This window comes from Podarcis muralis, chromosome 6, assembly GCF_964188315.1.
Source record: "Podarcis muralis chromosome 6, rPodMur119.hap1.1, whole genome shotgun sequence".
NCBI lineage: Eukaryota > Metazoa > Chordata > Lepidosauria > Squamata > Lacertidae > Podarcis > Podarcis muralis.
In genome coordinates, this window is record NC_135660.1 from 21,897,625 (window position 1) to 22,002,899 (window position 105,275).

General features: G+C 45.1%; 2 protein-coding genes and 1 non-coding gene across 3 annotated transcripts; 1 reads left to right on the forward strand and 2 right to left on the reverse strand.

The window, feature by feature from the left end:
• Positions 1 to 3,686: 3,686 nt before the first annotated feature.
• On the reverse strand, positions 3,687 to 37,033 carry LOC114597909 (vomeronasal type-2 receptor 1-like). Its single transcript, XM_028731360.2, has 6 exons — positions 36,256 to 37,033; positions 26,525 to 26,816; positions 21,732 to 22,604; positions 17,477 to 17,704; positions 8,399 to 8,522; positions 3,687 to 5,292 (listed from the first exon to the last, which is right to left on the reverse strand). The coding sequence occupies exons 1-6, from the start codon at positions 36,516 to 36,518 to the stop codon at positions 4,301 to 4,303; spliced, it is 2,772 nt and encodes a 923-aa protein (XP_028587193.2). The 5' UTR covers positions 36,519 to 37,033; the 3' UTR covers positions 3,687 to 4,300.
• TRNAI-GAU (transfer RNA isoleucine (anticodon GAU)) lies at positions 5,451 to 5,524 on the forward strand. The gene has a single exon. It is a non-coding gene; the product is annotated as a tRNA-Ile (tRNA).
• A 7,264-nt stretch (positions 37,034 to 44,297) lies between the features above and the next one.
• On the reverse strand, positions 44,298 to 89,483 carry GMPS (guanine monophosphate synthase). Its single transcript, XM_028731358.2, has 16 exons — positions 89,242 to 89,483; positions 78,323 to 78,504; positions 73,045 to 73,159; positions 64,514 to 64,611; positions 63,697 to 63,800; positions 61,749 to 61,942; positions 61,174 to 61,339; positions 59,206 to 59,357; positions 57,578 to 57,751; positions 56,890 to 56,995; positions 55,074 to 55,189; positions 53,876 to 54,001; positions 51,592 to 51,707; positions 50,225 to 50,355; positions 49,337 to 49,509; positions 44,298 to 48,649 (listed from the first exon to the last, which is right to left on the reverse strand). The coding sequence occupies exons 1-16, from the start codon at positions 89,266 to 89,268 to the stop codon at positions 48,548 to 48,550; spliced, it is 2,082 nt and encodes a 693-aa protein (XP_028587191.2). The 5' UTR covers positions 89,269 to 89,483; the 3' UTR covers positions 44,298 to 48,547.
• Between the last annotated feature and the right edge of the window lie 15,792 nt (positions 89,484 to 105,275).

The following is a 105,275-nucleotide window of genomic DNA, read 5'->3' on the forward strand; positions in this document are numbered from 1 at the left end:
TAGGACCAGAGCAGACCTTTCATTGCTTGAAGGAAAATACTATACTATCCCCCTCCACACACATTTCAAAGGAGAGAAGCTGGCTCGATCGTCTGCTGAATCTTACTCCATTGCTGGCAATGAGATAGTTTCTCCTTCCATCTGAGGGCAGCAGATTAGCTGTGGGGGTGCAGAACTGGCCACATGGCATTAGAGATGGAAGAGAAATGTGTTTAAAGCTGAGCTTGCCTGATTTCCACTTTCTGATTCAATGCACAAACCAAAACTCAGCCATCCTTCCAAGTTTGCACACCTCTGAATTTTGCAAAGCAGTTTCCCAGCCAAGTAGTGCATATAAAGATGCATGTACCCAGGTAAAGTGTACATTAAAAAATGCAGATGTCCATAAAATAATGTACAAATATGCATTATGTTAGGGGAAATTGCTTGCACTTTGTAAATTAGGCGAAAATGGCACTAAAATGCAGGTAAAATTTTCATGAGGAACTTTCCTTGCCACCGCCCAAAAAAGCACAAATTGATGCAGAAATGTGGAGAAGTGAGCTTAAAAGATTGAAAAAGCAAGATGTTGAGAGAAAGTGAACCTGAGAGGTTTGTCCACGGCTAATGTGGACTGCAGTTTCCTATGTGTCTAGGTATATCCAATCAAAGAGTGGTCAGCTCACAGGGTCTGTATGCTTGGGGACCTTATTCCCATTGGCCCATCTAGCTCACTTACTATGCCACAGATAGTGACTGGTGGACCTCCAGATGTTGGTGGGCTACAACCCCCATCATGCTTGACTGTTACTGTGGCGTTTGCCCTCCTAGGTGGGTCATAAGGAAAGGGTTAAATGAGTGTGAAGTGATTGGACAGTGGGAACCCGAGGGGTGGAGTTAGAGTTGGAGTGTGTGGAAGACAGTTGAGAGTTGGGAGTTGGAGAAGGAAAAGGGAGAATAGTCTGGGTTGGTCGAGTTGTGTTGTGAGAGAGTGAGTGGAAATGTTAGGTGGAGTCAGATAGATAGTTGGGATAATCAGTTTGAAGTTCCAGTTACAGATAGGTAGCCGTGTTGGTCTGCCATAGTCAAAACAAAAATTCCTTCCAGTAGCACCTTAAAGACCAACTAAGTTAGTTCTTGGTATGAGCTTTCGTGTGCATGCACACTTCTTCAGATACAGTTTGAAGTTGTTAGGAACAAATAGGTCAGTAAAGAAACTAAGATTAAGAAACTGACAAGAAAAATTAACTGAAACCTTAAACTTGTTCATGCTTATAAAAATAAACTTGATTATTTGTTAATGTTAACAACTGTCTGGACTCAGTGTGTACCCGAGAGAAACAGGTTGGTGGCAGCGGGAAAGCAATCACAGTGGTGGCACAGGGATCAATAGATGGTCAAATGTCCGGGGACCCTGTGTGATCTCCACAGTTACCAATGCCCCCTGGGGCAGATAGATGCCCACAACATCTGGGGGGCTTCAAGTTCTCTAGCCCTAGTCTTCGCTGACTGGCAGAGGTTCTCCAGGATTTCAGGCAGGGAACCTTTCGCAGCCCTGCCTGATGATGCCAGATATTGGACCTAAGACTTTCTGCATGCAAAGCAGGTATTCTGCTGCAGAGCTACAGCCCTGTAGCCTACAGATCCTGCAATGCATGCACATGTGAACAGCTCATATGCCTGTATGTATGGTCCAGTCATGCCGCAGGGTGAGGACACCACCATGCACAATTCCTGTCCTATGACCATGTGTCAAATGCATGTGCATGAAGAACATCTTCACAAGGCCAAGAAAACATGGCTTTAAAGGCTGGTGATGGAAGGCACAGTAATGAGGTCCATCTCAAGGGCTGCATCGTTTAACTGGGCCTCATCTGGTGAGATGGTTAATGCAGAAACAATGCAGAAATCCCTGTTCTGGAGGTAGCTGCCACGGCTTTTTGGCAAGCTCTGGAAAACAGAATGCTTCCCAGGCAAAATGCACGTGGACATGAACATAGTCCCAGCTGCCAGACAATTTGCTCCTTGTGGTGAAACCACTGCGGAAAACAACCTTTACAAACAAATCAATATTGGTTTCCCCCTCTCTGAATAACTTGGCTCAGCGAAGAGCAGAGGTGCATACAACGCAAGGCACATAAGGTACAAAGCATACCAGGCTGTTAGAGGTCTCAGTAAACACTGCCTCTGTTCCCTGTAATAACACCAACAGTAACAGAAATAAACGGAGCTGGGAAAACAGGCAGGGAATACTACCTCCATACCGCTGGAGAGCCAATGCTAGGGATGATGGAATGCTCCAGTCCAGCTAAGGCAGTGCTGTTATTACAACTCACTACCCTATTTTGGCTGTTTCTGCAAAGGTCTTCCAGCAACATTCCTCAGTAAATCTACCCCTCCCTCAGCAGCGGAGAGCACTGTGGGGTGGAGCTGCCCTCCCAACGATGGTGTCAGTCCTGCTTACCTGGACAGGGCTGAGGCTGTGGGGGGTGGGTGGGGGTGTAACAAGGTTGGAACTACACTGTTGCATTGATGGGAGCTGCAGGTTGGCAGCAGCACACCCAGTGTTGCAGCCGTGGGGTCCTGAGCCCACTGCCATCCCAGCTTAGTTGAACCCAGGTAAGCAGCAGCGCCACTGGCCTTAGGAGGGTGGCTCTGTGGCTCTGCCAAAACCCTCTCTCTTTTTAGAGCAGGACATTTATCCCCATATTTTCTAAAATGCATCTTGAACGATAAGTCATTTTGCACAATCAGTTTTGGGGGAATTCTTCTACAAGCCCATTTTCTTTAGTCAGCAAGGGGCCAGCTGCAACAAGCACAAATTTCTTGGCCTGCTCATACTGGAAGCCCATGCATTTGGTGAGCATGGCAACCAATTTACCTGACTAATTAGGAACATAGGAAGCTGCCTTATACCGAGTCAGACCATTGGTCTATCTGTTAGTTTCTGTTTCCTCACTGAGCAGCTGCTTGCAGTCACAGGACTGTTTACATTCCACAGTCCAGATACTGTTGGATTCTCACGGGAAAGGGAGACGGGATGGGACGTTTCCTGGTTTCCTGTTTCCTTTGTTCTTTTGTTTCTTTGTTCAGTTGCTCTCTGCTTCTCATAGAGAGAAGATGTATATTTCTTTGCTCTCTGCATAGCTTAGTAATAAAGCATAGCAATGTAACACCATACTATCTCATCCTTCCATTGTAGACTTTGTTGTTTCAATGCTCTGCTGGGCTCAAAGGAAGATGAGCCATATCAGCTCAGACGACCGGAGCTGAAATTTCTAATACTATCTAGCTCAGTTCTGTCCACACGGACTGGCAGTGGCTCTCCAGGGCTTCAGACCAGAGTCTCTTTCCCAGTCCTACCTGAGATGCCAGGGATTGAATTTAGGACCTTCTGCATGCAAGACAGATGCTCTTCTGCTGAGCTATGTTCCTTTCCTATAGTTTGTGCATCTTCGGGAAGAGCAGCAGCTCTGTGATAGTACATGGATAGCTAATGCAATCGTGGCCAACTTGGTACCTTCCAGAAGTTTTGGACTACAACTCCCATCAGTCCCAACCAGCATGGCCACTGGGCAGGAATGATGGGAGCTGTAGTCCATAACATCTGGAGGACACCATGTTGGCTACCTCTATACTAAAGCAATTTTAGGCTGTATTAAAACGCCATAGTTCCTAGGTCGTGAGAAACAATCATGCCACTTTGTTCCGCACTAATTAGATCGCCTCCCCATAACCATAAAATAGCATGAAGCAAGTTGTAAATAATTTGATTTATTGGAAAATATCAGAGGCACTCTCATGCAGTTAGTTGATCCTATGCTGAGAGGGTTGGTTTTTACATGGAAAAGTCACTGATTGCATAGTTTTGAATGGCTGGCCTATTATAGGTGGAATCGTAGGGGCTGGATCCTAGGAACCATGAGTCTTCCCATCTTCTCCTTCCTGCTGCCTTCTCCATAAACTCACACACCAGAAAGCCTCTCTGGAGAGAAGGAACCCTCCTGAACTACGTAGCTGGGGAGGCTGCAGCCACTGGTGGGGTTGAGCACCTGTGGCCCCTTCCCTTGTGTGAGCAGAAATTTCTTTCTGCTTGCAGAGGGTTGGATCCAAGCTATTATATGTCGTTGTGAAAATACAAAGCTCCTCCTGTTATTTTCTCAGCAAGCAATCAGCTATGCTTTATTTGTGCTATTATTCCCCAACAAGCAGAAGGGGGGGGGGGACTTTGGTAAGGCATCTTCTTTCTCTCAGCATAGAGATGGGAAAACGTGTGCAAATAAACTAGTGGAAGTGGTGACAGGCAAAAGCTTTAAAAGTTCTAATCTTCAAGAACCGTAGAGACAGTAGTGTTGTTAACTTCACTGGTGCACGAGGCAGAAGTTGGTGGTGCGCTCTTGTCGTTGGTGGCCGCTCTTCCGCCTACGATTTCTTCTGTGTTTCTTAAAGGTTTCAGCAAGATAATGTAACATTTCGGCACGAATATGCACCCCAGCAAACCAAAGCTGGAAGCCAGGATGGCGAAGATCTCCACGGCCACTTTGAACTTCCCTCGTGTGCTTAAATAAGCGGGCACAAACGATATCCATACGATGAAGAAGACCAACATCCCGAAGGTGACGAACTTGGCTTCGTTAAAGTTATTGGGCAGCTTGCGAGCCACAAAGGCCGTGAGGAAGCTCAGGATAGCGAGGAAGACGTCAAAGCCAAACATGACACACAAGTACAGGATGGAGCCTTCGTTGCATTCGTAAATGATTTTTGTGATGGAGAACTGGGTGTTCTTGTACATGCGAGGAGGATTCAGTATCAGGTAGGCACAGACGATGCCCACTTGGGTAAGGACAGAGTTGAGGACAATGATCTTTTGGCAAATCGGCTTCACCAACATCCGTGCTTTCTCAGCAACCTTTGAGTTCATGGCCAGCTGTGTCAGGCAGAGCGTCACTGTCTTTCCCAGGACGCAAGACAGGCAGACGGAAAAACCCAAGGCTAAGGTCACCTGCCGGGACATGCAGGACCAGTCTTCTGGCTTACCAATGAAGAGGATAGAAGTCATCAAGGTTCCGACAAGAGAAAACTGAATGAGGAAGCTCAGCTCCCGGTCGTTGGCTTTCACGAGAGCTGTGTTCCTAAACTTGATATATACGCCAGTCACTGACAGGACGACAAGAGCCCCAAACACAGACAGCACAATCAGTGTTATCCCTAAAGCATCTTCGTAAGCCAAGTACTCCACCTCCTTAAGCACACATTTATTTCTCTCGTCGTTGGACCAGTAATCTTCCTCGCAGCCTGTGCATTCCCTTGCATCTGGAGAAGAAAGAAACCCAAAACTAATTGTTAAAAAAAAGGCCATAGGGGAGCCTCAAGCCTCTCTCTCTATCTGGCTCTTGGAATTCTCCCAGGCCACCCCCCTCTCTGCCTCTGCTTCACACCCTAAGCCTGAGTGGAATGTGCCCTCTACTAATGCCTGGATAGCTCAGTTGGTTAGAGCGTGGTGCTGATAATGCCAAGGTTGCAGGTTTGATCCCTGTGTGGGACAACTGCATATTCCTGCATTGCAGGGGGTTGGACCAGATGATCCTCAGGGTCCCTTCCAACTCTATGATTCTGGTGCCTTTTTTCCTTGTCTGGATGGAGAACACAGAAAGGTGAGTGTGTGTAAAAGGTAAAATGTGCCTTCTGATTTTTGTCCTGAATGGTTTAAAATGTACCCATGAACACAGGATGCATTTTTCTCACTGCTAAGCAACCCCAGAGAGTTTTTCACACGTTGCAAATTAGAGGATAGCCTTCCAGGTTAGACAGAAGTTAAGGGTGGGTCATAGTCAAAGACTATTAGGATAACCAGGATCTACTGTGTGACATTCGCTAGGAACCTGTGGTCATGAGCAGCAAACTGAAATCCAATAAGTGACTGATTACCAGTTCTAATGAGCACTAGCCACTGCTGTAGAGTGGAAGACGAGGCAACCAGGAGATATGGGCAATCGCAAGCAAAGCCACCCCTTAACTAGTTGTAAGCAGCAAGGCAGGCAGGTGGGTACAGGCTGAGGACAGGCTGAGGTTGCAAGAGGGGCCCCATTCACCCTCCATTCAGCCTCCATTGACTGATGACAAGATCGCTCAGCAGCCCTAAAAACAAACTCAACAGCTATAGGACCGGAAAGATTCAAACTGAGGGCACATGGGACCCAGAGTGACATAGTGGTTAGAGTGCCATCTTAGGAGAGGGGAGGCCCTACTTCAAGTCCCCACTCAGCTATGGTGTATTTTAATATATGTGGTTCTAAGGTGCCCTGCAGTAGTTTAATATCTAGAACTATAGCAGCCATTCTCAACCTTGGTTTCCCCACACGTTGTTGGACTACAACTCTCATCATCCATGACCACCAGTCCTGCTGGCTAGGGAAGATGGGAGTTATAGTTCAACAATGTCTGGGGACCCAAGTTTGAGAAAGGTTGACCTATAACATTAATAGTGCGGTTCTATACATATATAGAACCTAATAGTGCGGTTCTATACATATATAGAACATATCGGGCTTGCCGATCGAAAGGTCGGCGGTTCGAATCCCCGCGGCGGGGTGCGCTCCCGTTGTTCGGTCCCAGCGCCTGCCAACCTAGCAGTTCGAAAGCACCCCCGGGTGCAAGTAGATAAATAGGAACCGCTTACTGGCGGGAAGGTAAACGGCGTTTCCGTGTGTGGCTCTGGCTCGCCAGAGCAGCGATGTCACGCTGGCCACGTGACCCGGAAGTGTCTCCGGACAGCGCTGGCCCCCGGCCTCTTGAGTGAGATGGGCGCACAACCCTAGAGTCTGTCAAGACTGGCCCGTACGGGCAGGGGTACCTTTACCTTTACCTTTATACATATATACTCAGAAGTCAGCCTATATCCAAGAACATAGAGAAACTACCTGCGTCGAGTACTGTCTTTAAGGAAGCATTCCCTCTTGCAGCAAATGTGTGCACCATCAAAAACACCAGGGGTGTTTTAGGCATACACAGAGTAAGCCCACTTAAATCAATGAACTTGAGACCATTTGTTTGAAGGGGTCCAATCCGATTACGACAGTTGGATCTCACCCAAGGATTTCCCCTCTTCAGAACTATTGTTTCTTCCCCCACTCCAATATACACATTCTAGCAGATGCAATTCATTCAGTCAATTGACAAAAGCACCTTTGATTCGTTTTCCAGGATTTCCTTAACTGTGCAACAACCCAATTTATTTCTTTAAGCAAGTATAACTGTATTTTAAAGAAAAGCATAATGCCATCACCATCAACTTTGTGGTGCCAGCCATGGCCCTCGCCACCTTTCAGGCAAAATTTTGATATAAAGTGTCCGCTATAAAAAAAAGATCAAAGTATAAGGGGGGAAATAATTTAAAACATTAAGTGTGTGTGTGTGTGTCCCCAAAAAGAAATCCAAAAGAAAGAGCTCTATTGTCTACTTAGAAGTCCTCCCCCCATGATTGATCCTTTCCATTTCTTCAGCTCAGAGTTTCCATGTAATTAAAGCACACAGTACTGAAAGGTGTGAATGCACACTTTGCAGCTGTTGGTGCTAGTGCCTGAATAGTGCTCGTGCAGACATTCAGTAAGGTAAAGGTACCCCTGCCCGTACGGGCCAGTCTTGACAGACTCTAGGGTTGTGCGCCCATCTCACTCTAGAGGCCGGGGGCCAGCGCTGTCCGGAGACACTCCGGGTCACGTGGCCAGCGTGACATCATTGCTCTGGCGAGCCAGAGCCGCACACGGAACGCTGTTTACCTTCCCGCTATAAAGCGGTCCCTATTTATCTACTTGCACCTGGGGGTGCTTTCGAACTGCTAGGTTGGCAGGCGCTGGGACCGAGCAGCGGGAGCGCACCCCGCCACGGGGATTCGAACCGCCGACCTTTCGATCGGCAAGCCCTAGGTGCTGAGGCTTTTACCCACAGCGCCACCCGCGTCCCCAAGACATTCAGTACTCGAGTACAAAAAAGGCCAATGAGAATTAGACCTCAGATATTCTCTTGCCAAGTGACAAACTTCCTTTATTCACTGTCCTCTCAATCTGTCCTATTCAATCTTCAGCTCATACTCTCTTCCTCCCTATTGCAATGAAGCCTCAGAAGAAAAAGGAAGGAAAGAGAAACTACAACTGTAGTGGAATATAGGATTCCAGTTTGAGCCAATGCAAGACTTGGACTTGAGTTAATTTTCAGCTCTCTAGAGTCTACGCCAAGGATGGGGAGCCACCCCCCCAAAAAAGCTGTTAGACTTCAGCTTCCACCAGCCCCAGCCAGCATGGCCAATGCTGAGGGATGGTGGTGGTCCATTGACATCTAGAAGGTCTCAGGTTCCCCATCCTGGGTCTAGACAAATGTCCTCTTTTCCCCCATTGGCTAAAATGCTGATAGGCATCCATACCTGTTGTATTACTGATCTGTCCTTCGGCACACCTTATACAATCATAACAGCATGAGGGCTTTCCTTGCAGGATCCCCTTCCGATAACCAGGTTGGCAGTTCAGATTGCATGTGGAGCGTGGACGCTGAAAGGCACAGAAAAGACCTGTTATTTCTCCTATGTATCTGTTTTTGCCATGCAACAAGGAGGTGACTATTGTGGCTGTTATATTTCCCCCTCCTCAGTGACTTGGAATGATGCTAGGCCTTTCGTGGAGATACAAAATGGCAGGCTGCCCACAACAGTTGCTGCTAATGCTGAAATCTTTGACGGTGGGGGGAGGGAGGAAATGAGAAGTCATGCTGGTGCCATTGCTAATGGACACCCTCAACAAACTGTTGGGGGATTTCTCCTGCCCTTGGAGAATCCCTCAGGATACAAAAATGGTGGAGAACTTGGGAGGCCATTTTTACTCAGCTACAATCACATCCATGTGTTCATTAGGTGCCTAGCAATGCACCTGAATGAGAGCCTTGTTAGGTAGCTCTCAAGGAGATTCTCAACCAGGAACATTGCTAGGCATCTTTTGGACCTGGGACACAGGTCCATGAGACAAAAGCGCATGCCAATTAATACATATCAGTAAAGGTAAAGGTACCCCTGACCATTGGGTCCAGTCGTCCACAACTCTGGGGTTGTGGTGCTCATCTCGCTCTATAGGCTGAGGGAGCCGGTGTTTGTCTGCAGACAGCTTCCAGGTCATGTGGCCAGCATGACTAAGCCGCTTCTGGCGAACTAGAGCAGTGCACAGAAACGCCGTTTACCTTCCCGCCAGAGTGGTACCTATTTATCTACTTGCACTTTGATGTGCTTTTGAACTGCTAGGTGGGCAGGAGCTGGGACCAAACAATGGGAGCTCACCTCATTGCACGGATTCGAACCGCCGACCTTCTGATCGGCAAGTCCTAGGCTCGGTGGTTTAGAACACAGCACCACCCACATCCCTAATACATATTGGTACCATTGAACAAATTTAAATGGTGGGTAGTTGTGTGGTCTCATTGGCATTGCACCTTGCAGCGAGCCCAGTTGTCTTGTGAGCAATAATAATAATAATATTAATAATAATAATAGTAATAGTAATAAAGGAAGGGTGCAGTAGATTCATGGCTCGGGCCCGTGGGTCACCCCTTACCACTTCCCCTGCTATCTGCAAGACTTTAGAGCAGCAGCTAAGTATGATAAGTAGTAATATATGCAATATATGTGCACAGTCAAGTTCTGCAAGGCAGTTTGGATTGGGAAATATAGAAATCTGCTTTATGTTGACTGGGGTTGCCATATGTCCTCTTTTTTCAGGGCTATGTTACCATAAAGCACCAATGCTGCAGCAAGCAAAGGCTCTAGCAGCTCAGTCAGCTGCTTGTGGCTGGAAAGCCAGACAGGATGTTTGTGACTGTTGCCATGGAAACAAAGGGGCAGTCCATTCCGTACTGAGCACCGGATGTTAGCTCAGTGTGTGTGTGTATCATATGACCAGTACTGGATGTACTTGGGTGGAGTTTCTTCTTGCTGTTGTCGAGTGCAGACATGTTTCTCTGTACTGATATGAGAGGCAGAAATAAAGGATGTGAATAGTTTTCTGTCTGCTTCTTTCCCCTCCCTGGGGGACACCAAAGGGGAGAGAGGAAGAACGGTGTGTTCCTCTCACACATCTGAGAAGAATCGCCGGGACCTCGCCTGCTTATCAGCAGAGGGAGACGCGGGGAGGTCGACAGGAATATCTGCCGGTGCCTACGCTATGGCACATTCCTCTGACCGGGCAGAATTCCAACAGTGGCAGCCTTCGGATGGTTACGATTCATCGGACATCTGGATGAGAGGCTGGTGAATCCTCCTCTGCTCCATGGAAGCCTGTTGTGAGAGGCTGATCCTCTGCAGCCAGAAGCTGACAAGAAGAAGCCAAGCCGATGCCCAAGGTATGAGACTTTTAAGGGCTTAAAGTGTGAATGCAGATTCATTCTCTGCTTCACGGAGAGCGTGTGTGGGAAAGCAGCTCCAACTTAGAAGAGGCCTGCATTCCAGGCATTCTTGTGGTTTCCTGTCCGAGGAAAGATATGCGCTGTTGCTAAGCAACGTCCTTCAGTGAAGGAGGACTGGAAAGTTAATCGAGAGGGCTGGACAGTCAGTCTATGCCTCAGAGAGGCGAAAACAAAGTTTTGTTATGACTAGGTCCTCACGAACTGCTGGAAGGGACTTTCCAACGCAGCCAGAGTCAGAACTGCCAGGTGTCAAGAGTGTAAACAAGCCAGCTATTGGATTTTAGAGGCTTGTGTTTCAGAGTCAATGCAAGGACTCAAAATGGATGCTAAGAAGGGGGGAGGCTTGCCTTCTCCACCCCTCCTGATCAATGACAATTATTCATCTTGGTCTGTAAAGATGAAGGCCCTGTTGCAGAATCAGAGACTGTTTGAGGTGATTGAGAACCCCATTCCTGCAGCACCAACGCGTGCTTGGGAGTCACAGAATGTGAAGGCCAGAACTGCTATAATTCTGTGTGTCTCAGATTCCCAATTGGTGCATATTCAGCATTTAGAAAATGCGAAAGAGGTTTGGGACACGCTGAGAAGGACACATCAGAGAGATGCAGGTTCTTCAGCGTTGCTGTATTTTGAGAAGTTGACCAATCTGAGATTAGCGCCTGATGGAGATGTTCAAGCGCACCTGACGGAAATGAAATATCTGCGTCAACAGATGGTGGAACGCAATTTCCGTCTACAGGAGGAAGTGTTTTGCTTCATGGTGATAAACAGCCTGAATCGGACTTACAAATCCGTTGCCAGTCAGCTTGGTTCGCTACCGGCGGCGCAGTTAACCGCGGAGAGGGTCTGTGCGGTGGTCCAGAATGAACACGACAGACTTGCTGCACTGGAAGTGAAGGACAGGGGGAGGCAAGAACAGAGTTCAAATCTTCCCACTGCTGATGCTACTGGAGAGCATGCTGTAGCATTGAGTGCTGTCCGATGCTACAATTGTGGACAGACTGGGCATCTACAACGGAACTGTAGGAAGCTGCGACAGTCGAAAGGAGCCAAGAACAGCTCTACAAAGCCTGAGGTGTCAAGCAAAAGCCGTACCAAGTGCCAGGTGAAACCTGCAAAGGCAATGATGGCGAAAGGAACCACGCCAGATGTTGGGAACGCATTCATAATCGATACGGGTGCAACGAAGCATCTCTGCCCACACAGACAACTGTTTTCGACGTTGAAGAAGCAAAGCTTCACTGTGAAACAAGCCAACGGTCAAGAGCTGGAAGCGACCGGAATTGGGACTGTGTATCTTGAGAGTCTGAACTTGACTATAAGCGATGTTTACCTGGTTCCAGAACTGAGATATAGTCTGCTGAGTGCTTCGCAGATTGCAAAGAAAGGGCTAAAACTGTACTATGATGCTAAAAGATGCAAGATCTACAAAGATGGAGAACTGTTTCTTACTGCCAAAGAGAAAGATGGACTGTATTTGTTGACTTTTGATCAAAGTGATTACATGAAATGTAATTCTTTTGATTCTAACGAAATTTCTCTTGCAGATCTGACCAACAAGGACACCAAGATGGTGGCTAAGAAGGTCGACAGAGCGTTTCAGCGGGTGTATGCTGATGTGATTGGTCCTTTAGAACAATCTAGGGGTGGTGCAAAATATTACCTTTTGTGTGTTGATTGTTACACTAATTATTCTTGGGTTTATATGATGAAGAAACCGTAGGAAACTTTAGAAAAGTTTCAGGAGTTTTGTGACAAGGTTAAAAGTATGCATGATGCTAACATTGATTGTCTTTTCACAGATGACAAGCCAGTTTTTCTGTTACAGAAGTTTCGGAAGTTCCTGGATGGAAAAGGGATAAGACACAAACTTGCTAGTTCCGAAGAAGCATGGAAGAAATGTGTCTGTGTAAAAGTGAACAAAGAATTGCAGAAAGGCATGCATGCGCAATTGCTTAGTTCACATTTACCACATGAATATTGGGCCGAGTCGCTAGCGTCCTATCTTCATGTGTGGTTGAGAAAAGTCTCAACAGAGTTGGGATGTTCTCCTTTTGAGAAGCTGTTTAATAGAAAACCTTCTGTTGCCTATTTTAAGGTTTTCGGGTCTCATGTGAGAACAGAAGCTCCAAGTGGGATAAAGAATGCCAGAGGCATTTTTGTGGGTTATGAAAAAGGTCTCTATAGAGTAATTTTGTCTGAATCTGGTCAGGTGATTCTCACAAAATTTCTAGAGAGTGCTCCTGAACAGGAGAGAGTGATTGTTCACACTTTTCCCACAGATGATTCTGGTTTTGATGATGATGATGAGTTTGATCTTATTGAGTTCAGTAGTACTGATGATGACAGCGATAGCTCAGACAGCTCAGTTGTCACAGTCATTGAGAGGAAATCTCAAATAATGACTAGACCCTCAGAAGAGAAGGATGAACCACTGATTAAGCTTAGTACTGGTTCTCCAGAGAGTTCAGAAGCTGAACCAGAAAGCAGAGAAGAGAAGCAACTCTTACGTAGGTCTGAGAGAGCAACAAAGGGTGTACCACCCAAGAGGTATTCAAAAGAGTTTGCTAACCTAGCATATGTTGCTGTTGTAAACGATCAAGGACAGATTGAAGCTGTGTCTGAGTCAGAGACAAAGGCACAACAGAGAGTTGTTAACCAAGGTAATGCGAAGTCACACAACCAGAGAGGTACATTGGTTAAACCAGTGGCGGGTAGTTCCAAGGGTGGAACTGAAACTTTGCTCGCAGCAGGCATTGATACTTTAGGGGGAGTATGTTACCATAAAGCACCAATGCTGCAGCGAGCAAAGGCTCTAGCAGCTCAGTCAGCTGCTTGTGGCTGGAAAGCCAGACAGGATGTTTGTGACTGTTGCCATGGAAACAAAGGGGCAGTCCATTCCGTACTGAGCACCGGATGTTAGCTCAGTGTGTGTGTGTATCATATGACCAGTACTGGATGTACTTGGGTGGAGTTTCTTCTTGCTGTTGTCGAGTGCAGACATGTTTCTCTGTACTGATATGAGAGGCAGAAATAAAGGATGTGAATAGTTTTCTGTCTGCTTCTTTCCCCTCCCTGGGGGACACCAAAGGGGAGAGAGGAAGAACGGTGTGTTCCTCTCACACATCTGAGAAGAATCGCCGGGACCTCGCCTGCTTATCAGCAGAGGGAGACGCGGGGAGGTCGACAGGAATATCTGCCGGTGCCTACGCTATGGCACATTCCTCTGACCGGGCAGAATTCCAACAGGCATGTCCTCCTTTCCAGGATAAAAATTTCTGTCCGGGTGGATTTTTTAAATTTGGCAAAATGACAGGGGGGGGTTGTTTTTTGTTTTACAGTAGCCCAAGAAAAATATTCTAGTGCATTGGTCTCAGATCTAAGGCACCCAGCTAAGCTAGTCTACAGCAGAGAATCACGACAGAGCAGCATCTTAACTAGTTACACACTGTATAAATCCCGTCTCTTGTGGCTGAACTAAAAGGACACTGGCTCAGCTACAAGATCTTGGACGAGGAGTCTGGGAGGGCAAGAGTTAACATCCCCCTGCCCTTCAATAGAGTCCCGTACATGTTAAACAGTTTAATAAATTGTTCTGTTCACAAAATTGTGAGCATACTTACATTCACAAAGATGTGAACATGAGCCCAAATACTTTCATGTGGCAAGTGAGGGAGCAATATGTATTATTATTATTATTATGTTGTTGTTGTTGTTGTTGTTGTTGTTGAACGTTTAGAACATTGCTACTAGAATATATAACAGCTTCTATAACCTACATATGGTAGCGGTATTTAAAATTGGAGCCGTCAAAGCGATCCATAGTTAAAAGTGGAAGTTGGCAAACGTGTTCCCTTTCTTGCTCTTCAAAATATGGCAACCCTAATACTTAGTCAAACCATTGGCCCAGCTAAACTCAGTTTTGTCCACACTGGCAAAAAGAAGAATGGCAGGTGAAAACGTTTGTATATGCAGAACTCGCAAAATTGACAGGGAGAATTCGGAACCAAACAACACACCAGTTCAGTTAAGAATGGGATAATTACAGAGCACAGTGGTACCTCGGTTTGAGAACAGTCCTGTTTACGAATGGTTTAAGAACTCTGCAAAACCAGAAGTAGTGTCCCGGTTTGAGAACTTTACCTCGGTCTAAGAATGGAATCCGAATGGTGGAAGGGCACCGGCAGCAGGAGGTCTCATTAGAGAAAGCACGCCTTGGTTTAAGAACGGTATTGGTTTAAGAATGGACTTCCGGAATGGATTAAGTTCGTAAACTGAGGTACAACTGTAAACTTAATAGAACATTGTTCCCATATGAAACCTTTAACATGCTTTGACTCACTCTTGCAATATAATATGGTATAAAGAAAACAGACAACATATCTTAAGTTAATTGTTATAACAAATGCAGGTGTTGAGAAAATGAGGGACCCACGCTGAGAGAGACGGAAGTCTTAAAGGATGGAAGAACCTTATTTTATGTACAGTGGTACCTCGGGTTACATACGCTTCAGGTTACATTCGCTTCAGGTTGCAAACTCCGCTAACCCAGAAATAGTGCTTCAGGTTAAGAACTTTGCTTCAGGTTGAGAACAGAAATCGTGCTCTGGCGGCACGGCGGCAGCAGGAGGCCCCATTAGCTAAAGTGGTGCTTCAGGTTAAGAACAGTTTCAGGTTAAGAACGGACCTCCGGAAAGAATTAAGTACTTAACCCGAGGTACCACTGTATATGTAACATTTATTTCATAGTAACATTTTGCTTTTTATATAATGTATTTTTGTTAACAGGTGGGTGGCATATTTTCTTTTTAATTTTGTGATGTAACATACAAATTCATATATATATATATATATATATATATATATATATATATATATATGGGGGGAGAGAGTTTTGTTCACACTGGCAGCATTGCCAACACCAAAACCAGGGCTTGAACCTGACACCTTCATCATGCAAAGCAAGTGCTCTAACACTGAGCTATGGTACGTCCAACAAAATGTGTGTGTGTGTTTGCTTGAAAAGTCTATTCAAAGGAGGTGTGGAAAGAGGGCATTATGTCTCCATCGGAGATATTATGGGACTTTTATAGCCAGAATCTTCCAGGGCGAGATAACAAGTCATTGCAGGCTCCTTGTTGCTGCAGATGCCACAAGAACAAGCCCTAACATGACACTTCCTCACTTGTGGTTTGAAAACAGGAGCCAGAATCTATAGCATTGTGGTGTTAATCTAGAAGGAAAGGGCGTGTGAAGAGTCCTGAGAGTAGAATGAAGTGTGTTTTATCAAGGGACACAGATAGATGTGACACTGGTGATGGAAGATCTGTCGGTGAATTTACTGCAGTTGTTTTTAATTGAAATAGCAGCAGGGGGGGGGGGGGGAGAGAGAGAATCACACTGGGACAGTGATGGCATGCTGGTGTTTGCCCTTCTTCCCAGGCTGTTTTCCGAATGAACAACCTGGCCCCAGCTGCTATTTGCCCCCTGGAGGAGGAAACTCAGAGGCAACCACACAATCTCACACAATCTGCTCACGGACTTCCAGCTGTCAGGCCCTGTTGCACATGCAACTTTGGCTATCATGCAAAGGGCACGGGCAGTGCTGGGCTCTGGATTTCCAGCAACAGCAGTGAAAATGAGCCCCATGGCTAGCATGGGATGTGAGCCTGGATCCAAACCCAATATTGTGCGTACTAGGTAGGATTGAGCCCCTTTTATTCTTGTTCCTCAAAGAGCAATTGTTAGACTTGTTTTAAAATTAGGGTTGCTACAAACAGCCAGATTGATTATAACAAACAAACTTTACAAACAGACAGACAAACAAACAAACAAACAAAAAGAGACAGGTGGAAATCCCACCAGTTGCCACATGGACTCTCAAGGGAAATCATATAAATTCTTCTGAAATTCACTTTATTTATTGCTGCCCACTCTCCACCTTAGAACAGATTTATGCCACAAGGTGCCATAGGAAGGCACCGGACATAGTAAAAGATCCATCGCATCCTGGTCACTGTCTCTTCGAGCTCTTGCCGTCGGGACGGAGATACAGGACGATGAAGACAAGAACGAGCCGTCTTAAGAACAGCTTCTTCTCCAGAGCGATCTCGGCCCTGAATGGGAAGCCCGGACTTTGAAAGTCATCTAATCTCCCTTGCTGTATTATACTGTATTGTTTAGTTAGTGTTTTTATGGAGCAGTCAAGTAATTTTGTTGTCCCCGAAGGGGGCAATGACAATAAAGATATTATTATTATTATTATTATTATTATTATTATTATTATTATTTATTATTATTAATTATTATTATTAATTATTATTATTATTATTATTATTATTATTATTATTATTATTATTATTATTTATGTCCATTGGGGTTGTCAATCTTAGAAGGAAATATGAGAAAACCACTGAAGATGTGAAAAGTCTATAAACTACTGTATGGAACCATACATATAAGAATAGTATGGTCAAGGGAATAAACAACTATCTGACTTTTGGAAGACATCCAAAGGCAGCCCTGTTTAGGGAAGTTTTTAATGTTTGGTGCTACATTGTGTTTTTACTATTCTGTTGGGAGGTGCCCAGAGTGGCTGGGTGGGGTGCCCAGATGGGTGGGGTACAAATAATAAATTATTATTATTATTATTCCTGTGAAATTTGTGTGAGTTGTAGTAGCATGGATGGTTAAACTAGAACAGTGGTCCACAAACTTTTATGGCCCACCACCTTCTTGGTTCCATAAGGTCATTCCCAGTGCCCCCTACTCCATAAAAAGCATTATTCAGAATAGTGATTTGTATGACCCAATAAAGAAGATAACACATTAAAATTCAAAACAGTAACAGTTAATTTCACATTTAACATATTTGAAATCCAATTAATTAATTCAACCAAAGTGATGAACTTAATTCACTGATACCAGCTTTCCCCCTGCCACCCACTTGCTTCTTAGCAGCCCCCCTCCCAGGTAATTCCACACCCCCAGGGGGTGGCACCACCCATTTTGGAAATGACTGAACTAGAGGAAGGCATAGAAAATGCAATTCACTTACTGCTCCTGCTGGATTATTCCAAAATATTGAGTCGTTCTGGATATGAAATTCCATATCGGTTTCCGACGTCATGTTAAATGTTCCAACAGGCACAAAGGCAACTTCGCCATTCTCACCTTTTTGCCAGTTTAGAATGTCATATGAAGTATACACATCTCCCTTATCATCTATGTGTACGTCCTCTCCAAGAACCGAAAATGTCATTCTATTCTTCATGTAGTACATTAGCTACAAATCAGGAGACAAAAGTAAGGATGTGTCAAACCTACATGCAGACTGGATGACTGTAATACTCTGAGCAAGGGGCTGCCCTTTACAGGGGCTGAACACTTCCGCTTCTGTAAAATCCAGCCAGAATTCTTGGATATGTGTACCTGTGGGATGGGCAGGCGAGTAGGGTTCGAATCAGTGGCCCTGTGGTTACCAATTCATTCCCAGGCTCAGTATCAAATAATAGTACTAACTTCTACTGTTTTGAAAGGGATGCGGGTGGCGCTGTGGGTTAAACCACAGAGCCTAGGACTTGCTGATCAGAAGGTCAGCGGTTCCAATCCCCCGTGATGGGATGAGCTCCCGTTGCTCAGTCCCTGTTCCTGCCAACCTAGCAGTTCAAAAGCACGTCAAAGTGCAAGTAGATAAATAGGTACCGCTCCGGCGGGAAGGTAAAACAGTGTTTCCGTGCTCTGCTCTGGTTCTTCAGAAGAGGCTTAGTCATGCTGGCCAATAAAGCGAGATGAGCGCCGCAACCCCAGAGTCGTCCGTGACTGGACCTAATGGTCAGGGGTCCCTTTACCTTTACCTACTGTTTTGAAAGGTTTAGGATAAAAGTGGGGAACCTGTGACCATCCCTCTCCCCACGCCCACCCCCCAAAAAGAAGAAGTTTCTGGACAATAGCTCCCATCATGCCTAGCCACAACCCTGCTCGCATGAACTGCTGGGGATTTCAGTAAATAAATGCAAAAATCAGGAAGGTATCTGTTTTTCATCCCTGGCTTCGGGTCAGGTTATTGAAGTGCCCCACCCCATATGTGCACTGTGATGCCGCACACTCTCAAGAGATCCTCTCTGTTCTTGGATATTTGCAGAACATTGACTAAATGTTTTCTGTCTGTATTTGGCTTCGAGAGTATGTGAGTCAACTGTTTTTCAGGATGACCTGTCCTGCCAGAGCAGAGATGCGCCAGCACATCCACCTGGTTCTGTTGCTACTGTTGAACAGAAAGCTGGCATTTCCCCCCCATTGCATCAAGTTTGTTGGCTACGTCCCTCTATAAATAGCTCGTTAACTATTTGCAACCTCAAGGCTTAGCTACTGTGGAGGCACTCCACGGGAGCTGCTCTTGAAAACGCATTAGGAGATTAAGCTAGGGCAGGGCAGCACATGGTCCTGTATACCTGAAGGAGCGTCTCCATACCCATTGTTCAGCCCAGACACTGAGATCCAGCACCGAGGGCCTTCTGGCGGTTCCCTCATCGCAAGAAGTGAGGTTACAGGGAACCAGACAGAGGGCCTTCTCGGTAGTGGCGCCCACCATGTGGAACGCCCTCCCTTCAGATGTGAAGGAAATAAGCAGCTATCTTCTCTTTAAAAGACATCTGAAGGCAGCCCTGCTGGGAAGTTTTTAATATTTAACGCTGTATTGTTTTTAACACTTGATTGGAAGCCGCCCAGAGTGGCTGGGGAAACTCAGCCAGATGGGAGGGGTATAAATAATAAATTATTATATTATTATTATTGGTGGCCATTTCAGCACTGAGGTTCCTGTTTTAAACCTCCTCCATGACCAAAGACTGACAGAAAGCACCTTTCCCCATATGGTAAGGTCATCTTTGAGAATCCTGATCCAGGTTCCTTCCCTATGGGGCTTTTTCAGCGATTGCCCCAGCTTTTGGAAATGCCAAAGATGTGCTTTTGTGTCCTTCTGATCTGATTTTTTTAGGCTCTTCTGTTTATAACAGGGCCTGCAAGACAGAGCTGTTTCACCAGGCCTTTGGCCAAGGCACAGTCTGACCCCCTCCTTTGGTAATCCTCACAGAACTCTAGCCCAATGGTTGCCATTAATTTGATTTTGAATTGATTTTAGAATGAATTGATTTTAGAATGCTGTGTTACTTTTATTGTTGTTAGCCGCTCTGAGCCCGGCTTCGGCTGGGGAGGGCAGGATATAAATAACTTTATTATTATTATTATTATTATTATTATTATTATTATTATTAAAGGACTTTCAATACACAGGCAAACTTAGGTGTTCTATCAAAGGAAGTCGCCCCATTTGCACAAGGAGATTTGTTTGCAAAATGGGGTTTCCCTTCCCTCTCCTTTCTCCATGCACCCCCTCCAATCTGCTCCAGAAGGTTCAGGCAAGCCCCAGAACAGATTTGGGAGGTGGAGGGAAGTGGTAGGGGAAACTTTTTTTACCAGGTGCACCAGGTGGTGGGGCTTAGGGGTCTTCAGGGCCCCCTCCCACTTTTCAAGGAGGGAGCTAGGCTCCCCCAAAATCCTGTGGTCCCACTCCTCCACCCCACTGATATTGCATGGGGGGGGAGGAGGCAGAATGTGGAGCCCAGCAGCCCTGCTCCACCTCCACCTTCCGGCTAATGTCACACAGGCAAGAGGAAGCTGAGCCCAGAGCCCAGCTCGTTGCTTTGCATTCCCCACCCAGCACACAAGCACCAGCATCACAGTGGCAGGATGTCCCTGTGACCCAGCCCACTAGATAGGGGCGGGACACGTCACGTGACCTGCCATGAGACATGCCCCCGCAATGGGGGGGCAAGTCTTCGCCCTTGTTTGTTGCTGAGCCATTAAGTCATTGTGCAAATGGGACACCTTCCTTGAATACAGTCCTTAATCTATGAATGACATCTTCTGTGTCCCAGGCAATATTACTCGCTTGCTTTCTGTGTTCTTATTAGGTTTGGTTTGCACAAACCTTTTAATGCCACCTCTTGTCTTTGTAGAAATGTATGAGATTTATTAGCCGACAAATGCCTGCAAAGGATTCTGGGGTCCGTTCTAAAGACCACGCTTTGTTTTCATGGGAAATGGCTTTGTGCATTTGATTGTGTTTGTGTGTTTGTACAGTGGTACCTCAGGTTACAAACACTTCGGGTTACAGACTCCGGAAGTAGTACCTCGGGTTAAGAACTTTACCTCAGGATGAGAACAAAAATTGTGCGGCAGCAGGAGGCCCCATTAACTAAAGTGGTGCTTCAGGTTAAGAACAGTTTCAGGTTAAGAACGGACCTCCGGAACGAATTAAGTTCGTAACCAGAGGTACCACTGTATGTATGCATGTATGTATGTATGTAGAGATGAGGGATATATTCAGTTCAGTTTACAATTAAAAGTGAACCTACCTAATTTGCACTTTCTGAAACAGTACCCAAACTGAAACACAGCCCTCTTTTGAAATTTGCATTTCTATGAATTTCACAATGTAGTTCTCCAGCCAAGTAATATGTGTACAAAAATGTATACTGTAGAGTACAGTGTGCATTAGAATGCTTCTCTTAAATTTACATTTGCAAAAATTGCTTTGCATAAATGTGTATATTAGGGGAAAGTCACACTAAAACGCTAGTGATTTTTCACAAGGACTTAAAAAATATATACAAACTACTATAGAAGAATTTAAGGGGGTGTTTCATGGACAAATTGGTACAACAAAGTATGGCAAATAGCACTTGTGGGAAAATTAAACAATAAAATAAAAATTGCACAAGGCCTGAAGCATGAATACTGCAGTGGTACCTCGGGTTAAGAACTTAATTTGTTCTGGAGGTCCGTTCTTAACCTGAAACTGTTCTTAACCTGAAGCACCACTTTAGCTAATGGGGCCTCCCGCTGCCGCTGCGCTGCTGCTGCACAATTTCTGTTTTCATCCTGCAGCAAATTCTTAACCTGAGGTACTATTTCTGGGTTAGCGGAGTCTGTAACCTGAAGTGTCTGTAACCTGAAGCATCTCTAACCTGAGGTACCACTGTACTTGGGGGTTGAATGGCACAGCTTTATTATGTATATGGCTAAAAACATATACATAAATGCCCCTACATTATAAAAAAATTTGGTTAACTTAAACTGTTTATCAGCTTCTGTATAAATTGTAGTCTGGGAATAATAACTTATGTTATTTGATTGTTCTTTTGTATGTATTGCTTAAACACCAGCTTCTGGGTTAGGATGAATTATGTTATTATGTATATGTATGTTGTTGTTATATGTCTGAAATAAATTAATAAATTGGTGCCTACCTGCCAGGGCTCAAACTCATCTATCTTGGTACAGTCAGGGTCAGATGAAAATGGTCCGTGTCCTGGTTCACAGGTGCGTAATTGCTCAAGGCCATAAGCAACAGCATATACAGCCTTGTAGACATTATAAGTTATCCTAAGTTCTGAAACATCCAGGTAGGTATTGTTAAGTTCTGCAAGATTCTCCTTTCCTGTGCACAAAACATCTGAAGCAAAATTGACTCTGTTCTCATGGCCAGTTACATTTTTTCTGTTGTCTGTGTTATATGATATGTTGGCATTCGGCCAAGTGCAGTTGAACGCAGACTGCCAAAATTCAATTGCCATGTCATCCTCAGGATCTTCACCTGGACGTACGTCGAGAAGAAATTCTTTGAGGCCTGGTATGTCACCCTTTCGTACACCAAAACCAATAGCCCCACCAAGGAGGGGAAAATATTCAGGCCTAGCGATTAAGGCTGATGTGACCCATGCTTCACTTGCTATCCAGGTTTTACTACTGATGTTGCTAACCATCATCTCTTCCAGTAAAGGATGGAAGTCAATATCAGATGAGTAGACCACAATTACCGTAGCAGTGCTGTTTTTTATAGCTTCGACAACTTTTTTTAGCTTTTCCCTGGAGTAAATTTTGGGGATTGTTTCTGAGAAAGCAATACAGGTATAGGTGTTCTCCACTTTTTCTTTAAAAGCTTTGACGCCGTATTTGCCATAATCGTCGTCAGCTGCTATTGTGCCTATCCATCTCCAGCCAAAATGGTGAACTAAGTCTGCCATTCCCTTAGACTGTACAGCGTCGCTTGGAATAGTGCGAAGATAGGTAGGGAACTGGTACTTATCAGTGAGAAGTAAAGAAGAGGAGGCGTAGCCAACCTAAAAGAAAAAGAGAGAAAAACAAGCAAGGTTGAGGCAAATGTTGCTGTCCCGTGCGCTACTGTTTTCTCTCAGCCGTTTGCTACTACTGGACACCTCTGTTGACTGAGAGCAATGGAGGCTAACAGGAGGGACTACAGTTCATTAGTAGAATGTGATTTGCATGCAAGACATGTCAAGTGCAGTTCATGTCATCTCCAGTTCAAAGGACATCAGGTAGCAGATTATGGGAAATACCTCTGCCTTAGACCCTGGAGTATCATTGCCAGTCAGAGTAGACAACACTGATCTAAATGGACAAATAGTGTTCTCTTCCTATCACCAAGTGACTAAGGACCAGGAACTGAAGGAGCAGCAGAAAGGTCAGTAAGAGGCGGGCAGGGGTGAGGGAAACTAACATACATGTATTATCCAAGTCTAGGAGGGCACTGGGAAGACAGACTGCTTGAGCCAAAGAAGGGCGAAAGAAACAGCAGGGTGATGGGAAATAATCCCACACTTCAAGTAGCTGGTTCTTGTTGAAAGGAAGGGGTATGGACAGAAGAAGATCCTGATTTTGCTAGGATCTGTCAGGATGCCATCTAGCTTCCTTTAGACAGACACTTTGATTCAGATCCTTGCCTGTAATCGACGCTGCCTCCAGAATTATCTTAACCAGGTCCTACTTCCAAAAGTTGGCCTTGTCCCTCCTTATGAGATTTTTCACCAATGCTCCAACCTGACTTTGATCCCTGAAACTAATATTTTCTAACTTTATGTTCACAATTACAGACGACAGGGGAACTCCTGGTACGGGGGGTGGTAATAGCTTTGATGCACAGGAAACTGAGGTGGTGCTATATACACCTTCTAAAGGGCAAGAAACTACAAGAAGGGAAGCAGCTCAAGGGAATGACTCATGGTTTCAATTGTCCCAATACTAATGCACAGAGTATGGGAAACAAGCAAGTAGAATTTTATTCTTAATACAGGATGGCAAATCTGACTTAACAGACATTACTAAAACCTGGTAGGATGAGACTCATGATTGTAATGTAGAAATTGAGGGGTATAACCTGTTCAAAAGGAATAGACAAAACAGGAAGAGAGGAGGAGTATTATATTTAAAGGATGTGTCCATTTATGAAGAGATTCATGACCTGGAGCTTGGAAAGCAGATTGAGAGTATATGGGCAAAAATTGTAGGAGAGATAAACAACAGTGAACTTACTGTGGGTGTCTAATACAGACCTCCAAGCCAGAGTGAAGACTTGGATGATGCCTTCCTAGGGCAGACTACCAAATCTTCAAAAGGAGAGATATACTATTTATGGGAGACTTCAACTACTCCAATATCTATTGAAACAAACTCTGCCAAGAATGTAAGGTCCAACAAATTCCTCCATTGCCTCACTGACAATTTCATATCCCAGAAAGTGGAAGGAGCAACAAGAGGATCATCTATCTTGGGTCTAGTTCTCACCAACAGGGAGGAACTGATCGACAAAGTGAAAGTACTGGGAACCTTGGGAGGAAGTGATCATGTCCTCCTGGGTTTCATTGTACACAGGCAAGGGAAAGATGAGTGTAGTCACACATGCACTCTAGACTTTAAGAAGACTGGTTTCAAAAAGCTTAAGGAAATACTGGGTGAGATTCCATGGTCAGAAATACTCAAAGAGAGGGGAGTCCAAGATGGATGGGATTTTCTTAAACTTTCTACTGAAGGCACAAATACAGATGGTTCCAACAAGAAATTGACGTGGGAGGCATCTAAAGAAACCAATGTGGCTGCAAAAAGAGCTTACAGATGAGCTGAGATTTAAGAAGGGCATGTATAAGAAATGCAAAAAAAGAAGAAAATGTGAAGGAAAATGATACAACAGTTGCAGGAAGGTCAAGTGGGCCACAGCTCAGGCAGGCCTGCAAAAGAGATTTTTCCACAAAACAGTTCATAATAGCAAAGCAAATTAGAACTCAAAAGAAGAAAGCATTACTTGTACTCTTTTGTAGAGGGATGAGACTTGCTCCTCTGTACTTGTTTGTTTAGTAGTCATGATTTTTGTAACTCAAGCTCAGAATGTACCGGATGATGGACTCAAGGGCATCCTGATCAAATTTGCAGATGACACCAAACTGGGAGGGGTGGCTAACACCCCAGAGGACAGGATCACACTTCAAAACGACCTTGACAGATTAGAGAACTGGGCCAAAACAAACAAGATGAACTTTAACAGGGAGAAATGTAAAGTATTGCACTTGGGCAAAAAAAATGAGAGGCACAAATACAAGATGGGTGACACCTGGCTTGAGAGCAGTACATGTGAAAAGGATCTAGGAGTCTTGGTTGACCACAAACTTGACATGAGCCAACAGTGTGACATGGCAGCTAAAAAAGCCAATGTAATTCTGGGCTGCATCAATAGGAGTATAGCATCTAGATCAAGGGAAGTAATAGTGCCACTGTATTCTGCTCTGGTCAGACCTCACCTGGAGTACTGTGTCCAGTTCTGGGCACCACAGTTCAAGAAGGACACTGACAAACTGGAACGTGTCCCAGAGGAGGGCAACCAAAATGGTCAAAGGCCTGGAAACGATGCCTTATGAGGAACGGCTAAGGGAGCTGGGGATGTTTAGCCTGGAGAAGAGGAGGTTAAGGGGTGATATGATAGCCATGTTCAAATATATAAAAGGATGTCCTATAGAGGGGGAGAAAGGTTGTTTTCTGCTGCTCCAGAGAAGCGGACACGGAGCAATGGATCCAAACTACAAGAAAGAAGATTCCACCTAAACATTAGGAAGAACTTCCTGACAGTAAGAGCTGTTCGACAGTGGAATTTGCTGCCAAGGAGTGTGGTGGAGTCTCCTTCTTTGGAGGTCTTTAAGCAGAGGCTTGACAACCATATGTCAGGAGTGCTCTGATGGTGTTTCCTGCTTGGCAGGGGGTTTGACTCGAAGGCCCTTGTGGTCTATTCCAACTCTATGATTCTATGATTCTATGATTTTATATTTCATAGTATTTGCATGGACTTTGCTCAGGATGTCGAATTGCAAAAATCTGCCACCCCATTCCTTGCAGAATGCAGAATGCATCGTGCAGACTGTTGCCACATGGGTTGAGAACTGACCAACCCATTCACCCTCAAGCCAAGGCTCAGCCATGGGCAATTTAGAGAAATGGACCAATGAGCTAGAATGGAAGGCAAGGTAAAGAAGCTGGAGAGGCAGGACTCGCTGGCAGTTCTAATACATTGCTATTTTCCATATAACACCTTTCAAAACTTCCAGAGAGAGGGAATGTGGTTTGTTCTGGAGAATAAAGACTCCATTCCTGGCTCTGCTGCCCATGTTTTCTGTATATGAAGGATTGGGAGATTGTGGCCTTCCAGATGTTGTTGGACTCAAACTCCCAACATCCCTTACCATCAACCATGCTTACTGTGGCTGAAGGGCATTGCAATCCTGGAAAGCCATAATTTCCCCTTCCCTACAACATGTCCTTCTGATGTAAGAAGAGGACCTTCTGTTGGTTTTTTACAGTAAACATTATAGTGGCGGGAAAGAACAGTTTTCACCCTGAGGGCCACATTTCCTTCTGCACAACCTTCCAGGGGCCACATGTTGGGCAGGGCCACAGGCCACAGTCAGTAGAGCAACAAATACAATTTTTACCTTGGTACAATAGGCTAGTTTCTACACACTCACACATCCCTCTCTGTCCTCCATCAGACAAGCAAGAAGCATGACCAGAGTTCAAGGACACAGTCCAGCCAGGCAGAAACACGCAAGGAAGGTAAGAAGCAAAGCTAGTGGTGGGTGTGGCCTGGGACAGGGAGTGTGGCCTGGAGAGAGTCCCAAGTGCCAGATATAGAGGCCTAGAGGGAGGCATTCAGCCCCTGGGCCTGAGGTTCTGCACCCCTGCTTTCCAGGATTCATGATACCTGAGGGAAATAGTAAAGCCCAAGGATTCTTGAGGATGCAATGGAAAGAGTCGATCCACCAGCTCCAACGACTGCTGCTAGAGGAGCACCGGTGCTGCATCGGAACACAGGGGTTGTTTCATTCTGCCCAGTGAGGAAAGCCAAGGAGTTCTCGACCGTCTTGGACATTGTATAGCATGTGTCGTAGATCTGGTAACCCAGCTTGATGCCTGGCAGAAGATCCTCATCCTTGTTTATGACGTTTATGGCGTGTATCATGGCTTTGACCCAGCGGTAACCCCGGAAATTAAACCTGCAAAGAAGAAGAATATGAACGCATGCAGGACTTTCTCTAAAAGAAAAATACTAAAAGAAAAGCTGTATCCTCCACATTCACCAGAGGTTGTTCATACTGGTGAGTACTGCGGTAGAAGAAGCAACCTCCACAAATGGGGCCAGAATGGGGTGAGGCGGAAGAAGCCTCCCCGTAAGTAATTGCCCACTCCCATTGCTGAACCCCAGGGTTACTTCAAGGATAAGCACTTTCTGCATACAAATTGTAGCAAATCACTGAATCATGAGCTCCAGTGATGGGGAACTATGGCCTTCAGGATGTTGTTGAACTACAACACCCAACATCTCAGGCCATTGGCCAAGCTGGCTAGGGCTAATAGGTGTTGGAGTCCATCCCTGCTATCCTGGCACTTAAAACCAGGCTGAAATCCTAAGCATCCTTACTTGGAAGTTCACTTCATCAAAATCAAGACGACTCATTTAAGAGAAAGTATCTTTCTAGAGGGACACGGGTGGCGCTGTGGTCTAAACCACAGAGCCTAGGGCTTGCCGATCAGAAGGTCGGCAGTTTGAATCCCTGCAACTGAGTGAGCTCCCGTTGCTGTGTCCCAACTCCTGCCAACCTAGCAGTTCGAAAGCACGTCAAAGTGCAAGTAGATAAATAGGTACTACTCTGGTGGGAAGGTAAACGGCGTTTGTGTGTGCTGGTTCGCCAGAAGCAGCTTAGTCATGCTGGCCACATGACCGCTGTCTGCGGACAAATGTCGGTTCCCTCAACCAGTAAAGCGAGATGAGCACCACAACCCCAGAGTCGTCTGCGACTGGACTTAACGGTCAGGGGTCCCTTTACCTTTTATATTTATAGAATAGGAGCATTAATGTGAAATACAGTACACTGATTTCTCTACTCCATAAATCTAATGAACTAAAACCAATCAGCTAAAATTCATTTAACCAAATGATAGTCCTATTTCTCAGCATGTAGCAAAGTAAGCCAGGACTATTGCTCCCTCCATGTTGCAGATGTGTGCTGAGGCGAGGCTTTAACCATTGAGACCTTGCTCATGCATAGTTCTAACCACTACATTACACCAGCTCTCACCTGCATCTTTAGGTTTCTTCACACTGCATCTTTAAAGCCTATTCAAAGCCTGTTCTTTCTCTCAAAGAATTCTGGGCCCTGTAGTTTAAACCCACCCCAGTTACAATTCCCTAAACCTTAACAAACTACAGACTCTAACAGACTCTGGGGTTGCGGCGTTCATCTCACTTTATTGGCCGAGGGAGCCGGCGTACAGCTTCCAGGTCATGTGGCCAGCATGACTAAGCCGCGTCTGGCAAACCAGAGCAGTGCACGGAAACGCCATTTACCTTCCCGCCGGAGCGGTACCTATTTATCTACTTGCACTTTGACGTGCTTTCAAACTGCTAGGTTGGCAGGAGCAGGGACCGAGCAACGGGAGCTCACTCCCTCGCAGGGATTCGAACCGCTGACCTTCTGATCGGCAAGTCCTAGGCTCTGTGGTTTAACCCACAGTGCCACCCACGGTGCATATTTATTCCAATGAAAAGTATTGAGTTTAATTAATTCAACAACATTGATGAACTTGGTCCAGCAATGCCAGCTTTTCAAAATCTGGTCGTCAGCCCTCTTTGGGAACCGCTGATATAAGCACATACATTGCCCTAATGTAAAAGAGAAGAAACAGGCAGAGTTTTCCATTTGATTAGCTCCACCCTCAACTGCATGTGCTTTTGCTTCCTTTTTGCTTGAACCCTCTGCAAGCTTATAAAGGATGGTTTCTGTTTTTTGTAGGTGGATGTATTAGTTCTAGTTTTTGAAATAGTATGACTTGTTCAGGGCCAAGAGTAAAGAACAACAAAACATTTCCTTTATCACCCTCCTATTCTCTAGATTGACATCATTTGGGGAAACTCAGGGAAAATATAACACTTCCATTATGCTCCAGGCCTTGCATTAAGAGGCTTTCAGGCTGTAATAGAGGGAAGGGATTGTTGTATGAGAATGTACAACACAGTTCTCATACACCAGAGTCACATTCACACCATAAATTTGATGAGAAACAGTCAAGGCTTCCACAAAAGGATCCTGGGAGCTGAAGTTTGTTAAGGGTGCTGAGAGCTGTTATGAGATCCCCATTCACCTCAAAGAGCTGCAATTCCCAGAGCTCCCTGGGAAGAGGGATTGATTGTTACACCACTCTGGGAATGTGGCCTAAAGGGGTGAAGGAGATCATCCAGATCCATTTTACCTCCCTGTTTCATTTACAGAACCAAAGAATTTGAAGTGTAGGTGGGCTCCCACAAAGCAAGACACAGTGATAACAGCAAGAACATTTATTGAACTAACAGAATGGGACCACAGGGCAAAGCAACTGTTGATCTACATTTCTGGAGGCCTGGGCCACTCCCACTCACAATGTGATTGGCTGTCTAAACAGCTGTGAATCATATAGTTTAAGGGCCAATGGGAGAGGCCCAAATCCTATAATGTTCTGTGATTGGATATCATGTATTGAATCAGAACACAGGGGCTCAGAATCGTTAGTCCAGACTCAAGTTCAGGCAAACACAGACTACTGAATAAATAACAGAATTGCAGAGTGGGAAGGGACCACGAGGGTCATCTAGACCAACCCCTTGCAATGCCGGAATCTTTTGCCCTACATGGGGCTGGACCCCAGGATCCTGAGATTAAGAGTCTCGTGCTCTACCAACTGATCTCCATGTAATCTTGGAATACCAATACAATGAGATGTAGAATGTCTTGCCAAGTGAGATGTGTCAGGTCTAGGGATGGAGGAGAAATTCGGTTTTGTATTTTAATGTGAGCCTATCTAATTTGCAATTCCCAAAATATTATGTGTACTGAAACACAGCTATCCTGTGTTTCACACCTTGCTAAATTTTGCGGTGTGGTACGCCAACAAAACAGTAGGTATGAAAATGCATGTTTTAGGAGGATGCATGGATAAAAATAAGGGACACGGGTGGCGCTGTGGGTTAAACCACAGAGCCTAGGACTTGCCGATCAGAAGGTCGGCAGTTCGAATCCCCACGACAGGGTAAGCTCCCGTTGTTCGGTCCTTGCTCCTGCCAACCTAGCAGTTCGAAAGCACATCAAAGTATAAGTAGATAAATAGGTACCGCTCCAGTGAAAAAATAAACGGCGTTTCCGTGCGCTGCTCTGGTTCGCCAGAAGCGGCTTAGTCATGCCGGCTACATGACCCAGAAGCTGTACGCTGGCTCCCTTGGCCAATAAAGCGAGATGAGCACCACAACCCCAGAGTCGGTCACGACTGGACCTAATGGTCAAGGGTCCCTTTACCTTCACTATGCATAAAAATGTGTATGTTATTAGAAATGTATTATATTGACGGGATCCGGCAAATATATGTATAGTAGGCAGAACTGTATGCAAAATTAGGAGAAATTAGGAGAACCTGGGACTTTCTGAAAGCAAAGCAGATCCTCCGCAACTGATATATGGCCCTTCCCCGGAGCCCTAAAAAAAATGCTTGGAAGAAACCAAGGAGTGGATTTTTATGTGACAGGAGTTTGTGTTTGATTCTAGGAATGACTATCACAAATTCCTGAGCTTGAGTATGAGTGAGTTCCTCTGACTGAATCACTGTTTCTACCTGGTTCTGGCGAGTGGACCTTAGAATTCTAGTAAAAAACCCAACAACATAGAGTAGTATGACCCACTGAAAGTAATGACCATGTCCAAGATAGGTCTACTCTGACTAAAACATAGCCAAATACCATCCATAGATTCCATAGGGCTGATGTCTCCCTTTCTGTCCCTGTGCTAAGGCTTCCATAATAGTACTGTTTAAATACCCTCTACCTATTGTTTAGCAGCTAAAGAATTCCCAGAAGAGAGCAAGAAGCGAATCTACGACTCTCTTCCAGTTTACATAGCAGCTGGTAGAAAGGTCAGCTATATCCCTGCTTTGTATTCAGAGTGCATACCCCACGATCTGGCAATGCATTCCAGTACGTGGTATTACTCCCAGTGAGATGGCTGCGATTCCTAACAATCATTGATGCCAGGTACTTTATTGTAACAGAAACCACAGTGAATTCTTTTGTCACTTGCCAGCATTCACCCTGGGCCAATAAAAACAAGAGAGAGAGAGAGAGAGAGAGAGAGAGAGAGAGAGAGAGAGAGAGAGAGAGAGAAATACTTTCCCCAATTAAGTCTCAAAGGATTGGTGGAAAGTGGCTTGTTAAAATAAAGCTTGCCAGCTTCAGAAAAGAAAAACATTTATTGGATTAATTGTATCACTTACAGTAAGTACTTATACACTCTTGTTTTGGTTATTTTCCCCCTTTCTTTCACATTATTTTTTCACTGAAAACATATTATTTATGTTTTCCCTGAAAACGTGTGTGTGTGTGTTGTGTGTGTGTGTTAACTATAGAGCAGGTGGGAGAATGTAGCATTGCCTGTACAACTCCCCTGCCAATATCTTCTCTCACATCCACTGCAGATATTGAGATACACACACACACCAATTCACTCCCCACAAAGGGCATGTGAAGTTTTAAAGCTTCCCTTAAGCCTTTAATATTTCTAATATCACCGTTTTTCTTGTAACTATTTTTCAATGCCATATCTCTACCTTCTAATCCATTCCCTCATGGAACTAATCAGTGATTACAATTAATTAAATGAGCTTTATTTGAAACAGCTGCTCAGAAATCCATTGGCACCAGGAGGACTGGGCTGGTGCGGAAACTCAGTTTGCAAAGCTAAGCAAATGCTGGTTACTAAAATGTCCACATTTTTGCAGGAACTCCTTCCTCCAGTACCAGCCATTGTGGTGGTGGGGTAAAGGAGAAATTCAATGTAAACCTAACAAATTCGTACTTTCTGAAACAATATTCATACCAAACACAACTATTATTCAAAATTCACACTTCCCCGAATTTTGCAGTGCAGTTCTCCAGTAAAGTCCTGTATAGGAGTAACATTTGAGAACAGCATGCAAAAAAATACATTACAGAGGGAAATTTGTGATGCAAAAATCTGCATATGAAAAAAGAGATAGAGACAGAACCCAGGGTTGTGGATTCGAGCCCCATGTTGGGCAAAAGAGGGAGTTGGACTAGATGACCCTCATGGTTCCTTTCTAACTCTACAATTCCATGAATCTAAAGTGGTACCTGGGTTTAAGAACAGTCCAGTTTAAGAATGATTTGGTTTACAAACTCCACAAAACCGGATATAGTATCTTGGTTTGAGAACTTTACCTCAGTCTAAGAATGGAATCCAAATGGTGGAAGGGCACCAGCAGCAGGAGGCCTCATTAGGGAAACCATGCCTCAGTTTAAGAACGGTTTCAGTTTAAGAATGGACTTCCGGAATGGATTAAGTTCGTAAACCGAAGTACCACTGTATAGTTCTATGGCACTGAGAAAGAACTGAGAAGCAAGAGCCAGAGCAAACAAATATGTTACCCCCTGGCTGTTCTTTATAACTTCCATCACTTACCGTATTTTTTGCTCTATAAGACTCACTTTTTCCCTCCTAAAAAGTAAGGGGAAATGTGTGTGCGTCTTATGGAGCGAATGCAGGCTGCGCAGCTATCCCAGAAGCCAGAACAGCAAGAAGGATCGCTGCTTTTGCTACGCAGTGGTCCCTCTTGCTGTTCTGGCTTCTGGGATTCAGAATATTTTTTTTCTTGTTTTCCTCCTCCAAAAACTAGGTGTGTCTTGTGGTCTGGTGTGTCTTATAGAGCGAAAAATACGGTCATTTATTTTGTATGGCTTGCTTGGGCTGCATTTGATCCTAATGCTGGCTTGGTGCACCAGTTTTGCCGTTCACTGAAAGTTAAAGCTCTAAATAGCCTTGGACCCTAGGGCATTATGAATTGTCTTTAACACCTCTGTGATTAAGTCCCTCTTCTGACTAGAGCAGGGGTCAGCAACCTTTTTCAGCTGTGGGCCAGTCCACTGTCCCTCAGACCATGTGGGGGCACAAATAACCCAGAGATGCATTTTAAATAAAAGAACACATTCTACTCATGTAAAAACATGCTGATTCCCAGACAGTCCGCAGGCCGGATTGAGAAGGTGATTGGGCCACACCCGGCCCCCAGGCCTTAGGTTGCCTGCCCCTGGATTAGAGGATAGTGGGGCAACTTTTTCCAGGTAAGTGATGCTAGCAGATTCTGCTTGTAAGAAATGAGTTGATATCTGATTGATTGCTCTTTTTGCCACAAGCAGAAGGAAAAGAAACACCAAACTTGGTTAAGAGACAGCATTATCCATTACACATAATTATAGAACCTTAGAACCTCATGGCAATAAATAAATACAGTTCATATTATAGATAAATGTGATGGATAGGTAAATGTGTGGGGGGGGTTATTGTTTTGTTTTTGTTTTAACTACAGTGGTACCTTGGTTCTTGAACGGCTTAGTTGTCAAAGAAATCGGCTCCCAAACGCGGCAAACCCATAAGTAAGTGTTCCGGTTTGCAAACGTTTTTTGGAAGCCGAATGTCTGACACAACTTCTGCTTGAGTGCAGAAAATTCCTGCAGCCAACTGGAAGCCGTGCCTTAGTTTTCAAACTGTTTCGGGAGTGGGACGGACTCCCGGAATGGATTAGGTTTGAGAACCAAGATGTTTGTTGTTTAGTCGTTTAGTCGTGTCCGACTCCTCGTTACCACTGTATTTATTTTGTGCTTTTATTTTGTGTTTTTATCTTGTGAACCGCCCTAAGATCTTCGGATGAAGGGTAGTATGTAAATTTAAACACCAACAACAGCAGCAGCAGCTATAGCCCTCTGCTGTTTTGTTGCTACAGATTGAGACTGGGAGATTACACATATACAAAGTGCATATATATTACATTACATCTACTACATATTTTTAAAAGTTTGTTTTGTTTGCTACGCATTTGCATGCCTCTTAAGTTATCATAACCAGATTTGTTTTTCAGATCAAGGAGCTGGTTCTCATCTATGTTTGGATACATTTGGTTGCCATTTTGAATCAAGATGGCTGACAGAACCTATCAAAACAGTACCAATTTGAACCAATGTTTTAAAAAACCACATGGGTGGGGGGTTGGGGCAGGCATTCCTAGAATTCCCAAGCAACGCCATGCACAGGGCTGTTAGCATATAATAACAGACAGAATGAAATCTGAATGAGATGGGAAAATGCTGATGTGGCAGAATGGATGGTAGACTCCCTGCCAATTAGAAATCATCAGGGAGAAAGTTTCCATTCCAGCTTTCCCTACACTGTCTCAGTACTCTATTTGGCATATAGAAACCATTTTGTCATATAAGCATGACATAAATGAATGAATGAATGAATGAATGAATGAATGAACAATTTGCATGGAGTTCTTTAAGGTTGGGGAGGGCCATTCCAAAATGCCTATTTTTCCCCACCAGCAGTCTCAAGTGGTGTAATCCTTTCTACCCACTCAGCACTGTACCTCCTCATTCCACTCCAGGGACAGACTCCAGCTGAATGAATTCATTGTCAGGGACTGGCTGGACAAGGAGGAGTGGTGGGAGGCCCCAGCCAGGGAACCCCCAAGGGAAATCCCAGAGGAGGAAGGCTCAGAACCCAGGGATTGGTGGCGAGACACTAAGGAGAGGTCAGAGGGAGAGGATTGGGAGAGGGTCCTAGACACCGAAGGGCAACAGTGACAGGAATAGCACATGACGCACGGCATGTGATGCTTGTGTGACATCACACACATCCGCCACATGCCAGAACCCCTCAGTCTTGGGGGACAACACGGCGCCTCAGCCTACCATGGAGGAAGCTTCTCCTAATGTCCAGACATAATCTGCTTTCTTGTTAGTTCTATATCCTCTGGAGAATGCTTGCTGCACCATCTGATATCCCTGCTGCTATGTGAAGACATGGTCACTCTTGCAGCAGTAATAATAATAATAATAATAATAATAATAATAATAATAATACCAATTTGAGGACCCTCCGGCACGTAAGAAGAAGAGATGGCTGGACCAGACTAGTGGCCCATCTAATCTAGTTTCCTGTTCCCACAGTGGCCAACCCGATGCCTGTGGGAATTCTGCAAGCAGGATCTGAGCACACGAGCACAACAGTATGCTCTCCCAAATCTCCTCCAGAGGGTCAGGATGACCCCCAGAACAGTGCACAAGGGAGGAGAGGGGTGATTGCTTCATCAGGCAAGCATAAATGCTTGCGCTAATAGAGCCATATCCTTAGTGCTATGGCAAATCCAACCCAGCGATCTTTATTTAACAATAACCCTCATCCCTGGAACCTGTATCCAAGGTAGCATGAGAGAAGCATTGCTGCTTATGGTGTGAACCCTCATCCTACTGTAGGTTCTGTCCTCAGCAGTGATGGCTCAATGCTTTGGTGGTCAAGATGCCCTCAATGGGCTCTGCTCCATGAGTTCAGCCCACCTCTCTCCTGACCCCAGAGGGCAGGACTAAAAGCCAATGGGTGGAAACTGCAGGGAAGCAAGTTATGGCAAAACAACATCCTAATAGAGAGATGTGTTTGACAGCGGAACAGTCTCCCTCGGGAGGTGGTGGGCTCTGCTTCGCTGGTATTTACCGAAGCAAAGGATGGGTGGCCATCCCTTTGGTATGCTGCCAACCAAGCAGGAAAACCACTTCAGATAAACTGCCTCCTGACGCTTGGCCTTTGCTCGTAGTTTATAACTTCAAAATGCCTTCCATATCTGATTAGGAGCATGGGGTGCTGTTTTGCAATGAGTCAGCTCAATGAGTCTAGCACTGGGTTTCCCAAACTTGGGTCTCCAGCTGTCTGTGGACTACCATTCCCATCATCCATGACCACTGGTCCTACTAGCTAGGGATGATCGGAGTTGTAGTCCAAAAACACCCAAGTTTGGGAAACCCTGATCTAGAATCAGCTCTCCAGGTTTTCAGGCAGGAAATCTCTCCTAGCCCTCCCTGGAGATGACTGGGGATTGAACCTGGAACCTTCTGCATGCAAAACAAGATGCTCTACCTCTGAGCACCGGCCCTTTCCAACAGAGGTGACGGCAGGACAAAAGAAGCAAATGCCTACACACCTGAGCATCGATACCTATATTATATATCCCCTTTCAGCCTCTGATGCACTTATTGTCTGCCCCCAGCTTAGGATATTGAGAAAGCCTTTGCCCAGCTCTCACCATGAATAACAACACACACACACCCTTGCCTTGCCACAGTTGTTTTTTCAAGCAAGGGAAATGCTGCCACTCCATAGCAGAGCATCTATTTCATGTGGTCCCAGCTTCCATCCCCAGCATCTCCCAGCTAGGCTCTGGGAGAAAATCCCTTTGTGGAACCTTACAGAGTTCCTGCCAGTCAACTCTGAGCTCGATGGACCGACGGTTCTGACTCTGTATACGGCAAAAACTCTCTGGAGGACTAGAGAAGAGGAGGAAGCAGCTTACCCCTCACATTTTGGCGAATTGGGTGGCGTGCTGGTCGGATCTTCTTCCAGGATGGTCCTGAAATGCATAGGGAACATCCCTCCGATTACGTGCATGGCATCCTCTGCGTTCACGTAGCCACGCAGATCAAACTTCCCAAGCAGCCGGCACTCTTCTTCTCCCTCCTCCCCAGCTGTGTCGTCTTCCTCGCCTCGGGTGGGCTCAAACACGTACAAGGCCTGCATCAGCAGCCCTGTGAGCAGCCAGAACTTTGCACGGGCCATTTTAACTCTGAGCCGCTGGAAGGAAATAATTGGTGTTTCCAAAAAAAAAGAGCAGAGGGTTTTTATGAGGCTCTCGCGTGTTGACTGTTCGCCAGCCTATGAAGGAGAACGACTGCTCCCATGAGGATCCACACAGGCGGATTCTCTTTGCTGCGACAGCTGCCAAGGCACAACCTCGTCTATGAAGTACTGGAAGGATAGGAAAGGTTGTTGTGGTTCTTATTACTATTATTTTTAAAAGAACTGCTCCTTCCCCCACTAAGAAAAAGGGAGTGACCCACATCTTTTCACACATTTCCCTTCTCTCATACTGATGCCATTATTTCCCATCTTTTGCTTAGATCTTTAGCGCAGGTGCCTGCGTACAAGGATAAATAAACAACGATGGTTTAAGAATCATTGCTGGATCAGACATGGAGGACACTTAGGCTACATTCACGCCACAGTTTCAAAGCACTATGGTGCCACTTTAAACAGTCATGGCTTCCCGCAAACATTCCTGGGGGAAAGTCTGGGAACCACAACGCTTGTCCATGGCAGCGGATACCGTAACACATTAGGGCATGGGTAGGCAAACTGAGGTCCGCGGGCCAGATCAGGCCTAATAGCCTTCTGGATCCGGCCCGCGGATGGTCCAGAATCACCGTGTGGATCACCAGCACGCACGTTCTTTCCCTCTCCTTCACACGTCAGTGGCGGCGGTGTCTCCTCCCTCCCTCCTTCTGGCTTCTCCCCGCCCTGCCTACAGGAGGAAGGGGACTGGGCTTTGTTGGTGCCAGCAGCAGCAGCAGCAGCACTCAAGCAGCCGCCATTTTAAGCAGCCCCTCTCCAGAGCCCTTTCGCGCACCGCTCATCGTCCCACCACCAGCCCCTACTGTTCGCAAGACACAGGCAAGCAACCACTGGGGCTCGTGGTGCTGTTGCATCATTCCCCTCCCCCCCCCAAAATGCATAGTCCAGCCCCCAACAAGGTCTGAGGGACAGTGGACTGGCCCCCTGCTGAAAAAGTTTGCTGACCCCTGCATTAGGATATGAAGGTGCCACAAGTCACTTTGCTGCAACAGATCAACACAACTTACCCATTTTAAAATCCCCAATGGGAGGCTCTTTCCAAGCCTAAGTGCTGCACATGTGCAGAAGCAAGGCAGGCAGATCATGGGCCAGATGTGAACATCCAGTAAGCCACATCTGGCCTCTTGACTGACATTCCCCCTCCCCCCTTTTAAAGCAGCAGCTTTCAGTCATTCGCTCCCCATGGAATCTTTTCCAAGTCAACACCTTTACTGAGGGACCCCAGCATGCTGGAGGTGCATTTTAGAGAAATCCAGGGGTATGCTCTTAGGCCCTGTCTCTTTGTCTATTCCGGTTGACTGGGGCTTCAACCAAATGAAAGTGAGTTGTGACGAAGGCCCCATCTGCACTGCACATTTAAAGCAGTATTGCACTGCTTTCAACACTCTCATGGCTTCCCCCAAAGAATCCTGGGAACTGTGGTTTATTAAAGGTGCAGAGAGATGCTAGGACACCCTTTTCCTTACACGGCTACAATTCCCAGAGTTCCCTAGGAAGGGGGATTGATTGTTAAATTCACTCTGGGAACTGTAGCTCTCTGTAATGCAACAACCATCTTGGCTGAATCTCTACTGTAGGCTTAGAACACTGAAAATATGCAGCCTACCAATACTTCTTGGCAAAAACGTGGTGGTTATACCAGAACACAGAACAGCCACCCTGGATTTTGGTACACGTATTGCATACTTTCCAAATGCTCCGTTGAATAGTGCTGGGTCTCATGTTGTTATCAAATGATTCATCAGTCAATGTGGACTTGGTTGCTCTTTGATCCTGCCGTTCACCTTTCGTTGGAACTCTGGTTTACCAATTGAATATTACATTGTCCGCTTATGTGCTAAGTACTTTAGCAAGATTATGATATGGGTAAATAATATATCCCATTGGTAGGCAAACTAAGGCCCGGGGGCCAGATCCAGCCCAATCACCTTCTCAACCTGGCTGCAGACTGCCCGGGAATCAGCATGTTTTACATGAGTAGAATGTGCCCTTTTATTTAAAATGCATCTCTGGGTTATTTGTGGGGCATGGGAATTTGTTCATTCCCTTCCCCAAAATATAGTCCGGCCCCCCACAAGGTCTGAGGGACAGTGGACTGGCCCCCTGATGAAAAGGTTTGCAGACCCCTGATATATCCCTATATGTCAAGGAACGCTGGGGTACATGGTGGGAGAAATGAAAGCTGTGAAGGGGAGGGGACATGATTGAGTTTTTTAAAATTACATGTGGAGAAAATGAACGGAGAGGAGGTTTTACCTCACTCTTGCGTAACCAGAGTTTTAGGGAACCAGGGTTATCTGATGAAGCTGAATAGAAGATCCAGGGCAGGCAAGATGAAAGACTTCTTTACACAGCACAGAATGTAGTGATGGCTACCCAAATTAGTCTTTAAAGGGGGATTAGGCAAATAAATTCATGGAATATAAATCCACCAACACTGGGAGAGGGCTAGCGCCCTCATCTTCTGCCTAGACGTTGGCCATGGTTAGGAACAAGATGCTACACCAGATGGGCCTTTGGTCTGATTCAGCAGGACTTTTCTTATCCTCTTATGGCCTTATCATACCATGACTACTGGAAGCCAGTGTGGCAAAGTGGTCAGAATGTTGGACTAAGACCTGGGAGACCAGGGTTTGAATCCCCACTCAGCCATGAAGTTCCCTGGGTGCCTTTGAGGCCGTCACTATCTCCTAGCCTAACCTACCTCACAGGTTGAAATGAGAGGATGAAATGAGGAGGAGAACCAAATACACCACCTTGAGATCCTTGGAAGATGGAATATAAATGTAATAAATAAATACTGTGAGGAGTGGGATTTGGTCTCAAGAGTACTTAGGCACTGGGCTGAAAGGGTTGGATGCTGACCAGAGATATCTACATTTAAATTGCTTCTGGCTGGCAATGAATAAGTCGCTTCCTTCTTGTCTGACCTACCCAACCAGGTTGTTGTGAGGAGAACATAGTATAACACTGTGTGCTGTCCTAAGATCCTCTGGGGCGATGTTTGCTAAAAGCCAATATAAACACCTCACGACTTGTCACTACTTGTCTTTACCTGGTAGCAACAGAAAACACCTGAACCCCAGAAGGTTACGAAATCCAAAATGGGCACCAGGGGAACAGATCCAGTGAAGGCAGAAGTCTTGTTTTCTTTTCTTTTTTCCTCTGCAGTTATGATTCTAAGGGAAAGGTTAATATTCAGGGAGATGTGAGAGTCTAGCTGTGAATTTGACAGGCCCCCATTGTATCTCCTTCCTACTCCTCTTTCCTTTTTCCTTCCTCTACCTATTTAAATCTTGTAATTATGTAATTAGGATGTTTGGAAGAAGAGAAAAGCAGAGTTCTAAAATCAAAAGGCTGGAGGCGGAAGTGGTGGTTACAATTTTATTTTAAAAAAACCCCGAAAACATCATTCTTCTGTAAAACAATTATTTTTAATATGTACCTATTTGTTCAGTTAGCAGGCTGCAAAAAACCCCAGAGCTGCCATAGTGTAACCAGGGAGTGGGTGGGTGGAAATTTACCTCAGAAGCAGCCTTAACAACCAAGAAATCTTTAATAAAAATGCATTAATTTTTTTAAAAAAACAGGGTTGCAAAGTGGGCATTGCGGGTCAGCTATATTATTCATTTTCACAATCATGTACTGTACAGCCTTTCCTCCTAGGAGCTCAAGGCAACATATTTAGTGCTCTTTCCTGTGACATTTAATCAGCACAAACACCTTGCAAGGCAGATTAGGCCCAATGTCAACAGCAATGTCAACAAGAGTACTGTACCTCACGCTGATAATATGCTGGTTATTAAAAAATTAAAGGATGCAATGTTTAGAGATACATGTTTTAAAGGCAGCAGATAAAAAGCTGGAACATCAACTTCTTCCATGGCTTAATAGAGCTATGACAGCACAGCACAGCACTGCAGAGTCTCCTAAGTGCTCTGTGACCTCTTTATCTGAGCTGGTTCCTGAGACAAGGTGAATTGGCTGAAGACTGAGTGCAAATGGGAGATTCAGACTTTGTTAAGTAGACTTCAGCAGAACTTTGATGGATTTCCATTTTTATTTTATTTTTTTACATATTTTCATCTTCCCTGGACCTCCAGCCTGATTTCATACAATTACATCTCCTGCAAATACTAGCAGTGAGCACCAACAGGATTGCAGCTGAGACACCACCACAGAAAGCAAAAGTGTTGTGTTAATGTAGCGAGCTCAGAGGAACTCTTGACGTTTGCAAAAGTACAAAAAAAGCCACTTTAAAAAATACTTTAGGGGGGGGCAACCTTCCCCAAAAGCTCAATGAGGACTAAGCATGTACAGGGCCAACCGAGTGTTTAAAGTCCCTGGGAGGGGGAATCTGAGAGGGCAGGGGGTGGGCAGTGAAATACCATGCCTGCAAAGAATGACATGCCTTTACTTACCGTTCACAATCTGCATTAAACATTCGCTGATGATGGTGACCTGAACCATTATGGTTTTAAAGTTTTCATCCACCTTTATTTGGAGCTAACCATTGAGACTGGACAAAATCTGTGTGTCTAGAAATGTTCTTTGCTGCACATTTTTCCCCAGCCTTGCATTCTGAAGTTGTTTCACACAACCAACAGAATACCCAAATACAGTGGTACCTTGGGCTACAAACGCTTTGGGTTACAAACTCTGTTAACCTGGGAGTTGTTCCGGGTTGCGAACTTTGCCCCAGGATGAGAACGGAAATCATGCACCAGCGGCGCGGCAGGAGGCTCCATTAGCGAAAGCGCACCTCAGGTTAAGAACGGTTTCGGGTTAAGAACGGACCTCCGGAACGAGTTAAGTTTGTAACCCGAGGTACCACTGTACTTGAATATAACATCAGAAACAACACCTTCCCGCACTTACTGATCTTCTGTTGTTATAATATAAACAAACCCAAAGCTACTCAAGTCAGCAAGTATGCTACTCTTTCTTTAAAACACCAGGTGGCAGTAAAACACTTGACAATAGAGGGAGATGTGTGTTTTCATACACACAGTTGTCTAGCTTTGCAAAAGTATTCTTAATTTTGTTTGTCCCTTTGAAATTACACAAGTCACCTTTATTGCCAGGTATTGGTATGGAAAGGGCTTTTGGTTTAATTTTTCATGCAGGGCAGGCAAAACCTAAAGATTTGTGACTCTAGCGCTTTGCATTTAATCACACAACTGTTCCTTCCACAGCAGGCTTGTCCAGGATGAAAATAAGGCGGTCTCTATGTTACGAAAGGGACACAGGTGGCACTGTGGGTTAAAGGACAGAGCCTAGGATTTGCCGATCAGAAGGTCGGCGGTTCGAATCCCTGCAACGGGGTGAGCTCCCGTTGCTCGGTCCCTGCTCCTGCCAACCTAGCAGTTTGAAAGCACATCAAAGTGCAAGTAGATAAATAGGTACTGCTCTGGCGGGAAGGTAAACGGTGTTTCCGTGCGCTGCTCTGGTTCGCCAGAAGCGGCTCAGTCATGCTGGCCACATGACCTGGAACCTGTACACCGGCTCCCTTGGCGAATAAAGTGAGATGAGCGCCGCAACCCCAGAGTCAGCCACGACTGGACCTAATGGCAGGAAGGTAAACGGTGTTTCCGTGCGCTGCTCTGGTTCGCTAGAAGTGGCTCAGTCATGCTGGCCACATGACCTGGAACCTGTACACCGGCTCCCTCGGCGAATAAAGCGAGATGAGCGCCGCAACCCCAGAGTCAGCCACGACTGAACCTAATGGTCAGAGGTCCCTTTACCTTTATGTTACAAAAACAGCGGCCCCCATTACAGCTGGCATGCAATAAAAGCTTGTCATTTCCCAATTCCCTCTCCTCTGCTTCAGGCGAAACCATTTTTACCGCATCACAAAGTGAAGGAGCACCAAGCACTCAGCCAACTCTCACCTGAACCGCTTTCCCAGGCCTGTTTTGTTACCATGTTAGGCAGTGTGTTGGGGAATATGCAGAAAGATAATGTTCCACTAAGAATGTGCAAGTTCATAGGAGTCCCAGAATGGCACTTTTTGAAGGCGCGATTCATTTTCTGAACACGTACAAACGCAAGAAAATGATTACACAAAAGAACCAAGCCACTGCAAAATATCATATTTATATTTAAAGCAACAATTCGATTTTCTAATACTAATTGTTTTCCAGCTTACTACCTGAGAAAATGACAAGAATCGCAAGAAACACTGAAAATCTCTTGCTGTGGCTTAGAATTAAGTTACTTCAAAGCTTTGTGCAAAATATAAGCCCTTATAAGGGCATGGGTATCCGTGCGACAACAGGAGCGTTTATCGGACTTTCTCCTCAGTGTGACTCAAGAGGAAGCAAAGTTAAGTAAGAGTTCAGCATCCTACAAGGATCCTTGAAGCAAGCTTTATATACAAGTCTTGTAGCTCCCAATCATCTAGCGACACAAGAATTTTAACATTCTGATTAAGCACGTCCCATTGATTTTAGTGGTCTTTACTACTAAGTAAGTTTAGAAATGCAGCCTTGAGCCTTTAAGCCTCAAGGAGGCATTCTGTGGTCAAAAATAAAAAGCGGAACCTGCGACATTCCTGTAATTTTTTGGACAGCATCTAAAACAGCAGCAAGAAGAGGAATATAACCTTCCACTAACCTACTCCCTGGGATCCTACCTTATATCTGGAAGTGAATTGCTAACAAATATAGTAATAAGAGAATAACAATAATATTGGCTATCACTTGCCGCATGTTATTCAGTCCTATATTCCAGATAACCTCGTTTTGCACTCTGAAGTCGCTAACCGTCTTGGACCAATGGGAACATTTTGAATTTTGCTAGAGTGCTGAGGTCACCAGTCACAAAATGGCTGCCATTTTGTGAGGTGTAACACAACATTAGAAAGAATGTGCACATTGTTGCTTCCCCTTCCCATTCCCTAGGCCTCCTATTTACCATGGGGAGTCAGCTATGTCCTGCTGGTTCTGCTTGTGGAGATAAAAAGGCCCAAGAACCCCATTTTTCCCCAATGGCAAGGCCTAGGTTGCCATCATTACCAACTTACCTGGGAGTAAGCCTCATTAACAACAAACCTGCTGTTGAAGTAGACATGCATACCATTGATCTGTATAGTTAACCATACAGTTAAGTGAACATCAGCTCCTGCACAGCAAAAGACGCATCTAAAATATGGGTTTTGGATGGGTGGCAAACAAGGTTATGCTTACATCATTCATATGAAAAAGGGTATTTAAATCCATTCCAGGATGCACAGAATTAACACAGAAGTAGACTACAACTCCCATCATCCCTAGCAAGACCAGTGTTCAGGGATGATGGGAAATGTAGTCTGAAAATAGCTGGAGACCCAAGTTTGGGAAACTCTTGCTCTAAAACATTTTTTTAAAAAAATCTATTCGCCCTTGCATTTCCAGTCTGACCTTGCCAGCAGACCAGTCTGTATTAAGTGATATGTCTCATAGGAAGGGTGCTTGAGCCTGGGATTCTGGACTAGGCCGCAAAATACTCAGGTCACATTTTGAAGCTCCAGACACCAGATGGCTTCTCTCCACTGCTTGTCCTGTCATAGTTTGTTTCCGTGGTATTCCTCTGCTCACCCAGAAGAGCCAACCGTTGTCCACAGCAGGCCTTAATCATTTAGGGAACAAATTCCAAAGTGGGGAGTTAAGGATTGGAAGGAGTGTCTTTAAAATAATAATAATAATAATAATAATAATCACACAAGTATCCAAATGGGTAACTTTTATTTGTGGATAAAAATTAAGGCTCACAGTACTTATCATTTACAAGCAGAAAATGTTTTCTTTCTTTAAAAAAACGAGAATGCTAGGAATTATTTCCCTATACAAATTCCTTTGAATACGTTGACATGTCTCACTGAAGGACTAGAGAGGGGTAAACAAACTGAACAAGAGCAACCGCATTCATAAGCTACATTCCCTTCTGGACCACAAGAAGACGATAATCTGTGTTTCTCCATCCGGCTGAGATTACATGAATGAACACGATGAAATACATTCAAGGACTGGAAGGATGGCAATGAAGCTACATTCCACTTCCCTCACAAACTAACTGTGTGGTTTTTTAAAATAAAAAATAAAAATAAGAAATACCCTGCTCCATACAATACTGGAATCTGGATTCAGATTTAACAAATCACTCGTGATGCAATGCCTCTTACACATGTGTTTGCTTCTGGCTGCAATGTTAATCTTCTTAATAAAGTTTGCCAAACTCCCATTTTCTTCACAAATCCTTTTTTAAAAAAACAAAACAAGCTTATAAAGTTATAGCCCAGAGCTGACTTAAACGTATGCATTTGTTAAGATGGAAATCCTATAATTTGACTATCTGTGCATTTAACATAGTGAACATGGACACAAAATACTCTTAGCTCCAGCTGCAAAGGTTACCGTCAGTAGACACACCACTCAGTTAAACGCTCCGGCTCTTATGAATGGAACCATGCATTATATATACCTCATTTCTCTAGCTTGGACCATAACTATAATAGGGTTACATATTATATGTTGAACATCAGCTTTAAAAAAAAAAAGGACATTTAAAATGGCCAAGTAAACAATGTCAAAGCACAGCAATAGCTCAAGGAACATCCCCCTGCTATGAACCTGACTGTCTAGGAGGCATCTGAATAAGAGTTCCCACCACGCAAGAGCTTGCAAGTGATCATTACATTATACTCTCAGGTGCCATAATCTCACCAGCAGGCATAAAAAAGGACTTCCTAGTAGAGTTTGCTAAGAAAACACTTGGGTCTGGATTGCTCTTCTGCTCACTTGACCACACCCATTCCCAAACACGGACTATACAGGAAAGCACTTCTGTTGCACACCCTGGGTTTGGATGACACAGGGCAAACAGATTTGCAAATCATCTGCCATGGATGCTTCACAGTTGAGATTCCTGCATTGCAAGGGGTCAGACTGGATGGCCCTCAGGGTCCCTTCCAACTGTACAATTCAATGATTCGCCTACTGCATTCCTAGACACTGGACCATGCCACCCAGTTTACTCGCTCACGTACATGTTCCAAGACCTCCACAGGAAAGGTCTTCAGGAGTGTGGCATGGTGAGGCAAGTTAGCGTAGCAAGAGAACCACCAGCTCATCCCAGCTCTCCAAACACCAGGTACACCTGCCCCATCATAATAATGGTTTTATAGTGAGTACCTTTTGCCCTTATTTCCCCTTTATTCTCTGCTTTATTCCAGCCTGATGCTCTACCAAACATCCGGCAAGACCATCCAGTGAGCCCTGACCTCTGCATCTTAACTAGCCATGTCTTGGTTAATTCACATAAGGGTCAACGAAAATCATATTGAGCAGAAGGACCCTTTTTTTGTCAACAGAAGCGACTAGTTCGCTGCCCCTCCACAAGTTTTTACTTGTCCTGCTGTGACCTTCCAATCAATCAATGCATGGCGGAATGGTCGTCTGTATCCTGCTAATCAACGCAGTAATACTTGGGCACTTGAGAACTATCGGGTACAAATAAAAGTTTGTGCAGGGTTACAGTGATTTGTGGTGCGCTAAGGCCGTATTCAGAACGGGTGAGTGAAGTTGTTGCAGCCCTATTCTCTTTACAGTGGTACCTCAGGTTACATACGCTTCAGATAACAGACACCACAAACCCAGAAATAGTGCTTCAGGTTAAGAACTTTGCTTCAGGATGAGAACAGAAATCGTGCTCTGGCAGCGCAGCAGCAGCAGGAGGCCCCATTAGCTAAAGTGGTGCTTCAGGTTAAGAACAGTTTCAGGTTAAGTACGGACCTCCGGAACGAATTAAGTACTTAACCTGAGGTCCCACTGTATTCTAGCATTTTAATCCCTCTTCTACCATCTTAACAGCTATGGCCTCCCCCTAAGGAACCCAGGAACTATAGTTTGTTGGGAATTGTAGCTCTGTGAGGCGTTGAACAACAATTCCCAGCACCCTAAACAAAGTAGAGTTTTCGGGATTCTTTGGGGGAAGCCATGATTGACAGTGGATTAAAGAGTGCTTTAAATATAGGGTGTGAGTGTGACCTTAAGGCTGTTCTCCTGTCCATCTACCCTGACAAGATGCTGTAGAAGCAGCTCCATGTCAGACGAAGCTATGTGGCTCAATACCCACACATATTGAAAACCACCCAGCTTCTGATCCTTACCCAAACCAGAGCCGAGAGGTTAACTCTATTTACCGTATTTTTTGCTCTATAAGACGCACCCGACCATAAGACGCACCTAGTTTCAGAGGAGGAGAACAAGAAAAAAATATTCTCTCCTCTCTGTGCAGCACCTCTCCAGCAAAGCGGGAGGAGAAGCGGAAGGGGCTCAGTTTCTCCTGCTGCTTCGCTGAAGGGGCACTGCATAGCTTTCCCTCTCTGCGCAGCGCCTCTCCAGCGAAGCGAAGTCAGAACAGCAAGAGGGATCACTGCGCAGCGATCCCTCTTGCTGTTCTGGCTTCTGGGATAGCTGCGCAGCCTGCATTCGCTCAGTAAGACGCACACACATTTCCCCTTACTTTTTAGGAGGGAAAAAGTGTGTCTTATAGAGCGAAAAATACGGTAACCCTTCTGACTTATTGGCGGTTTATTTTTCAAGAAATGCACGAACTAATTTGTATCTAGATTGGCCCGGCTGCCTCCAAAACCCAATCACATACTAATCAGCACATTTTAGAAGAAGAAGAGGAGGAGTTTGGATTTGATATCCCGCTTTATCACTACCCAAAGGAATCTCAAAGCAGCTCACATTCTCCTTTCCCTTCCTCCACCACAACAAACACTCTGTGAGGTGAGTGGGGCTGAGAGACTTCAGAGAAGGGCGACTAGCCCAAGGTCACCCAGCAGCTGCATGTGGAGGAGTGGAGGAGCGAACCTGGCTCACCAGATTAGGAGTCTACCGCTCTTAACCACTACACCACACTGGCTTGGAAAGGAGTACACAGAGAGCAATTATTCCCCCTTGCTTTTCCAAAGCAGCCTCATATAAAATATAAGCCCAACGGTATGAATGATAGTTCAGCATAAAGACAAAGACAAAAACTGAGAAAGGGCAGATAAGATTTTGATGGCTGCAAGGTGGATTGTTCCTCCCTTTGATTTTGCCTGAACCGCAAGATGCATTTCCAACTGTATACATAATTCATGTTTGGCTCCCTTGTAACTGATTTAATGTACATTAAATATAGATATCACTGCACGGTGGGGGAAATGTATGCTTTTACATTTTTAAACAAAACTTGCTTTAAAAAGCATTATGGAGGAGGGACAGGAGAGCAAGGGGGGGGGGGACACACAGTCATTATTTGAGTGCCAGGTGTTATTGTTGTCTTAAAAGTCAACACTTATTGCCATGGGCTTAATACTCCAAACGATATGGAACAGGAATTCATACAGTACGCAGCAAAACAAATTATACATTGATTCCACAACTCAACAATACCTACTACTCCATTTGGCAAAATATTTATTTATAATAAATCTGTTTCAAAAGCAGTTGTTGGTCGCTTTCCCGCCCCACCCCGCCCCCAAACCCATTATTTTAATAGGCTCCGACATTGGTTTTGGTAAATGTAAATAAACGGTCTCTTTTTACACAGTATACAAAAGAAAATGAAAATAAAAAAATAAAAAGAGACATTGAAATGACGTAACAGTAGAAACAGTCAATAAGACCCAAAAAAAGGCAAAGCAATATGAATCTATCTGCACGTAGGCAACACTGCCCTAATTATTTACCCGTACGTATCCTCAGCCCACTTACCTTGCTCCCCGCCCCCCCCCCCGCCCCCAACATCATTCTTAATTTGCAGATTATGCTCCAGGAAAGGGGGGGGGGGGAGAGAATCACATATGATGTAGCAGCAGCTCCAGCGACTCTGTTTCACAGTACTGCATGTCAACACTGGGAATGGTTTCTGATATAATTTAAAACTGCATACAGTACTTTCATACAAGGAGGGGGAGGGAATAATTATTCCCACTCAGTTGTTCCTGGTGGTTTTGAAGTCAAGTCATACATCACCCGGGAGATGCCAGGAATCTTCTTAATCTCTGCCACCATCTTCAACACAACCTGCGTTTATTTAGGAACGAAACAAAGTGAGAAGAGCAGTTAAGTGACAGGCTCCCTGGTCTGAATGAGGGCTAAATCGGGGATGTTATGTAAGGCACAGGGTATTCATTAGACTACTCTACCCAACTGTCTAGAAAGGAGTAGGAATGATGCATCAAAGTTTTAGAATATAGCCTGGTATTATTTTGTTTGCAAAAAAACAAAAACAGAAAACCAGGCAAACATTTTGGAGAGGAAGCTCATACACTTACTACAGTCGTACCTTGGAAGTAGAACGGAATCCGTTCCGGAAGCCCGTTCGACTTCCAAAATGTTCGGAAACCAAAGCGCGGCTTCTGGTTGGTTGCAGAAAGCTTCTGCAGCCAATCGGAAGCCATGGAAGCCCTGTCGGACGTTTGGGTTCCAAAGAACGTTTGCAAACCGGAACACTCACTTCCGGGTTTGCGGTACGTGGGAGCCAAAACATTAGACTTGCAAGGCATTCGGGTTCCAAGGTACGACTGTACAGTGTAGGCCTGGGCGATGTACTGATACATCGCCCAGAAGCGGATTGAGAGCCAGAGCACACATTTATTTCTGTGCTACAAAAACAAACTTTGAAACTATTTTGAAAAAGGGAACAAACACAGTTTCCATATTAGCAAAGAAAGAAAAGGCCGTTCCGAATGATTATTCTGAAAGTTTTACCTCTTCTGGTATCTCATTGCCGGGAGTCGCTGCAATACCCGTCATGAAATCACTAGTGATGAAGGTCCGAATGACCACAGATCTTTGACAGGAAGGCTGCTTCTGAAGGGGATCTCGGTCAAAATGCAACGGTGTCAAGATGACTGGCATCTGGCTGATTTTTCCGGCATAACCTTGGCATAAGAAAACAAGAATATTGCAATTAACAAACTGTTATATTGACAGAGAGAGCCGGTGTAGATTAATGATTAGAGCAGATCGTCAGGAATGATGGAAGTTGTGGTGGAACAACACCCAGAGGTTGGCCGGTCCCCCATCCCTCAATTATAGTGCTGGACTAGGACTTGGGAGACCAGAATTCCTACTCCTGATTCAGTCGTGAAGCTCACGGCTGGTCTTGGGCCAATCACTATCTTGGCCTAATCTATGTCACATGGTTGTTCTCAGGATAAACTAGGGAGAGGGAGCTCATTTTGTCATCCTGAGCTCCTCTAAGGAAGGGCAGGATACAAACGAAAACAAAGAGCAGCATAAAGACAGACTGTACTCTATGGTACAATTCAGAAACTGCTGTTGGTTAAGAGCTGAATGCATCGAATTAGTTTCTTTTAAAACTTTCATGTGATTCACTTTTGATGTAGTTTTTCTGCTACAAAATCAAGAAATTGCAGTGTCCCAGAAGAAAATTCAACTTTCTGAAGCCTGGGTTCTACAAAATAAACATCTGTTATGCAAACTTTTACTTTCTTGTCCTGTACCAAAATCTGGGTTGCTTGATGAATTCTGAACTGCTGTTAAGTGGTCTTTGCCAATGGCGACTCAAGGGCAGCAGACCTCTTAGCAATTAACTAAGCAATGACCTTCCACTGAACAAAGGCACATACTAACCAGACTCCCTGAGAATATTATGAGCCTCAAAATCAGCTTGCCGCAACGTGCTGAGGACTCCTGTTGTCAGGAAAGTGGGAGTAACGTCTGTGGGAGGTTCCTTGACAGGTGGGCCAAACACATAGACCACTCTACGGAGGGAAGAAAATGAAGCGTTGGAGTGTGTGGTATATTGCAAACTGAAGAATGCAAGCACTTTGCTGGCTAGGGCTAAAAGGAGTTTCAGTCCCCAACTTCTTGTGCCAGGTTAGGGAAAGATAAGCAATACATCTATAAACTACCAGAATAGCAGACAGTATTATAAATTCTGGCTTTGTCCAACCATGTAAAACTTTGGTGCACAGTGCCTTTAATTCCCACAGGCGGTCGTTGAATCATTTATTTAAAAAGCCAGGTATCCTGTTTGGAAAACGTTAACATTCAGAATATGTGCAGTCTTTTTATTCCAATACGAAAGCAAAAGTTTCCTTCCTTCCCTTGCTTTAAAAGCCCCCACTGTTAAGAGCACTCATTCCTGCAGCACCTGACACTTAACTTTCCAGTATACAGTGGTACCGTGGTTTTTGAACGAATTATTTTCTCTTTTTGAATGGAGTGGAATGCTTCTTTAAAAAACAAGGCTTTGAGTTTGTAGTATGAAGAGCATTTTAGCTCCTGTGCCCTGTAACTGACACATACAATACTCAGATCCACCTAGAAGGGTGCCTGCCATCTTCGTGAGATAAGCTTACACAGCCTTTATTGCTTGTGAATTGCTGCTGGCCTCCCTTTGATGGTCTCTGGCCTACAAGTTTCACGATACCAATTGACGTGGCTTCTCTCTCTTAAGGTCAACCTTTTCATCTCTCCCATCAATTCACTGTGACACTAACAGTGCAATCCTACGCATGTATTCAAAGGGACACACTCAGGGTAGCAGCTGACGACATTCATGCAAGCCTACGTGTGCTTACACAGAAGTAAGCGCCGCTAAACAGAGTGGGGCTTACTTCTGAGTCAAGGCAATTCTGTCATAAATGTTATGACTATGCCAAAGTACAATTTTATTTGATAAATGTGTTGCAACTGGTGCATTTAATGTGGTTAAAGCGATAAAATAAGTTTAGGTTTGATAAGAAGGTACTGCATATGTACTTCGATTCCCAGCAACCCTAAAACAAGATCCCTGCCCCGCTGGCTTCAAAATTTCCAAAAGTTTTACATCTCCAATTTATAATAAGCACTCAAGAAAGGCAGTAGCATATTCTTCTATACGGTAGTTTTGTTTTTACTTCTTGTGTGTAAGTTAAAAAATTATCAAAGCAATAATGTAAGCAAACAACAAAATCAGCAGCAGCTGTATTTTTTAAAATACTGCAGATATATACCGGTTTATGTTGTGACACATGCGGGGGATGAGTCTGGATAGGAACATAAGGGACTCCCAGTGTGGCGCATCTTTGCTGGAGATTCCACATACATAGCTGTAGGAGCGGCAATCACCCTGCAAAGCAGCAAAACAAAATCGACAGCTGAAACATTAGCTGAAACCTCATCTAGTTCTTTCCTTGCAACAAGTTATATACCGTTTGACACTCCAGTTTGCACACTGCCGTATATGGTGATGTTGGAAGAGAGGTACAAAGGAATAAATTAGCAAAAATTAAACCAGAAAAAAGCTTACTTGAAATGCCTGCTGAAATTATGCCTTCCCAAAATGCCTTAAATTCAATTGGGGGGGGGTCCTACCTGATGTCAGCCAAGAGGCAGCTTCACAGAACCAGGCACAGAATGCTGAATATGCACAGATTCTGGCAGATATGAGCCTTGCATCTCGGTCATGGGGGACCACTAGACAGGACTCCCCTGAATACTTCCGGGATCAGGCAGCAATATCAAGTGGTCTGTACCCTGGACCCAAATTAAGGGCCTTGCAACAAGGACTGGTAAGGTAGGGCTGAGCGATATCCCGTTTTAAACATCGTGATATACCTATACAGTGGTACCTCGGTTTAAGAACAGTCCTGTTTATGAACTCCGCAAAACCGGAAGTAGTGTCCTGGTTTGCAAAATTTACCTCGGTCTAAGAACGGAATCCGAACGGTGGAAGGGCACTGGCGGCGTGGGGCCTCATTAGGGAAAGTGCGCCTCGGTTTAAGAATGGTTTTGGTTTAAGAACGGACTTCCAAAATGGATTAAGTTCGTAAACCGAGGTACCCCTGTATCACGATGTCTGAAAGAAGGATGCAACTATGTAGAGGCAAACGGAGTACTGGCAGCTGCTACTACTTAGGGGTCTAAAACTGATGCATTTTTACTTACCTTTAACAGCTGTTATTTTATAGTAATAAGCAACAGGAAGCAGGAGCCACGAGAGAAGTGATGGCCAGCTTCGCAGTTTCCCCCATATTGGAATTTTTTACACAGTGTGCGCACACACATACACTGTGATTCTCGATAAATTGCCAAGTCATACATTATGAAACTGTTATCATGATACGGACTTCAAACCAATTTTGGACAATGTATTGATATATTACCCTGCCTACTGGTAGCATATGGGTAGCCAGTACAGTCGTACCTCAGAAATCGAACGGAATCCATTCCAGACGTCTGTTCAACTTCCAAAACAATTGGGAACCAAGGCACGGCTTGCAACTGGCTGCAGGAACCCGATGGACGTTCAGGTTCCAAAGAACGCTCGCAAACCGGAACACTCACAAGGCATTCGACTTCCGAGGTACGACTGTACAAGCTTTTAAGCACCAGAGTTATGGGCTTGTGAAAGCCCATCCTCATCAACTCTAGCTTGCGGCATCTTAAATCAGCCAGAGCATCCAGCCCAAGCCCAAGTGTTCCACACATGGTGCATTGCAATGATCAAATTGCCAATCTAGGAATCACCAGGGTGAGGCAAGACCGTTTCAAGGATGTAGCTGGCGAAAGGCACTCCTAGCCACCTGAGCCTCTAAGGAACTAAGATAAATCCAAGTGCAGCCCCGAACTGCGAGCCCCTTCTTTCAGAGGGATTGTGACTCTGTCCAGAACAGACAACTGGCCTATCTCCCAGAGCCAATTAAGCTACAACGCATGCAGTTCTGAGCCTTTAATTGGCTTTGTGTCTGACAGGTGCCTGAACTGCACTAGGAAAGCAGAACTGGTTTGTTTGTTTGTTTGTTTGTTTGTTTGTTTGTTTACTTATTTATTTATTGAAAAGCATTTCTCAACCCCAACATATTTCAAGTACCTCTAAGTGGCATAGAAAAACAGCACAATAATAATAATAATAGGACAGTATAAGGAGGACAGTAAAACGAGTCTTATAAAAGCAGAACAGGTAAAAGCAGAATTTTGTCTGCAGTGAGCAAATTGGTAGGAATATACGTATGAGCCTCCAGCTGCTGCTTCTCCAATGGAAGCCTGAACCTGATGGAATACAGTGTGAGTGATGCTATTTAATCTTAAGAATGCTTCAGTATTTCCAAGCCTAACCAAAGTGACCATTCAGACATTTAGAGGCTGTCACATATATTTTAAAAAATAGCTCTTCCATTGCTTAATCCCAATCCATTTTGGACGTACTCTATTTTGGCTCCAAAAACGCTAAATTTGTTACCTGCAATCTAGCCATGCAAGTTTTACGTATGATTACCACAGCGTCAACACACTCACCTGTACTCCTACAGTTTTGATTGGCAGCAGAAAGGCATTCAACGAATGTAGACTTGTGATTTGCATCAGTTTCTCCTGGTCTTCCTCAGTTGTACATGCTTTGACCCTCTGCAACAGAGTGTGAGGCTGGACAGCAAAGGGAAAAAGTCCAATCAAAACATCTGAGATTATTACTCGGCTACGTCTTACTGGAAGCTAGTGTTTTGCATAGAGGCAGAGGTTGGAAAATAAGGGGTTCTTCAACAAAGAGGCCAGGTGTGTGGCTAGACCAGTGCTGCCATATCATGTTAGTTTAAGGTCCAATTTGTTATTTCTAAACCACCCATCATCTACTACACACGGTACAAATATATAATCCATGGGTTGGCAGACTAAGGCCCGGGGGCCGGATCCGGCCCAATCGCCTTCTAAATCCGGCCCGCGGATGGTCCTGGAATCAGCATCTTTTTACATGAGTAAAATGTGTCCTTTTACTTAAAATACATTTCTGGGTTATTTGTGGGGCCTGCCTGGTGTTTTTACATGAGTAGAATGCTTTTATTTGAAATGCAATTTTGGGTTACTTGTGGGGCATAGGAATTCGTTCATTTTTATTTTTATTTTCAAAATATATTCCGGCCCCCCACAAGTTCTGAGGGACAGTGGACCGGCCCCCTGCTTAAAAAGTTTGCTGACCACTGAATCAGAGGCATTCCCAGTTGAAAGCACTTGGCTACTCCTGTGCTAAATGCAAGATAACATGGTGCTCTTCAAATGCTGTTGGATTCGACTCCAACCAATCCAGCCAGCATAGCCAATGGCAAGGAATGCTGGGAGTTGTAGTCCCAGCAACACTGGGAGGGCACCATAAGGGTAGAAACCAAGACAGAACACATAAAATGGGCAGGGGATTCATCTTGAGAACTTTATTGAAGGAAGAAAAGACACTGCAGGGCCTACTCTGCAAACAATGGCTTAAGTAGAACTGACAGGGAAAGCCAGCATAATCTGTTGGGAAACACAGGAAGGGAAGGTGAGGATATGGAGCAGGAAGGATAGGAAGTAAGTGCACTAGAAAGAATAATGTCTTGAGGGTTCTTCAGCCACTGGCTTAAAGAAATTGAAATAAAGGGACAATTAAGCCAAGCTTATCTATCGCAGCGGCTTATCATAATCCACATAGAAATATACACCCTTCAATTCTAGTCACAATAATTACCTTTTTAACACTCGCAGAAAAGTCTGCTATGATTTTCAAAATGTTGTTCGTTTCGGGGAAGTCTTTGCAAACATACGGTTCTTCGGCACATATTACCCTAATTGCAAGGCCAGGACCTGGAAAAAAAACAGTATTGGAACAGCACCGTGGAATCGGTTACCAACATATAAGTGGCGTCAAGTTGTATTTCAGCAATGCTACATACATGACTGCACTCATGAGTGTTTAGGCCATGCTGCCATTTATCTGCAACACGCTTGGTTTGCATATGCAAAAGCAGCAGTGAGGTCTGAAGCACTATTTACTCTTATTGTGAGGCTTCACTTGAGAAAAAGAAAAGGGCTGTATGCTCACTCCTGCTCCCAGCTCTATGTGCTACTTCCTTGATCTCCCTTGCCCTATATTTGGTTTCCGTTTCTCCTGCCCACCAAATAGCCCAAACCCCTTCTCATTCTTCAGCTGCAAGGCAAGCTTGGAATAGTTTACTCTGCATTGTTTGGAAAGACGATCATACAGTGAATCCTGCAAGACCTGCTCCCTGCTTGCCTGGCTTATTTTCACCTGGCTTAGGAGGCCAGGGCCTTGACTGTTTCTGCAGTTCAGGATGGCTACAGATTGTGGGGGGAGGGCATTGTCTAAGGCAGGCATAGGCAAACTTGGCCCTCCAGATGTTTCGGGACTACAACTCCCATCTTCCCTGACCACTGGTCCTGTTAGCTACGGATGATGGGAGTTGTAGTCCCAAAACATCTGGAGGGCAGAGTTTGCCTATGCCTGGTCTAAGGGTCAAGATTTAGCTTTGGAGGTGTATTATTTTTGCTGTTAACTAGGTTTTCTTTTTATGGTTTAATTATAAACTATCAGTGACTTGTTAAATTTCATTGCTCAATTAAAAAGAGGAGGCGTTTCCATAAGCTTATTGCTCATGACCATTTAAACTTTGTGCTGCCTTGCAACTGTTAGTGAGCCGGGTTAACGTTTTGATGTTGTGAGACCCATTGAACACTGTTAAATTATGGAAAGGCAGCATACAAATACGCTATGTTGGAATTGAATACAAATTCAGTAAAAGTTATAGTTTTTTAAAAGATTCCACTTAAAACTGTGCAGGTTTTTGACTACAATAGAGGTTCTATTGCAAAGTTTTGACACTATCTATAGTCTGTCAGTTAGGCTCCAACCACAGTCATCTGTATACACACTTCCACAAACAGAAAATCTTTCCTTTTGCAGAAGGGCAGCGGTGGATCCACTTCTTGGCAGTGGCGTAGCGTGGGTTGTCAGCACCCGGGGCAAGGCAAGTAATTTGTGCCCCCTAACCCGTGGATTTGCGCCCCCTAACCTGTGGATTTGCGCCCCCTAACCCATGGATTTGCCCTAACCCCAGATGTTGCGCCCGGTGCGGCCAGCCCCCCCTGCACCCCCCACGCTACGCCACTGCTTCTTGGTGAATTGTGCTAATGCGATGATGCCCTGGGCAGCATCAAGGATCACTATGGTTGAGAAGGGGGTCCACCATTAAGAGCCCCCTGGGAGATAGACTCACTGAGAGAGGAGGCCCCTGTGAAGGATGTGTTGCTCAAAGTTCCCTCAAAACCTGGAACAGAAACCACCTATACAGTGGTACCTCTGGTTGCAACCTGAAAGGAATGCAACCCGCATCTGCGCACGCGTGGGTTGCAATTCACCGCTTCTGCGCATGACGTCATTTTGTGCATCTGTGCATGCGGCGAAACCCAGAAGTAACCCTTTCCGGTACTTCTGGGTCGCTGCGGGATGCAACCTGAAACGAACATAACAAGAGGTATGACTTTACCTGGGAATGGGTGTCTTGAGACCAGTTCTTCCGGCAGCCCCAGTTCTCTCCCAAGCACTCTCACTTCGTCCTTATGGAAATCTTTCAGTGGTTCTATTACCTTCCCCTGCAATGGAAAACAGCACATTTCGCATTCGGGCCCTCTCTTTGCAGTAATACAGAACTAATGAGAAAACAAATCTAATCCAACGATGCCGCTATACAACTGGGACTGTAATTTAAACCTCGCCTCTCCCACCCCAATGAAAACGTCGCAGGAGCCAAGGCAACAGGGAAGTGATTCAAAGCACTTCGTAGGGAGGTCTTAGAAACTGCTGCAATAAGGCATAAACGTGTTCCGTAAAATTAATGCAGTCTAGCTGTTTTTGGTCTCCTGGTGACTAAACCAGAACAAATTCTGATTTATATCATAGACTGGATCTGAAATGGTTCTGTTTATCCAGTATAAAAATCTCTTTGTAAGTTGTCCTGTATACAAATACCCATGAGATGTTGGGTTAGTACTGGGGGTGGGAGAAGGCCTTTATACATGATAGGACCACCACCAATTTCTAAAAGCGTTACTTGAAAATACTGCCTAAAATCCTCAACGCTACATACAAAGCCATGAAGGAAATGCAACGAGTCTTGTGTTTCTTACCACAGTCAACCGGCCCATCTGAACAATTAGGCGTAACTTTCTATTTACCTCTTCCCTCAGCTTTCTGATGAGCTCTGTGTCGTTGTGATGAGTCTTGATGACTTCTGCCTTGCCACTGGCAACCACAGAAGCACTTTCAATGAGGTCGGGCCTCAGCGTTCCCTGAGCGAGGAAGACTTCTTCCGGTTTCAGGTTCATTTCTCCAATAACTTCATTAGCAATCTACGGGGTTTGGGGGTGGGAGAAGAGGAGAAGATGCTTCCCTGTAATCAAGTCCTCAAATTTTATTACAAACTGTAAGCTTCATTTTTCCTCGAGAACTGCAGCCCTCTCTGCGTGATAAGGAGATATTCATGCTCCGTGCCTTCCACTTAGTAAGAAGCATAAATTTAATTTACCAACGTTTATCCATCCCCTTTTATTGTTAATGTAACAACTGATTTTTACCAAAGCTATGAACTCTGTAACACTGGGAAGAAACAATGAACAGTACGACAATGTAGCCTTCTTCACATTTTTGCAACTGTAGATACTGCACTATTACAACGTACTAAATGTATTGTTTCTGTTGGCACAACAATAAGCGTGTGTGTGTGTGTATGAGATTAATGTTTGGCATTTTACACACTGTGTTTCTACCACAGGTTTTTTTTTTTTTTACCATGCAAGCTATTAGCAAAAACGCATTCGTTATTTTTTAGCCAAGCTAGCAATAAATAAACTCTTAAGAGTCTGTTCCAGCTGCTGCAGCAACCTCTTTCTAATGATGCAAGCATTTCCTTTATAGCTATTTGTGAATTAAGTGTCAGGGGTAGAGAACAAGTGCTTAAAGGGCCGGCTCTGTCAGTGCAGAATTACAACATGGGCATTCTGAGCATACACAAAATGCAAAGGACAGTGGGTAACCTCTACTGGACAAAAGGGTGGGCTCTACTTTAAAACCTATTACATTTCATCTATATTAAAAGCTGGACTCCAGTTATAGGTACTCTGTTGAGGAGGGAGCTGCAGCCCTCGAATATTCAACTACTTCCACCATTTCAGTGATCTTCCTGGCTATTCCAGAGCTGTGGAACTTTCCTTGAAAAAAAGGAAAACAACACTTCTCAAGCCAGTATGGCTCGATCTTGTTATTCCTATTCAGATCTCCTTACAAATCTATACCGCAGACCCAAACTGACTAGAAACATCTGGGTGAAACATCTGGAGCTACCACCAATTCATTTAACCAGAGGCCTCTAGTCCAAGGAAAAGGTGAAATAAGGACGTATTAAAATAAGAACAGTATATTCTAACTAGCCATTACACTTGAAATACATCCTAAAGGAGGTAACCTAAGGTCTTCATAATGAGATGGAGGTTGACCCTTTGGGGTGTAATATCACTGTGACGATACCTCGGTCATGCTACTAGCACATCTCTGAGCAAGAATGCATTCCAAAAATGTTGGGAACTGCTGAATTAACAGAAAATAGGCTTTTTCAGCTCCATGTCTAGAGATTGTAATTTGGAAGCAAAATGCCCAAATCAGCTAATGGGTGCACGCGCGCACACACACACAGAGCTAGCAAAATGTAAAACTTTAAAACTGTGGAAATTCAACATCCTCCTCTTGAAAACTAGGGCAGGGGGAAAGGGTACATTTGAAGTTTCTCCCTAAATTCTAGAACAGATACCTTCACAAAGGTGTCACCAATAATTTTGCGTTTTTCCTCGGGACTTGTTGTCATATTCAGTGTTTTGCTAATCCTTTTTCGTGGAGTTCTGTCTTCCTCAGAGATGGGCAGAGTTGTTGTGCCATTGTAGAACGAATGAGCTGCATTTACCACTGAAGAAACAGACAAGGTTTGCTGTTAAGAAAAACACTGAAATGATATGAGAACTCACATGCTCAGATATTCCCTTACCCATGTCCAACTAAAACATCTTTTCCCCCCTAACAAAACATTTCCTTTGCTTCCTCCTCCCCCCCCCCCGCCAAGTTATACTATAACAGGCCTAGGCAAACTCGGCCCTCCAGATGTTTTGAGACTACAATTCCCATCATCCCTGGCCACTGGTCCTGTTAGATAAGGATGATGGGAGTTGTAGTCCCAAAACATCTGGAGGGCTGAGTTTGCCTATACCTGTACTATAGCTTTATCAATGGGGGGGGGGGGGGACAGACCAGTTTAAACACAGGGTACTAAAGAAAAAAACAATTTGGCAACTAAACTGTAGAATCTAAAAACATACTGAACGCTGGCTTTTACAGACTCTTGTTTATTGGCATAATAAAAGGCAAAATTGTAAACTGCAGCCAGTCATTACCCACAAGACAGAGAAATGAGAGTAACCTTTCTTCCATGACAGTGTGTAAGTAATCCCAAAAGATGACAACAAGAGGAGGCTTGTTATATTATCGCTACTATTGACACGACACTTTAAAAAGCAACAGAACCAGGAAACAGATCCCTGCTCTGCAAACCTTACAATGGAGACATGGGAGGATCGGAGATTACAGGCAAGGAGTATTGACAACATCTGGTCTGGGAGCAGAGGGACTACCTCACAAAGTCTGTGTCATTCTTGCTTCCGGACTCGGCCATTAACCAAGAGGAGGCATTTTCCGAGAACAAACGACTATCCTAACTCGGACCCACTGAAGAATGCATTAAACCAAACATTTCAGGGGAAAATATGGCTAATAGTAATAATAATTTATAATTTATACCCCACCTATCTGGTTGGGTTTCCCCAGCCACTCTGGGCCGCTCCCAACAGAATATTAAAAACACAATAAAACATCAAACATTAAAAACTTCAGATGTCTTCTAAATGTCAGATAGTTGTTTATTTCCTTGACATCTGATGGGAGCGTGTTCCACAGGGCGGGCACCACTGCCGAGAAGGCCCTCTGCCTGGTTCCCTGCAACCTCATTTTGCACAGTGAAGGAACCGCCAGAAGGCCCCCAGCACTGGACCTCAATGTCTGGGCAGAACGATGGGGGTGGAGACTCTCCTTCAGGTATCCTGGGCTGAGGCCATTTAGGGCCTTAAAGGTCAGCACCAACACTTTGAATTATGCTCGGAAACTTACTGGGGGCCAATGTAGGCCTTTCAGGACTGGTGTTACATGGTCTCTGCAGCTGTGAAAAGGGGTGGGAGGGGAGTAAGGGAAAGTTGGAGCCATACAGGCATACTGGGGGAAATTTATGGGGCAGAAAGGGAACGTGGGTGAGCCTCAAAACAGGAGAGGGGTAGCTTCTAACATCGTGCCGAGAGAACTTTTATTTCTAATCAGCAGACTGTCCTGTTGGTTTGAAGTTCCAGCAGATGTTTTCCAAGAAAAATAAAATCCTAAATTGGGGTGCACTCCCAGAGTCGGTGGATGAGAGGTCCCATCACTCCTGGCCATTGGCCATGCAGAATGGGATGGAATCCAACAACATTGGAAGGCACCATGTTGGCTAGTTATAGCTGCAGAAGAACCTGCATTTTCTGGGCTACAGACACTGAAAAGCAGTTAATGGTCTAAAACAAATGAATGTTAAAACTAACTAACTTACAAATGCAGAAACTAGCATTATGGAAACAAACCGGAACTTCGGGTTTTTTTTTTCTTTTCTTTTTTTGTATTCGTGAAGAAGGGAGTGCTGTTGTACCTTTGACTTGAATTCCCAACTTTTTGAGTGCTTCTTCCACAGACTGGCTTTCCCTCTTGCGCATGAATCCATTATCTATGTGCACTGCTATCACCTGATCTTGATTTAAAGCACGGTTCAGTAAAGCTGTACACACTGTTGAGTCCACGCCTCCACTGAGTAAAACCTGCAAGGCAGGGTGAGAATCATTAAAATGAATTTCAGTAAACAGAAAAATGCCTTCATCTACACACTGAATTTCATTTGCTTTACTACTTTTCCATAGTTTACTGAAGTATCAAAGCCACAGTACACCAAACATGGTAGGATAGCATCCCACTCTTTTTGTAAAAAATGACATAGGCTAAAGCAGCCTTTGCTGACCTGATGCCCTCCAGGTATTTTTGACTACAACTCCCATCAGCTCCAGCCAGCACAGGGGGCTGATGGGAGTTGTAGTCAAAAACATTCAAAGGGCACCAGGCTGGCAAAGGCTGGGCTGAACCATGTAAACAGGAAGCCGTAAGTTGCATTATAAGCAACTGCTATTCTTATGAAGAGGAAGGAGAATTGAAATCAAACTTTCAAAATCTTACCAGGACTTTTGACGAGCCTACTTTTTCTTTTATGTCTCGAATGCACTCCAGTTCTCTGTTTTGAACGGTGAAGGTGCCGCTGCAGCCAGCAATATCATAAAGGAAGTTTTTCAGCATTGCTTTTCCGTTCACTGTTAGGCTAACTTCAGGATGGAACTGGGCTCCGTACAGTTTTTTAGATTCATTTGCTATAGCTTGGGGTGTGAAAAGAAAAGTCAGAACACTTAAGAATCACATCAATATGGACAAGAGACCATTTATATTTGGGTGGTGAATTGCAAATAAACAATAAAACTAACCATAGGGAAGTATTTGTTAAAGTATTGGTTAAATTTTGTATCTACCACCATCCTTCCTGGGGAAATCTAAGCATATACTATTGTTACGCTGTGTGTAGATGAACATTATTATTATTATTATTATTATTATTAACCTATTGGTCACTTTTTTGACAAAGTTAACACAAAGCAACTTACAACAATAAAGAACGCATACATTAAAACCAGTATAAAAACAAGAGAAAAATCTAAAACACATAGAGAATTCAGCTATGCGAGGCTTAAATGTGGTTAATCTGAGGCAAGGAAACAAACAGTATATGCTGAACAAAATACCAGAATAAGACTTTCTTTTTGTACTAAGGATTGCTCTTGGCTTACTGATCACAATTCAAGTGAAATAAACCCTGGTCTGGACGTAACACTGAGCCAGGAATCGTGGCTTGCTCCATGATAGCAGGCAGGCTCAGAACCACCCAAATTATCCTGAATGTGCCAAACCATCAACTGTGATTGCCCATGATGTGATCTGGGTCAAAGCTGTTTCCACATGAATTCCTTTGCAAGATGATCACAACACTGTAGTATCCAAACTTCTCTAATTTAAAAAGACTCTCCTCCCTGGAAGAGAGGGGAGTGGTTGTGGGCGGGAGACCGAGCTCTGCCCCTGGTAGGGGGCCTTAGCCCCCTCCCCTCCTTACCTGGCTGGCGCCCACACCCACTGAAGGCAGCCAACCAGGTGCCTCCGGGGGGCGTGTGTAGCAGCTTAATGCTGTGGCGCCAGCTCTGCCTCCTCCTCATTCATCGTCATCCCTCAGCGAGTCACCCACCCTCCACTCCCATGTAGCTCAGGGTCTAGGTTTTTGGCCTTGCTATGGACCTTAGGTTGGTCGCCCCGGTTGTCTGGGGGGCCTGGTAGGAATTTTTCCATTTGGCATTAGGCTTTTTGGTTTTTTCGCCTACCTCGTAGCAATCGTCACAACTTTTGTGGTATTGGTGGGTAGGTTAGGCATTGGATTCATGTGTTGTGCTGTGTCAAGGGCTAGGTGTGGCCATCGCCTATGCTATCTACCGTGGGTTATTCCGTTAAAGGAATCTGGCGGTCGTGTATTCCGTCCGATGCCTGCTTGGCGGGAGGCCATGGCACGACCCTCGGTGACATCAGGGGTGAGCCTATAGTTGGATTGGCATCAACAGGCTCCACCTACTGTTGAATAAACCCACCTCCTATAGTCATCCAATGCCTAAGCCAATACCTTTTCACTGCTGTAATCAATAAAGTTGTGGCCTTTCCTTGCCCATTAACCTTATATCACGTGTCCTTGTGTATTTATTTCACATAGCGGGGGTCGGGCCCTCGATCCACAATACTATTTTAAAAAGTAACTCTTTGCAATTTATCACTGAAAACTAAGATAACGGCCACACTTTTTTGTTAGGAATCCAAGATGCAAATGCTTGTCATTTAAATGTACAGATATGGGAGATTCCTAAGTTGCACTAGACTCACTAAACTCAATGGACTTAAGTCTGTTGATTTCAATGGGTTCATTCTCAGTATGGCTAATGTTGGATATCACCCATTAGCTTTGCATTGTTTTTTGTTCCACGTTTTGCTTGACAGGTTCTTTATGAGCCAATCAATGGTTAACAGTGAGGAAAATACAAACCTGCTATAACATTTCCAGACTGTGCAACAACCTTGAATCCATCTGCTACTTTATCTACACTATCTCCATGAGTGAGGAGCACAAGCTCGTCCTTCTGAAGTCCCCTAAGTAAAAACAGGAAAAAAACACAATCACCAAAACAATGCATGTTGTTGTTGTTGTTGTTGTTGTTGTTGTTGTTGTTGTTGTTGTTGTTATTTAAAGCCCTTAATGCAAATTTAAGTAAACAATAGTTCTATTTATTTATTGCACCAATTAACATTTTTCCATATTTCTTCAAAATGGTCCAGAAGGAACAGATTATGTTCAGAGCAGAGTACCGTATTTTTCTGTGTATAAGACGCCCCCTGTTTTGGGGGACTCAAATTGAATAATACAGGGGAAGATGGCTCACCCACACACGGCAAAAATTCCACCCCTTGTCTGTACCCTCGCCGGCAGAAGCTGCCAATTGCTTGCCCAATTGCCGCAGCGTCAGCCAATCAACACCAGCCCTTGACGCAGCAACCAATAACACGCCCAACAGCCGCTGACAGCTGCAGCAGCAACCAATCAAATGTCCACCCTATGCACTATCCCTGTATAAGATGATCCCCACTTTTTAGCATAATTTTTAAAGAAAAAACCTAGTCTTATACACAGAAAAGTATGATAATTGGGGAGGAGCACAGGGGGCTGGAGGAGGAGGTGAGGAGGGGTAAGTCTTTGTCCCGCTGGTGAAACGCTCAATTCAATTTACATGTTTCCATTAAAAACTGCCCTTTATAAACCTCAAGGCTGTCCCACAAATTAGCTTCCCCTTCCAGTATCTGCATACCTGAACAGTGAACATGTGTTATCCAGTGTAATGCTGAAGACTCCATCTTCTCTGACATCTTTTTTGTGTACCGTGCCTCCAAACACCTTGTTCATCATCTGACAAAATCAGAAAAAGTCAATGAGCTCCCACAATCCAGTCCTACCGTCAGCAACACTGAACCGTCAACAACACTGGGATCCCCTCCCCCTCACCACCACACACAAAATTAGCCAGGGATCAGGCAATAATAATAATAATAATTTATTATTTATACCCCGCCCATCTGGCTGAGTTTCCCCAGCCACTCTGGGCGGTTCCCAATCAGTGTTAAAAACAGTACAGCACTACATATTAAAAACTTCCCTGATGTCTTCTGAATGTCAGGTAATTATTTATCTCTTTGACATCTGATGGGAGGGCGTTCCACAGGGCGGGCGCCACTACCAAGAAGGCCCTCTGTCTGGTTCCCTGTAGCCTCACTTCTTGCAATGAGGGAACCGCCAGAAGGCCCTCGGCACTGGATCTCAGTGTCCGGGCTGAACGATGGGGGTGGAGACGCTCCTTCAGGTATACTGGGCCGAGGCCGTTTAGGGCTTTAAAGGTCAGCACCAACACTTTGAATCGTGCTTGGAAACGTACTGGGAGCCAATGCAGATCTCTCAGAACCGGTGTTATGTGGTCCCGGCGGCCGCTCCCAGTCACCAGTCTAGCTGCCGCATTCTGGATTAATTGCAGTTTCCGGGTCACCTTCAAAGGTAGCCCCACGTAGAGCGCGTTGCAGTAGTCCAAGCGTGAGATAACTAGAACATGCACCACTCTGGCGAGACAGTTCGCGGGCAGGTAGGGTCTTAGCCTGCGTACCAGGTGGAGCTGGTAGACAGCTGCCCTGGACACAGAGTTAACCTGCGCCTCCATGGACAGCTGTGAGTCCAAAATGACTCCCAGGCTGTGCATCTGGTCCTTCAGGGGCACAGTTACCCTATTCAAGACCAGGGAATCCCCCACACCGACCCGCTCCCTGTCCCCCAAAAACAGTACTTCTGTCTTGTCAGGATTCAACCTCAATCTGTTAGCCGCCATCCATCCTCCAACCGCCTCATTCAGGCAACTCATTCAGCATGATGGAAACCCATAGCCAGCGACAAAGCCGCAGCTAATTTGGATATTAAAATTCAACACTGCATGTAATTTCCATGGGATTCGTAATCGAGCCTCTCTTATGTTTGCCTGCGCTGCTCCCCTCTACACCACTATACAGCAATAGACTGGTTCTCATTTTGTTTTATTTTTAATTCCAAAGGATTCCTACTAGCTACTGAATGATGGGGAATGCTATGGAGGGGAAAGAGAAGGTTTATTAGCTGCTTCTGCCTTTCTTCGGGTATCTAGCTTGCATGAAAAGCACAAATTTAAAGAGTTACCAACATCAATTCTGGGAGAAAAATAAGCCAGGTTTAATAAGATATTGTTGCTTTGCAGGGTTTCCCAAAATGGTCAATAGTGATCCCCTGGGGTCAATGGGCTGTGTGTAGGGGATGAATAAAGACCTAGAGGTGGAAAGGGGCCTGGGTGGAAAAGGGGTTTTTGCAAGGCATAGGGCACTAATTTTGAAACTGGAAGTAGGAAGTACAAGCCACAGAAATGAAAGGTATAGGCACGTATAGAGTGCCTCTCCCTGGCATGGTGACTGATGATTAGTAAAAGTTGATTATACACTGTTATCACTTGCCTTTATTTACATTCCAAAGACTTTGGGGTTGGGGTCAATGAAAGCTTTATAGGCTTGACAAGGAGTCAAGGAACTCCTTGGGAACTCAGAAGTGTGGGAAACCCTGTCTTAAAGAGCCCTGAAAAACCTCAGCACTTCTTAAAGTGCCCTCTGTACCCTAAATACAGAGAGGCAACCCTAAATACAGAGAGTGTGAGTGAGACAGGGCTTTTTTAGTAGCTGCCCTGCTTTGCAGAATGCTCACCTGATACCCATAGTGACATATTTTCAGCACCAGGTGAAGACTTTTTTTTGCTCATCCATGCACTGTAACATCATTTACCACTTTTAACATTAAATTTTATTTTAAAAATTATTCTGCCCCAAGAGCATTCGATCATATTATTTCCCTCATCCATTGAGAGCACCATACTCCTTTCTATATATTTGCATTTCTCCCCTATACCATTGTTGCATTTTATCACATTTATTATTTTACTGTATTATGTTTTGTATTATGGCAAAATTGTACATTCCTAGAAGAATGGGTTACCAGGAGACCAGCAAACGCAAATAAAGTTTAGACAAATTTCCTTGACTGGGAGAGATGGGCTAACTGAACCAGTTATGTAGCCTCTCATCTTTTGCCTCCAACTGCAGTGACTAGAGATGAAAATAAGAACGCTTATTTGGGAGAAAACCTCACAGAGCCCAGTGCAATTTTCTGTCAGGCACTCAATCAATAGGGTTGCAAAACATCCCAGAAGGCCTGTTCACAGCATCTTTATAATCTTGAGAGTATTTCCGCTAAAGGATAAGATAGAGTTATATGTCTCCTCTTTAATTAGCCTCCCAGGGCACAGGAAGATAATTTACATTATTCTTCAGCAGGCTATGGAGCACTGTTTAGCATCATCTTTGGCAATACAAATAAATGCATGCCTAATTTTTTCCTATGCCCTATTTAGTTCTTTTGCCCTTGCCCCACCCCTAGAGCCCACAGCAGCCAAAACACTGAGGGGGTGCATTTGAATATTGCAAACACTGATATCACGGTTGGGTCAATTCCACACAGCAATGCACATTCTCAACAGGTCTGGAGCACAAAGCTTATACGCTCCTTGAAAACACAACCCTGCTGCGCAGATTCGGATTGTTTCCTAATCTGTTCCATTCCCAATTTCAGGACAAAGGTTGAAAGAAAGGTGTTCCCAGCAGAGGCCAGATTTGAACACAGGGCCCTATTCTACCGCCGAAGAATGTTTCGGAGGTTTCCTAGGCATTTCCCCTTGAGGAACACCTAACAACCACCTAAACTGCTTTTGAAGAAATAACACCAAAGTGTAGGTTTGCTTCAGGTAAAAATCAGCAAGGTAAATTTTGGGAAGTGGGGCTACACTCCCTTTTCTTTCTTTCTTTCTTTCTTTCTTTCTTTCTTTCTTTCTTTCTTTCTTTTTTTGCTTATGTTAACCTCCACAAAGGAGAGGTGCATTTGCCTGTTTCTCAGCATACATTGGGGTGGGGGGCGGAATCCAATAATACAATGTATTAACAGAGGTTCTGGCTCTGAAACATTCTGAAAAGGGTTTGTGGTAATTGATTGTAAAGATAAAGGGACCCCTGACCATTAGGTCCAGTCGCGGACGACTCTGGGGTTGCGGCGCTCATCTCGCTTTATTGGCCGAGGGAGCCAGCGTACAGCTTCCAGGTCATGTGGCCAGCATGACTAAGCCGCTTCTGGCGAATGAGAGCAGCGCACGGAGTGGTACCTATTTATCTACTTGCACTTTTTGGCGTGCTTTTGAACTGCTAGGTTGGCAGGAGTGAGAACATATTCAATATTTGCTAGTTGTTTTATTGTTTGCAAAACCATTTCTAATAAAAAATATGATTATTCACACACCTAAAAGAATCCTCTGCAGAGTCTAATAAGCAGTTTGAAGGTTGGAGGTGTGAAAATTGCTTCAAGCTACAATCACAAGAAAACATCTACTGGATAGCCTCATCTTGTGTCACTGGATAGCCACTGAACCCAGTTTCAATTGCTTGTAAATGCTTAGGACTTAATCTCACTGACAGCTGAATTGGCTCACCTGTCCTTGGATTATACTGCTCATGGCTAAAGCTCAGAACGCATTGCTCCTCTGTTCTTCCGATTTCCTATACATGGAAGAATATCTACTGTTCTGTGCTAAGGGTCTGGATCAGGCTTCTTCAGCCTCCGCCCTCCAGATGTTTTTGGCCTACAACTCCCATGATACCTAGCTAGCAGGACCAGTGGTCAAGGATGATGGGAACTGTAGTCTCAAAACTTCTGGAGGGCCGAGGTTGAGGAAGCCTGGTCTGGATTTTCCTGGATGGAATGGAAATCATGTAAAGTCCCTATCTGGAGTCTGAGCACTATAACCTTAAAACAGATTTGTCACCTAATAATAATATTATAATAATTTATTATTTATACCCCGCCCATCTGGCTGGGTTTCCCCAGCCACTCTGGGCAGCTTCCAACAAAACACTAAAATACAATAACCTATTAAACATTAAAAGCTTCCCTAAACAGGGCTGCCTTCAGATGTCTTCTAAAAGTTTGGTAGTTATTTTTCTCTTTGACATCTGGTGGAAGGGTGTTCCACAGGGCGGGTGCCACTACCGAGAAGGCCCTCTGCCTGGTTCCCTGTAACTTGGCTTCTCGCAGCGAGGGAACCGCCAGAAGGCCCTCGGCACTGGACCTCAGTGTCCGGGCAGAACGATGGAGGTGGGGACGCTCCTTCAGGTATATTGGACCAAGGCCGTTTAGGGCTTTAAAGGTCAGCATCAACACTTTGAATTGTGCTCGGAAACGTACTGGGAGTTATATGGTCTCGCTGGTGTTATATGGTCTCGGCGGCCGCTCCCAGTCACCAATCTAGCTGCCACATTCTGGATTAGTTGTAGTTTCTGAGTCACCTTCAAAGGTAGCCCCACATAGAGCGCATTGCAGTAGTCCAAGCAAGAGATAGGTAGGGCATGCACCACTCTAGCGAGACAGTCTGCGGGCAGGTAGGGTCTCAGCCTGTGTACCAGATGGAGCTGATAAACAGCTGCCCTGGACACAGAATAGACCTGCGCCTCCATGGACAGCTGTGAGTCCAGAATGACTCCCAGGCTGCGCACCTGGTCCTTCAGGGGCACAGTTACCCCATTCAGGACCAGGGAGTCCTCCACACCTGCCTGCCTCCTGTCCCCCAAAAACAGTACTTCTGTCTTGTCAGGATTCAACCTCAATCTGTTAGCCACCATCCATCCTCCAACCGCCTCCAGACACTCACACAGGACCTTCACCGCCTAATCTACTGTTTGCGATAACTAGGCGCCATTAAAGGGTGCGTTCAGGCAGGGGTGTGTGTCCAAACCATCATAAAAGTGATCTAGGTGCATTGCCCTTCAGGATAGCTCAGTTGGTTAGATCATGGTGCTGATGATGCCAAGCTTGCCAGTTTGATCCCCTGATGGGACAGCTGCATATTCCTGCATTGCAGGGGTTTGAACTAGATGCTCCTCAGGATCGCTTCCAACTCTACAATTCTATGATTCTATGTCTGCATTGGACATATGGAAACATGCAAGGCACTGCTATTCCTGGTTTCCAGCTCCTTTAGTGATGTGTATTAATAAAGCACTAGAGTATCTGCTTTTTTATTACAGTGTTCATACAGATGGGGGAAAGCCATTCATTATTCCTTCAGCATCGCATCATAGCAGAAGATTATCCGCTCCACTCAACTAGTGGGGCCAATGTTTCTATCTTGGATTACAGCCTTCGCCAACGACAGACTACTCCTTGTGCGTATAAGCATGACTATTGCAGCGAGCAATCTGAAAACTTGCTTTATTATTATTTCTCACTATACTGTATTTGATCTCTCACAAAGCCTTGCTATTTGAGGGAGTTCTGTTTTGACACGGCATTCATCGCGCTTGACTGTTTCCACATTGTTGCAGCAAACTTTTAAGCAGCGGTATTTGATTTCACAGAGACGAGCAGACCCCGTACACAGTCTTCTGCAAGCTCACTCAGGCTCAGTCATGGGGCTGGTGTTGTTGTTCCTGGATTTGCACACTAATGCGCTGCAGTACAACACCGAGATAGTCCCACTTCCCGGCACAACACACACTTTGGAATTTGTAGACAGAAACCAGTTTTTGCTTCCCCAAACTTAGTCAGGGCTTTCCAATGATTTCTGGGCTTTAGACTTCACCCTTAAATAGAAAGCAGGACCTGCCCATCTCGTTCATACCAAAGGCTTTTCAAATCCAGCAATACTCTGTTCTCACAGTGGCAAAGCAGATGGCTATGGAGTGCAATACAGTGGTACCTCGGTTTACGAACAGTCCTGTTTACGAACCATTCGGTTTACGAACTCCGCTAAACCAGAAGTAGTGCCTCGGTTTGCGAACTTAACCTCGGTCTACGAACGGAAGCTGAACAGTAGAAGGGAAACGGCGGCGGAAGGCCTCTTTAGGGAAAGTGCGTCTCAGTTTAAGAACGGATTTGGTTTAGGAAAGGACTTCAGGAACGGATTAAGTTCATAAACCGAGGTACCACTGTATATTGCCCTAACCCAAACAGCTTTCATATCACTTACTTCCGATGTAGAAAAATGAACTGTATAAAATACTTCATTTTCAAAAAGAGAAACACAGCCACATTGGACCTCTCAGCCTCATTCGTGCTGCTCTCACAGAAAGCTGGACTTCCCTCGCTGACACCCCTAGGCTCAGTCCCTGCTCTCTATTTCACGATTCATTACACTTTTCCCACTAGACCCATCCTGCAGGGCACGTGGTTGGGTAAACCACCACGGTTCTCATGGTCTTGCCAGTTCCAATTGCTCTTTCCCCTCCTCCCATTTTGTCAGGGAACTGCCATCAGCTCAGAGGCGAGAGGTGGAAGGGCAGTTGTGTTACAGGGAGCCTCTGAAGATCTTGTGAAGCAGTTCCTCCTCTGGCGAGGAGGAAAGCCCCGCCTCCAGTGGGGAGGGGGCGCAGGGACCAGAAGATGCTAGGGAGAGCCTCAACACCGAGCCTGAGCAAAGCGAAGGGGAGGCAAGTCCCCCTTTGCCAGCGGCCACTCTGCGCAGGAGGTTTGGGCGCAGAGAGGAGAGGAGAAGGGTGGGGGTCACATGACTGTTATGCTGGGGGAGGTACAAGGACCGGCCACGCCCAGATTCTGCTAGTGATTGAGCAGACATGGACTTGCGACGCTCTGCACTGTAAATAGTTTGTATTAATAATAAAGCCTGGAAAAGACAGGTTGGAGTCTTGCCTGTTTGCTCTCGAGCAACCACACCATCACCTGACACATTTGCTTTAGAAGTTCATGCTCATTTTAATGTATGCAATTCTCCTGGCTCTTGGTCATCCCTTTGGCCTTTCTAAGTTCGGATTTACCTCTTTCCTCAGCTGCTCTTCTTCTGTGCTCTTGTTCCTGGCCATTTCAGGACCTATATTCCAGAAGATCTCTCTCTCTCTCTTCTTGATTCTTGTATTCAAACCTTCTTCCTCCGTGGCAACTCATTCTGCTGGTCACAACTTAGGCCTTGTCACTCCTTCACGCCACTCCAATTTTCGCTCCAGCTAAGGTATGTCAGGTCTAGCCTTTCCAAACGCCATCCTTTTCTAGCTACCGATTCTTACAAACTCCCTGTTCTATTTTACGTTGATTATTGCAATCATTTGCTTACTGTTTCTTCCTACCCCTCCGCTTAAACCTATTATCTCTATTCTCAACACTTCCCCAAGTGCTTCATTTTCTTCTCTTCATGCTTTAATCGCGCTGCACCTCTCTTTAGGGTTCTCTCCACTGGTTTCCTCTATTGAACCGAGACTGCTGCTGACTTCCAAGCCTCTTCACGGTCTTGGCCTGTTATCATCTTAGTTGTTTTCTCTCTATTCTCCTTCCTTGGCCTCACCATTCATCAGATACTAATCTTCTTACTAAGCTTCCACTCTCCCTTGTGCTATTCCTTGTCTTGTGTATTCTCTCTCACGACCCCTTCGGGCACGGAAATCTCTCTCGTGAAATATTTGGCAGCCTTGCTCTTTGTTCTCATTTAATAAATTATTAAAACACACTTTCTCTCTCTCTCTCTTTGGCATTTCATTCTTGATAACGTCCCGCTTTGATGCATGTGTCTTCCTATCATCAGGGCTTATTTTCTGCCCTCTTAACTTTTTGCTGTTGTTTTGCTTTTGCAACATTTCCCTCCAAACCACCTCTCATATTATTATCTGGATTGTGAGCCTACAGAGAAGGCTCCTAATATTCATATTTCTAAAGCACTTATTTTTTATAAGTAAACGTAAGGTCTGTGCATGTAAAGTTCTCACAGTGCCTTAGTGAGACCCCCCAGATTAATTTGCGTAAATGCTAAATATCAAAGCAAACTTAAATACCAATACAAGCCCATTTAATATAACTGACAGGCCACAGCCATCCTTGTTTTTAAAATTATGCATGTTTTCCCCCCAATAGTGATGGCCTCAAAAGGCTCATGAATCACCACACAGCAGGCTTCTGTACACTTTGAACAACAGGTGTGCTTGCAAAATCCTTGTATCCATGCATAGATTGCACCTGGGACTGCACTGAGCGTGATATGCAAGGAATTAATACACAACCATTTCTCAATTTCTCAACCAATTTCTCAACCATTTCTCAAAAGGGTCCTTATCTGCATCTGCTTAAATCAACTTCAAACATAATTTTCATGCATTGTGCAGCTATACAACACACACAAAAGCCAGCAATTTGCTCTTAACTGAGCTACAAAAACATACAGCCATAAAATGATATCTGCACCTGCATGCCATAGCAGATTCCAAGGACTGGTTTGCCTATCGTAAATATTGCTGGGTCGAACCAGGGAGCATCTTCTGCATAAACTGAATTTGGTCCTCCGGATATGATAATAGCCCTGCAAAAGAAACAGGTATTTTTTTTAAAAAAATAAAAAAGTAAGGATTGGTTTTTGGAACTAAACCACTTTAATAAAATTTCCATTTTAATACCTACTTTCAAAAACAAAAACAAAAAACCTTTATAAATAAAGTTGTGGCATCCTGATCTATAAAATGAGCAGGTCGTGCTTTACTGGAACAGTGAATTCTCAAGACTGACATTAAAAAGACTTTTTTTTTTAAAAGATGTTCATTAGTGCAGCTTTTAAAAAATTAGAAGCAAATAAGAACCACCCTGTAGTTAAGATATGATTCTGCCTTTCTACATTTCAGAATCCAGCAAAAACAAAAATTATGCTATATGCCAATGACTCACATCTCCTAGTTTAAAGGTTATGGGGTATTTTTGATCCAAGAATCCGAGGCTTCTTTGTTAATTCTTACAAAGAATAATTCTTATAGGTGTTGTGAAAACTTTTTTTAAAAAACACCCTATAGTTTATTAGCATTTTCACAGTATTATACAGCAGTATAGTCCTTTATTTGTGCAGATGATTGGTGGCTTCGTCGATGTGTGTACGTTTGGCTGTTGCGGCCCTGCGGGTGAGCAATTTATGGCAACCCCCCCCAAAAAACCCCCAAGTCTTGGCAATCCCCTCCGTAAAAAAGCTCAACAACTCTGGGCAATCTCTCCCCCCCCCCTTTTCTCAATTTTTAGTCCCAAAAAAGAGGGGGCGTCTTATACCCGGGGTGTATATCCCACTTAAATACGGTATATCCCACTTAAATATATGTATCTCAAAGTAATTTAAAACCAAAGTTTAAAAAATATACAATAAAAATCACAAACATAGTTAGAAACAGATTTACCGTATTTTTCAATCTATAAGATTTGGGGGGACTCCAATTTAAGAAAATTGGGGGGGAATCTATCCATGTAGAAGACACCCCCAAATTTTGGACATTATTTTTTAGGGGGGAAACCTAGTCTTATACACAGAAAAATACGGTAGCTGTACAAGAACACAGGTGTTGCCTAAAAGCCCAGGGAAACGAAAATGTATTTGCCAAACAACAAAATGGTGACAGGGTTGACCCTGGGGACAACATGCCATAAACGTGTGTGTGTGTGTGTGTGTGTGTGTGTGTGTGTGTGTCCCTGTGAGGTAGGTTAGGCCCAATGTCACCTAGTCAGTTACATGGCTGAGTGGGGATTCGAACTTTGGTCTCCCATGTGTAACACTGTTACATGACACTAGCTCAGCATTAATTTTGGACACTGATGGCACAAAGGGGCATTCTCAGTAGCTATTTTAGAACAACAAATCGTCCTGTCTCTAGAAAATCTCCAGAACCGAATCCTAAATATTATCTAGAAATACTTAAAAGACAGGGAAGGATACTATATATCTAAAAGCTACCAAAAAGAGTTCACTAATGTAGAAAAAACTTGGAAAACAGCTCTTTGTAAAAGATTTACATATGAAGCCAATTTATGGAACGCTTTCCACTGTATTAATGATTTTATTTTTTTTAGATTTCTGGAAATTACTTAACACTTTGTTAACCAGACTTTAAACATCTGGAAATAAGTGACGAGAGGAACTATCATTCTGATATCGAACTTCAGTGTTGCAATAGGCACTTTATTTGTAGGCTTGGGCAAACTTTTCAGCTTTTTGGCTTGAGGCACTTTTTTAATGCTCTTTTCTTTTTATTAGGGGTTGACAATATAAACAAGCAGCAAAGTTTTTTGTGGACAGCACCACTACAGGATGTGTGAACACAGAAGGGTGGGGGGTGATACATATTCAAATATTCTCCCCCTTGTGTTGCAGCAAAGGAAGGAAATCTCCCTCTGCTATGCAGATGTTTTATTTTAAAAAATCCTGTCAGGGGAAAGAGTTAACTTAGCATCCTCACAGGCCAAAGCATGCAACCTGATGGACTTTAAGCCACTTGATCCTTTGATTGCACAAATTGGCCCTTAGGGCCTTAAGGAGGTGCCCTAATTACTTAAGGCACTTCCTGAAGGCTCTAAGCCTATTCCTACCTCCTGAGAGTCTCTATTAAAGAAACATATAGGTTTTAAGGGGCGGGAGAATTGTGGTACATTTCCTCTGGAAAAGAAGATGGGGAGAGGGGTAATTCACGTGAGACTCATCACTACGATTCCTGCTCAGCTCAAAGTTTTACACTTAAAATAGGTTTCTTGGGATAAGCATGGGCTACAAATAAGCTGAGCAGACAGGCAACTAATCAGTTTGTTTTTAATGTGGGAATTTGTAATAAATCTGCGAGCGCCATTTGCTGGATTTCTGAACCAAATTCCCTGTGCCATTCTTACAAACTGAATGTTCAGACAGACCAATATTATGTCTACTGTCATCTACAAAAATAAGCAGAAGTGATGCGGGGAGGTGGGGAGAGAATAATCTCCAAATTTTTTCGCTGGAATGCGGAAACGGAGTGTGTGTTTTTTACAGCTTCAGCTCAAGGAAATCACAAGCTGTTTATTTGACTTTGTAACAAAAATGGAAAAGTAATATTCCCTGAGGAGAATCGGCATACAGAGGGGGCATTTTCTTCTGTGTATTGAGCTTAAGTTGTGAATGTTTCTGTTGTCACAATCTTTCCAAAGGAAAACAGGCATGTTTTGGAGCAAGACACAGGCAATCTGTGCATCAGGCAAAGAATGATCTGAACAGGAAATTTAGAGAAGACAGTGTTGTCATGGGAAGCCCGTTATCTGACGCAGGAACAGATTCCTTGCGAACCTTTACTCCTGTTGTGAAGACAGACTATCTAGAGAGGGGCTGGGTGTTTCAAACAAGAATGGAAAGGAAGTGGGAGGAAGGAGCATGTGGTTGTTATCCTGCCACATCCCACTACCCCTGGTTTATAACATCCTAACCCACTTCATGATCACTTCAGGAACTCGTGGAACTGGCTGGATTTCCAGACCTCTCTGAGAAACATGTATGAGGATTACTTTCCTGTTGACAGCCTTGTTGAACTATGAAATGGCCGCACATCATCTACCCGTTCAACTCCTGCCACTCACTCTGTTGACAGATGCTCCCTCCTTCCATTTAACAGAAGACAGAGCTCTGGTTTTAAACAAAAAAACAAGCAACCAGCTGCAATAATAGCATTTAAAGACTGTGCCACAAAACTGGTAGGTTTAGGAAACCAAGTGTATACCTGTTGTCTCTGCTGCTACTGCGTTTTTAACATTCTGATAAGAAAAGCTTTTTATGGGGAGGTAAATGGGACTTGAAATCTAGGAGGTTTAAGCTGTTACCTTCTGCATTCAGTCCTACAAGCATGTTTGAATTCATTCCCATTGGCAAATCCTAGAGTTGGCTAAATTGCAGGCCTTTATTTGTTGCTGGACTCCCAAACCTCATCAGCTCTAGCCAGCATATTCAATAGTCAGAGATTATGGGAGTTGTAGACCAGCAACACCCAGGGGACCAAATGTTAGCCGCCAATAGTTTTAACTTAGGCACTAAAATAATATTTTCCTACGGCTGCTGTACCACTCATCTGTTTTTTTACCAGTAATGCTTGCTTTGACATTGACTGGGTGCCATTTCTCCTATGAATCTTGTTAGGCCACAATTGTGGCACTGGAAGTTCTACGTCAAGGTTGCTTCCACCATCCTTGGCCACTGGCTGGAGCTGATGGGAGCGTCTGTAGGGCCACAGGTGAGCTGCCCCTAGTCTAAGTGTGTGACTGTTCAAATAGCTGCTTGAAAAGCAATTACTTGCTCCTCAACTGAAAGGTCCAGAGAGTGCAATAAGGAAATCGCTTGTTGTCTTTTCCCCTCATCTCTCTATTAAGGAATCCTGATGGATTCCACCTTAATACAACTGGGGGAGAAACAGCAGAAAGGTTTTGAGTGAGCTTGTCCTCAGCACGCTGATAATACCCAACTTGATCTTTCTGTTCCATTCAGCCCTTACTTCCCACAATCACAGTGTCTCGGTAGAGGGAAAGCTCACAGGTTTTCTGATCTGAAATGGGTCAAGCCAGGAATCCCACCACTGAACTTGAATCTGACCCAGTGTTTGCCATATGTGAAGAAGAAGAAGAAGAAGAAGAAGAAGAAGAAGAAGAAGAAGAAGAGGAGGAGGAGGAGGAGTTTGGACTTGATATCCCGCCTTTCACTCCCCTTAAGGAGTCTCAAAGCGGCTAACAATCTCCTTTCCCTTCCTGCCCCACAACAAACACTCTGTGAGGTGAGTGAGGCTGAGAGACTTCAGAGAAGTGTGAGGTCACCCAGCAGCTGCATGTGGAGGAGCGGGGAAGCGAACCTGGTTCACCAGATTATGAGTCCATCGCTCCTAACCACTACATCATGCTGGCGCTTCCAGGATGCTGACATTCCAGGATAGTCCTTGATGGGTTGGCTATCCAAATCCCCTCCCTCTCAAGTCTAGAATGCTTTCAGAAGGATTTTGCATGTGTTTTAACATCTGATATGTCGAGTGTCAGATCCAATCTGCATTTGCTTTTTAAAAATAAAAATTAAAAAAAGCAGGGCAGTATGTTGTCTGGCGTGCTCTGGTCCATGGGGTCACGAAGAGTCGGACACGACTAAACGACTAAACAACAACAACAATGTTGTATGGTCTGTATCATCTCACAATATTCCTGGCAACTAAATGACTAAATGCCCCCTCTATGGAACACTTCCTAAACATAGGAGAAACATAGGTTATAGTGAAGGTTCTAGAGTAGACTTCTATCCTGTACTGGTCTTCTGCCTGGGAAGGGGAGCATTCAAACATTCAATCCTCCATCTCCACCCTTTAATGCAGTGATGGCCAAATTTGGCCCTTCAGCTGTTTTGGGACTACAACTCCCATCATCCCTAGCTGACAGGAACAGTGGTCAGGGATGATGGGAACTGTAGTCCCAAAACAGCTGGAGGGCCAAATTTGGCCATCACTGCTCTAATGGTACAATAATCCCAGGAGAAGAAACCATGTACATTTTCCTCAGTACATCCCTCACTAGGTGTTCCAAAGTGATGTTCCAAAGCTGATATCAGAAAATTGATTTGACAGTCAAGTTACTCGTTTTAAATAAAAGCACCATGCATTCCTCCTTCTGGCTTTCCAGATGAAGTTTAGAACTTAAAAGATAAAACACAAAACAGAATGAATCTTACCGGAATCCCTGTTCTTTGATGGCAAAGGCAGGTGTTTCCAAAGGGAATATCTCTGACTGGACAAACAGTTCTCTGACTCGGCGATCTATGACTTTCCCATACTGCGCCCCAGCATCAAGTATCACTACAGCTCCATCGTAGCGGCAGAGACCATCCTTGAGATCTTCTCCAGCATTCTCCAACTGTGAACATTATTTACATAAACACTTTTATCACTCGGATTATCAGCGCAGAGCAAGAACAGAAAATTAAACTACTTTTAAAATGAGAAGTAAGTAGCTAAGTTAATTATTTAAGATACTTGCAAGCTCTTGCTTTGGGAAGTCTCTTGGAATAATTAATGCATGGTGTGGTGTTTTTTTAAAAAAGCAACAACAACCCTAGACTTTAACATTATATGCAATAAATAGAAAATTTAGGAGAAACACGTTGCATTAGTCAAGTTTAAAAGATACTATTTATTAATGAATATAGATGCAATGTTGGTCATTTTGCACCCCTTCCTAGGGCTCTAACCCATCCTTCCTTTTTGCCATTGCTTCTGCTAGAAGCAGCATCTAGTAATTGGCAACACTTTTATGGGAGAGGGTCACCCAAGAGGAGGCTTGTAACAGCCACTCAGCTTGGGCAAAAACGTACTACTTTCAGGTGAACAGGATGGGAAGATTTTAGAAATGAGATGAGACTGCATCCCTAATCAGGCTAAGGATGTGTCACAAGAAATTACTAGCTGCAGAGACAGATGGGCTAATAAAATGCGTATTCTAGCAACCATTGCGGATGTATCTGGAAGCGTAGCTTAGAGATTCAGGTGGTATAGGATGTGAAATTGTTTATAATTGTATATATACCGTATTTTTCGCTCTATAAGACGCACCAGACCACAAGACACACCTATAGTTTTTGGAGGAGGAAAACAAGAAAAAAATATTCTGAATCTCAGAAGCCAGAACAGCAAGAGGGATCGCTGCGCAGTGAAAGCAGCAATCCCTCTTGCTGTTCTGGCTTCTGGGATAGCTGCGCAGCCTGCATTCGCTCCATAAGACGCACACACATTTTCCCTTACTTTTTAGGAGGGAAAAAGTGAGTCTTATAGAACAAAAAATACGGTATGTGTATATGTGAAATTGTGGAATTGTTTTTATTGTGAAACTGCTTTGAGATATTTCAAGGGAAGCGACTGATAGATGGATATAAATAAATAAATTGCACTCACGAAGGGAATAAATGGGGGTACTTGCATACAAATAGGTCTGCCCATACCATATTACTCTCCTTCACAGTATGAACTGGAATGACCTATGCATTAGGGCTTCAAAACTGGTTTGAAGTCCATATTGTGATATCAGTTTCATCATTTCTGACCTGGCAATATATCACGAATCATGACGTGTGTGTGTGCTATGCAAAAAACACAATGAGGGGGAAACCGTGAAGCCAGTCAATGCTTCTCTCAATTCCTGAAGCCCCTGTTAACTCTTCTGGCTCAGCTGTCCCCTGCTCCATGCAGTGGGCAGCAAATCGCAAAAGCAGTCACTGGCAAAAATCAGGATGCGGGGAAAACTGTGAAGCCAGCCAGTGCCTCTACATAGCTCCATCCATATTTCAGACATTGTGATATATCAGTGTAACACAATATTTAGCTGGTGATATATTACAATGTTGAAAACCAGATTTCGCGCAGCCCTGACACACACTTTCGTAATTTTTTTAAGTTAAGAGTCTGACCGCAATCGGAAGAAAACTCACAGACAGAACATTTCCTTTATACTGTGCAAAATTAAGCATTTTCTCCTTGGCGCATAGGCTGCCACAATGGAATGCCTAGGCACTGTTCCCACCCCCAATGGGGGGATGATGTTGATGAAGAAGAAGATTCATTCCATTTCTATATAGCTTTATATTTTAAAGAACAAAGCTCAAAGCATTTTACAGCACATCAAAACATCAGATAAAGCAATCCAGAATAAAACTATTTCAAGGAAAATATTGCAGATCCTTCTCTACATGACATTTTGCTTTCCCCAGTCGCCAGCCTGTCATGCGGAAATCTCCGCGTGGTCGCAACTGGACCTGCAACAGTCGCAAAACGAGTCTGGCACCTGGCTAATTTTGAACACTGTTTATGGCTCAGGTGGCATCAGGGAGCCTTGTATGTCATTCGTGAATAAGCAGTCATTCTTGATTTAAGAAATCAAGGCTGCTATGCATCATTCCATGCATGCTCTTAAGGAAGAGGTACGGAATGGGTACCACGTTAAAATACTGCAGTCAGTCATGTGCCGCATGCATCTCACGCTAATCAATTTGATTTTATAAGAGTGCAACTGGATACAAGATTACAGATTTCGACTGGGTGTTAAGGCAATCTTGTAACGTGTGTGTGTTTGTGTGACTATAACTGCCAAATGCAAAAGTAACAGAGGATTAAATATAGCAATATCCTCGGGGTTTAGAGGTTTGCAGTGTGTATGTACTACATCTGTTTTCAAAACAAAATACAAAAGGCTCTTCTGCCATACAAACACAAATGGAACATTTCAGGGGGGTGCATTGGGCAAAGCTTGTTTTTCTACTTCCGTTTACATTCCTTTCCCCTAGCAAAGTAGCACTAACGGTGGCTAACAATATTCCAGAAACTTTTATTTCCTCTCCATTCTCCCTTCTATTTTCCTCCTTCCCTACTTGTGGTCTCTCTCTTGCACGGGACATGGGTGGCACTATGGTCTAAACCGCTTGCCGATCAGAAGGTTCAAATCCACACTCTCGTTGCTCTGTCCCAGCTCCTGCCCACCTAGCAGTTCAAAAACATGCCGGTGCAAGTAGATAAATAGGTACCACTGTGGCAGGAAGGTAAACAGCATTTCCATGAGCTCTGGCTTCCGTCACGGTGTTCCGTTGTGCCAGAAGCAGTTTAGTCATGCTGGCCACATGACCTGGAAAGCTGTCTGTGGACAAACGCCAGCTTCCTCGGCCTGAAAGTGGGATGAGCGCCACACCCCATAGTCACCTTTGACTGGACTTAAACATCCAGGGGTCCTTTACCTTTTACCGTCCTCTTGCATGCTAACTATGGTTAACACCACAACTTAACCAAACTGAACTCTAACATAGGTAGTTCTAAACTTTGAAGTCTGAAGCCACTGAATTCAGATTCGGGATAAAACAAACTATGGCTAGGGTTCAATTTTAGCAAGGGCTCTATTTTTATACTTTGTTGTTTCAACTTTTATTTGTGAACTGCCCAGAGAACTTTTTAATGGGTTGTACAGAATTGCTGTAAACACACACACAAGAGGAGGAGGAGGAGGAGGAGGAGGAGAGACCAAGGAGTATACCTTATCTCTTTAGCACAATTATGAGACTGACAAAATGTAAAGTGAGCCATGACAGAACACCAGTGTTATATCAACTGGGGGCACATGACCAAACTTTAACTAGATTTTTTTGCCACTGAATTATTAGAGAAAGGAAATCCCTGCTGTCCTGCCATTAAGTGCCACTTTTCACCTAGCCATTAAGGAGATGAGAATTATGGAATTATTATTTTTTTAAAAAAAAATGTGGAGGCACACTTGAGTGCTCTCCCAATTCTCCACCTTCCTCTGTACCCCTGGCTTGAAGGTTAAAGTCTCAGCTTGAACATTCCTGTGCTTGATGTCATATACTGTACTGTATGATGTCAGGCCCAGGATGGTGGCTACAGTTTACCAAAAACTGCCTGGTGGGCCAATCTCTGAGGCCTGGCAGGCCTAATTAGGTATGTGAGCCAGAGGTTCTCCCCTGCAATTAAGGGTTATTATTTATTTATTAAATTTCATCTAAGAATCGCAAGGTGGTTTACAATATAAAAACACAAAAATTAATAATGTAACAACAATCAAAATAATACGCACACCCCGGCCACACACAGTTGAAAAGGCCATAGAAGGTCTGGCTGAAGAGGAATGTGTTTGCCCAAGGATATGTAATGAAGGCACCAGGTGAGCTTTCCTGGGGAGAGCATTCCACAAACAGGGAGCCACCGCAGAAAAGGCCCATTGTCCATGGAGGGAGAACAAAGGAACAAAACTTTTAAGTCTCATAAAGGCAAACTGCTTTCAGGATGTCAACACCATGGGTTGTAATTGCCATGCACTGGAGTAAGGAAAGTTGCCTATCGCTCAGGCTGGTTGAACGGCGAATGGTTAAGTCATGTCATAATACAGGGGTCGGCAAACTACGACCCCTGGGCAGGATCAGGCCCACCTGGGTTCTAAATTTGGCCCACGCCACAAAGCCGAGATTCCCAGCGATGGCAATGGGAGGAAGAGGCCAAGCAGCGGCGGCTCTTCCAATCAAACGCCGCGCCTAGTTTACCACAGTGCAGAGACATCTCTGCCAATCAAATGCCATACCTGGTTTGATTGGCAGAGCCGCCGCCGCTCAGCCTCTTCCACCGCCACCGCCACCCTGATGCTCCTGTGGGCCAGAGATCGAAGTGGACAAGCTCGCTCTGCCTACCCGCTTCACGAAAAGCAGCAGCAGTGGTGGTGATGGTGGCGGCAGCCCCTGGAAAAGTAAGCACAGCGCCTTCTTTCTCTAGGAGGGGAGGATGCCCATTTCACGCCAACACCGCCAGCCCTTCGGCGAATGAGGCAGGCAGCAAACCAAGAAGGTGGCTGGGGCTGGGGTGGGTGAGGAGGAGGACTACTTGTCCCCCTTGCAGTGAGCATAGGAATAGATAGGTAGGTAGATAGATAAGATAGTCCGGCCCTCCACAAGGTCTGAGGGACAGTGGACCGGCCCCCTGCGGAAAAAGTTTGCTGACCCCTGTCATAATACCATCATGTGGATTCACTCTAAGTGAATGCAGAGTACTGTGGTCAGTAGCTGCAATAGTAGGATTCTACATGGCACATAGTTTCGAATACAACTGAAATTAGATAAAAGGGAAATCATTAACAAGCTAAGAACATTTGAATTGAAAAACTTCATTCAGGAAAGAAGGCTGTGACGGGAGACAAGGGAGGTCAGAATAAAATTACAATAGGCCCTTTTCTTCCCTTTTCAAGATATCAGATTGTGTAGATTAATTCAAATCACAAGCGTCCACGCTGAAATAAATCATCTCATTCATGAGAAGTCTGCAGTTATCTGTGACTGATCAACCAAACAAACCAATTACATGATGAAATTTTTTTTTTAAGTCATCTCATGATTTGCTTTACTGGCAGTTTCCTGTGCAAGTTCTAGAGATCATGAACACCCCAAATTGAAACAAAGATGAGAGCCCAATCCTATACTAGCCTACCCTGCAAAAGGAACCCCTTCTTTGCTCTAATGTCAAAACACTCAAAACACCAGGACTGGTGTAGCAAAAGTCATTGACATTACTGGTGGGTGGGTGGAATGTGTGGCATGCGCATGCTAACTAGCTATGTAAGTAGCTGGGAAAGGAAGAAGGGAAATAAAGGCATCAAATAAATATAAATCAAATCTATACGCCTTACCTTGCCCCTATACTATGGAATTTCCTCCCCAGAAAGGCACATCTGGTGCCTTCATTGTACAGTTTTCATCATAGGCTTCATTTACTCTGGCTTTTTGACACCTAAGATATATATACATACATATATATATATATATATATATATATATATATATATATCAGGACCCAGCTTCATCTTCTGATTCTAGATTGTTTTAACTGGTTTTAATGTTGCATTTTTACATCTCTGTAATCCACCCTAGGTACTTACAGAGAAGGATGGGTGGGAATTATCATATTCACCACCATCCAAGATTATTTTGCACTGAAAAATGAGTATCACAAGTAAATTTAAATGCCATTTGACCAGGTGATGTTAAAAAAGCTTTTGCTGTGGCAGAGGCAGACACGAAAGCCCAAGTAAAAAGTGCAATTTCTACATAATATCAACCACAGGGCTCTGAAGATCAGCTAAAGATTGATTTGGACCTTCCGACCACAACATTCTCAGAATCAGCATACTTAGGGATAATTAACAATTAAAGGCAAACAGATTCCCAGCATTAAATGAAGTCCGTTCGACATGCTTGACACATACGCTCACTCATCTCAATTCAGAGAGCTGTTCTGAGTTCACAGATGCCAATGTTCATACAGAATTCTCCCCCTGCCCTTTTGTTTCTAAGTTGAGAAACTTAGCGGTGGACATGGAAGGTCATCCATACAGGAGGAGTTCTCTGTATCTAATGCATCTTCCCACAGCCCATCTGCCACACTCACTTTTTACAAGGCAAATCCACTGGTTACATCGTGTGGAGAATATTTCTTATACTTTCCCTAGTGACAGCTATGTGTTTAACTTATCACGATGACTGTTAGTTGTCAAACCTCGTACCTGACAAGGCTTGGTCATAACAAACGTCCCCAACGTGGAACTGGCAAGAGGAAGTAATTGGGAAATTGATTCAAAGATGAATGTGGAAAGGGGGTGGGGGCTCAGTCTGACAAAATCATAACGTTCAAGTTCCCCAAAAAGAGCAGCAGTACCCACTCACCCACCTATGAGCACAGACTCCCAGGAAACTACAGCTGATCAAGGATAATTCAGTTTCCCTAACACAAGGGAGGGGGAGAGAACAGTCTGTCTTCATTTGCACACATTATACAAGGCTTCCCCAATCTGGTACCCTCCAGATCTCTTGGACTGCAGCTCCTGTAAGCCTTAGGCAGCATGGTCAGTGCTCAAGGATGCTAGGGCTTGCAGCCATGTCAAACTGGCACCAGAGCTGCCACTGAGTTTGTGATTTGGATGTTATGACAGGGATGAGGAACTGTGACCCTCACAGGTACTGTTGTGATTCCAGCTCCACAGTCACAGCCAGCATCACTAATGGTCCCAGATGTTGGAAGTTGTAGTCTGACAGCATCTGTTAGGTACCAGGCTAGGGAACGGCTATATTATATACCACATGGGTACCCACTTTCCATAGCCACAAAGAAGAAACTGTGGAGGCATCATGGAGAAAGCTAAACTGCTACCTGAAACCATCTAGAAAGACATACCCCCTAGAAAAGTTTTGAAAGAAGGGGGGCAGTCCCCTAGCATTCTAACTGGATAACCCTAGTCAGTGTCAGTGAACACAGCAGCCTTATAAAAGATGCCATAGAGAACACCTTGCTCATCGTTCCTCCTGCCAGAAAGCCTTTAGAAAACTCCAGTATTACCAGGCATATGCAGCTAACAGCAAACAAGCTTTCTAAAATGTTATACACATGCATGTTTTTAAAAGGGAGGGGGCAGGCTGCATTCCTGTACAAAGTGAGTTACACAACCCCCCTTGACTTCAATGGGCTCACAAAACCCTGCACAGAATCAGGCTGAAACAAAGGCAAAAATCGTCAGAAGATTTGTGCAACAAGGAGTTCAAAGCTTCCTTATGAAGAGACTGGAGAGAAATCTACTAATATAACAGGTTCATAGTCTGGGAAAACTTTCTGAAAACTGAACACTTTCACAGCTCAGGCTGCAAAAGTTTTTTGTGTTGCGACCTGTATACCCTTAAGAATTGGAAGTGCAAAGAAAAAGTAGCTGAACCTTCTGTGGAGAAATGAGAAAACAGGGCAGAATTACTAAGAACATGTCCAATAAAAATTCTACTGTTGACACAGTTAGTGTTAGCTGGTTGTGCGCTGTGTATTCTCATCACTCTCACTCTTATTCACACATCCTTATTTCACTCATTCGCCCCCACCTTGCAAACATCAGCTAGGCAGCCACTGTTCTCTACCATACAAAATGACCGACCGGATCAGAATACTGCAAGTCTATAAAGGCAAGCAAGGCATTTACAAGAAGGCAATGCCAGCCTCTGGAACAAATGCTCACTGGGGTAATCTATCAAGAACATGCAACACCTTTGTTAAGAGTGTGGTGAAGCTTGCTGGGACTCAGGTAAGTCCTTTAAGTTTTTGCACCAGTTCTCTGGAATTCTCTTGTCTCAAAACAGTGTTCGAAATTAGCCAGGTGCATTTTGCACCAGGCTTTCGACCACTTGCGACCAAGTGAAGATGCCTGGGCACCAGGATGGCACCTGACACCTCTACCATCTAGAAGTGCATGCCTGGGGATCCTTGGATCTGGAGTGTTTTCACACATTAACACCCCATCCTGTAGAATTCTATCTGTTATATTTTATCTGCACAGTCAGAAAATGAATTTCTGGAACCAAAATGCTTTTTCTGTGCAGCCTGAGCAGCAGAAAAAGAAAAAGAGGTTGGAATAGGCCAATATATATGTGGACTGTCCCTGGATCAAGTTGCTTTTCCTCTTTAAGTTCTCAAAGCTCTTAACCTAGCTCAAGGTTACCATCTGAACTAGCCAGATGTTTAACTGAGAATCAAGCACCGTCTGTCCATCTAAGACTTTAGAACTGTCTTGCCTCAAAATAGCAACTAGACGTTTTGCCAACTGTAACCCCAGTTTAAGGAGCCATTTGGCATCTAGCTTATCTCACAGAACAGGGTATATCATAGAATCATGGAGTTGGAAGGGAACCTAAGGATCATCTAGGCCAACCCCCTGCAATACAGGAATATGCTGCTCTCCCTTATGGGATCGAACCGGCAACTCTGGAGGTTGTCAGCACTATGCACTAACCAACTGAGCTACGTCTTATTCATCTTGAGTTTCCAACACTGCCTCAAAAGTGAAGCAACTTCCAACACTGTGCTGTTTTTTTAATCTGTTTTCTTTTCTCCTGTGCTTTCTCAAACCAGTCTATTTTATTTCTGTTACTTTTAATGTTTCTTGGTCTTCATAAAATCATAGGACCGTAGAGCTGGAACCAGGTCATTTAGCAATGGGTTTTACATTTCTATTTCTGCACACTGCTTGGGCATTCTCTGGGCACTTTATAAATTATGAAATAAACGATATCTCTTCCATACCATTAATGCCTTTAATCTGAAACATTTGCTCAGTGGTAGAGCATCTGCTTTGCAGGTCCCAGGTAGCCCTGGGAGCATCTCCAGGTAGGCCTGGGAGAGACCCATGTCTGAAATCCTGCAGACCTGGTGTAGGCAATACTGAACTAGCAGAACCAATGGTTTAATTCAGTGTAAGGAAACTTGCTACACTCCCCTTCCCCAGATTATTTGAAGAGCCAGAAAAGGGAATTCCAAGGGAAAGAGATTGTGCCCATTTGATTCAGTCTAGACAAATAGGATTTTGGCTATTTCCCCCCACCATCTAGTAGCATATTACCAATCTAGTAACGTCTCTGCTACTAAATCAAATGTATGAAGTTTTCTCTAACAGGAAAAAAGGCCACGAGGTCTGACTCAACAGACATAAACCATTCCAATCCACTCATGTTTATAAACTACAATTCCTGCTTATTATTTATTAAATGTACACATCATTAGCATCCTCTGAAATAGCCTAATATTGGAGCGCATCATTCCTCGGTCTGCTTGGTAGAATATAAACTTTATTGCTTTTCAATCAAATCTAGCTTTGCCCATCTGTACAGAGCTTCGAAGTTCTGGAAACTCTTATTTGGGAATCAGGGTTGTGTGAGAGACACAGACTTGTAACATATTTGCTGTATCAAAAAGGGGGGAAGTGTTGCTTTCAAGTTAAGTCTGGGGTGCCCTGGGGAACAACCATCAGACAACACAGAAGCAATTTGGTCATACGAGTGAAACTTTCCAAAGGTGAACCCGGAAAGCTGTCTCCACCCCACCCATCCCTGACCCATGCTCAACGGGGAAGGGAACGAGCAATTCCTCCAAGACTTTTACCATACCAGTATTAAAACTTCAAAACGAGTATGCTTTCAAAACATTCCTGTTCTCAAAGTTTCTCAGACGGGTTAGACACACTTTAGAGACAAGCATGCACTCAAAAGTAAGTGTGTGTGTGTGTGACAGAGAGTGTGTGTGTTGTGCAAAGCCTTTGACCATCCCCATAAGCAGAGTTTTAAGGGTGTTACGAGAACTTACAGGCAACTGTAAAAGTACGAGGATGCAGTAAAAAAAGTATTATTATTTTACCCTGGCTGAGCCCACCACGCTTCTTAAACACTGTTTCGGTCAGGTAACAAATGTCCACACACATATTCCCATCTACTAAAGGGGGGTAGCGGGGGGGGGGGGTAACTGCCCCATAACAAACAGCTGACATTGCTTAGGCTTATAGGGGGAAGAGGTCTTTTGAAAAGAATCAGACTTGGGCAAAAGTTCTTTATCTCTCCTCCCGCCCCCCCCGCCCCCAAATAATAATAATCTAGCCCGCTCTGCCAGTGGCATAGGAGCTGATTGCCTTCCTTTGACCAGTAAGAGGGGTGTGTGGGCAAGAAAAGAAAGAGAAAGTGGGGGGGGGGCTCGTTCTGCCAGGCAAGGAGGCAGCAGCCGCAGCAGCAAAAACAGCCCATGTGGGGCAAGTGGCAGCGGGAACGCGCCTGGAGGGGAAGGGGAGGGACTACCGCGGACTTTGGGGGCCGGGCGCTCGGCGAGCTCCTTCCTTCCCGGGTGCCCGCGCTGGGGGAGGCGGGTGCCAGCCACCCTCCCTTCCTCTTCCTCCCCTCCCCCCCCCCCCCGCGCCTTTTCTCCCCATGTGCCCGGCGTGAAGCAAAAGGGGGACGCCGCGCAAATGGAGAGGGGTGTCGTTTCCTGAAGAGGCGAAGCTCCGTGGGGGTGTTTTGCTTGGGTGGGGGGCCACCCTAGAAGGAGGTGGAAGCCGCGCGGGGAGCCGGGCTCACCCTTCGCCCCAGATGGCTCCCGCCTCCGGCACGACGCGCCGCCGCCACACACAAAGCCCCCCGGAGGAAGCTCGGCCGGCGGAAGGCGGAGGGGCCGCGGCGGCGCCGCTCTCCCTTCCCCGCCTGCCTCGCTCGCTCTTCCCCCTTCGCCTCCCCGTCCCTCCCGCCGCCGGCGCCGCGGCACTGACCTTGGCGTCTCCATTGCACACAGCCATAGAGCCGGCCGGGGTTGGAAACGCCGGAGGCTTGGAGGGGGACGAGCTGCTGCGCGCCCGGGTCCGTGTGCGCACAGCCGCCGCCCGAGGGAGAGGGCGCCGGGAAGCAGCGCGCAACGAGGCGGGCGGGCGGGAAGGAGGACAAGGCTACCGAGGGGCCGCCGCTCTGGCTGCTGCTGCCGCCGCCGCCACCGCTGTGCTGCCTCTCCGCGGCCGAGATGAGCTAATCCTGCCCGCCCGCCCCGCCAGGACGCGCCGCCCGCGAGGAGGAGCCCGGCGCCCCGCGGACCGCCTTCTTCGGCGCCGGGCGGGAGAAGAAGGGCAGGAGCGAGAGCGGCGCGCCGAGCCCGCCCACTGGCGGACGGAGAAGGCGCGGGGAGGCCGCCGGAGGAAGGGGACGCAATGCTATCCATTTATAGAAAGAGGGAGACTCGCCCGTGGGGTGTCCGCGCGCCTCAAGGAATAAAGGCTGGCATGAAAGGAGGGAAATGCAGGTTTGGGAGGTGTTGGGTTTTTTTGCCCCGCTTAGAGGGCCGCGATCCTCGGCACGCTTTTTTGACCCGAGGGTAAATGCAGCCATTTGCAGTGGGGGTTCCTACCCAAAGTCTCGAGGCACGTAAAGGGTTAAAAAAAATATGTCACGGAGAGTCCGCGAAAGCCATGCCACGAAAAAAATTGTCTTTGGGATGGCTCGATCTTTTTGTAAACCGCTTTGATGGGTTGGGTTGGGTTTTGATGATGATGACAATATTTGTAACCCGCCCATCTGGCTGGGTTGCACCAGCCACTTTTTAGCAGTCAAGCGGTGTATAAATTTTATGCAGTAAATGAATAAGATACTCATGCCATTAGCAGGGGTGAGGAAGCTGAGATCATCCGACTCCCATCAGACCCAGTGGTCACAGATGGTGGGAATTGTAGTCCCAAAGGGTCTCCGGCCTTTGATGTGTTGCATAAGGCAACTAACCTCACGGTTAGATTTCCTACCTCCTTTCCACCATCCTATCAGGGTTTTCCCAAACTTGCGTCTCCAGCTGTTTTTTTGGACTACAGCTCCCATCCTCCCTGACCACTGGTCCTGCTGGCTAGGGATGAAGGGAGTTGTAGTCCAAAAGCAGCTGAAGACCCAAGTTTGGGAAAGCCTGCATAGATCAACTAAATTTTGTTTTGAAGGTACCACAAATGGGGCAGGAGTCAGGGTATAAATATCCAAAAAATTATTTTAGATCTACTTTAGCTTAAAAACCTAAAAATTTGTCCCCCTGTCTTGTGATTACCTCACTAGGAACCTGCTTATGAACTTGAACGTACATTAGCCACAGGCTCCAACCCAGGATGTGTCTGAGGCAAGTATGTAGTCCTCAAGAAATCTGAAGCAAAAGGGAAGCAGCGTTCTTGATCACAACTTTCTAATTTAGTTATTGCATTTATATGTCACCTTTTTCTCTTTTATATATTTATTTATTTATTAAACTTACTGTTTTACAATTTAGATTATTCATTTAAACAACCTTAATGTATCAGTGACTTACTTCCCTTCTCTTTCCATGGTTCATTTTGCATAACAAATCCCTGCATATTTTACATAAATTACTAAACTATTCAGTATTCCATTATTACATCCATCAAAACTTATTTACACTGTTTAATTTATCTTAATGCTGCCAATACTTTCAAGTGTACACAATTTTCCCTCACATATTCAATAAACATTTTCCAATCTTCTTTAAACATATGTTCTTCTTGTTCTCTTATTCTATATGTTAGGTTCGTAAGCTGCACATCAGTTTAAGTTGCCATTCTTCTTTAGTTGGGACCTTGCTCATTTTCCATTTTTGGGCTAACACACAGGCTGCAGTAGTGGCATACATAAATAACCTTTTTTGACACCTGGGAATTTCCGTCTGAATTATCCCCCCCAAAAAGACTCTGGTTGTTTTTTGGGGAAGTGCTTTGAAACATTTTTTTCAATTCATTATAAATTATTTCCCAATACTCTTTTACCCTCAACCCCATTGCATCTCCAGCACTAATAATAATAATAATAATAATAATAATAATAATTTTTTATTTATACCCCGCCCTCCCCAGCCAAGGCCGGGCTCAGAGCGGCTTACAAGCAATAATAAAAACAAGAAGAATGATTACAACTTAAAAACAAAAATAAAATACAACATTAAAATAATGGAACATTAAAATATTAAAATGTAGCCTCATTGCAGGAGGAGAAGGAAAAGAAAAAAGAAAGAGAGGGAGGGAATCAAATTGGCTCCAAGCCAAAGGCCAGGCGGAACAACTCTGTCTTACAGGCCCTGCGGAAAGAAATCAGATCCTGCAGGGCCTTGGTCTCATGAGGCAGTCTCTGATTCAGTCTTATACTGTACATCTTAGCAAGTCTATTCGGAGTTAAATACCATCTGTAAATCATTTTCAGGTAGTTCTCCATCATATATGCCACCTTTTTCTCAAGGTGCCATACATGCTGTACCCCTGATTTAATCCCCACAACAAACCTGTGAGGTAGGTTAGGCTGAGAGTCAGTGACTGGCCCAAGGTGAGCTTCACGGCCGAGTGCGGATTTGAATCCTGGTCTCCCAGCTAATAATTGGACACTCTAACCACTATGCAATGAAAACTGCCATACTATCCCCTAAATTTGGCGCTGTGGTCTAAACCACAGAGCCTAGGGCTTGCCGATTGGAAGGTCGTGGTTCGAATCCCCACAACGGGGTGAGCTCCTGTTGCTCGGTCCCTGCTCCTGCCAACCTAGCAGTTCGAAAGCACAAAGTGCAAGTAGATAAATAGGTACCACTCCGGCAGGAAGGTAAACAGTGTTTCCGTGCGCTGCTCTGGTTCGCCAGAAGCGGCTTAGTCATGCTGGCCACAGGACCTGGAAGCTGTACGCCGGCTCCCTTGGCCAATAAAGCGAGATGAGTGCCACAACACCAGAGTTGTCTGTGACTGGACCTAACGGTCAGGGATCCCTTTACCTTTTACCACGGTGTGTGTTTGTGTGTGTTGTACCTCTGCTCCAGGGGCTTCATCCTGGAATGAAATACAGTACCTTGGATGCTATCCACTTGAAAAAGAAAAAAGAAAACATTTTTGCTGGCACCAAGACAGGGGTAAACTGCCCCACTCCCACGTTGTTCCCCAAGAGCAGCAGTTTAGGCTTTGGGTGTGCAGAGGGAGAAGTAACAAGAGATCTGAGGTGGCATAATGGACAGTACCACTTCAGACTGCAGGTGGTGGTGGGTGCCTTTCAGCATTGCTGCCTTGCGTCAAAGAATAATAATTCCTCCCCTTCAAGTCCCAAATGAGTACAGCTGGGAACACTCTGAGCTAGACCTCCTCTGATGTGCTAGACTTTTGCAAGTGTGTGTGGTGTTTTTTTTAAGGAAACATTTTAAAGGGCCATCCCCGCCTGCAAAATGAAATGGCACACTCAGCTCTGCCACCGCATCAGAATTCTTCCACCTCACAATAGCTCTGTTTTCACCTTTGTTATGTATTCTGAGAGTAGGAGCAGGACCCTGCTGGCTGGCCTGCCTCCCTGGTCTCCACATGTTCAGATGAAGGCGAGAACAGGCGCTATTGTGCACAAATAGGCACTTTATGTACCTGGTGCAATAACCCTCTTCATGTGTTATGAAGGGCCAGGCACCAGCGTTGAGAGGCCTAGCTCTGCCCTTTCCTGGTCATTTGCGTTACCCTCAATTTGCAGTGATTGCCTATACATGAGGCTCCTTCTGCACTTTAGAAACCTGGAAATTCAATGTTCAGGGAGCCTCCACGAGTGCTGAAGGCCTGCCCCCCACCCCTCCACTTCAGACCAGTCACCCTCCACAAGTTTAGGGCAAGGGCAGAGTTAGCTTGCTTTTCCTTGCTGCCCTCCTAATGTGTTTGGTTTACTCTGAATCATAACACCCGAGGAGGGCTTGTGTGCATTCAATTGTTCTCATGCAGAACCCTTTCTCATCACCACTTGAATGTTTGGAGCTTATAGGTGAGTCCAGGGGCGACAATCCCTGTCTCCACATGCAGTGGTACCTCAGGTTACATACGCTTCAGGTTATAGACCCCGCTAACCCAGAAATAGTACTTCGGGTTAGGAACTTTGCTTCAGGATGAGAACAGAAATCGTGCTCCGGCGGCGCGGCGGCAGCAGGAGGCCCCATTAGCTAAAGTGGTGCTTCAGGTTAAGAACAGTTTCAGGTTAAGAACGGACCTCCGGAACGAATCAAGTACTTAACCCGAGGTACCACTGTACTAACTGAACGTGTAGACCAGGGGTGACTATCTTTTTCATTGGCTCAGGGGCCAAAACCGTCTAGGGGCCGCATGGCAGTGGTAGGTGTGGCCAGCCACCCCACACTATCATGTCCACCACACAAGCTCACACACCCCTTATCAGCTAAATGAGGGCTATCTCCAAACATAAAATGACCAATCTGCATCAAACTCTACTCATAAAATGATCCACCTGCAATTTGCATTCCCCACTCCCAACTCGGTGCTGTGTCTGCTTTAATTCTTTGCCTTTCCAAAATTGAGGGGTGGAGGTCTTGGGGTGAGAAACATTTGCTTGGGGAGGTGGGGAGCTGGACCAGGCCATCTGAAACTGGGAGTTAGCCTTCATCTCACTTCTCACAGGGGAGCTGACACTGCATGTGAAGTCATCTTTTCTACCAGACAATGGAATTGGGTCCTCTAACATCTATGGTCAAACTTCCTGTCTAGGTCAAGGAAAGGAAGCCGGGCTGCTCTGGAATCACCTCCAAGAAGACCTGTTTCTAACTTTTCTGTTTGTTTTCCCTATGATAGGGGTTGCACCCTGCCCATTGCAATGGTTCTCAGCATTGTCACATTATTTGAGCGACAGCTCTGCAAGGACTGCTGCTGAGGGTGGTGAAGCAAGGCCACTCAAAACCAGACAGGAAGCCAGACTTTGCCATCTTCCTTTTCCAGCGGCTGCCCCTTCACTAACCTGGCACCTTCTCGATATTTTGGACTACAGCCCCCATCAGCCTCAGCCAGTCGGACTGTTCTGGCTGGGGCTGATGGGAGCTGTAGTCGAAGACATTTAGAAGATGCCTCATTGGTGAAGATTGCCTTAAAAAGAGCCCTTCTCCCGGCCTAGGATGCCCCTCAGAACCAGCATAGGGCCTGGAAAACACCCTTGGAACACCTTTACAACTTCACTCCATACCTTCATAGATCCAACCAGTGTGGTGTAGTGGTTAAGAGCGGTAGATTCGTAATCTGGTGAACCGGGTTCGAGTCTCCGCTCCTCCACATGCAGCTGCTGGGTGACCTTGGGCTAGTCACACTTCTTTGAAGTCTCTCAGCCCCACTCACCTCATAGAGTGTTTGTTGTGAGAGAGGAAGGGAAAGGAGAATGTTAGCCGCTTTGAGACTCCTTCGGGTAGCGATAAAGCGGGATATCAAATCCAAACTCCTCCTCTTCTTCTTCTTGTCCACACCAAAGCCACGGTTCAAGGGGCTTTTAGGTGATCATTTCTTTCCTTTATTTTGCAATCAGGTCTGGCACAAGGCATTTTGCTGCCTGAGGTGAAGGGCAACATACTTCTCAACAATTTCATATACAGAAAGAAGCTGGATTGGCAGTTAAATCTCATTTCAACACTGGTGATGATGCAATGGCATCTTCCATGACATCTGAAGGCAGTGAGCTAGCTTAGTGGGTGGCAGGCCATGCAGAGCAAACACAACTCTGCCCTTCAACATTTTGCCCACACTCCCCATCCTCCATCATCTGCCACCTGAGGCAGCTGCCTCACTCTGCTTAACAAAAGGGCCAACCATGTTTGTGATATTCTTAAGGGTTTTTAACTCCTCCTTGTTAAGGCTGAAATACACTGTACACTGATATTTTCAACGGATGAAAATCATTCAGATTTTGGTTTAGCTGAGTCCTCAGGTTCACTTTAAGTACACAAACGGCTTTGGCTTTGTTACGTTAGTTTGATGTTTAGCAAACTGAAAGTTCAAGCTGGATTAATTGGCAAGTCAACAGCTGAAGTTCAAGGTTGGTGGATTAGATGGTTTTGTATGCAATCAGACTGCAAAAGAGCTGGCCTTGCCAAAAGCAAAGCAGACATTTTAGCGGCAGCCCTGAAAAGGCTTTCAGTCCCTTAAATCTCAAGTGGACCCACGAGGCTTCAATACCGCTGTTGTTGAGTGCTTTCAGCACTTGTGACCAAGGGTCTCCCTAAATCTTCTGAATGCTTTTGGCTACTTCCATAAGAGTCCCTTATATCTCTCCCCCCCCCCCCCAATTCAAAAAAATAAAAGTATCTGTGTGTGGTTATTGTTACAGCAAACCATGTTCAGATGTTACTGTTTTCATCTCTCAATCTGCAATCCTAAATATACTTTCTTAAAACTAATTTCCATAAGGAAATCAATTAGATTTATTTTCAAGCAAGACTGAAACTCTCTGAACACGTACGTAGGAATACATTGAACTCAGTATTTGAACAGAAACATAAGAATGATTGAGCTAAAACCATGTGCTCCTTTTCATATTGAAAAAGAAAACCACTCTGAGTTCTCCGGGGCAGGCCCAAGACATATTGCTGCCTGAGGCAAAACAGAAAATGGCAGAGCCCGCAAGAATTGTAGTTTGCTAAAGGTGCTGCTTTAGACCAGGCTTCCTCAACCTCGGCCCTCCAGATGTTTTGAGACTACAGTTCCCATCATCCCTGACCACTGGTCCTGCTAGCTAGGGATCATGGGTGTTGTAGGCCAAAAACATCTGGAGGGCCGAGGTTGAGGAAGCCTGCTTTAGAGCATGGATAGAGAATATCAGGCTCAGAGACCAACGCATTGTCTAGGCTGCTCCGTTAGGACTCAGGCCACCCTCTCACCATTCCTGCTTTGCACCTTCCTTGAGTGTGTTTGACTGACTGAAAGCAGGAAAGCCAGGGTTGCAAAATGGGGAAGGAAAACGGGGGAGCCAGGGGGGTGAAATGGAGAATGAAAATGCAGCGGGGAGAGGAGAGGGAAAGTAGGAAAGCCACGGGGACAAGACAGGGGACAAGCCAGGGGAACAAAAAGGAGAAGGGAAAAAGGAGGGTACTTTCCTACCAAAACTGCTCCAGGGAGAGGGAGGAGGCATTGCCGCTGCAAACAAGCAAGCAGGCAGCAGGGTGGCACAGTACCCAGATGCAAATTTGCTGCCCCACCCAGAGTGTGTCAAGGCAGGAATTGGGAGTAGTTCAGCAATAACTCACAAGGAGCCAGTGAAGTTAACTCTCTGTTTAAAGAAACAATACAGCTTAGGTCTAGGGAGCATAGCAACTCTTCCCAGTAGGTCTTGCCCCAATGAGACAGTTGCGAGGACTGAAGGTCCCTCCCTTCCCACAGCTCTCTAGGTTTCCCCCCACCCTAGGTCTTTCCCAAGTAACCTGAGGCTCCTTCTTCTTGTCTGCCTTTGCTCTGCCCTCTTCATACCTCTGAAGGTTCTGGGAGACCAGTAGAGAGGGGAGCTGGTTGCAGCAGGAGGGGGAGACCCCCTGGCTTCTTCACCAGCCTGACTCACCTCTGCCCCTTGGCCCACCTCCTCTCCAGCCTCCACTTCTGGCTCTGATTCTGGGCTGCTCTCTGCCACAACCTCTTCCTGCTCACTAAAGCAGGCATAGGCAAACTCGGCCCTCCAGATGTTTTGGGACTACAACTCCCATCATCTCTAGCTAACAAGACCAGTGGTCAGGGATGATGGGAGCTGTAGTCCCAAAACATCTGGAGGGCCAAGTTTGCCTGTGCCTGCACTCAAGCCTGTTGCCTCTTCAGCTAACACACCTCCTCCCAGTCTGCTCCTTCTTCCTCCTCCAAGCACACTGCCGTCCCACCACCAATCCCCTGGCTCTGAGCCTTCTTCCCCTGGGAGATCCCTTGGGGGTTCCCCAGCTGGTGCTGTTGGGAAACTGCCAGGGAGATATTGTCCATCATGGCCCCAAGCCGGCTGCCGAACGTCCATCGATCTCCCGTAGCCAGGCAGATCCAGCAGTTAGCGACACAAAGCCTCAGAAATAGATTGCCACATTCCAGGCTTGTGCACACTGTTCTTTATCAGCAGAAACCACAGCCAGAAAGCTTGCACCGCAGAAGAGAGCATAATTTATAGACTTTATTTAGCGTTGAACAGAACAAAGGAAAACATGACCGTTCTGTGTCAGTGTCTCTGACCGACTGAAATCGAAAGGAAACAGCAAACATAAACATCCTCAACAGGAAATACGCAGACTCTGTGACTCACAAGCCTGCTCTCTCTTAAGGTGGAACGGAAATATCCTAACATCCTCCCCCTTTCCGTGTAACCTGTAGTACCTGTGGTTCACCCAATTGCAACCTTTGTACATAAACCTTATGTTGTTCTCTGTTAACAACCTTAGACAACAGATCAGCAGGAATTTCATTTCCTGGCATGTAGGACACCCGAATCAGTCCCTTTTGAATACACTCTCTTGCACGATGTAGCTTAATCTGCAAGTACTTGGTTCTTTGCTTGCAACTCTCGGAGTTCAGCAAAGCCAAACACGATCTATTGTCTTGATACACTTGTATAGGACATTTCACAGAAACCCCGATGTCCTTAAACAGTTGCATCAACCATTCACAATCCATGAGTGAAAATGACAGAGCATTGAGTTCTGCTTCACAGGAACTTAGGCTCACTGTTGTTTGCTTCTTGCACAACCAGTCAAACAGGCAGTGGTTGTACATGTAGCACACACCAGAAGTGCTTGTACCATCCGTGGTGTCACTTCCAAAACTTGCATCTGCAAAGATTTCAAGACCTCCAGTCTTCTGACTGGTGAACCTCAGCCTGTAGTGCATAGTCCCTTTCAAATAGCGGGCTATGCGCTTCAGAGCTTTCCAATCCTGAATCGTAGGATTGTTGGCATGTCTGCTAAGCAGATTACAGCTTACAGCTATGTCAGGTCTTGAACATCTGGCAATGAAATTCAGCTTGCCTAGAATGCATCTGTATAGCGTTGTGTCAGAAAACGCTTCAGCAGTACTGTCTACCTGGTAACCTGTCACCATCGGTGTGTCTGCTGGGTTTGCATCAACCAAATTCAACCTGGTTAATACATCAGCAATTTTCTGTGTTTGGTGTACCAGAAAATTACCTGCTTGGTCCTTCTCCACCTGCAGAGAAAGATAGTTGGATACCTCACCAAGATCCTTCATGTCAAAGTGCTCCTTCAGCTGAGCTAGGGTGCTTTGATAGAAAGCCTGATTCTTCCAAAACATCAGAAGATCATCAACAAAACATAAACAATACAGTTTGTTTTGCCCCTCCTCCTTGACAAACACACATGGATCAGCTTTGCCCTGGTGAAAACCTAGAGAAAGCAACGTTTCAGTGAGTTTTGTGTTCCAACACCTAGCACTCTGCTTGAGACCATATAAGGATTTCCGCAGTTTACAGACCATTCCCTTCTGTATCTGCATCCCGTCAGGTGGAAGCATAAACAGCTCCTCGTTCAAAATCCCGTACAAAAAAGCTGTATTAATGTCATGGTGGGAAACATGCAGTTTCTCCTCCGCAGCGATCTTGAGCATCAGCCGAATGCTCTCATATTTGACAGTGGGAGAGTAGGTCTCGTGGTAATCCTGTCCTGGTACCTGTGAAAAACCTCTGGCAACCAATCTGGCTTTGTGTCTGACAACCTTGCCATTCTGGTCTGTCTTGGCCTTGAAGACCCATTTGCTGCCAACCAGTCTCATACCTGGGACTACCGGTACCAGTTCCCAAGTTTGGTTCCTGTTCAAGGAATCAACTTCAGCCTTCATGGCATTTAGCCAAGGCTCAGCATCTTTAGAGGTTAACTCCTGAACCTCTTTGAAGCTTGAAGGTTCCCACACCTTCTCTGAGCTACTAAGAACAGCAGTTGCAGTCTTAGCAAACTCATCAGCAAATCTCTTTGGAGGTCTGCCTTTGGTCGCCCTTTCAGACCTACGTACTAGACGCAAGTCTTCTGGACTCATCTCCTCTTTCTTAGGAGAAAAATGACCAATGGTGAACAGTGGTTCTTCCAGTTCATTGTCAGACGCATCAGATGGTCTGACTGAGGCCTTTGCGCTCTGGTAGTCTGCTGTGTCATCACTGTCACTGACACCAGCAGCCGCGCCGCCCACTGAACTGGAATCCGAACTCTGATCATCATCATCATCATCATCATCATCATCCTCATCATCCTCAGCAGCTTCCTCAGCTTTAGCTGCTTGCTTGACATCACCTTCATCCTCCTCTGGGTAACTCTGGAAAATTCCCACATTTTCCCCCCACTTAGGATTGTACTCAACACTCCTTGTGAACTTTATGGATTTAGAGTCAGTCATCCATACCCTGTATGCACCTTTTTCGTACCCCATGAACAAACCATGTGCCCCACGCTTCCCAAGCTTGTTGGTTTGTGGGGTGCGTACCCACATGTCAGAACCAAATATTCTCATGTGTTTGGTGTTGGGTTTCTTGCCAAACATCTTCTCATAGGGGGTACAACCAATGGGTGATGACAATCTGCGATTAACGGAGTAAACCAGATTCCCTAAAGCCTCCCCCCAAAACTTATCAGGGAGATTGGCATCATGCAACAAGGTTTTCATTCCTTGCAGCAATGTTTGATTTGCTCTCTCCGCAAGCCCATTCATCCATGGCGATCTGGGGGTTGACATGTCATGCTGGATTCCCTTCTCAGTCAGGAAAGCTTCAAACTGCTGAGAAGTGAATTCCCCGCCCCGATCGGTAAAAAGACAGGAAATACGTTTACCGTGAGCATTCTCCAACCAAGCACAGAATGCCTTAAACTTCGGAAACGCTTGCGATTTCTGTTCGAGCAAAAACACATGAATGTACCTAGAAAAAGAATCAATTAGAACCATGAAGAACCTTGCTCCTCCTAAAGAGGGCGTAAGTGGCCCAACCAGGTCCACATGCACTAGCTGGTAGGGTTTGGAAGCCTGCCTGCTAGACTCCTTGCCTTTTGGAGCAACCTTCACCTTGTTCTCTGCACAAGATACACATTTCATGTGAAATTTACAGGGTTTGATGTTCAAACCCTCAACCACCTCTGGCATCTTGGCCAGTGCCTTCCAAGAGAGGTGACCAAACCTTCGATGCGCTTCATGAATGCAACCTGCATGAAGAACTTTGTTAGTTTGTGCAACACAACAAGAATCAGCATTAGATACAACAGCAGTGTCATCATAAGTTATATGGAACAAACCATCCATAAACTTTGCATGCAAATAGTCCTCTTTGCCTTTACTGATGACACAGATGCTCCTCTTGAAGGAAATCTGAAAACCACGTCCAGTAAGCTGCGGGACGCTCAATAAATTGCTTGCAGCTCCAGGAACATACAGTACATTACTGATGGTTGTATGCAAACTTGCAAGTTTCACAGTCCCTTCTCCTGCAATTTGCAACGTCCTTCCATCAGCCAGGTGGATCTCACCTTCCTGAGGCTTGAAGGAGATAAACAGGTGGCGATCCTTAGAAATATGGCGGCTGGCACCTGAATCGATAATAAACCTGCCTTTGGCTGTTGGAGCAGTCTTTACAGCAAGCAAACCCTTGTTTTCCACTGACTTGGGCTTTTGCAGCTTGCCCCCCTGCTGCTCCTGGCCAGCAGACGTGCCTTTAGCCTTTGGTGAAGCTGTGCCAGCAGACATAGCCTTGTCTTCCACTGGCGTGGGCTTTTGCAGCTTGCCCCCCTGCTTCTGGTCAGCAGACGTGCCTTTAGCCTTTGGTGAAGCAGTGCCAGCTAACAAAGCATTGTTTTCCACTGGCGTGGGCTCTTCACCCTCCCTTCGCTCCTGGCCATCTGCAGACGCCTGTTTACCTTTGCCTTTCCGGCCTCTGCAAAGGCGATGACCTTGGTTCTCACGAGAAACAGAGCTCTCAGCTGCCGACTCCTTGGCTCCCCCTGGAGGCTGGAATGCTGCCTGGGGTGACGTGACGGTCAGCTCCCCCTGCAGCTTGCAACCGGTGCCCTCAGCATCCCTGCATTCACTCGCATTCTGGGAAACAGCTTGGACCTCCGATGCAGTCAAACTCTGGGCTGGGACAACTGAGTTGTGAGCTTTCATCAAAGCATACCACATTCCACGTGCAGTGGTGTTGCCAGCCAGCGTCTTAATTTCCTCAAGAGATACGGATAAGACTATTACGTCAATCGCCCTCGAATCATCGGCTTTCCATCTCTCTGTCAGAGGAACTGGGGGGGCCTCACTCACGGTATGCCACACCCTAAACTGACGCAGCAAACTCTCACACCATTTTGCCCAGGTTTCATAATTCTGCCCATTTAGCTTCGGTGGACACGGAGCTACTTCTGAGGATTGTAAAAGATCCATCTCAGGTCTTTACGTGAGCCCAAGTCTTTATGCCTTCAAAGACTTATTATCTCGGCAGCCCATTAATCACGAACTCCCTGGCTTGGCTCCCAGGCCAATTAAGCCTTGCCGGAGTTCAAAGGCTCCTTGTTGAGGTAAACAGAAAAGCCTCCGCTCTCGCTGCTTTCGCTTTTCACATACCTCTCAAACGCAGTCTGTTGCAGCTTTACTCTCCTGTAGGTGCTGTGAATCTGGGCCCGAAACCTTGTTGTTGGGAAACTGCCAGGGAGATATTGTCCATCATGGCCCCAAGCCGGCTGCCGAACGTCCATCGATCTCCCGTAGCCAGGCAGATCCAGCAGTTAGCGACACAAAGCCTCAGAAATAGATTGCCACATTCCAGGCTTGTGCACACTGTTCTTTATCAGCAGAAACCACAGCCAGAAAGCTTGCACCGCAGAAGAGAGCATAATTTATAGACTTTATTTAGCGTTGAACAGAACAAAGGAAAACATGACCGTTCTGTGTCAGTGTCTCTGACCGACTGAAATCGAAAGGAAACAGCAAACATAAACATCCTCAACAGGAAATACGCAGACTCTGTGACTCACAAGCCTGCTCTCTCTTAAGGTGGAACGGAAATATCCTAACAGGTGCCTCCTGCCACCCCTCTTCAGCCAGCCAGTCCATGACAAGTGCCGCTTGAGGCAGCTGACTCAGAAAGCCTCATGGTAGCGCCGGCCCTATTGCAATGCAATACAGTCATACCTGGGTTACAGATGCTTCAGGTTGCGTTTTTTCAGGTTGCAGACCGCCAGAACCCGGAAGTACTGGAACGGGTTACTTCCGGGTTTCGGCGGTCGCGCTTTACGCATGCACAGATGAGCCGAATCGCAACCCGCGCGTGTGCAGACGCGCTGCTGCGGGTTGCGGACGCTGCGGGTTACAAACGTGCATACCGCATGGATTACGTTTGCAACACGAGAGTCCACTGTATTAAAAATGGTTTAAAATGACTTGGCACAAAGGGATCTCTCCAGCCCATTTAAGGTGGCCCTTTACGGGTGCTTTCGCCTGAAAAGGTGAACAAGCAGAAACCTAGCTAACCAGGGCAAATTCAGTTTGAAAGTTTCCTGACAAAATCCTCTGTCCCTCCTAACAGTGATACTACTGCAGCTTAGCTGGATGGGGCTGGGGTGTGGCAAGGGGATGGTGAGGTCTGGGGTACACTGGTGCACCACTGCTGCCAATCTGATGTTTCATGCAATGTGATGCTACAGCCCCAACCTTGCTGCTGATCTACTCTGCCCTGCCCAGGTAAGCTGCAGTGTCACCAGTGTTAAGAGGGTGGCTGAATGATTCTGCCCAGTCCTTACTGGCCACTACTGATTTTGCCCTAAGCTCCCAGCTGTGTATCTGTTTCTAAGCCCTTGGTTTTTGAATGCAACCTAAACGAAGGATAAGTACAATTTCTCTCCCCTTTAATTCTCCCTTTCAAATTGCATTTCCCCCCATTCCCCTCCACCTCCTCTGAAGCTGAACTGCACAACCATGCCACAACCCTGCTTTCTCTCTCTGTTCCTTGAAAGGCTTCAACAGTCCATCAGTTAATTGCTTCTTTTAATATATTCTTCCAATAAACCCTCATTTGTAGAAAAGCTCTGATTTCATCTCCATTGCTCTCCTGAATACATTGCACGGGCGCTCTGCTGTCTAGTCTAAACAATCCAGAGTTACTCACACTTGACTCTTTTTGTGTTATGCCAGTGTTTTGGTTCCTGGGTCTGCTCAACCAGCCAGATAACAGCCTGTCCTCTAGCAGAACAGAGCAAGGGTCATGGTGGAAAATGGTCTCTTTAGATGTGATTCATCTTCATTCATTATTCCTTGAAGAAGAATAAACAGTCTGCAGATGTGCTTGGAGATGTGTTTTGAAGGTGGACGAGCATGCAATGCCACGCCATATATCAGGGATATTGGTTCCCTCAGCCTCTCTTGGATAAACACCATTTTGCTTATCCATGCTTCATTCGTTTTCCACTGCCACCAATTCACTCTGAACGTTTTCAAAAACCTCCTAGCACCTGGTACAGAAGGCTTAAGTGTGAGAGCCGGACACCAACACTAAAAACAGGATAAACCTTAAAGATTGTTGATATATTAAAGGAATACTGTGTACTATGAACTGTGAGTAAGCTGCTCCTGTGCCTGAGAAAATGGTCGGGATGGGGTTGCACGCCCCCTGATTTTTGCAGTCTGGGGTGCTGCTTCTGAATCCAGCTCTGTCACTGGAGACTCAGGTAGCTTCAATGGCTAGTAGTGCCTTTTACCAGCTGTCGCTTGTTTAACAGCTACAGCCATTCTTGGATGGGGAAAGCCTTGCCACAGTACTTTATGCATTTGTTACTTCAAGACTGGATGGCTGCCCTGTGTGGGGCTTTCCTTATGCATGATCCAGAAGCTGCAGTTAATGCAGAACGCTGCAGCACGATTGCTGACAGGAGTGAGGCCTTGTCATCATACAACGCATATGCTCAGAGATCTGTATTCGTTGCTGATTTGCAAAGCATTTTTATTAGTACAATGGATGCTCGGGTTGCGAATGTGATCCGTGCAGGATGCATGTTCGCAACCCGCAGCATTCGCAACCCGTGCCTGCGCTCTCGCGTGTTGCGATTCGGCGCTTCTGCACATGCGCAAAGCGAGATTTAGTGCTTCTGTGCATGCACGACCGCCGAAACCCGGAAGTAACCCGTTCCGGTACTTCCGGGTTTCGGCAGTCTGCAACCTGAAAAAACGCAACTTGAAGCGGCTGTAACCCGAGGTATGACTGTAACAACTTGGGACCAATTACCCGAGATGGCCTTGCTCCACGTGTGCCTGCTCAACCACTTTGATCAGCGGAATTGGCCCACATAACACCCATTCCGCATTTCAAGAACTCGAACATTTAGTGTGGCAGTGCCTGCACTTTGGAACCCCCTGCCTGTTGAGATCAAGCAGGCGCCTTCACTGTACTCTTTTCAGCACCTGCTAAAAACATCCTTGCTTAGGCAAGCCTACGCAGATGCTTAGAAAGTTGTGGTATTTTTAATCCGTTTCAACATTTTAACTTTTGAGTGCCTTAAAGTGCGGTTGTGAATTTTTTTTGCTTTGAGGGTTTTTAACAGTCAAGCCGTGTACAAATTTTATGAAATGGGACAATGGCATCTGGCTGTTAACCAGAAGGTTGGTGGTTCGAGCCCAGCCAGGGACAGCTGTGAGTAGGATTCCTGCATTGCAGGGGGCTGGACTAGATGACTCTGAGGGTCCCTTCCACCGCCACAATTCTATGACCCAAAACACAGTTTCTGAAGTGACTTGCCAAATTAACCCCAGCTAAATACATCCACAATCCAGCCCAGCAATTGGGGTCAATCTGTCTCTGAACCCAGAAATGTCCTCTGGTATTACAGTGGTACCTTGGGTTACATACGCTTCAGGTTACAGACTCTGTTAACCCAGAAATATTGCTTTAGGTTAAGAACTTTGCTTCAGGATAAGAACAGAAATCGGGCTCTGGCGGTGTGGTGGCAGCAGGAGGCCCCATTAGCTAAAGTGGTGCTTCAGGTTAAGAACAGTTTCAGGTTAAGAAC

Excerpts from the sequence above, each read along its gene's own strand:
- LOC114597909 (XM_028731360.2), bottom strand. The coding sequence starts at position 36,518 with ATGGCCCGTGCAAAGTTCTGGCTGCTCACAGGGCTGCTGATGCAGGCC. Across the intron at positions 26,817-36,255 it reads AATTCGCCAAAATGTGAGGG|GTTTAATTTCCGGGGTTACC; the intron begins GTAAGCTGCTTC and ends TCTTCTTTGCAG. Across the intron at positions 17,705-21,731 it reads ATGAGTTTGAGCCCTGGCAG|CTAATGTACTACATGAAGAA; the intron begins GTAGGCACCAAT and ends CCTGATTTGTAG.
- GMPS (XM_028731358.2), bottom strand. The coding sequence starts at position 89,268 with ATGGCTGTGTGCAATGGAGACGCCAAG. Across the intron at positions 51,708-53,875 it reads TCAAAACTGTAGGAGTACAG|GGTGATTGCCGCTCCTACAG; the intron begins GTGAGTGTGTTG and ends GCTGCTTTGCAG. Across the intron at positions 49,510-50,224 it reads TAATATTCTCAGGGAGTCTG|GTTATGCCGGAAAAATCAGC; the intron begins GTTAGTATGTGC and ends TCTTATGCCAAG.